General features: G+C 37.2%; 1 protein-coding gene across 1 annotated transcript; it reads left to right on the top strand.

Annotated features, from left to right (window-relative positions):
- The first annotated feature begins 48,134 nt into the window (after positions 1–48,134).
- SLC16A9 (solute carrier family 16 member 9) lies at positions 48,135–129,450 on the top strand. Its single transcript, XM_053692243.1, has 7 exons — positions 48,135–48,427; positions 73,270–73,315; positions 93,678–93,899; positions 120,346–120,489; positions 122,521–122,616; positions 126,871–128,001; positions 128,735–129,450. Exons 3-7 carry the CDS (start codon positions 93,704–93,706, stop codon positions 128,911–128,913), a joined length of 1,746 nt encoding a protein of 581 aa, XP_053548218.1. The 5' UTR covers positions 48,135–48,427; positions 73,270–73,315; positions 93,678–93,703; the 3' UTR covers positions 128,914–129,450.
- The last annotated feature ends 14,729 nt before the right edge of the window (positions 129,451–144,179 follow it).

Below are 144,179 nucleotides of genomic sequence, written 5' to 3'. Positions count from 1 at the left end.
CGCAAGCACAAAAGAGAGGGGGAGAGAGTGCAAAAGAGAGGGGGGCAGAGAGTGCAAAAGAGAGGGGGAGAGAGCACAAAAGAGAGGGGTGGAGAGAGAGCGCAAAAGAGATGGGGGAGAGAGAGCAAAAGAGAGGGGGGAGAGAGACAGCAAAAGAGAGGGGGGAGAGAGACAGCAAAAGAGAGGGGGAGAGAGACAGCAAAAGAGAGGGGGGAGAGAGCGCAAGCACAAAAGAGAGGGGGGAGAGAGAGTGCAAAAGAGAGGGGGAGAGAGCACAAAAGAGAGGGGTGAAGAGAGCGCAAAATAGAGGGGGGAGAGAGAGCAAAAGAGAGGGGGGAGAGAGACAGCAAAAGAGAGGGGGAGAGAGACAGCAAAGAGAGGGGGGGAGAGAGACAGCAAAAGAGAGGGGGGAGAGAGACAGCAAAAGAGAGAGGGGGAGAGAGACAGCAAAAGAGAGGGGGAGAGAGCGCAAAAGAGAGGGGGGGGAGAGAGAGCGCAAAAGAGAGGGGGGAAAAGAGAGTGCAAAAGAGGGGAGAGGGAGAGAGCGCAAAAGAGAAGGGGAAGAAAGAGCGCAAAAGAGGGGGGAGAGAGAGCGCAAAAGAGAGGGGGGAAGAGTGCAAAAGAGAGGGGGGAGAGCACAAAAGAGAGGGTGGAGAGAACGCAAAAGAGAGGGGTGGAGAGAGCGCAAAAGAGAGGGGGTGAGAGAGCGCAAAAGAGAGGGGGAGAGAGAGCGCAAAAGAAAGGGTGGGAGAGAGAGCGTAAAATAGAGGGGAGAGAGAGAGCACAAAAGAGAGGGGGAGAGAGCGCAAAAGAGAGGGGGGGAGAGAGAGAGCGCAAAAGAGATGGGGAGAGAGAGCGCAAAAGAGAGGGGGAGAGAAAGAGTGCAAAAGAGAGGGGGAGAGAGAGAGCGCAAAAGAGAGGGGGAGAGAGAGAGCGCAAAAGAGAGGGGGAGAGATAGAGAGCAAAAGAGAGGGGGAGAAAGAGTGCAAAAGAGAGGGGGAGAGAGAGAGCGCAAAAGAGAGGGGGGAGAGAGAGAGCTCAAAAGAGATGGGGAGAGAGCTCAAAAGAGAGCAGGGAGAGAGAGAGCGAAAGCGCAAAAGAGAGGGGGGAGAGAGAGAGATCTCAAAAGAGAGGGGAGAGAGAGAAAGCTCAAAAGAGAGGGGGAGAGAGAGAGCAAAAGAGAGGGGGAGGGAGAGAGCGCAAGAGATGGGGAGAGAGCTCAAAAGAGATGGGGAGAGAGCTCAAAAGAGAGCGGGGAGAGAGAGAGCGAAAGCGCAAAAGAGAGGGGGGAGAGAGAGAGCTCAAAAGAGAGGGGAGAGAGAGAAAGCTCAAAAGAGAGGGGGAGAGAGCAAAAGAGAGGGGGAGGGAGAGAGCGCAAGAGGTGGGACCGCTTTACTGCAAAAAATGGCCCGTGTGAACGGGCTTTAGGACTAGTATATATATATAGGTATTAAGGTGTGTAGGTTAATGTGATCTGTATTGGGAGTATTATGTCTCAGAGGAGAATTTGCAAGCAGTGGGGTGAGCGGAGATGGTATAGAAGAAAGACTGTTATTTTTATTCAATATAACGTCCCATGCATTGAATTTTTCCAGGACCAATATTGGAAGTTTAATATTCAGCTGCCTATGGAGAGAGAGACAGCAAAAGAGAGGGGAGGGAGAGACAGCAAAAGAGAGGGGGGAGAGAGACAGCAAAAGAGAGGGGGGATAGAGACAGAAAAAGAGAGAGGGGGAGAGAGACAGCAAAATAGGGGGGAGAGAGAGCGCAAAAGAGAGGGGGGAAGAGAGAGCGCAAAAGAGGGGGGAGAGAGAGAGCTCAAAAGAGATGGGGAGAGAGCTCAAAAGAGAGCAGGGAGAGAGAGAGCGAAAGCGCAAAAGAGAGGGGGGAGAGAGAGAGATCTCAAAAGAGAGGGGAGAGAGAGAAAGCTCAAAAGAGAGGGGGAGAGAGAGAGCAAAAGAGAGGGGGAGGGAGAGAGCGCAAGAGATGGGGAGAGAGCTCAAAAGAGATGGGGAGAGAGCTCAAAAGAGAGCGGGGAGAGGGAGAGAGAGAGCGAAAGCGCAAAAGAGAGGGGGGAGAGAGAGAGCTCAAAAGAGAGGGGAGAGAGAGAAAGCTCAAAAGAGAGGGGGAGAGAGCAAAAGAGAGGGGGAGGGAGAGAGCGCAAGAGGTGGGACCGCTTTACTGCAAAAAATGGCCCGTGTGAACGGGCTTTAGGACTAGTATATATATATAGGTATTAAGGTGTGTAGGTTAATGTGATCTGTATTGGGAGTATTATGTCTCAGAGGAGAATTTGCAAGCAGTGGGGTGAGCGGAGATGGTATAGAAGAAAGACTGTTATTTTTATTCAATATAACGTCCCATGCATTGAATTTTTCCAGGACCAATATTGGAAGTTTAATATTCAGCTGCCTATGGAGAGAGAGACAGCAAAAGAGAGGGGAGGGAGAGACAGCAAAAGAGAGGGGGGAGAGAGACAGCAAAAGAGAGGGGGGATAGAGACAGAAAAAGAGAGAGGGGGAGAGAGACAGCAAAAGAGGGGGGGAGAGAGAGCGCAAAAGAGAGGGGGGAAGAGAGAGCGCAAAAGAGGGGGGAGAGAGAGCGCAAAGAGGGGGGAGAGAGAGCGCAAAAGAGAGGGGGGAGAGCACAAAAGAGAGGGGGAGAGAAAGCGCAAAATAGAGGGTGGAGAGAGCGCAAAAGAGAGGGGTGGAGAGAGAGAGCGCAAAAGAGAGGGGGAGAGAGCGCAAAAGAGAGGGGGAGAGAGAGCGCAAAAGAGAGGGGGAGAGAGAGCACAAAAGAGTGGGGAGAGAGAGCACAAAAGAGAGGGGGGAGAGAGAGCACAAAAGAGAGGGGGGAGAGAGGGGGGAGAGAGAGCGCAAAAGAGATGGGGGGAGAGAGAGCGCAAAAGAGATGGGGGAGAGAGAGAGAGCAAAAGAGAGGGGTGGAGAGAGAGCGCAAAAGAGAGGGGGAGAGAGAGCGCAAAAGAAAGGGTGGGAGAGAGAGCGCAAAAGAGTGGGGAGAGAGAGCACAAAAGAGAGGGGGGAGAGAGAGCGCAAAAGAGAGGGGAGAGAGGGGGGGAGAGAGAGCGTAAAAGAGATGGGGGAGAGAGAGAGAGCAAAAGAGAGGGGGAGAGAGAGAGCGCAAAAGAGAGGGGGAGAGAGAGCGCAAAAGAGAGGGGGGGAGAGAGTGCAAAAGAGAGGGGGAGAGAGAGAGCGCAAAAGAGAGGGGGAGAGAGAGCTCAAAAGAGAGGGGGGAGAGAGAACGCAAAAGAGAGGGGGAGAGAGAGAGAGCTCAAAAGAGAGGGGAGAGAGAGAGCAAAAGAGAGGGGGAAGGAGAGAGCGCAAGAGATGGGACCGCTTTACTGCAAAAAATGGCCCGTGTGAACGGGCTTTAGGACTAGTATATATATATAGGTATTAAGGTGTGTAGGTTAATGTGATCTGTATTGGGAGTATTATGTCTCAGAGGAGAATTTGCAAGCAGTGGGGTGAGCGGAGATGGTATAGAAGAAAGACTGTTATTTTTATTCAATATAACGTCCCATGCATTGAATTTTTCCAGGACCAATATTGGAAGTTTAATATTCAGCTGCCTATGGAGAGAGAGACAGCAAAAGAGAGGGGAGGGAGAGACAGCAAAAGAGAGGGGGGAGAGAGACAGCAAAAGAGAGGGGGGATAGAGACAGAAAAAGAGAGAGGGGGAGAGAGACAGCAAAATAGGGGGGGAGAGAGAGCGCAAAAGAGAGGGGGGAAGAGAGAGCGCAAAAGAGGGGGGAGAGAGAGAGCTCAAAAGAGATGGGGAGAGAGCTCAAAAGAGAGCAGGGAGAGAGAGAGCGAAAGCGCAAAAGAGAGGGGGGAGAGAGAGAGATCTCAAAAGAGAGGGGAGAGAGAGAAAGCTCAAAAGAGAGGGGGAGAGAGAGAGCAAAAGAGAGGGGGAGGGAGAGAGCGCAAGAGATGGTGAGAGAGCTCAAAAGAGATGGGGAGAGAGCTCAAAAGAGAGCGGGGAGAGAGAGAGCGAAAGTGCAAAAGAGCGGGGGGAGAGAGAGAGCTCAAAAGAGAGGGGAGAGAGAGAAAGCTCAAAAGAGAGGGGGAGAGAGCAAAAGAGAGGGGGAGGGAGAGAGCGCAAGAGGTGGGACCGCTTTACTGCAAAAAATGGCCCGTGTGAACGGGCTTTAGGACTAGTATATATATATAGGTATTAAGGTGTGTAGGTTAATGTGATCTGTATTGGGAGTATTATGTCTCAGAGGAGAATTTGCAAGCAGTGGGGTGAGCGGAGATGGTATAGAAGAAAGACTGTTATTTTTATTCAATATAACATCCCATGCATTGAATTTTTCCAGGACCAATATTGGAAGTTTAATATTCAGCTGCCTATGGAGAGAGAGACAGCAAAAGAGAGGGGAGGGAGAGACAGCAAAAGAGAGGGGGGAGAGAGACAGCAAAAGAGAGGGGGGATAGAGACAGAAAAAGAGAGAGGGGGAGAGAGACAGCAAAAGAAAGGGGGGATAGAGACAGAAAAAGAGAGAGGGGGAGAGAGACAGCAAAATAGGGGGGGAGAGAGAGCGCAAAAGAGAGGGGGAAGAGAGAGCGCAAAAGAGGGGGGAGAGAGAGAGCTCAAAAGAGATGGGGAGAGAGCTCAAAAGAGAGCAGGGAGAGAGAGAGCGAAAGCGCAAAAGAGAGGGGGGAGAGAGAGAGATCTCAAAAGAGAGGGGAGAGAGAGAAAGCTCAAAAGAGAGGGGGAGAGAGAGAGCAAAAGAGAGGGGGAGGGAGAGAGCGCAAGAGATGGGGAGAGAGCTCAAAAGAGATGGGGAGAGAGCTCAAAAGAGAGCGGGGAGAGAGAGAGCGAAAGCGCAAAAGAGAGGGGGGAGAGAGAGAGCTCAAAAGAGAGGGGGGAGAGAGAAAGCTCAAAAGAGAGGGGGAGAGAGCAAAAGAGAGGGGGAGGGAGAGAGCGCAAGAGGTGGGACCGCTTTACTGCAAAAAATGGCCCGTGTGAACGGGCTTTAGGACTAGTATATATATATATATAGGTATTAAGGTGTGTAGGTTAATGTGATCTGTATTGGGAGTATTATGTCTCAGAGGAGAATTTGCAAGCAGTGGGGTGAGCGGAGATGGTATAGAAGAAAGACTGTTATTTTTATTCAATATAACATCCCATGCATTGAATTTTTCCAGGACCAATATTGGAAGTTTAATATTCAGCTGCCTATGGAGAGAGAGACAGCAAAAGAGAGGGGAGGGAGAGACAGCAAAAGAGAGGGGGGAGAGAGACAGCAAAAGAGAGGGGGGATAGAGACAGAAAAAGAGAGAGGGGGAGAGAGACAGCAAAATAGGGGGGGAGAGAGAGCGCAAAAGAGAGGGGGGAAGAGAGAGCGCAAAAGAGGGGGGAGAGAGAGCGCAAAAGAGGGGGGAGAGAGAGCGCAAAAGAGAGGGGGGGAGAGCACAAAAGAGAGGGGGAGAGAAAGCGCAAAATAGAGGGTGGAGAGAGCGCAAAAGAGAGGGGTGGAGAGAGAGCGCAAAAGAGAGGGGGAGAGAGCGCAAAAGAGAGGGGGAGAGAGAGCGCAAAAGAGAGGGGGGAGAGAGAGCACAAAAGAGTGGGGAGAGAGAGCACAAAAGAGAGGGGGGAGAGAGAGCACAAAAGAGAGGGGGGAGAGAGGGGGGAGAGAGAGCGCAAAAGAGATGGGGGGAGAGAGAGCGCAAAAGAGATGGGGGAGAGAGAGAGAGCAAAAGAGAGGGGTGGAGAGAGAGCGCAAAAGAGAGGGGGAGAGAGAGCGCAAAAGAGAGGGGGAGAGAGAGCGCAAAAGAAAGGGTGGGAGAGAGAGCGCAAAAGAGTGGGGAGAGAGAGCACAAAAGAGAGGGGGGAGAGAGAGCGCAAGAGAGAGGGGAGAGAGGGGGGGAGAGAGAGCGTAAAAGAGATGGGGGAGAGAGAGAGAGCAAAAGAGAGGGGGAGAGAGAGAGCGCAAAAGAGACGGGGAGAGAGAGCGCAAAAGAGAGGGGGGGAGAGAGTGCAAAAGAGAGGGGGAGAGAGAGAGCGCAAAAGAGAGGGGGGAGAGAGAGCTCAAAAGAGAGGGGGGAGAGAGAACGCAAAAGAGAGGGGGAGAGAGAGAGCGAGAGCACAAAAGAGAGGGGAGAGAGAGAGAGCTCAAAAGAGAGGGCAGAGAGAGAGCAAAAGAGAGGGGGAAGGAGAGAGCGCAAGAGATGGGACCGCTTTACTGCTAAAAATGGCCCGTGTGAACGGGCTTTAGGACTAGTATATATATATATATATATATATATATATATATATATATATATATATATATATATATATATATATATATATATATATAGGTATTAAGGTGTGTAGGTTAATGTGATCTGTATTGGGAGTATTATGTCTTAGAGGAGAATTTGCAAGCAGTGGGGTGACCGGAGATGGTATAGAAGAAAGACTGTTATTTTTATTCAATATAACGTCCCATGTATTGAATTTTTCCAGGACCAATATTGGAAGTTTAATATTCCGCTGCCTATTGGTTTTAGGGAGCCAACATTGACTTTCCAGGTAATTTGTACCCGACATATCATGTTCCAATCTCACCCACTCCGTATTATCCGCATGTTTGCACCAGTTAATTATTCTGGTTAATAATGATGCCTGCTTATAATACAAGAGGCTTGGAAGTCCCAGGCCTCCATTGCTTCTGTCTCTATACAATGTTTTTTTGGAGACTCTAGGCATTTTACTCTGCCATATGAAGTTATTTACTATGCTTTGAAGTTTATTTAAGAAAGAGTTTGGCAATGGCATAGGTACGGTTTGAAAAATATAAAGCACTCGCGGTAGCAAAGACATTTATTTTAAAAGCGTGTATTCGACCTAGCCATGATAGGTGTTTATGCTTCCAATTATTTATTTGTAGCTCTTTAGATAATTTTTGGTAATTTAATGTGAATATTTCTTCTTGGGTTCTTGCTATGTGAATTTCCAGATATTTCAAGGATTTTGTTTGAATATGGAATTGATATACTCTACTGATCTCTTCTAATATTTCCTCTGAAATTGCTACCTCCAAAATTTCAGATTTTGCTATATTCATTTTAAAATTTGAGACACAACTGTAAGCTTCCAGTTCAGACTTTAATGCTTTTAGGGATTCTAAGGGGGATGTTAATGATAATAAAATATCATCTGCATAAAGTGACATTTTCTATTGATATTTTCCGATTTCCAGACCCCTTATATTACTGTAATTTCTGATTTTGGAAGCTAGTATTTCCATACCAAGTATGAATAAGAGTGGGGATAATGAGCAGCCTTGTCGGGTACCATTTTGAATGTGTATAGTGTTTAAAAGGGAATCATTAAGTTTGATTTTGGCTGAAGGGGTACTACAATGTGCAAAGATCCTATTTATCATTGTATGTCTAAAGCCGCAGGAAAGACCAGTCAACCCTATCAAAGGCCTTCTCTGTGTCGAATGCTAAAAATATTGTTGGAATATGATGGGATTGGGCATGTTCTAGAAGATTTAAAACCTTTAGCTTATTGTCTCGTGCTTCTCTATCTGGTACGAAGCCTACTTGATTGACATGAATTAGATTGGGTAATATTCTATTAAGTCTAGATGCTAGAATTTTTGCATATAACTTAATGTCCACATTCAGTAAAGATATGGGGCAAAAATTTGAGGGCGTGTCCGGAGTTTTCCCAGGCTTGGGAATGACTGAAATATGTGCCTCTAACATGCTCGGGGGAAAGTATGTGTTTTCATCTATTTTAGTAAATATTGTGAGAAGATGGAGGATCAGAGCAGGGGCAAACTTTTTATAATATTGGACAGAGAAGCTATCTGGGCCTGGACTTTTTCCAGTATTAAGTTGGCTAATTGCTGACGCTAGTTCTGCACTTGTTATAGGATCTTCTAAGTCCTTTGCTTGTTAGGAGTTTCTAATTTTAAAAGGACTGACCACCATGTTAGATGCACCTTTTTCCCATACCAGTCTCGCCAGCGTTTTTAAAGGGATACGAAACCCACATTTTTTCTACTGTGATTCAGATATAGATTGTGCAACTTTCTAATTTACTCCTATTATCAATTATTCTTCGTTCTCTTGGCAGCCACCAATGTAGCCGTCAATCAGCAAGCGCTATCCAGATTCTGAACCAAAAATGTGCCAACCCCTAAGATTTAATTTCTTCTTTTTCTAATAAAGATACCAAGAGAACAAAAAAATAATAATAATAGGAGTAAATTAGAAAGTTGCTTAAAATTGCATGCTCTATCTGAATCATGAAAGAAAAAAATGTATATAGGTATACAGGTATAGGTGTGTGTGTATCTATCTATCTATCTATCTATCTATAAATGTGTACTTACAATAAAAATTACATTATACCGTATGTGAAGAACATTGGAATGTGAACTATTCATAACTACTATCAGGTTAGCTTGTGAGCAATAGGTGTTAGGTTTTTTTCTTTTGAGCTCTCTATTGAGCTCTATGGGGAGAATATTTTAACACGGTTTCAATATTTTTAATGTGCGTAAGGGTTTCATATCCCTTTAAGAGATTTTTAATGGTAAGAAATCTAATGAATGTACAGTGAAACATAAGTTTTACATGAAGTGTTACTACACAGAAACCTGTTTAGTGAATGTACGCTATATGTTGTGTAAATATGCTTTGACTACATGCCCTCTCCTTACTGCATGATCCTAGTTCACTGGTGATGTGGGCGGATTTTTGTTCAGACAGCAATTCCTATTGTTTCCCATGGAAGCTGCCAGCTGTGCTCTATAAAAATACTGGATGACCTATAGGTGAGGGAACGCGGGTGGTAGACGGGGTCACACAATGTCCCACAAAAGCTCAACCTTAGACCCCAACCTTGATCCCACCACAGCAGTCATTTCATCCCTTTGGTTCCCAGTTACACAGATATGCACAGTGTTACTTCTTTTTGGCCATTCCCAGTTGAGGACCTCCATTGTTTTCAATGCAGTTCATAATGGAGTGGGAGATGGTATCTCAGTTTTTGTTGCAGTCTCACAGCAGTAATGTATGGAAGGCATGCTTTTCAACAAAGGAGAAAAGAAGCAAATTAGATAATTGAAGTAAACTGGAATCTTGTTTAAAATTGTATGTTCTATCTGAATCGTGAATGTTTAATTTTAACTTTAGTGTCCCTTTTAATTTATGCTTTTAGAAGAATGAAGGCAATTACACTTCTTAATATTAGCATACCTTTCAATCTGTACTTTCTGTACACTTTCCATTGTAATTGTGGAACAATGAAGAATGCATTGAACTGCAATTCTTTCTATATCCATAATCATTAACTAATAACTCAAGTCAAAATTAAACTTTCATAATTCAGACAGAACATAAAATTTTAAACAACTTTCCAATTCACTTCTATTATCTAAATGTGCACAGTTTTTTTATATACACACTTTGAGGCACCAGCACCTACTAAGAGGTCGATTTATTAAAGGCTTCACAAGCCTTTCGACTCCATATGACTGCAGGTTCTCACAAGAGAACTTGCACGCCGTATTTAACAAGCAGCGGTCATCAGATCACTGCTTTCCTAACCTTTCGCCACCTATAAAGTGTCGAATTTCAATCTCCCCAATATAGTCCGAACGGGGAGATTGACAGCTCCTGCCTGCGCGTGATTGGCTTTGCGCGGATAGGGGGTGGGATTGCACGCGAGCGCAAAATAGCGCTTGTGTGCAATGCTGAATTCCGCCAGGTGAATTCAGCCCGCCAGATGCAAGCTGCGGCGGACAGGGGCGTGTTTGTCCACCCCTGTCCGTCTCAGCTTGATAAATCGCCCCCTAAGCATGTGCAAGATTCACAGAATTATACATATATGCATTTTGTGATTGGCTGATGTATTAGTTTGAGTTTCATGTGAGTAATAGATTCCTTTCTAAGTAATTTTGCATTGTCTTTTTATTAAGCATTTACTGATTATGCCATTCTACTGTCTTTATTGGTCCTTTAACCCTTTGAGTGCTAATGACGGCTCAGACTCTGGTGCTAATGATGGCTCAGAGCCGTCACTAGCACTCTCCCACCTTGAGGGAGATCTGGGGGCTCCCACCCACTCCTACCCCGGCGATCGTGCCTGTAGAGTGACAGGCATCGCCGGGGCTTCCCGTTTTGTGTGGTGACATCACGGGCAATAAAGTGATGACGTCACCGCGCAACTTTATTTATACTTAACAATGTTAAGTATAGGAGCAAGGGGCATGCTGCTTAGAAGCCTGTATCTCAGGCATCTAAGCAGCTACAGACTCCCAAGACCCACCATTGGAAAGGTAATCGCATAACCTTTCCAACTGTGTAAATCTTGGGGGGGTCTGAAATTTTTTTTTAAAAAAAAAAATTGTTAAAAAAAAAAAACATTAAAAAAATCTTAGCACCCAGGTGGGAAAGTGCTTAACACTCAAAGGGTTAAAGAATAATCAAAGGTCTATTTAAATGTGTTCTAAGTACGGATGTGTAATAATGCCAGACATAAACAGTATAAGTGAAGCAGTGGAACAACTGTGCCAGCCATATACAAATAAAGAATAGTTATTGCTGTGTACATACCACCATAAAATAGTTTAAAAACACTTTTAAAGTTATTACAAGTATAGCTACAGCTAACCCAGTGTTTTATATATGTTATAAAATGAACAATATAAACACAGATGAGCTAAACATACTATAGGAACAACAATATGTCTGGTTTTAGAAGGAAATTAAATGGCAGACAAATAATAAATAGTAATCTGGAAAGCAACAGCTAAAAATAATTTAACATTCTTAAAATATAATTAAAGGGACATTATACACTAGATTTTTCTTTGCATAAATGTTTTGTAGATGATCCATCTATATAGCCTATACAGCTTTTTTATTTTTAAAGTATAGTTTTGCTTATTTTTAAAAAACATAGTGCTGATTTTCAGACTCCTAACCAAGCCCAAAAGTTTTAGAAGTATACTGACGTCTACAGACTGCAACTTGCTCCTGTTTGTGTAAAGAGTCTTTTCATATGCAGAGGGAGGGGGGGGGGGGGTGTCTGCTTTTTTTGCTATAGAACCTTCAGTGGGAGTTCCAGCTAATCTCTTTAACAGAGCTAAACTGGGAGCTTCTAAATACATTTTTAAAAGGTTTTATACTGGATTTTTATATCCGTATCTGTGCATATTCTTCTTTATAGTAGTGTCTATTACATGCAGTTAAATGAAAATTGGTGTATACTGTCCCTTTATCATTACCTTGTTCTTCTTACAATCATGCAACCCAAAAACTGACACTTCCCTGCCCCACCCAGACTCGCCAGAAACAGCAGTTATGAAGCAGCGGTCACAAAGACCGCTGCTCCATAACCTGTCCGCCTGCTCTGAGCAAGCGGACACACATCGCCGGAAATCTACCTGATCGAGTACGATCGGGTTGATTGACACCCCCTACTGGCGGCCAATTGGCCGCGAGTCTGCAGGGGGCGACGTTGCACCAGCAGCTCTTGTGAGCTGCTGGTGCAATGCTGAATACGACGAGCGTATTGCTCGCCGTATTCAGCGAGGTCTGGCGGACCTGATCTGCAATGTCGGATCAGGTCCGCCAGCCCTTGATAACTAGAGGCCAATATGGATGTGTTTTCATTCTGTGATTAGCACATTCTAGAGAAATAATCAAAGTATCAGTCTGCATATGGGATTGTGTATTGGCTGCTAAGGTGTTGCTATTTATCCTATTCACGCTGGTTGTGTACTGTTATACTGTGAATGGCTAATCATTCTCTTGGAATAATGATGAAGTCACATGACATGTACCAGGGACTAATACTGCGAGTGCACCTGTGCACATACACCAATCCTGCTTGGCTACCTAGGGTCAGATGTATTGTTGGAGGTATAAAGCAGTTCTGCAAAAGAAAAGAAAAATAAGTTGTTTTTTTTAACTAAGAAATAAAGCATCACTTTAGCATGAAGGTGGATTTTATCAAAGGGACATGATAATTAAAGGGATAGAAAGGTCAAAAATGAAATGTGCATAGGTGAATTTTAATGTGAAATAGAAACATTTTTGCAATATACTTCCATTAGCAAAAATGCTTCTACTAAAAGTCATTAATGTTTTCCTGCGGCATACGCACATATGCTGTGAGGGCCTGTGCACCAATATTAAAACACCACACCTCCATAGAGGGTCAGCATTACATCTTCAGAAGCAATACACAGCACAGCCAGCTCTCTGAGCATGCAAGGTGTTTGAATACTGGTGCCTAGGCCCTCACAGGATATGTGCGTATGCCGCAGAAAAACAGTCACAACTTTTACTAGATGCACTTCATGCTAGATTCACTTTAACCTTAAACACCTTTTGTTTTATCATAAACAATTAACATTCAGCTAGATTACAAGTTTTCAGCGCTATAGGGAAATTAACGACCGCCATAAAAGCGGCGTTATTTCACCTCCCTATAGTGATGCTATTACAAGTTTGTAAAAAGCAGACTTGTGCGGGCGATATGGTGGCGATGAGCTCCATACCGCACCGAAATACAAGCGCTACTTTGATGTGCTGGTGCACAGTTTCCCCATAGACATCAATGGGGAGAGCCGGCAAAAAAGAAGGCTAACACCTGCGATCGCGGAAACAAAATCTCCCAAACGCAGCCCCATTGATGTCTAAGGGGAAAGAAAAAGTTATGTTTAAACCTAACACTCTAACATAAGAACCACGTCTAAACACCCCTAATCTGCCGCCCTTAACATCACTGCCACCTAAATAAAACTATTAACCCCTAATCTGCCGCCCCAATGTCGCTGCCACTATACTAAAGTTATTAACCCCTAAACCTCTGGCCTCCAACATCACTAACTAAATAAATATATTAACCCCTAAACCTAACCATAACCCTAACGTAACCCTAAGCCTAACACCCCTTAACTTAAATATAATTAAAATAAAGCTAAATAAACCTTACAATTATTACCTGAATAATTCCTATTTAAAACTAAATACAAACTTACCTGTAAAATAAAACCTAAGCTAGCTACAATATAACTAATAGCTATATTGTAGCTATCTTAGGTTTTATTTTTATTTCACAGCCAAGTTTGTATTTATTTTAACTAGGTAGATTAGTTATTAAATAGTTATTAACTATTTACTAACTACCTAGTTAAAATAAATACAAAGTTACCTGTAAAATAAAACCTAACCTGCCTTACACTAAAAACTAACATTACAATAAAATAAAATAAATTAAATTATTAAAACACAATTTTCTAAATTACAAAAAAAACAAAACACTAAATTAAAAAAAATTAAAAACGAAATTATCAAAAATAAAAACCAATTACTCCTAATCTAATAGCCCTATCAAAATAAAAAAGCCCCCCCAAAATAAAAAAACGCTAGCCTACACTAAACTGTCAATTACCCTTAAAAGGGCCTTTTGTGGGGCATTGCCCCAAAGAAATCAGCTCTTTTACCTGTAAAAAAAATACAAACACCCCCCAACAGTAAAACCCACCACCCACACAACTAACCCCCCAAATAAAATCCTATCTAAAAAAAACTAAGCTCACCATTGCAATGAAAAGGGCATTTGGATGGGTATTGCCCTTAAAAGGGCATTTAGCTCTTTAACATTGCCCAAACCCTAAGCTAAAAAATAAACCCACACAAAAAAACCTTAAAACCTAACACTAACCCCCGACGATCCACTTACAGTTATCGAAGACCGGACATCCATCCTCATCCATCCGGCGAAGATCTCATCCAGGCGGAAAGAAGTCCTCATCCAGATGGCATCTTCTATCTTCATCTATCCCGCACGGAGCATCCTCTTCCTTTTTTTTTTTTTCCCTGCAGAATACAGAAACAAAAAGAGAGATAACTGACACTTTATTTGTTTTGTTTTTCCCCACTACACACAGAGTATTTAAGCACAAAAAATGGAAAAAATCATGAGTACATTTATACAAATAAGATTGAACAATAGAACATCAAACAATTCCATCTTAAGCTTTGTATCAAATAGAGCATATATATTATACAACATACACTGCAGGGATCTTTTACCTTAAATAAAATAAACAGAACCTAAAAAAACATAAAAAAAGGGAACTGGGAAGAGCCCTCTCTCCTAACCCACCTCTGTATAATTCAAAACCCACATTGGGGGAAATAGTTCTAGCAAAACCAGATCAGCAAAACTCTTAGAGCTCAGAAATTGTGAAATATTTTTTTGAACCATAAGCAGGTAAGACTTAATTACTGGAAGCGATCGTCGCTGGAAAATGAAGTTTCCCCTTAAGTGACGTCATCCAAGATGGCGTCCCTTACATTCCTATTGGCTCAAAGATTTCTATCAGCCAATAGGAATTAAAGGGGAAAAAATTGGAACAGCCAATAGAATGAGAGCTCAATCCTATTGCAATGTGGGAGGGCAGCGGTTTTGGGGTTAATAGGTTTATTATAGTGGTGCCGATGTCCGGAGCGGCAGATTAGGGGTTAATAATTTTATTTTAGTGTTTGCGATGCTGGAGGGCCTCGGTTTAGGGGTTAATAGGTAGTTTATGGGTGTTTGGTGCACTTTTTAACACTTTAGTTATGAGTTTTATGCTACAGTTTTGTAACGTAAAACTCATAACTACTGACTTTAGATGGCGGTACGGATCTTGTGGTTATAGAGTGTACCGCTCACTTTTTGGCCTCCCAGGCAAACTTGTAATACCGGCGCTATGGAAGTCCCATTGAAAAAGGACTTTTTAAAAAGTGCGGTTCTGACGTTGCGTGACGGCCAAAAAGGTGTGCGGTACAGCTATACGGACAAGACTTGTAATAGGGGCATTAGGGAAAAAGCAGCATTATGAAGCATAACAATGCTTTTTCACTCATAACGCCAAAAATTCGTAATCTAGCTGATTTTTAGCTGCTGTTGGTTCACGTTCATCATAGAACATTTTTAGTACCATTTCCCTTTAAATTTGAAGGAATGGGACTTTTACAACTGTGTTTTCCGTCCCTTTAATGTACAGTGAACATTTTTGCTTATAAGATCATTAAATACAGTAGCATAATCAACAAATGCTTGATAAAAAGACAATGCAATATCACTTACTCTGACTTTCAAATGAGCAGTAGATATTTTTTCTGACTAATTTCAAAATCCTACACTTCTCTGCCCCTTGCATCATGTGACATCTATCAGCAAATCACAGACAAATATATGTAATACAGTTATATGCTCAGTACAAGATGGTACTTAAGAAGGTGTGCATACAGGGGCCAAACTACCATTGGTGCAGCAGGTGCCGTGTGTACCAGAGCCCAAGTGCTGAGATGCCTATAGCAGCTCGTCTATACATAAGTGTGTGCATTGGCAGCTGGTGAATTTTGATAATGATGGGGTGCTAGACCCCACCCCTTTAACAAAGCCCCACCCCTCAAATGACTCTGCCCATTTGAACCAGTAGATTTGCTTTTCTTTTTTAAAATTAAACAAAATAAATAAATTGTGCAGAGCACAAATAAACTAATATAATATATATATATATATATATATATATATATATATATATATATATATATATATATATATATATATATATATATATTAAATTTGATCCATATTTATAATCATTATTTACCCCTCCCTAATAACCCTAACCCCCTGTATAGAGCAGTATACGGTTAAACAGAGGAATAAGATAAGGTACTTACTATATTGAGTTTAAGCTGCCAGGTATCGCTAGAACTAACATTTTAAAGGGGAAAAATAAACAGTGTCTCCTCACAACAAGGGTCTGAGTTCTGAAGAATACCGGCAGATCTGCTGCTGTGCCCCTATACAGCACGGCCTGAGATACGAGATTAATAGGACAGGGACATAAGAATTATCGGGGGTTCAGCAGTTTAACTGGCGAATTACAGAGTTAAATAATATTTTATATTGACTTAAAAGGGGATTTTATGTCCCATACAGGCTGATCTGATACCTCCTGCATCCAACAAGGTGTAGGAAAATACTGAGGGGCCACCTGGTTTCCCGGGCAGTTTACTAGCTTCTCACACAGCAATGAAGTTGTTAGTGAACAAAGTCACCCCCTGAGTTGTGTGCGTGAGTAACCTCACTGTACAGCCAGTTATGGTGCATTACCACTGTACACTGCTTACTGGTAAACATAGGGATAAGCGTTATATAGAGAGGAGCCAGAGCAGCTGTATGACTATAGCTAGGGACTAGTGTTCCCTCTAATGCCAGTTTTGTGAGCGGCCCAGCCGTGAAACAGTTAATAAGGGAGCAACACCTTGTAGTCAACATTGAGTAGTGTGGCTAATTGCTCTAATTAACTGTTTCCTTGCAGGACCACTCACAAAACTGGCATTAGAGGGAACACTGCTGGGGACTAAATACTTAAACAACAAAAAATAAAAAGGCACAGCTCAGGAAACATTGTGCATTCCCGTTTAGAGAGACAGCACAGCATTGAGTGACTCCACTGCTCCACACATTACTGAGCAGTGAGCACAGATAGGCAGGCAGGTTTAGGCTAGCAGCGCAACTTCGCAAACCCCACGACACGTCCACAACATTCATCGTGAAATTGGGCAGGGGAGCAGCAAAGTACAAACAAGCAAAAGCAGCCGGGAAAATTATTTGTGGAAATTGCAGTGCGGGCTCAAGGGGCAAAAAAAAAATAAAGTGTCTACAACTTCCCCAGTCCCACTAATGTTCACAACTGCTGGCCCCTCTATTAAAAAATATATGCATCTCTACATTGTATTTCTTTAAATTTCAATAAAATTAAAAAAAAAAAAAAAATCTGGCTGGTGGTGTCACCCCCCTGGAGGGTGTCACCCGGGCGCTGTCCGCTCCCCCCGCACCCCCTAGTAACGCCACTGCCTGATCACCATTAGCCTCTACTCTAATAACCCCTAAACTGCCATCCCCCGAATGCATAGTAAAACACTATACTATTAGCCCCTAAACTGCCGGTCCACCAACGCATAGTAAAACATTACACTATTACCCGCTAAACCACAAGCCCCCAACACAAAAATAACCCACTAACATCTAACCTAACACCCCCTAAGTTAACTCAAAATAGACTAACCTTTACAAAACAAAACCTAATTACCTTTAAAAAATAAAAACTTACCTGTGAAAGTAAAACAAAAATCTAATCTTACCTTTTAAAATAAAAAACCCAACATTACTATTAAAAGAAAAACAATCTAAAAAGTGCCTGGAAAAGGGCATTTGGCTGGGTATTGCCCTTAACAGGGCATTTAGCTCTTTTGCTGGCCAGATAAAAAAAAACTAATCTTAAAAAAAAACTAACACTAAAGCTTAAGATGGTACTCACCAAAGATGATAATAGTGGCGCTCCATCTTTATCCCGGCATTGGTCCTTCTTCATACCGCGGTGGTCCATTTTCTTATCTTCATCTCGGAAGTGGTGGTCTTCTTCTTCAAAGCTTGAACACAAAGGCCCTCTTCACTTGGTCACCAGCCGCACACACTAAATTTGGAATGTGAGGTTCCCCTTTTATATAGTGCACCCTTGCATTCCTATTGGCTGATTTGCATGTTCAAATTCAAATCAGCCAATAGAATTGAATGAAAGAGCGTAAATTACAGTGAGTTTGGCAAACTAATTTGCAGTAATTTAACAGTGCACCACTTGTAATATGGATTTTTTTAAGGACGTCTATGCTTAAACGGTCAGATTAGAACTAAATGGGTGATGTCCGAAATCTATTAAAGGGCCAGACAAGGCATGTGTAAACTGCTCTGAAATGGACCAAATTTCAAAAAACACACCCTCTTAGATGTAAAAATGCTTAACTTACCATTTTTTTTATCAAATAAGTTTTTTTGTAATCAATATCAAGATTCTCCCCAACCTTACAAATGGCATGCTTAACTTTTTTTACCATTTTTTATTTTCAAATATGGGGGGTGTCAATCAACCCGATCGTACTCGATCGGGTTGATTTCCGGCGATGTCTGTCCGCCTGCTCAGAGCAGGCGGACAGGTTATGGAGCAGCGGTCTTTGTGATCGCTGCTTCATAACTGCTGTTTCTGGCGAGCCTGTAGGCTCGCCAGAAACACGGGGCATCAAGCTCCATTCGGAGCTTGATACATATGCCCATTAGTGTATAGATATTCTGTCATTATAGAGCACTGCACTCATCAGGGTATAGTGTATAGAAACTCACATCATTATACAGCACTGTGTCCACACTGCTAGTTTATAAATACTCAGGCCCATATTTATGTTCTTCAGACTCGCCAGAAACACAAGTTATGAAGCAGCGGTCACAAAGACTCTGCTCTGAGCAGGCGGACAGACATCGCCGGAAATCAACCCGATCGAGTACGATCGGGTTGACTGACACCCCCTGCTGGCGGCCGATTGGCCGCGAGTCTGCAGGGGGCGGCGTTGCACCAGCAGTTCTTGTGAGCTGCTGGTGCAATGCTGAATACGGCGAGCGTATTGCTCGCCGTATTCAGCAAGGTCTGGCGGACCTGATCCGCAGTGTCGGATCAGGTCCGCCAGACCTTAATAAATATGGGCCTCAGTATCATTATATAGCTGCTTGTTTGAGTCACCTACTTGGTTCTCCTATAGCATTTGAGTGCTTGGGAGATGTCAAAGCGTCAGATATCTAGATATTCCTATTAAACAATAAATTCCTGTTAATCCCTGATGCACTTTGAAGTGGTTGCTACTTAGTAATAGGGATATTCTGATGAAGCCTATTTTTTTTTTTACGTGATCTGCTCTGCCTGCTGCATATGCATGGAGGCTGATTGATGGTTATGCTCTATGCAATGTCCATGAAACATACTTAAAGGGACAGTCTACACCAGAATTTTTATTGTTTAAAAGATAGATAATCCCTTTATTACCCATTCCCCAGTTTTGCATAACCAACACAGTTATATTAATATATTTTTAACCTCTGTGATTATCTTGTATCTAAGCCTCTGCAAACTGACCCTTTATTTCAGTTCTTTTGACAGACTTGCAGTTTAGCCAATCAATGCCTGCTCCCAGATAACTTCACATGCACGAGCACAGTGTTATCTATATGAAAAACATGAACTAACACCCTCTAGTGGTGAAAAACTGTTAAAATGCATTCTGAAAAGAGGTGGCCTTCAAAGTCTAAGAAATTAGCATATGAACCTCCTAGGTTAAGCTTTCAACTAAGAATACCAAGAGAACAAAGCAACATTGGTGATAAAAGTAAAATGGAAAAGTATTTAAAATTACATGCGCTATCTGAATCATTAAAGTTTATTTTGGCCTAGACTGTCCCTTTAAAGGGGCATTTCTGCCAAAATTGGAATCCACGTGGATGCATTTCTGTTTTGAATAGAAGCATTTTTGTAATATACATGTATTAGCAAAAATGCTTCTAATAAAAACTATAGCTGTTTCTAAAGTGTATTTAAGTATGCACCATGCACCAGCATTTTAAACACAGCACTTGCTCAGAGAGCCTAATGTGCTTGTACCATCTGGTAATGACTCAATTTGTTAGTTGCTGATATAATAAAGCCCCACTGGCACTCTGAGCAGCTGCAGTACTTAAAATGCTGGCGCACTGAGAATATCTAATTATGTTTCACATGCACGTGCAGAGACAAATTAAATTAAAACAGTGATAACTTTTACTAGAAGCATTTTTGCCAATACATGTATATTGCAAATTTGTTTTATTCAAAATCAAGATGTTATTCATTTATGTGCATTTAAGTTTTGACCGGAATGTCCCTTTACCAAAGACAACCTTTTTTGCAAAGATTTGTAGCAGCTTATTCACAGGGTCCATTGTCCCAATTTGCCCCATGCCAAGTCATTAAAAAATCTAGAAGACTTTGGGGTTGATCACAATCAATTGTTTGATAATGATCAGTTTCAATGTTGACGTGATCACAGTCAGAATAACATTTTTCATCATCATTAAGGTGAAAACTAGTTTGTACTTCAATGATCAATTTTGCTTCATTCTCTTGGTATCCTTTCTTGGAGAAGCAGCAATGCACTATTGGGAACTAGCTAAACATCCCAGTAAGCCAATCATAAGGATGCAGCCACCAATCAGCAGCATGCTTCCATCTTCTGAGAACAAAGCAACTTAGATAAAATAAGTAAATTGGAAAGTTGTTTAAAATTGTATGCGCTATTTGAATCATGAACAAACAAAATTGGGTTTCATGTCCCTTTAACATGTACAAATCCAGTTTTTCTAATCAAAATCCAAATTCTTGATACTTGACAACATATTTATGGGGACATTTTTCACGTATTCAATTCCACAGCTAAAATGAGTTCATAAACCTCAGACGACATTTTCAAATTATTACCGGGTAACCCCAAAAAATGTAATAGAAATTGACCTTTCTATATTCGATAACATTAGGAAGCTACATCACCAACCAGATACAAATGTTACCTGCCCAATCAATTAAGACATCAGATTTCTCGAGGATAGCTATGGTAACCTAACGTTACATTATAAAAAATTACATTTAGCGCCGGCGCTCCTTACCTGTGATTGGCTTGAGTCTGAGGGAAAGACATGGTAGTTAGTTGCAGTTTTAAGAGTTTGGTATTTTTTGAGTCAGGTAAAGTGATTTGGTCACCTAATAAAAAACCAAATAATTTAAAGAATTTAAAACATTTTTATGTTTCATTTTATTGTTAAATTTATTTGTATATGTAATATTTAGTGCTGCCCCAGGCATAGGTCTAGTTGGAGTTATTTGCCTTTTTCCTCTTTTACACCTACTTCAGTATGCCTTAAAGGGACACTGAACCCATTTTTTTTCTCTTTCATGCTTCAGATAGAGCACGTAATTTTAAGCAACTTCCTAATTTACTCCTATTATCAATTTGTATTTGTTCTCCTGCTATCTTTATTTGAAAATCATGAATGTAAATCTTAGCAGCAAGCCCATTTTAGGTTCAGCACCATGGATAGTGCTTGCTTATTGGAGGCTGATATTTACCCACCAATAAGCAAGCATAACCCAGGTTCTCAATCAAAAATGGGTCAGCTCCTATGCATCACATTCCTGCTTTTTAAATAAAGATAGCAAGAGAACAAAGAAAAATTGATAATAGGAGTAAATTAGAAAGTTGCTTAAAATTGCATGTTCTATCTGAACTCCAAAAGAATAAAATGTGCATTTAGTGTCCCTTTAAAGTTTGAGACCTCACCAACATTGTGACAGTATTTTACCTGTTTGTGCGTTCAATGGAAACCGGGTATAACTTTGCACTTTTCAGCTTCTATTATTTTCTATGGAGCGCATCATTTTTTTCGGCAGCTGGACCCTGGTTTCTGGTAATGTTTTAAAATGTAAAGAGTAAATAGCAAGGTGACAGCAGAAATATTTATTATTATTTCATAAAGGCAACAATAACAGGCGACGTTTCGGGATCTTATCCCTTCCTCATGCCCTTGTGGTGTTGGGACTTAACATTATAATGTTTTAAAATGTGCCATTGGAAACTGTCGATAAGTGTTATAGATTCCAACAGCATTTTTTTTTCGTTTTGCAATCTCGCACAAAAAACATTTATGGCTCTATGGAAACAAGCCCTCGGTTAACAATTTTATGTTGCTTTGGTAAAGTAACAATTACGAGCTTCAGAGGTATTAATGAAAGAAGCATTTCAGGATTGTGATAACTGGAAAAACACTCTGAAAATACCGGCCAAAGGTCAGAAATTAGTAACTACCAAAAACAGGCGCAAAAGTGTGATCAACCCCTCGCATATGAATACCCCTGCTTTAAAGGGACAAAAACATATTTTTTTCTTGATTCAGATAGAGCATACAATTTTAAACAACTTTCCAATTTACTATATTATCTACTTTTTTTAGTTCATACTACTGGGAGCTAGCTGCTGATTGGTGAATGCACTTATATGCTTCTTACCATTGGCTCACCCAATGTGTTCAGCTAGCTCCCAGTAGTGCATTGCTGCTTCTTCAACAAAGGATACCAAGAGTATGAAGCCGTTTTGATCATAGAAGTCAATAGTACAGTTGTTTAGAATGTTATGCTCTATATGAAACACAAAAGAAAATCTTTTTCAGTATTTAGGTCCCCTCAAAACTATCTCTAAATAAGTGTCAAAGAGACAGTCTACTCCAGAATTGTTATTGTTTAAATAGATAGATAAAACCTTTATTACTCATTCCCCAGTTTTGCATAACCAACACTGTTATATTAATATACTTACCTCTGTGATAACCTTGTATCTAAGCCTCTACAGACTGTCCCCTTACTTCTATTATTTTAACAGACTTGCATTTTAGCCAATCAGTGCATGCTGACTCATAAGTAATTCCTCGGGAGTGAGCTCAGTGTTATCTATATGAAACACATGAAATAGCGCTGTCTAGCTGTGAAAAACTGTCAAAATGCACTGAGATAAGAGGCGGCCTGCAACGGCTTAGAAATTAGCATATGAGCCTGCCTAGGTTTAGCTTTCAACAAAGAATACCAAGAGAACAAAGCAAATTTGATGATAAAAGTAAATTTAGTTGTTTAAAATTGCATTGCCTATCTGAATCATGAAAGTTTAATTTTGACTAGACTGTCCCTTCAAGCTTTGGATTGCTTATTCAGTGTGTCTCCTTTTATAATGTATAAATATCTAACAAATCTAACAAAATGTGTGTAAACATTTTAAATGTTAATTTCATATTAGAGTTGCGGCGGGGTCCGGGAGTGACGGTTTAGGGGTTAATAACTCTATTTAGTTGCAGGGGGCTCCGGGAGCGGCGGTATAGGGGGTAAAACAGTAAAATATGGGTGCTTAGTGACAGGGTAGCAAGAAAGCTGTGAAAAAGCTGAAGAGCAGCGAGATCGATGACTGTTAGTTAACAACAGTCCGCTGCTCAACGCTCCGTACTTGGTGCGCGGCTTTTTTACAGCTTTTTTGATAATTTTGGAGAACGTATTCAGGTCCGTGGCGGCGATCTTAGGCGAGCGTATTGGTTCCGTCGAATGCAAGAAAGTCGACGGCTTAATAAATAGAGGCCAAAATCTTCAGTTCTCTTCAGACAAATATTCATTCTTTCCAAAATTCCTAGAAATGCAATAATAACAACCATATCATATGACTTTTTCCTGAGCCTTTTTTTTTTCTTTTTTGCTCCAGTAACTTTGAACAAAAGTATATTTTATTTTCCTGAGGGAAGTAGTAAAAAATGTATATTACTGCAACATTCCAAAATATTCAGATAAAACATTCTTTAAGCTGTTGAATGATACATGACAGTTGGGGAGAGATTAAAAAAAATAATCATAAAATGTGTTAGATTTGATTCCCACTGTCATGATCATATTTTTCACAAAACTCTTATGTCTACTCTTATTTATTAAGTAAATATTATAACTTCAGTCTTTCATAAGTCTTTGAGTGTTTTTCTTTGAGTAATAATCTTATATACCCACATATATATATTTTTTTTTGTAGTATTGGAGAATATACATACAAGTGTATGATTAAAAAAAGGTAGCTTAAAAAATATTTTTTTATGTATACCCTAAGCAGGCATGGGTGAAATTTTTCAGGTTTTCTCCTTTTTGGGGGGGGGGGGGGGGCACACTAACAAAATGTTATTTCTGCTAATGGCCATTGATTTCTAGTTTGAAAAGTACTTAAAGGGCCATTATACACTCATTTTTTCTTTGCATAAATGTTTTGTAGATGATCTATTTATAAAGCCCATAAAGTTTTTTGTTTTTTTTAAAAAATGTATAATTTTGATTATTTTTAAATAACATTGCTCTGATTTTCAGACTCCTAACCAAGCCCCAAAGTTTTATTTGAATACCGTCAGCTACCTTCTCCAGCTTGCTCCTGTTTGTGTAAAGGGTCTTTTCATATGCAAAGGAAGGGGGAGGGGGGAGTGTCTTATTTCCCACTTGCAGTGGGCTTTCCAACTGCCTTTTCAACAGAGCTAAACTGAGAGCTTCTAAGTAAGTTTTTAAACCATTTTATACTGGATTTTTATATCAGTATCTCTGCATCTTATTCTTTATAGAAGTGTCTATTACATGCAGTTATATGAAAATGAGTGTATATTGTCCCTTTAAAGAGAAACCATATGGACGCCTGCAAACAACCTGCATACACTCAAATTGAATCCTGGTACATCTTCCATATCAGGGGAACCTACATTAAAGGGACACTGAACCCAAATTTTTTATTTCGTGATTCAGATAGAGCATGGCATTTTAAGCAACATTCTAATTTACTCCTATTATCAAATTTTCTTCATTTTCTTGGTATCTTTATTTGAAATGCAAGAATGTAAGTTTAGATGCCGGCCTATTTTTGGTGAACAACCTGGGTTGTTCTTGCTGATTGGTGGATAAATTAATCCACCAATAAAAAAGTGCTGTCCAGAGTACACAACCAAAAAAACCTGCTTAGATGCCTTCTTTTTCAAATAAAGATAGCAAGAGAACGAAGAAAAATTGATAATAGGAGTAAATTAGAATGTTGTTTAAAATTGCATGCTCTTTCTGAATAAAAAATTTGGGTTCAGTGTCCCTTTAAGAGATTAACCACAGAGAAGTGGGTCTATCAGGACTAGAATATTTTGTTACCACTGCTGTTAATGGGGTGTATTTCATTGCATTTAGGGTTGCCACCTCAGCCATGTTTTTCTGATAAGCAGGGAGGAACATGTATTGCGCCTTTGGACATCACATGAATAGTGCTGATGAAATGCACAATACATGTTCTTCCCTGCAAGCCCTACAGCATGTGTAACTCAACAAGTGTCCAGGAAAATATGGCTGTGCTGGCCCCCTACTTGCATTAGAAGAGCCTTTAAAGTATTTCACAAGGCTTTTTGAAGGGTTTTCTAATTCAAGGTCAATCTGACCCATTTGAAAACCATTAGAAAATCTAGTTATCACATAGTTTCTCAGCGACTTTGCACTGTTAAAGGATTATGAACCTAAATTTTTTTCTTTCATGAATCAGATGGAGCATGTCAATTTAAACAACTTTCCAATTTACTTCTATTATCAAATTACCTTTTTTTTCTCTTGGTATCCTTTGTTGAACAGCAAGGAGGTAAGCTCAGGGCCTTTCACATGTCTGCAGCTATATATGGCAGCAGCTTTGCAAGAATTTTATACATTTGCAACAACACTAGACGGCAGCACTTTTTCCTGCCATGTAGTGTTCTAGACATGTGCACGCTGCCATTCTAGGAATCTTTTTAACAAAGGATACCATGAGAGGGGATCAAATTTGATAACCGAAGTAAATTGGAACATTTTTAAAAAAATGTAAAGAGTATATTAATATAACTGTGTTGGTTATGGAAAACTGGGGAATGGATAATAAAGGGATTATCTATTTTTTTTTTAAACAATACAAATTCTGGAGTAGACTGTCCCTTTAAGGAACAAGTGAACATGCTGGTCCCATGTATTGGAGTTATTCAAGAATTTGGGCTTTATTACAACTCTTATATTATGCTATTTAAATGTCTATTAAAATAATATTTTTTTATATTACGTCTTAATTTGCTCTTTAAGCAAAATTGATATGCGCAGTAGTGAACTATTATTAAAGGGACACTAAACCCAGTTTTTTATATCATGATTCACATAGAGTGCAATTTTAAGCAACTTTCTAATTTACTCCTATTCTCAATTTTTCGTCATTCTCTTGCTATCTTTATTTGAAAAAGCAGTTATGTAAGCTTAGGAGCCAGCCCATTTTTGGTTCAGAACCCTGGGTAGTGTTTGCTAATTAGTGGCTACATTTAGCCCAGGTCCAGGGCTCTCATTTGAAAGGTGGTGTGTGTATGTTGTGCAGATCCAGTGGTCTAATCTGATGTTGTCTGCTTTGTATATGACATTGCAAGGTCAGTAATCTGAATCTAATCTGTCTATTTTTTATATGTGGCTGCAGGTCCAGAGGTCTGGTCTAAGATATGATCTGGATATGAGGCTGCAAATCCTGGGGTTTGATTTGAGATCTGATTTGATTATGGGGTTGCAGACTCAGAGGTCCAATCAGGTTTGATGTGAATATTGGGCTGCAGATCCATGTGTATTATATCTGTAAATGTAGTTTAATTATTCAGCATTGGATCCAATATTTCAAGATGATATATATTATGTAGGTTTTATTGATAGTTTGTTCTTTTTTTGTTTTACGTTTGAAAATGCAAGGGTAAATATGTTTCAAAGTTACACTAGCTTTTATACATTTTCCCTTGCATTGATTAAATACTGTTTATATTGTCATCAACTTCAAGGGACACTAAAGCCATTTTTTCTATAAGGTTATTGCTAGACATGTGCTTTCGATTCGGAACTAATCGAAATTCGGACGAATTTCTTAAATTCAGAGATTCGGATCGATTTGAATTTCCGAATTACGGTAGTACCGAATCTATCGAATAAATCCGAATTAGTTTGGATTTATTCGTTACATTCGGATGGCCATGGATTACACTAGTATTGTACAGTATATTAGGTTATATCACTCTGCTATGGGTTACACCTAATATACAGTACATAATACTAGTCTAATACACAGCACATCCCACCTAACACATACCAAAAAATACCGAAATTCTGAATTTCCAAATCCAGCCGAATTTATTCGAATCTGAATGAATCCGAAACAAATTCATTTGAATTTTTCCGAATTCGAATCGATCCGAACCGAAATTCAAAAACATCCGAATCGATCCGAACCGAACCAAAATGAATTTTTCGGCCATGCACAAATCTAGTTATTGCTGTTTATGGATGCTAAGCTCTTCAATTAACACTTAGAAGACCCAGGCTAATTTGTAAACTTTTGACAACACAAGAGGTACATTCAATCAGAAACCATACTTGACACCTCATTGAAGATAGCAATGGTAGGCTCTCTTCCTGTTTCTCATAAACCATAGAGTGAAAGATGGGTAAAAATGCAAGAGCACATCCTGACATTTGCATTGTTAAAAGTTGAAAAAAAAAGTAGCTTGCGGCCACTGGACGATGGTTAGAGTTTAAAAAAACAAATAAATAGTGTTCACTTACGTTATATAAAAAAATAATTGAACAATTACTTAGGATCCATTGCTATGGGTTTGGGTAACATTTATTGTACCAGGGTTTTGATTGGGCAGAACTGGTGATAGGGGTGTAAGGTATCGGTCCTGTCACAAAAACCTGGGGGTTGATCCGATATAAAGCGTCGCCCGCAAAAGCCGGCGACGCCAATATTTGCGCGGATTTGGTATCACATATACGGCGTAACCTAGAAGTTACGCGCGTATATTTCTGCCGTCGCCCGCAGTTTTTTGGGCCATAGGCAGGTATACCAAACCCGCGCAGTTTGGTATCCAATATGCAGCGTAAGGACTTACGTGGCGAAAATGGAGAAAACTTACTCCATTTTCACCTCGCCACAAAAAGCAGCCGTAAGAAGCCTTACGCTGACTATTGGAGCCCCGTAACTCCCTAAACTAACTAGAAAATAAACCTAACACCTAACGCATGCGCAATGTCTATCTCCCTGTCAACCGCGATCTGCTAAAATAAACCTAACACCTAACGCATGCGCAATGTCTATCTACCTGTCAACCGCGATCCCCCCCCCCCGAAATCCCTAATAAAGTTATTACCCCCTAAACCGCCGCTCCCGGACCCCGCCGCCATCTACATAAACTAACCCCCTACTGTGAGCCTCTAAAACCGCCGCCATCTACCTTATCTATCCCCTAATCTGACCCCTTACACCGCCGCCACCTATATAAAAATGATTAACCCCTAATGTAAGCCCCTTACACCGCTGCCATCTCTATTAAAATGATTAACCCCTAATTTAATCTACCTACCCCGCCGCCAGCTATATTATCTATATTAACCCTAAGTATATTATAGTTAATATAGGTATTACATTATATATATTAACTATATTAACCCTAATTATATTAGGGTTAATATAGTTAATATAGTTACTATAGTATTTATATTAACTATATTAACTCTATCTAACCCTAACTAAATTTATATTAAATTAATCTAATTCATTTATAAACTAAAATATTCATATTTAAATCTAAATACTTACCTATAAAATAAACCATAAGATAGCTACAATATAATTAATAATTACATTGTAGCTATGTTAGGGTTAATATTTATTTTACAGGTAAATTGTTAATTATTTTAACTAGGTATAATAGATATTAAATCGTTATTAACTATTTAATATCTACCTAGTTAAAATAATTACCCAATTACCTGTAAAATAAATCCTAACCTAAGTTACAAATACACCTACACTATCAATAAATTTAATAAACTACTAACATCTATCTAAAAATACAATTAAATTAACTAAACTAAATTACAAAAAAAAACAAACACTAAATTACAAAAAATAAAAAAAAGATTACAAGATATTTAAGCTAATTACACCTATTCTAAGCCCCCTAATAAAATAATAAACCCCCAAAATAAAAAAAAATTCCCTGCCCTATTCTAAATTCAACAAATTTCAAAGCTCTTTACCTTACCAGCCCTTAAAAGGGCCTTTTGTGGGGCATGCCCCAAAGAATTCAGCTCTTTTGCATACAAGAAATACAATACCCCCCCCCCCCATTACAACCCACCACCCACATACCCCTATTCTAAACCCACCCAAACCCCCCTTAAAAAAGCCTAACACTACCCCCCTGAAGATCTCCCTACCTTGTCTTCACCACACCGGGCCGAACTCCTGATCCGATCCGGGCGATGTCTTCCTCCAAGCGGCAAAGAAGAATTCTTCCTCCGGCGATGTCTTCCTCCAAGCGGCAAAGAAGAATTCTTCCTCCGGCGACGTCTTCCTCCAAGCGGCAGCAAAGTCTTCATTCTTCCGGCGGCATCTTCAATCTTCTTTCTTCGCTCCGCCGCCGCGGAGCATCCATCCCGGCCGACTGCTGAACTTGGAATGATGTACCTTTAAATGACGTCATCCAAGATGGCGTCCGCCGAATTCCGATTGGCTGATAGGATTCTATCAGCCAATCGGAATTAAGTTAAAAAAATCTGATTGGCTGATTGAATCAGCCAATCAGATTCAAGTTCAATCCGATTGGCTGATCCAATCAGCCAATCAGATTGAGCTCGCATTCTATTGGCTGTTCCGATCGCATTCTATTGGCTGTTCCAATAGGGGTATGTGGGTGGTGGGTTGTAATGGGGGGGGGGGGTATTGTATTTCTTGTATGCAAAAGAGCTGAATTCTTTGGGGCATGCCCCACAAAAGGCCCTTTTAAGGGCTGGTAAGGTAAAGAGCTTTGAAATTTGTTAAATTTAGAATAGGGCAGGGAATTTTTTTTATTTTGGGGGTTTATTATTTTATTAGGGGGCTTAGAATAGGTGTAATTAGCTTAAATATCTTGTAATCTTTTTTTATTTTTTGTAATTTAGTGTTTTTTTTTTTGTAATTTAGTTTAGTTAATTTAATTGTATTTTTAGATAGATGTTAGTAGTTTATTAAATTTATTGATAGTGTAGGTGTATTTGTAACTTAGGTTAGGATTTATTTTACAGGTAATTGGGTAATTATTTTAACTAGGTAGATATTAAATAGTTAATAACTATTTAATATCTATTATACCTAGTTAAAATAATTAACAATTTACCTGTAAAATAAATATTAACCCTAACATAGCTACAAGCTATCTTATGGTTTATTTTATAGGTAAGTATTTAGATTTAAATAGGAATATTTTAGTTTATAAATGAATTAGATTAATTTAATATAAATTTAGTTAGGGTTAGATAGAGTTAATATAGTTAATATAAATACTATAGTAACTATATTAACTATATTAACCCTAATATAATTAGGGTTAATATAGTTAATATATATAATGTAATACCTATATTAACTATAATATACTTAGGGTTAATATAGATAATATAGCTGGCGGCAGGGTAGGTAGATTAAATTAGGGGTTAATCATTTTAATAGAGATGGCGGCGGTGTAAGGGGCTTAGATTAGGGGTTAATAATTTTAATATAGATGGCGGCGGTGTTAAGGGCTCACTTTAGGGGGTTATAGATATAATATAGCTGGCGGCGGGGTACGGGAGCGGCGGTTTAGGGGTTAATAACTTTATTAGGTTGCGGCGGGGTAAAGGAGCGGCGGTTTAGGGGTTAATAGCTTTTTTATTGTTAGGCTAGTGAGGGGGGATAGCGGATAGAGGGTTAGACAGTGCGGGCTATGTTAGGGAGGCGTGTTAGACAGTGCGGGCTATGTTAGGGAGGCGTGTTAGACAGTGCGGGCTATGTTAGGGAGGCGTGTTAGACAGTGCGGGTGTTTTAGACTTTAGTCAGGTTTTATAGGCGCCGGCAGATTCTAACGTGGCGCAAGTCACTGGCGACGCCAGAAATTTGTACTTACGCAGATTTCTGGACATCGCTGGTTTGTGAGACTTACGGCACGTTAGCATCTGACGGCGACCTATATGGGATGGCTCGAGTTGCGAGCTGAAACTGCGGGCGACGCCGGTTCCCTCGCTTGCGCCGCAAACTGCGATCGATATCGGATCGCGCCCTTGAAATCTAGCCAAAAGTTGTCTAGGTTTCGTGTTGAACAACATATTCCTTAAGTCTATTTTCTGATTTTAAAATGAATTAAAGGCTTACAAGTTAATACTTGATATATATTGACAGATCTTTGAAAATGTCTAAGAAAATTCGTTTTCTTTGCGTTTAGAGGCTTGTTAAAAAAATTCAGAATATATTTTTGCCAAACACACTTAAATTATCCAGCTTGTACAGGTGATATTAGAACTCGTCAAATGCGTTTCAGAAACATTACGTTCTATGCTGGACATCTGTGCTTCAGCTAAAGAATGCTTTGAAAGTACAATGTTACAACTTATAATATAATGTGAATAATTAATTAGTGACTGTAAAATATTTGTATTGTGTGCTTTTTTATTAGGTATCATGTAGTATTTGATATTATCTAAATTGAATTTATTTCTATTACTTATTTTCCAACAAAACATTCAATTCTTTCACTTGAAAAAAAAAAACTACTTTTGTTGGTTGTTTTGCACATAAAACTAGGGAAATAAATGAAACAGGAAGTGATCTTTAAAAAGACATTTGTTGATGTTTCTCTTCCTTTATTTTGGAAAACAAACCTTCTCATTTAGCAGATGTTGCTATAAAGAAAAGATCCAAGAGTAGGACATAGTGGTAGGTAAGATTCAACATTCCTTTCTTTGTCATTATCTATGTTATTGACTACATTACTGAAGATACCTTGGAGCATCTGCTTTTCCCCCCCCCCCACACTACTTGTTGCTGTGGAGGCATAATGAGAAGCGAGGGAGGACCCTACCTCATTATATTGTTGTTAGGATTCAAGTGGACACCAACTGCTCTACTGAACACCAGGGAGTTTTTCTGGAGGGGGAGGGGCTATTATGGAACTGCTATCTCACTCTGTGCTACAGTGAAAATGAAATGATACCGCTTTTTGGAATTAGTGATCACATGCTCCTATAACGTGCTGGTGGTCACTATAGAGTTGTTAAATAAGATGAAGTGAGTCTCGTCCTAAGCACCAATAAATAAAAGAGATTAGTATTTTGAAAAGATGAGCTTCTCTTTCTACTGAGAGACCTCATGCCCCTGTCACTGGTTGGTGTCATAAAAAAAATCAGGTGATTGTCATAACAATGACAAATGTGTCACATAATTGGTCCTATTTTTGGGGTCTGGTAAACTATAAAACCTTGAGTATGATCGGGTTGATTGACACCCCCCTGCTGAATCTGCAGGGGGCAGCGTTGCACCAGGAGCTCACAAGAGCTGCTGGTGCAATGCTGAATACGGAGAGCATATTGCTCTCCGCATTCAGCGAGGTCTGTCGGACCTGATCCGCACTGTCGGATCAGGTCCGACAGACCTTTGTTAAATAGGCCCCTAAATGTGAAGCTATAAAGTGTGTGCCTGAAACATATACAGCCAGATTATAAGTGGAGCACAAAATATCGCTTTTCGAGAAATTTGCGCTCCACTTTGTAATACCAGAGCACGCAAATGCGCTGGTATTACAGATGAGGTGCAATGCGAATGTGACCTCGCGTTCGTATTGCACAAGGCATTGCGCTCGCAAAAGCGCCCTTCAATGGAAGCCTCATTCTCATGCCATAAGACACAGTATAAGAACTAGCACAACTAAGGGGGTAAGTCGTGTAGCAAATGTAAATATATATGAATATATACATATATATTTATGCAAAAATATGCGTATATACAAAAAAAAAGAAGTCCAAGTTTGGGGACATTTATAAAATTAGCTAGAGATCTGATCTCTGGTTAATTTTATAAGTGCTAATTGCTACCGCGAGCTCACGGTAGCAAAAACTAGCCACTTGTAATGGTTGGTTATTTATCTCGCATCATTTCACATGTAATCTTGCCCTTAGGAAAATATGGCTTCCATGCTGTCGTTTACCACGTGTGCTTAAAAAATTGGACTTTTCCTTTTGCATGTTGTAAATTTTCAAAATGTTTATGTACTTCTGCAAGCTGATGTCTAAGTAGTTAAATGGTTAATATACAAAACCTAAAAGTGCAGCTGTTAAGATATATGATGCTTGAATTTTATTTAGGTTAAAACGGGTGCTTTTACTCAAAAAGCTTTGAAATCACATGTCTGTGAGGTTTCAGATGATATGTCAGCAGGGTTCAAAATGCTTCCTTTGGACCCACAATCTAAATATGTCCTAGAAACTTCGTCTGAGGGAGGTGGCATAAATATCTACTGCTGACAATGTGCAGTACGAGGCAGTGCCCTTGGTCTCTATATTGCTTAACCTATACCTTCCTATCACTTGGAGATATTTCTCTAGGAAATCTGGGGTTGATAATTATCCAGAATTTTTACGGAATGTAGTGCTGACTGCTAAACAATTACATATGGTGTTTGATTCTCTCTCAATGTACAATGCGTTACTATCTTGGACAGCTTGTCAACACACACACATACTAAGATCAAAGGAACCTTGTATTCGTATGCCACAAGGCTTCAGATTTAATGATGTAACCCAGTAATATCCAATGACTGCCATAGATAATCCAACATCCTCTTCAGAACTCAAATTTACTCTCTGTTTATCTACTTGCAATAAACTCTAATTGCACCTGCCTTGGCAACACAAATTAGATTACATCAGTCCTCAAATTCACTTTATAACTCCTGAATCTGAATGTTGCTTGATCTACCAATGTGATATCATTTTGAAATCCCTTCATGCATAATCATACATGTGATCTGTTAAAGGGACCTAACCCTGAACTGAAATGTTTATGAGTGCATTTCAGTTGTGACTAGAAGTATTTTTATAATGTATTTCTATATTGCTGTTTGTAAAAGATATTACTGGTTCAGCGGCATGAGCAAATATTCCGTACATGCCCTGTGCACCTGCTCAGATTGTAAGCACTGGCTTATAAATAGGTATGTGCAAAATTTGCTGGATTAGGACTGGAGCGCTAACTGTTGCACGCAAATGATAAGGGGTATATTGCGGCTCTTTGCACGCGTCCGAAGTAGAAAAGTAAACGCATTCGCTTGAGAGCAATTGAATTTAACATGCATCGGGTTAGTGGGACTTCAGAGATCTGGTTAACTGTTATGCAAGACAAAAAGTGGTGCACAACACATAAAAAAATACATTTAAAAGTACAGTTACACTCATAATAACAATGTCTGATAAAAATTACTTTAAAAAATGCATTAAAATGTTATAAGGGCTCAAAGATATGAGGTCTCAAGTTTTTGTTTGTTTTTTAAAAAAGCTTGCAAAGGGCTTTAACAAAGAGATACATACACGTCTAAATATGTATATGTATGTATATATGTGTATAAAGATGTATTTATGTGTTTTGCTGTATATTTACTGTACATATTTCACATTCCAATTTTCTTCACTTGCAAGATAATGTCCTTTTTATTGTAAATTTCTATATATACCTATACCTATATATCTATTATCTATTCCTATAGCTATAGAAATGTATTTTACATGAACAGTATCAGAAAATATATAGTTAATAATATAAAGTACATTATTTTCTATGCTAACAGAAATGTAATAAAAATGTGTTTTGCGCATTGTGATTTAGATTTTAACACGGTCTAGTAAAGCGCACATGAATACATAGTGATCTTAAAGCGCATTATTAAAAAACATATAACATTTATAATAAACATTTTTTTGTGCGCATCGGGTTTATGCACATACACAAACTTTTTACTTTTAACTTGTAATCCGAGTGCAACCCTACGCACACAATACAAGGAAAACTTTTGGGTTTCAGGTCCCTTTAATAACAAGTGGAGCACAAAAATATTAGAGCTATTGGGACAGATTACAAGTGGAGCTCACTCAATAGTGCAGTTTTTCTTTTTGCCTGACCTTACGTAGATAATAGCGCTCAATCTGGTGTTACTGCTGGTTAAATATTTTAAACAAAGCATCTCAACACAGCCGAAACTTTTTTAGCACACTGTATACTTTTATTGGATTACGCTTGTATTACAAATGGTGAGTTAAAGGGCCATGATACCCAAATGTTGAAACACTTGAAAGTGATGGAGCATGGCTGCAAAAAGCTGACTAGAAAATATCAGCTGAACATCTCTATGTAAAAAAGAATGATATTTTACCTCAAAATGTCCTGAATATTCACATCCTATTGTAAAGGACTTAAAGCAGCAAATCAGTATGTCTGTCCCGGGACAGGCAAGGAAGCGAGCTTCATGCAACTCATCTTATTTCCCTATTCAGTTTAAGGAAGTTTACTATGAAATCTCATGAGAGTTAAGTGAAATCTAATGAGATCACAGTAAAAGAGCCCATGACCTCAGCACTGTTGATGCTGATTGGCTGCAGTTCATTTCATTGTTATTATTTTTTTTACCTGAAGCTGGACAGCAGCTAAAGTATAACTTTTTACACAGGACTTACTCTGGTGAGCTGAGGAAATTGTGAGGTAAAATATCTTGCTTTTTTACGTAGAGATGTTAAGGTGATATTTTCCTGTCAGCTTTTTACAGTTAATACTGCATCAGTTTTTATTGATTTAGCATATGAGTAATGTGTCTCTTTAAAGGGACATTAGACGCTAAGATTACAAGTGGAGTGCTAAATATCTCTTTTGCAAAAGCAATATTAGCGCTCCATTGAATAATACCAGTTCACGCTAATGTGCGCTGGTATTACAAGTTAACAAGAATGTGAATGCGAGCTCGCGTTCACATTGCTTGGAAGTATTGTGCTCACGAGAGCATGCTTCCATAGGCTCCAATGGGAGCCTCGTTCTCATGCTGTGAGACACGGCATCAGAACTAGCGCAGCAAAGGGGGTAAGTCGCACAGCGAAGGCAACAAGTTGTAAATATATATGTATATGACCATATGCATATATATTTATGTGTTATGTGTATATACACATATTAACACATAAATATATGCAGTATTTATATAAGCATATACACATATATTTACTGGGAACACACAGTTCCCATAGACCGCAATGTAAAGGCACTTTAAATTAAAGGGACAGTATACTGTAAAACTGTATAAAATATATAAGAAATTGATATTTTCTATTAAAGGGACACTGTACCCAAAAATTTGGATGCCGGCCCATTTTTGGTGAACAACCTGGGTTGTCCTTGCTGATTGGTGGATAAATTCATCCACCAATAAAAAGTGCTGTCCAGAGTACTGAAACCAAAAAAAAGCTTAGATGCCTTCTTTTTCAAATAATGATAGCAAGAGAACGAAGAAAAATTGATAATATGAGTAAATTTGAAAATTGCTTAAAATTGCATGCCCTTTCTGAATTACAAAAGAAAAAATGTGGGTTCAGTGTCCCTTTAATGTTTTATATATGAAATACCTGTTTTTGTTCCTTGACACCACAACCCTTCTAAATGGGTTGAGCTTGCAGGGAAATCAGATCTCATTATTTTATCACTGTCTGTACACACAAATACTTCCTTATCTTATCTATGTTTGTATACTAAATCCCAAAAAATCAGGTGATTGTCATAACAATGACAAATGTGTCACATAATTGGTCCTATTTTTGGGGTCTGGTAAACTATAAAACCTTGAGTATGATCGGGTTGATTGACACCCCCCTACTGAATCTGCAGGGGGCGGCGTTGCACCAGGAGCACACAAGAGCTGCTGGTGCAATGCTGAATACGGAGAGCATATTGCTCTCCGCATTCAGCGAGGTCTGTCGGACCTGATCCGCACTGTCGGATCAGGTCCGACAGACCTTTGTTAAATAGGCCCCTAAATGTGAAGCTATAAAGTGTGTGCCTGAAACATATACAGCCAGATTATAAGTGGAGCACAAAATATCGCTTTCGCTAAAGAGAAATTTGCGCTCCACTTTGTAATACCAGCGCACGCAAATGCGCTGGTATTACTGGTGAGGTGCAATGCGAATGTGACCTCGCGTTCATATTGCGCTCACAAAAGCGCCCTTCAATGGAAGCCTCATTCTCATGCCATGAGACACGGCATGAGAACTAGCAGTCTGCAGCAAATGTAAATATATATGAATATATACATATATATTTATGCGTAAATATGCGTATATACAAAAAAAAAAGAAAACCAAGTTTGGGGACATTTATAAAATTAGCTAGAGATCTGATCTCTGGTTAATTTTGTAAGTGCTAATTGCTACCGCGAGCTCACGGTAGCAAAAACTAGCCACTTGGTTGGTTATTTATCTTGCACCGTTTCACTTGTAATCTTGCCCTTAGGACAATATGGCTTCCATGCTGTCGTTTACCACGTGTGCTTAAAAAATTGGACTTTTCCTTTTGTATGTTGTAAATTTTCAAAATGTTTATGTACTTCTGCAAGCTGAAGTTGTTTTCTAAAAATATTGGAAATTCTAAAATAAATAAATAAATGTGTGGTTAATTCAAAGAAATACAACTGAAATGTATGTTTAAACTTATGTTTAAATGCAACAAGTGCAAAAGATTAAAAATGTCTAAGTAGTTAAAAGGTTATACAAAACCTAAAAGTGCAGCTGTTAAGATATATGATGCTTGAATTTTATTTAGGTTAAAACGGGTGCTTTTACTCAAAAAGCTTTGAAATCACATGTCTGTGAGGTTTCAGATGATATGTCAGCAGGGTTCAAAATGCTTACTTTGGACCCACAATCTAAATATGTCCTAGAAACTTCGTCTGAGGGAGGTGGCATAAATATCTACTGCTTTTTACACAGGACTTACTGAGGAAATTGTGAGGTAAAATATCTTGCTTTTTTACGTAGAGATGTTAAGGTGATATTTTCCTGTCAGCTTTTTACAGTTAATACTGCATCAGTTTTTATTGATTTAGCATATGAGTAATATGTCTCTTTAAAGGGACATTAGACGCTAAGATTACAAGTGGAGTGCTAAATATTGCTTTTGCAAAAGCGATATTAGCGCTCCATTGAATAATACCAGTTCACGCTAATGTGCGCTGGTATTACAAGATAACAAGAGTAAATTAGAAAGTTGCTTAAAATTGCATGCTCTTTCTGAATTACAAAAGAAAAAATTTGGGTTCAGTGTCCCTTTAATGTTTTATATATGAAATACCTGTTTTTGTTCCTTGACACCACAACCCTTCTAAATGGGTTGAGCTTGCAGGGAAATCAGATCTCATTATTTTATCACTGTCTGTACACACAAATACTTCCTTATCTTATCTATGTTTGTATACTAAATCCCAATACTTACCTAACATGACCTCTCTGGACTTCTGACTTTTTCTCCCACCTCCCTATGATGGACAAGCCTGTATGACTAAATTTATTTCCTGCCCCTTCCAGTGTCTTTTTTTGTCGAAAAACGATACAAATGAATGAACAAAACTATTTGGTCAGGCAATTGTTTGCTCTCCGTCCATATCATACTATAATGTATTTGGTTCCTCGTATATTAGAAGAATCGCCAAATTGGCATACATTTTGTCAGATTTCTAATCATCTGAAGCTGAGTTCACATCTCTAGCAGCCAATGCAAAAATGTTCAGCTCCCACTCAATATTGTGCTTGCTAAACTGAAGCACATAATATGGCCCGATAAAATGATAACATCACTGATCTGTGGATGCACACCACTTCTGTCACAGGGTACTAGAATATTTCAATTCCAAGATGGCGGCACCCAGTGTGAAGATGCAGAGCTTCACTAACCCCCATTTGTTAACGGCATCACCATTTCCCCATCGCCCCAAGTCCGCTGCCTCGGAGTCACACTTGACTCAAATCTATCCTTTGTCCCCCATATCCAATCGCTTTCTACATCCTGCCACAACCATCTACGCAATATTTCCAAAATTCACCCTTTTCTGAGCGCTGACACCACAAAGCAAATAATCCACTCCCTTGTTATCTCCCGACTTGACTACTGCAATAACCTACTCGCTGGCCTTCCTCTTTCCCGCCTCTCCCCCCTTCAATCCATCCTAAATGCCTCTGCCAGGCTGATCCACCTTTCCCGTTGATATGTATCTGCTGCACCTCTCTGCGAGTCGCTTCATTGGCTCCCCATTCACAGCAGAATTAAATTCAAAATTTGCATCCTTACATACAAAGCTCTCTCCCAACGCCACTCCGCCCTCTACCTATCCTATCTAATAAACAAGTATACTCCCGCCCGTGCACTAAGATCCAACAATGACCTGCTCCTTGCATCCGCAACTATCACCTCCTCTCATGCTAGACTGCAGGACTTCTGTCGTGCAGCACCTACCCTCTGGAACACTCTCACCCATGCTGTCAGGCTTTGCCCTAATCTTTCTTCCTTTAAATGTTCCCTGAAGACTTTTCTGTTCAGAGAAGCCTACCACCCAACTCAATAATAAATTAATTTCACTTACCTAATATTTCCCTCATCTAACTCTGTATTAACATCTTTCCCAATCTTGCAGTCCTCACCTCCTGTTTCTCAACCTCCTAGCCTTCTAGATTGTAAGTTCCCACGGGAATAGGGCCCCCAATCCCTCCTGTATGTGTTTGTAAATTTTGTCCTGTCTCTTACAAGTCTTGTATTGTTTTATTTAAATGAATTGTATTTATGGACAGCGTTGCAGAATATGTTGGTGCTTCATAAATAAAGTATAATAATAATAATAATTTGTAAAGGGTTAAAATAAGCAAATAGCTTTAAAGAGAGCTGCAGGCATAAAAGGAAACAACCGATAGCATAATGAATAGTAACCCTGCTACTGTACCCAACATTTAAGTGTCCCTTTAAGGCTAAACAGCTCCTAAATAGCCAAAAAAAAACTTATAAATTGGTCTAACAAAATTACAGGGTTAAATAATGTCAACATATGCATGAGTTTAACATCCCTTTAATTAAAAAAAAAAAAAAAGTATTTTACCTCTATAAACTGATATGATTTCCCAAGAGAGAACTATAATTAATTCACAGATATGACATCATAGCTGTGAACTCAGAACTTAGAACCAATCAGATCTCTAAGGTAGAGCTCTAATAATATTTACTGGCAGATACTCAGAGGTTCACCCAACCTGATTCCACAGGAACCTCTGTGCCTCTTCTCATAACCCTCTCAATTTTATTTTCTAGAACAGCCCCTAATAAGATTATTAATAGGTGATGTTGCAATTGGCAATATTAGCCATTTTCATTTCAATACAAATTAGACAAACATTTCTACTGTGTACAATGCTAATGAAAAATAAATAAACTGATCATTTTGCTTTAGCAATTTGTCTTTAAAGGGATGTTAAACAGCCAGTTTCATTGTTATATTAAAAAACACCAAGCAGTTGCTTATACTTTATAGAAAGCATAGCGATGTGTATTATTCTTCTATTTAAATGGATTTTTACCTTTTATTTTTTTAAAACTACATTTCTGCAATGTCTTTTACTTCCTGCCAGCGCCTTTGCAGGAAGGTTTATCTTAGCATGATGTCATAAAACTTCTAGTCTTGTGAATAGACTAGATAACAGGGAGTCAGATTTGCTCATGCCCAGAAGTGCTAATTCTTCAAGAAATCAAGAAAGTTTTTTTTAACAATCTGTTTCTTTTTATTACTTTCCTTTAACATATTTGTTTTTACCAAAGGAGCACTGCTTAATATCCCTTTAAGTGAATTCCCCTATTAGTGCAACATTGCTACGATTACGTTCATTTAAATAATTAAATCCCTTCTTGATGCCTTAGTACTAACATTCTGAAGACTGATGTTTGCTAAAAATGTTGTCTACTATGACTTAGTTATATATAGCTTAGAAACAAGCTTGAAACTGGTACAGAAATAAAGTAGCAGATATTGGAGAACCCTTGCAAACTTCTCCATGTGTGAGGGGAAAAAAACGGACACGTGAGAAAGCTGCCTGTTTTACAGAGCAATGTGTGATGAGTAAATCTGCATTCAATATTTTAATATTTTTAGAGACTAGAGATTTGCATTCCGGATTCGTATGAATGCAAAATCGTCCAAATGTTGCTGATTCGATGACTCGTTTGATTAAAGAACAGACGAATAAATTATTGGAAGAAATCGGTAAAAAACAAATGAATGTTTGACGAAATTGATTAGCTTATTCGTTCATGCTGTTTGGCGTCAAAAAAGGTGCAGGAATGAGGGGGAAGGAGTTATATTGTTTGGTTAATAATCTCCTTTGTTTGTAATGATGTACAGAGGGTTTTACCATTCATATGTCTATCGTCCCCTGTCTAATCCTGCCATAGTATTACTAGTGATTGATGTTAGGGACAGCCGGTCAGGCACTAAATGCTGGAGTATAGTCATACAGGAGCTGTAGGTTCTTTTAATTGTTTGAATCCTATAATATAAGATTTTTGTTAATATTAATTGTTCATATTAGCTGTTCCCATTGGAAATAACAGTACCAAATTTGAATCCAATATTCATCTGAACTAAATCCCTGCATTGAGGAAATTTGGCTGAACGGAACGTTTGAAAAATCAGAAAAGGATATTTTAGACTAAGCTGAAGCAAGAAAATAAAAGAAGCGCAAACGACTTAGATAATTTATTAAGTATAATGAACAATAATACATAAGAACTTACACTCAGGTAAGCGCAGTCACGTATCCCCAACAGGAGAAAATCAGAGGCAGCAGGAATCGGAGTCCTACTCTACACACAACATCCAGGTTCTCATTAGCCGCCTCACTGAAGAGCAACTTCTGACGTCAGCGTAGATTGGAAATCCGGAGCATACCCCGGCAAGCGGAAACCTCTCAGGCTAACCAGCTGTCAATGACATCAGCTGTGAGGTCTTAGTTGCGATATATACCTAATTAAATAAGTGTACCTAAGCTTAAACACTGACAGACCATTCTGACATAGTACATAATGTTTTCTTTATATCACATTTGTAACATTTAAAGGTTAAACATCATGGAATTGCTATTTGTATGTACTTTTAAGAGCAATGTAATTATGTTGTTGTTAATTAATGAATTACCCACAGTTTGTGAAAGATTTTTATTTTCCTTTAAATAGAGAGGAGACATAGAGCTATGAGTATGGCATCACTGCCGAAACGCGTAAGCTTTGTCTACAGCTGAAGGGCACATGTAATGTTGTTACTATGTGTGAACGTGTTTTATCAGGACTTTGAGTAAACTTTTTGTGTTTTAAGTTGCTGCCACTCCGAACTCTTTTTTATAAATTCCTTGAGGTCAATCGGGAGTGTGGACAGCACTGTTTCCTGGAAGTGAGCCATAATTTCTTGAAAATTCCTCTACGGGGTACTGGCCTATCACGGAGCGCTTCTCAACCTTACCCCCTGAAAGCCGGCCTACGTGTGTGTGTGTGTGTCTCTCTATGTCAATAGCGGAGGAGGATGTTTCCCTAAACGGCGTCACAGCCGCAACTGAGAAAGGCGGAAGGCTTGTTAGAGTGGAGTGCCTCCAAGTCAGGAACTGCCGACAAGACCGCATTCAGCCCAGGAGAGAGGTCTCCCTAAAGCAGAGCTTTCCAAACTTTTGATGTTGGTGACACAATTTTTAGCCCTACATAATTTCGCGACACAGTAAATCAGTTGTACTAGCAAACAGGAGGTTAAACTAACTTGTTTTAAGAGATACGGACACATATATAAAGTATATAATAACAAAATGTATTTACAAGTAACAGTATGTATGTGCAAGAATTAAAAAAAAAAGTTTAATAACACCAATAGCTACTTACTATTTTAATGGGATGTATGAGGTTGATGGGATGAACACAGTTTCTGAATATTTGGTGGAATATTAGATAAAGACACTCGCATTTCATCATCAAGCAGCTGTCCCACTCACTGACTACACATGCAGTCACGAGACGATTGAGGAGACTACACGTGCAGTCAGGAGCTAATGTTCCATTAAAGTCGCCAATGGGAATAGTTTCAGTTCCCACTGAGCTGTGCCAATAAGTTAATATGATCTGTGACCCACTAGGTATGCGTAGCAGGCAGGTGAAAAGTCAGAAAGCCAAATTAAAAAAAAAAAAAGTAAATTAAAAAAAATGTATGCTGAAGCAGGGACACACCTACACACTGCCGCCGACACACTAATGTGTCACGATACACAGTTCGGAAAGCACTGCCCTAAAGGCTTCCACACACTGACGGGTATGAGAGAGGCCGTGAAGAGAGGGGGTAAGTAGAAGAAAAGCTCATAAGGTGTACTACGCATTGAAAGGGATAATAGCTATGGACTAAATCGTAATAGATCATTGGCCATACAGTGGAAACAGGTGCATTTAAAGGTCTCCTCTTTGTGGGGAATTCGTTTGTTTCTTAGTTGCGATATCCCTACGCGTTTCGTCCAGATCCCGGCCGGACTTTATCAAGGGCACACTTGGAATAAAAAAGTTCAAAGTCGGATGCTGGAGCCAAAATACACAACTCTTTTATAATAGGGAGAGCGCCCTCTAGTGACTTAGAATAATGTTACATACATAAATTTTATACGAACCTAGAAAACAGTATACATCTAAGAACATTTAAAAACATTTGATGAAGCATGAATTATTTAATTAATATATATAAATATTTTAAAAAGAAGACTGTATATGGCAGATACCTCTAAAATACTGATCCATATTAAATTCTATGAATCCTAAAATAAATAATAAATTCATCATCATTCGATTACCCATATCTAATATTGTAATAATCTCATCAAAAATACCTAATGAATACATGATATATAGATAATGAGTACCAAAAAGTTAAACATATCAAACCTTAACTTAAAGGGACACTGAACCCAAATTTTTTTCTTTTGTGATTCAGATAGGGCATGCAATTTTAAGAAACTTTCTAATTAACGCCTATTATCAAATTTTCTTCATTCTCTTGGTATGTTTATTTGATAAGCAAGAGTGTAAGTTTCAGATCCCGGCCCATTTTTGGTGAACAACGAGGGTTGTCCTTGCTGATTGGACAGCACCAATAAACAAGTGCTGTCCATGGTTCTGAACCAAACATTTGCTGGCTCCTTAGCTTAGATGCCTTCTTTTTCAAATAAAGATAGTAAGAGAACGAAGAAAAATTGATAATAGAAGTAAATTAGAAAGTTGCTTAAAATTGCATGCTCTGTCTGAATCACGAAAGAAAAAAATTTGGGTTCAGTGTCCCTTTAATAGGAGATAACAGACTAATAATGGTAGTGACCAGATTTAATGTTAAAGTGTATATCTGTGATCACATATAGGCTGCTAGATCCAGATCAACATTCAGACCCCTGGGATGTAGGCTTCCAATTTTATAAATCCAGTAGGTCTCCTGCTGTCTTAGAGCAAGCAGACTATTGTGAACATTTGGATAAAACCAATCTATAACCTTAACCCTAAGGGATGATGAGTTGCAATTATGAATTTCAGAGAAATGAATTGGAATACTGTGTTTAATAACTTTCTCTTTAGCCATTTTAATATTATATAAGTGTTCGTTAATTCTTCTTTTTATCTTTCTTTTGGTGCGCCCTACATATAATAGGCCACACCCACAGCTGAGTAGATATACTACATATTTTAGACTAAATGAATTTGTCGTTCATGCACATGCCTGTTAGAGACATTATAATGTGTGCAGTATTCTTTTAGAGTTTTATGTACAGTTGCATGTCATTTTAAAGGGATATTAAACATTATAAGATTGTAATATAATATGTTTAATTATGTTAGCACACCTTTAGCACTCGAGTTAAAGTCAGACCAGGGTTTTGTAGCGCGCCTGATCGAAGTCTATAGGGAGAGGGACGTAGTGCGGCTGCACTATCCAACCTCCAGATGTTAGTGCGCCTGAGGCTTTCGCATGAGCTTTCGCATGCGTGCAAGTACACAAGCGCTATTGGTTTAACTTGAGTGGTGGCTCAATAGCACTAATATTTTTGTTTTCAATTGTATAATCTAGCCCTTACTTTTAAATATAGCTTTTAATTAATAAACAGTACTTCTAGTATATTATATTTATATCTATCTGTTTGGCTATCCATCTATTTACAGGGCTTGAAATTTCCACTAGTCCTAGATGAGTATGAAATTCCAGCAGATTTTTTCCTATCTATTGGAATAGTGATTTTTTCCCTCTGGGCTAGTAACTTTTATCTATTTATTATCATCTATCTATCTTTATCTACCTATATCTATATATATGATCTATCATATATATATATATATATATATATATAAATCTGTTTATCTGTCTACCTATATCTTATCTATCATCTATCTATCCATCTACCTATATCTATTTATTATCATCTATCTCTCTGATTTTTTTCCCTCTGGGCTAGTAACTTTTAACTGCTGACTAGTAAACTACAGTGATTATTTTCTATCATCCATATATATATATATATATATATATATATATATATATATATATATATATATATATATATATATATATATATCCATCTATTTCTATGTATTTATTTATCAATCTATCCATCCATCTATCTATATATATCATATATCCACCTATACCTATTTATTATCTATATCTATATATCCATCTTTCCATCTACCTATATCTATTTATTATCATCTATCTATCTATCTATCTATCTATCTATCTATCTATCTATCTATCTATCTATCTACCTATATTTATATATCTATGATCTATCATCTATATATATATATATATATATATATATTTTATTATTATTATTAAACTTTATTTAAGAAGCACCAACATATTCCGCAGCGCTGTCCATGGATACAATTCATTTAAATAAAACAATACAAGACTTGTAAGAGACAGGACAAAATTGACAAACACATACAGGAGGGATTGAGGGCCCTATTCCCGTGGGAATTTACAATCTAGAAGGGTAGGAGGTTGAGAAACAGGAGGTGAGGACTGCAAGATTTGGAAACATGTTAATACAGAGTTAGATGAAGGAAATGTTAGGTAAGTGAAGTTAATTTATTATTGAGTTGGGTGGTAGGCTTCCCTGAACAGAAAAGTCTTCAGGGAACATTTAAAAGAAGACAGATTAGGGCAAAGCATGACAGCACGAGGGAGAGTGTTCCAGAGGGTAGGTGCTGCACGACAGAAGTCCTGCAGTCTAGCATGAGAGGAGGTGATAGTTGCGGATGCAAGGAGCAGGTTATTGCTGGATCTTAGTGGACGGGCTGGAGTATACTTGTGTATTAGAGAGGATAGGTAGAGGGGAGCGGCGTTGGTGAGGGCTTTGTATGTAAGGGTGAGAATTTTGAATTTAATTCTGCTGTGAATGGGGAGCCAATGAAGGGACTCGCAGAGAGGTGCAGCAGATGCAGATCGACAGGAAAGGTGGATCAGCCTGGCAGAGGCATTTAGGATGGATTGAAGGGGAGAGAGGCGGGATAGAGGAAGGCCAGCGAGTAGGTTATTGCAGTAGTCAAGTTGGGAGATAACAAGGGAGTGGATTATTTGCTTTGTGGTGTCAGCGCTCAGAAAAGGGCGAATTTTGGAAATATTGCGTAGATGGTTGCGGCAGGATGTAGAAAGCGATTGGATATGGGGTACGAAGGATAGATTTAAGTCAAGTGTGACTCAGAGGCAGCGGACTTGGGGCGATGGGGAAATGGTGATGCCGTCAACAGGGATAGAGAAGTCAGAAGTCGGTGTAGAGCTTGAGGGGGGGATAAGAAGGAGCTCAGTCTTGGACATGTTAATCTTTAGGTGGTGAGAGGCCATCCAGTAAGAAATACCAGATAAGCAGTCGCTGACATAAGAAAGGACAGAGGGAGAGAGAGCAGGGGTGGAGAGGTAGATCTGGGTGTCATCAGCATAGAGGTGATATTTAAAGCCATAACTGTTGATAAGTTTACCCAGCAAAGAAGTATAGATGGAGAAGAGTAGAGGACCCAGAACAGATCCTTGAGGTACTCCAACAGACAGAGGCATAGGAGAGGAGGAGTCGCCGGCAAATGACACAGAAAAAGACCTTTGGGAAAGATAGGAGTGAATCCAGGAAAGAGCAGTGTCACAGATGCCAAAATAGCTAAGGGTCTGTAGGAGGAAGGGGTGGTCAACTGTGTCGAAGGCAGCTGAGAGGTCGAGTAAGATGAGTATAGAGTAGTGGCCAATATTTTTTTGCAGAGAGAAGATCGTTTGTAACCTTGGTAAGGGCAGTCTCAGTTGAATGTTTTGGGCGGAATCCAGATTGCAGTGGGTCAAGCAAGGAGTTGCTGGACAGGAAGTGGGTTAGGTGATTGTAAACTAGTTTTTCAAGGAGTTTTGATGTTAGTGGAAGCAGTGATATGGGGCGGTAGCTTTCTGGAGAATTAGGGTCAAGGGATGGTTTTTTGAGTATGGGAGTGACTTTTGTATGTATATGTATCTATATCTATTTATCTATCTATCTATATCGTATTATCTAGCATCCATCGATCTATCTACTAGTAAACTACAGTGAATATTTTCTATCATCCATATATCTATATATATATATATATCCATCTAGTTCTATATTTTTTTTATCTATCGATCTATCCATCCATCTATAATCTATCTCTATCAACTATCTATCTATAATCTATCTATCTATCCACCTATATCTATTTATTTATTTATCATCTATCTATCTATCATCTATCTATCTACCTATATCTATTTATCATCTATCTATCTACCGGTAATCTATCTACCAATATCTATCTACCTATATCTATCTATCTATCTATCTATCTATCTATCTATCTATCTATCTATCTATCTATATATATATTACCTATCATCTAAATATCTATTTATCTATCTATATCTATTTACCATCTATCTATCTCTCATTTAGCTATCATCTATCAAGCTATCTAATCTATCATCAATCTATCTATCATCTATCTATCTATCTATCTATCTATCTATCTATCTATCTATCTATCTATCTATCTATCTATCTATCTATCTATCTATCAATTATCAGCCACATCGGGTTTTAGTCTACTATAAGGATAGTGTAAGTACTTTCAAGGCAACCAACCATACGGAACAAAGAGAATAGCTACCAGCAGCCTACAAGTGTCATATGATCTTGTCCCTGCTGTGCTATAGCGGCTGCCGCTATTCCTTGTGAGCTTTCACACACCGTTATCTTTACCCTTGTATGTTGCTACATTTGATAGTGACAAGAGTGACCAGGTTGTCACACTGTTTTATCGTATTATGGATGAGAGAAAAATGACACTCTATTCATTAAATGGGGCCAAAGAAATCACAGGTAAAAAAGGTACATGTTTTTTACATTTTAATCTATGCACGTTATTGAATTAGTAATTTGGAATGAAAATAATTTACTAGAAATCTTAACATATAAATAAACCCCAGGTAGGTCCATATATACACAATCTCTCCTTTACATTCAAGAATAACAGTAAAACTACTCCTTGTAGGTTAAATGCTATTTGAATATCTGTACCAAGACAAAGGACTGGTGGTTACACTGAGGTACCATATTATACACTCAGCTCAATGACAGCAACAGAAAGCGCGCTCTGCTTCCTTTTGCATTTTGGCAGCACCCCCTCCTGATTTCATTATCTTCCACACTCCACAGTTATGGGAAGGAACCGGTTTGTACTGGACTGATGTCAGGCAGGGAAAGGAGGTGAAGCGAGTGAGGAAGGGAGGAGGAAGGCACAATAAAAAGGAGATAGAAAACAAACACACTCACACAGCTCACAGTGTGCTGTGCACAGGGAGAAAGTGAGCCCTGGAGTCAGCAGCCGGAACAGCTGGGTTTGTTTTGCTGGCGGACTGATCTCTAAGGACTTCCTTCACTCTGCTATTCTCCTACCTCTCACTATGCACATAGGTAAGAACAGTGTCTTGTGTGTCTTATTAATGTACAGTGTCTTATTAATGAACAGTGTCTTATTAATGTTAAAGCAACTAGTGCAATGTTTATTATTATTACCAGTGTGATCCTGTAGACCAGACAACAGAGAAGAGATCACAGCTGTTCTGTCATTAGCTTCCAGGAGAACGTTTCAAAATATGTTTACTTGAGTTGTGATCATTTCCTGAGACTTCATAATATATCAAATATTATAAATATTCAGGTTTCAGAACGATATAAACAAAAGAAAACTCATACAAATAAAGAGATGATTAGTCACGTGTTATTATTATTATTTTTTCAATTTAACTGATTAAAAATAATTTCCATATTAAAGTAAGTTATTGTTATAGCACCTGCTGTGGGGAGAAGTATTTGGTTTAGATCCCCTTGTTATATGTGTGTTTGTGCTTCAGCCTTTGTCTGAAAATAACTTGGAAACTCTATTTGACCCGGGAGGTTTAAATTCACTATTAGAAAGAAGTGGTGTCTAATCTTTTTTTAGTACATAGACTTTTTTTTTTTCCTCTCACTTAGAGAGCTGGTGGAAATATTTTAAAACTGAAACTAAAATATAATGTAAATTATATTATTATTATTATTATATCAAGTTTAGTTTCAAAATTAAAATTTACACTATTTTTGGGAACTAGGCAAGGATTTTATGTATGTATGATTATGTATATATATATATATATATATATATATAAATATAAAAATATATGAGTTAAAGGGACACTGAACCCAATTTTTTTTTCTTTTGTGATTCAGATAGAGCATGACATTTTAAGCAACTTTCTAATTTACTCCTATTATCACATTTTCTTCATTCTCTTGGTATCTTTATTTGAAATGCAAGAATGTAAGTTTAGATGCCGACCCATTTTTGGTGAACAACCTGGGTTGTTCTTGCTGATTGGTGGATAAATTCATCCACTAATGAAAAAGTGCTGTCCATAGTCCTGGAACAAAAAAAAGCCTAGATGTCTTCTGTTTCAAATAAAGATAGCAAGAGAACGAAGAAAAATTGATAATCGGAGTAAATTAGAAAGTTGCTTAAAATGTCATGCTCTATCTGAATCACGAAAGAAATAATTTGAGTTCAGTGTCCCTTTAAATCATTAAACATTTCTATTAGTATTTTCTTGCTGGTACAATATCCTTCTTTCAAAGAACTACATTTTTAATTAATCTATTATTTAGCAAGTATCACAACCATGTACACAGTACACACACTCACGACAGAAATGAGCCAAACAAAGAGAAGCCTTTTGTGTGTTGCACATAGGGAATGGTAGATGTGTAGTGTGGGATGTTAAAGAGAGGGACATTGGGAAATCATAGTGTGGCCCTAGCTAGAACTAAGGTTAGACAATGACTATTTTGAAAATGTTACCAAGCTACCACTAAGAATTTATCACACCAGTAATACTACAGTATAGATGTGGACATATATATATTATAGCACTGCACAACTAATTATTTAGCAGACTGAAACATATGGGGGTGTATTCCAGTCTATTAGCAGAGCTGTGTAAAGCTTGTCAGATTCATATTTATATTTAATGCCAGTTCAATCAATTAGAAAACCCAGGTATCGTGCAATCTTCAGGTGGCTTTGCACCACACATAATCCCAATGCATGAAAACAGATAGAATTAAACAGCGTTATTCCAATTAATTACAAAATACTTTTCACATAGTTTTATTTATCATTATTTTTGGAACTTTATTATTCATCAGCCTTACCTTCTTAACCCCTTAAGGACCAGCGACGTACCCTGTATGTCACTGGCCTTTTTTTGGGACTTGATTGTTTTATAGCGTGGTCTTGCCACCAGCGTTGAGACTGCTCTATTCCACAAAGCCAGCTGGAGGGAGGGCATTAATAGCGTGTTCTTGCTAGACTTGTGCTATTATGTCCTGAAAAAACCCTTAACGACCAGTGACATACAGGGTACATTGTGGTCATTAAGGGGTTAAAAAATCATTCTGGCCTGTTTTATATGACAAACCTTATTTTATTATTTTTTTAAATAAATTATTGTACCTCCTTAGCTTACATGTAATATAAATGATTATTCCTAGCTTAATAAAAAGTAAATAATATAGCTCAAATGACACTAACACTATGGATCTTCTACAGAACTAAGGTATGATTGTCAGAATGGTATGAACTAAGGTATGATTGTCAGAGTGATATGAACTAAGTTATGATTGTCAGAATGGTAGGAACTAAGGTATGATTGTCAGAATAGTATGAACTAAAGTATGATTGTCAGAATGGTATAAACTAAGTTATGATTGTCAGAATGGTAGGAACTAAGGTATGATTGTCAGAATAGTATGAACTAAAGTATGATTGTCAGAATGGTATAAACTAAGTTATGATTGTCAGAATGGTAGGAACTAAGGTATGATTGTCAGAATCTTATGAACTAAAGTATGATTGTCAGAATGGTATAAACTAAGTTATGATTGTCAGAATAGTATGAACTAAGGTATGATTGTCAGAATGGTAGGAACTTAGGTATGATTGTCAGAATAGTATGAACTAAGGTATGATTGTCAGAATGGTAGGAACTTAGGTATGATTGTCAGAATGGTATGAACTAAAGTATGATTGTCAGAGTGATATGAACTAAGGTATGATTGTCAGAATGGTATGAACTAAGGTATGATTGTCAGAATGGTATGAACTAAGGTATGATTGTCAGAATGGTATGAACTAAGGTATGATTGTCAGAATGGTATGAACTAAGGTATGATTGTCAGAATGGTATGAACTATAGTATGATTATCAGAATGGTAGGAACTAAGGTATGATTGTCAGAATGGTATGAACTAAGGTATGATTGTCAGAATGGTATGAACTAAGGTATGATTGTCAGAATGGTATGAACTATAGTATGATTATCAGAATGGTAGGAACTAAGGTATGATTGTCAGAATGGTATGAACTAAAGTATGATTGTCAGTATGGTATATAGACTATATAAAGTCCCAGCAAAGCGCACTCTCACCTGGTCAGCTACCACGGTGCAGGCAAGCAAAATTGTATGTCCATAATCAGCATGCACTTACTGGATTTAATGAAAAAGTGCTTTTATTGACACACTATATATATATATATATATATATATATATATATATATATATATATATATATATATATATATATATATATATATATATATATATATATACATATATATATACACACATGCATACATAGTTACACACACACACATTGATATATATACACATATACACACTATATATAAAGAAAAACTATCAGCCTGTTTTTATATTGTATGTATTGTAGCTTGTAGAGAGTTTAGATATCAATATCTGCTATATATTTAGTTGCAAACATAGACTAAGGACACATTTAGTATATCAGTTAAATTGACATAAAAGTGAAAGAAGAAAATGCTCTACGGTGTTAGAGCATTTTATTATTGAATTATTACTTGCATATAACTATGTGTTTAACCCCCTACAATGTGCTCAGCTACAGAGCAGGAATAAAACTACTGGGAGCTAGCTGAACACATCTGGTGAGACAATAACAAGAGACAAATGTTATTCAACAAAGGATACCAAAAGAACAAAGAAAGTTTTGGTAACAGAAGAAAATTGAAAAGCCTCTTAAAATTGAATGCACTATCTGAATCATCAAGTTTAATTTTGACATTTGTGTCTGTTTAATGACAATACCTTCCTACATATACTGATAAATGTAAGTTGAAATTCAAGGGACACTAAAGTCCATTTGAAATTAAATTTGAATGATTTAGGCTGAGTGTTCTATTTAAAAAAAAACTTTACTTCTGTTATCAAATTTGCATTGCATCTTGGTATCCTTGTTGAAACTCAATGACAACAGTGTTTGCAACAATGTATAACAATGCTACAGACATTGTTTCAAACATTTCTGCAATATAGTGCTGGAGACATGTGAACACTCCTGAGCTCCTCTGAGCCTACCTAGTTTTACTTTTATAGAAGTAAAGGGATTATGATTTTTTTTTTTGCGTTTAGTGTCCCTTTAATATGAATTAAATGACAGGGTGACAGGGGTATAATATATATTGTTAATCATTAAAATGAGATTTTGTTCATACAAACATATCTTTTGCTACTGATTTCAGACTAACTATTAACAGGCAATTTTGGAAAATATTGCATCAGACTGAGAAACCTTCACTCAGCAATGCTAAGTAACAGCTGGTTAAAACTTCATGGTGCTTAGACAAGTAGAATGAGTGTAATTTGTTTGAATAACATTTTACAGTGGGACTATTGAATTTATTTTAGTGATATTTGGACAAATATATCTATTGGCTAGATTTTATATTTTAAAGGGGACAGGCACCACTAAAAGTGTTATTGTTTAAAAAGATAGACAATGCCTTTACAGCCCATTCCCCAGCTTTGGGCCACATTCTGTAGATAACATTGTGCTCACCCCCGTGGAGTTGTTTAAATCAGCACAACACAGCACTAATTGGCTAAAATACAAGTCAATAGATAATAACTTAAAAGTCATGTGGCTGTCAGAAAATGCTTAGATACAAGGTAATCACAGAAGTTAAAAGTATATTAATGTGTCGGTTATGCAAAACTGGGGAACGGGTAATTAAGGGATTATCTATCTTTTTAAACAATACAAATTCTATTGTAGACTGTCCCTTTAAAATTTCCAATCTCTACTCATTACTAACACAGAATTACACATCTTAAATCAGTTTTAGGAAAAAGTTAAAGGGTTACTGTAATATTTCGAAATGTATTTGTTACAATTTGTATTAATTATAAGTCAGTCTATTATGGGGATATAGTTGTGTGCCCTTATGAATAATGTCTATCCAAACTATTTACGTTTACTAAACATTAGTAAAGATTTTACATGTTAATCTCCTTTATAAAAATATTGGCAGGTAGATAATTGCATTTGGATGTTTTCGGATACCTACGAATGCAAAAGAAGGCGGCTGCTTGTGCCGTTCGGCTATTTTTGGAGCCAAATTTATTCTTTTGAAACCACAACACACTACGATCTGTGCAAATCCATATCCGAAACCTCCAAATACACATATCCATTGGCAGTAGTTGCCAATCAGCAAATTAGGCAATAGACTTAGTCTATAGATGGTTTTTACTGACACAAAAGACATGGTTTTGCTAGAGAATGCAATTGTAACAGATTTTTCAATACTTTTTTTTATCTTGGTATCCTTTTTTGAAGAGGATACCTAGGTAAGATCTGGAACAGAAATGCAATACTAGGAGCAAGCTGGTGATTGGTGGGTACACACATATGCCTCTTATCAATGGCTTACCAAATGTTTACTGCTCTGGAGCTGTCTTAAAGGGATATTCCAGCCAAAATTGGAATCCACACAAATGCATTTCAGTTTTGAATATAAGCATTTTGTAATATACATGTATTAGCAAAAATGCTTCTAATAAAAGCTATAGCTGTTTCAAAAGTGTATTCAAAGGGACAGTCTACACCAGAATTGTTATTGTTTTAAAAGATAGATAATCCCTTGTTTACCCATTCCCTAGTTTTGCATAACCAACACAGTTATATTTATATATTTTTTACCTCTGTGATTATCTTGTATCTAAGCCTCTGCAGACTTCCCCTTTATTTCAGTTCTTTTGACAGACTTGCAGTTTAGCCAATCAGTGATGGCTCCCAGGTAACTTCACGTGCACAAGCACAGTGTTATCTATATGAAAAACATGAACTAACACCCTCTAGTGGTGAAAAACTGTTAAAATGCATTCTTAAGAGGCGGCCTTCAAGGTCTAAGAAATTAGCATATGAACCTCCTAGGTTAAGCTTTCAACTAAGAATACCAAGAGAACAAAGAAAAATTGGTGATAAATGCAAATTGGAAAGAATTTTTATTGTTTTAAAAGATAGATAATCCCTTAATTACCCATTTCCCAGTTTTGCATAACCAACACAGTTATAATAATATACTTTTAACCTCTGTGATTATCTTGTATCTAAGCCTCTGCAAACTGCCCCTTTTTCAGTTCTTTTGACAGACTTGCAGTCTAGCCAATCAGTGCCTGCTCCCAGATAACTTCTCGTGCACAAGCACAGTGTTATCTATATGAAATATGTGAACTAACACCCTCTAGTGGTGAAAAACTGTTAAAATGCAATCTGAAAGAGGTGGGCTTCAAGGTCTAAGAAATTAGCATATGAACCTCCTAGGTTAAGCTTTCAACTAAGAATACCAAGAGAACAAAGCAAAATTGGTGATAAAAGTAAATTGGATTTTTTTTTAAATTACATGCTCTATCTGAATCATGAAAGTTTATTTTGGCCTAGACTGTCCCTTTAAGTATGCGCTGTGCACCAGTATTTTAAACAAAGCACTTACTCAGAGAGCCTAAGGTGCTTGTGCCACCTGGTAATGACTTAGTTTGTTGATTGCCGACATGATACAATCCCCACTGGCACTCTAAGCAGCTGCAGTATTTAAAATGCTGGTGCACTGAGAATATCTAGCTATGCTTCACATGCACGTGCACAGAAAAATGTTAACACTAAAACAGTATTAACTTTTTAGCAATACATGTATATTTCTATTCAAAAATATAATGAATCTATTTGCATTTACATTTTGACCGGAAAGTCCCTTTAAACTGTATGTTTAATTCCGTTGCAGGGGTTAAACACAAGCAATCGTAAAAAAAAAAAAAAAATGTGCTAATGCATTCCTCTGAGCATCCGCAGGATGATTTCCGGAAGATGATGGCGCACTGGCATTTAGTGGGCTGGCTATGCGCTGGAGGGTTGGGTGACGTGAAGAAGGCAGGGCTATTGTCTGTCAGTATCCGGGAGGTCTGTGGTTGTGTCTGGGAGGTTCATGGGCGTGTCTTTGTGGGGTACGGTTAGTCCCTTAAAACCGGGCCACAGTGGGAATGCAGGCGGAATTCGGAAAGCATAATACTAATTCATGAGAGAATTTTGTTTTTGCGGTTCTATGTCCTGTCAATCTTGTGAGATGTAATACTATCTAATTCCTGACAATCATTCTATATGCTTGAAATGTGGCTTCCCAGTACACTAAAATCAAATGTTTAATTGGGGAGATTTGCATCCTTTTTTTCAGCAAACATAGATCTGAAGTCTATTAGCTGCGGACTTGCTTGCTACATTTGAATAGTGCAAACTTTATAAACACTTTGCATTGAGAGACCCTGGCAGTGGTTTTCCAGTCAATTAAAAACAATTTGCGAGCATCTTTTTTTTGTCTGATTTTTTTTTTCCTATTTCACCTGCTATTTGGTCAGATTTGCAATGCATATGGTGTGTGTTCTACACAGCTTTATTTAATTACTGCTTATCTTCTGTTTGCATTGCAAACCTTTGTGTTATATAGGAAGAATGATAACCTAATGTCAGTTTGCAGGTTTTTCACTTTGAATAATATCAATTAATGACAGGTGTGCGATGAACAATTTAAAATAATTTTGTATAATCTTATATACTTTTGGGAACATCTAAATACAAAGGTTTCTAAGTGAACAAAGCAAATTAAATAATATAATTAAATTGGAATCTAAGGGACAACAAAGTCAAAATGAAACGTTCATGATTCAGATAGAACATATAATTTTAAACAACTTTCCAATTTACTTCTATTATATAATTTGCTTAATTGTTTTGGTATTCTTTGTTGAAAAGCATACCTAGGTATGCTCAGGAGAAGCAATGCACTACTGGGATCTAGCTGCTGATTGGTGGCTGCACTTATATTCCTCTTGTCATTGGCTAACCTGATGTGTTCAACTAGCTCTCAGAACTGTGTTGCTGCCCCTTCAACAAAGGATACCAAGAGAATAAAACAAATGTAATAATAAGATGTAAATTGTATCCTTTTCCTGAATCACAAATGAAAAGAATTGGGTTTTATGTCCATTTAAATTCCACAAACTATGTCTGTTAGGTCTGACACACCACTCCCTGTGACATTAAGGGCTAGATTTATTAACGCTGAGGCGTACAGGGGCTCGCATACGCGCCCCTGTATGCCTCAGCTTGCCTGTGGCGGGGAGAAATTACCTGCAGGTATTAGCTATTGCACACAAGCGCAATTTTGCGCTCGCGTGCAATCCTGCCCCCTGCCCGCGCACAGCCAATCACGCGCGGGCAGGAGCTGTCAATCTCCTCGGTCGGACTCGACCGAGGAGATTGAATTTCGCCACAATAGAGGTGGCGAAGATCTTAGGGAAGCAGTGGTCTGGTGACCGTTGCTTGATAAATCACGGCGAGCAAGTTCTTGTGAGAACTTGCAGCCGTAGAGGCTTGATAAATCGAGCCCTAAGTCATCTCTAAAGTATGTTTCTCTACCATAGCAGCTTTTTGAATTTAACATAAATTAAAATCTAATATAGTACTATCTCAAAGCACCAATAGATGTTATTATAATTTAACCCTTTAACGACAAATGGGGCTTGATTTTGTAATAGCGTGGTCTTGCTGCGACACCTGCAGGAGGGAGGCCATAATAGTGCGGTCCTGATGCTGGTGGCGAGACCTGTACTATTATGGCCTGAAAAACCCTTAAAGAGACACTGAACCCAATTTTTTTCTTTTGTAATTCAGAAAGAGCATGCAATTTTAAGCAACTTTCTAATTTGCTCCTATTACCAATTTTTCTTCATTCTCTTGCTATCTTTATTTGAAAAAGAAGGCATCTAAGCTTTTTTTGGTTTCAGTACTCTGGACAGCACTTTTTTATTGGTGGGTGAATTTATCCACCAATCAGCAAAGACAACACAGGTTGTTCACCAAAAATGGGCCGGCATCTAAACTTACATTCGTGCATTTAAAATAAAGATACCAAGAGAATGAAGAAAATTTGATAATAGGAGTAAATTAGAAAGTTGCTTAAAATTTCATGCTCAATCTGAATCATGAAAGAAAAAATTTGGGTACAGTGTCCCTTTAACCACCAGCGACGTACAGGGTATGTCGTGGTCATTAAGGCATTAATAACAAGTAATTATTTAATATTTATGTCCATCGTGTTCCTGGATAATAAACCTTTTTAATCCTTGTTGAAGCACATGAAGGTTCAGAAGATAATCAGGAAAATCGTTTCCCTGGAGTAAAAGGATCTGTGAAAAAAACACGCACAATAGATGTTCTTTGTGCAATAGGTAACATTAGAATAAACAAAATAGGCAAGAATCAGAATCATGTGATAGGACTTCCTTATTATTAATATACAATTTCATAGTAACATTCCAACTTCCTGTTATGTTAGCGGTGTACTGAAGTGAGGCATATTTAATTGGAGTATCAGGCCCCCATTTATTAAAATGTGGGTAGACAGGGGCCAGAAATGCAGCACTGGGTGCTGAGATTTAAAGGGACAGTAAATACACTGTAATTAAAAGACATTTCTGTTGTGTTGCTATAGAATAACATATCAGCCAAGTCTCAACATTTTTAAAACAAATCAACATCCTTTTTACTGTAGGCACCTACCATTTGTCATATTTGGATGAGCCAATCTTCAGAGTGCATTCCACGTTCTGACATTTAGAAATTGCTGAATTTTCAGAGTTAAATTACATGAAGGAGACAAAATAAATAATGGAAATGAATTGCAAAGCTGTTTTATTATGCATTACAATTGTTTTTTTATAAAAAATCTCATAGTGTTTACTGTCTCTTTAAAGGGATCGAAAGGTCAACATTGAAATGTGCATGGAGGCATTTTAATTTAAATATTACTGTTTTCAATATACTTTCATTAGCAAAAATGTTTCTAGTAAAAGTTATTACTCTTTATCAGCGGCATATGATGTGAGGGCCGTGCATAGGGTAGCCCCATCGGCCATGGTTTCCCGGACACTTATGTGTAACACTTGCTACAGGGTGTGCAGGGAGGAACATGAATAATGCTCTCCAGGGGTGCAATTCATGTTCCCGTTTTCACATCCTAGAGCGTGTATAACTCATAAGTGTCCAGGAAAAGGTAACCCTAGCCGTGCACCAGTAGTCAAACACCACACCTTATCAGAGGATCAGCAGTGTCTTGTATGGCACAAATGAAGTCTTCAGAAGCAATACACATCACTGGTGTTTGAATACTGATGCACGGACCCTCACAGGATATGTGCGTATTGCACAGAAAATCAGTAATACCTAGAAGCATTTTTGCTGATGAAAGTATATTGCAAAAATGCTTCTTTTTCAAATTGAAATGCACCCATACACATTTCATTGCTGGCCTGTCTACCCCTTTAAGATTGTACAAGCAATTGCTTGTGCTGTCCCATGACCTGCTCTCGCACAACCAACTGCATAAGAGCAGGGCTTGTAAATCATCCTGGACAAATGAGTCTGGAATGTTGTTAAAGGGACAGTAAACACTTTGAAATTTTAATATAAAAGGTTTACATATGGATATTAAAAAGAAATTTGCATTATACTTTCATTGTTTATTTTGCCCCTTTCATGCAATTTATCTCTGAAAAGTGTGGCTTTTCTAATTCTAAGAACTTCAAAACAATGCATTTTATACTCTTACAATGGCCCTGGCTACACTTGTTAGCTGCTAGACTCAAGCCCACATTGGTTCCTCCAAATGAGGCAAGTGATGGGTGTAGTTTGGCTATTTAAAAACAATTGCAGCAAACAATGTGTTTATTTAAAAAAAAAAATAAACTTGGCTGATATGTTATTCTACAGCAAGAAAACAGAAATGTCATACAATTACATGATGTTTACCATCCCTTTAAAGAGGCTGATTCTGAGGTGAAGTTAGGAGGCAGCAGTTTACATGAGCAAGTCTTTACTAGGGTTGCCACCTTTAGTTCAGGCCAATCCCGAACACTCTTGCTCCATACACAGCAAAACATTTTTTTTTGCATGCATAGTACATAAACACAAACTCGCACATAGATATTCACACTCACACACTCTCTATCTAACACACACTCTAACACACTTACAGTAACACACTAACTCTATCTCACACACACACTTTCACATGCTTAAACTCACACAATAACACACACACACTAACACATACTCACACTTTCACATGCTTAAACTCACACAATAACACACACACACTAACACATACTCACACTCACTCTATTTCACACACACACTTTCACATGCTTAAACTCACACAATAACACACACTAACACATACTCACACTCACTCTATTTCACACACACACTTTCACATGCTTAAACTCACACAATAACACACACACACTAACACATACTCACACACACTTTCACATGCTTAAACTCACACAATAACACACACACTAACACATACTCACACTTTCACATGCTTAAACTCACACAATAACACACACTAACACCTACTCACACTCACTCTATTTCACACACACACTTTCACAAGCTTACACTCACACAATAGCACACACTCACTCTCTCAGACACACACTAACACACACACACTAGCACATACTCACTCTCACTCTATCTCACACATAAACTTTCACATGCTTACACTCACACAATAACACACACACTCTAACACCTACTCACACTCACTCACTCTCTCACACACACACTTTCGCATGCTTACACTCACACAATAACACACACTCTCTCAGACACACTCTAACACACTAACACACACACTCACTCTATCTCACACATAAACTTTTGCATGCTTACACTCACACAATAACACACACACACTAACACCTACTCACACTGACTCACTCTATCTAACACACAAACTTTCACATGCTTTCACTCACACAATAACACACACTCACTCTCTCAGACACACTCTAACACACTAACACAAAGACACTAATGGAATCCCGAACTGTCTGGTTCATTCCCGGACTTCTGCGCCCATTGTGATGCTAATACATGGATTTAAGTTACATAACATCAATCTGTTTCTTGCTATTTTTTGTTGCTAGATCACGTATTGACTTTTTCTTTTTTCATAGCACATAATAAGATACTGAATAGTTATGGGCATCTAGCAAACCAGATATTTATTTTCCACTATTGGGCATTCTTTGGGTTTTCTATTCCTGTCTCTTGAGTGATACATTTCTTTATCCTTAGTTTAGGCACAAAGTTGATTCAGATATATTTCAGCTTATGTTTTTTTTTTGCTGCGGAAATCTAAAAGATTCTTATAACAACCATAAAGTTTAACCTATGGCCGGATACTCCATAGGTTACACGCACAGTAAACGTTTTATCTAAAACATTGATCATTTTTCTGAAGAGCATTTTTGCTAAAGCAAGGTAGTGTCAGATATAATTTAAAATGCACTGTTGTGCATTTCATATTTTATTTAAAGATACAGTCAACTCAAAAAATGCTATTGTTTTAAAAGATAGATAATTCCTTCATTACCCATTCCCCAGTTTTGCACAGAAAACATGGTTATATTATTACACTTTTTACCTCTGTGATTTCCTTGTTTCTAAGCATCTTCTGACTGCCCCCTGATCACATGACTTTATCTATTGACTTGCATTTAAGCCAATTAGTGCATGAACTAGCTTCCCCTGATGTAAAAAGCATGTGATCATGGGGCTGTCTTTAGGGACTTAGAAACAGACAGAAATTTAGAAGTTTTAAAGGTTATAAAGTATATTAATAAAACAATGTTGATTGTGCAAAGCTGGGGAATGGGTAGTAAAGGCATTATCTATCTTTTTAAACAATAACAATTTTTATGTTGACTGTCCCTTTAAAGGGATATGAAACCCACATTTTTTTCTTTCATGATTCAGATAGAGCATGCAATTTTAAGCAACTTTCTTATTTACTCCTATTATCAATTTCTCTTGGTATCTTTATTTGAAAAGCAGGAATGTAAATCTTAGGACCCGGGCCATTTTTGGTTCAGAACCTGGGTAGCGCTTGCTGATTGGTGAAAGCAGGAATGTAAGCTGTGGAGCCAGCCCATTTTTGGTTCAGCACCCTGCACCCTGGTAGTGCTTGCTGATTGGTGGCTACATTTAGCCACCAATCAGCAAGTGCTACCCAGGTGCTGAATAAAAAAAAAAGGTCAGGCTCCTAAGCTTACATTCCTGCTTTTCTTTCATGTAAGTGGCAAGAGTCCATGAGCTAGTGACGTATGGGATATACATTACTAGCAGGAGGGGGCAAAGTTTCTCAAACCTCAAAATGCCTATAAATACACCTCCCACCACACTCATACCTTAGTTTTACAAACTTTGCCTCCTATGGAGGTGGTGAAGTAAGTTGTGCTTGATTTCTTCTGTGATAGGCGCGTCTAAGCATTCTGAAGCTCAATTCCTCTCAGAGCACAGTGTTTGTCAGAGGGATGTGAAGGGAGTATTGCCTATTGATTTTATGGTTTCACCCATGGGAAATTTATTTAAAGACTCTGTAATCGGTCGCAGGCAATCATCCCCTGCCTCCCTTTTCAGATCGACTTTATACTCCTATACCATTACCTCTGCTGATATTTTTCAGTACTGGTTTGCCTGTCTGCTATATGTAGATGGGTGTAAGTATGTATCATTTTTTAAGACACTCTCAGCTATGTTTGGCGCTTTATATTATATTGTAAAGTTTTAAATATATGTGTTTGCTTATATTTGCCATGAGTCAGGTCTGTGTATATTTCCCTTTTTTTGCAGACTATCAGTTTAAGTATGGAAATTATGTTTGGGAAAATTATTTTTCTCTTACCTGGGGTTCCAGTTCTTTCAATTTGACTTTGTTTTCCAAAAATTTTCGCAGGCAAATTAGGCTCGCGAGGATGCAAAATGCCGTTTTTTTATGGCGTCAATCTTGGTGCGAAATTTTTTTGGAGCAAAGTTGCGTCTATAGTGATGCAAGTCTCGTTATTTGCTGCATCTTTGTTGATGTTAGTTCTTTTGGCGCAAAGTACATTTTTTACTTCCTTTTGCGTCATGCTTCATGCATCATACTTGGCGACAATTTTTTTTGTATATAACCCCTCTTCCTTTAAAGGGACAGTCTAGTATTAATTAAACTTTCATTATTCAGATAGGACTTTTAATTTTAATCAACTTTCCAATTTACTTTTATCATCAAATTAGCTTTTTTCTCTTGGTATTCTTAGTTTAAACTAAACATAGGTAGGCTCATATGCTAATTTCTAAGCCTTTGAGGGCTGCCTCTTATCACAGGTTTTTTAAATCTCTTTTCAACACAAAGAAACAGAAAGTACACGTGGGCTATATAGATAACACTGTGTTCAGGCACAGGGAGTTATTTAAGATCTAGCACAAAACAATGCTAAATGCAAGACAATAGATAATAAACAGTCACAGTCATGTGATCAGGGGGCTGGAAGAAGGTTCCTAGATACAAGGTAATCACAGAGGTAAAAATTATATTAATATAACTGTGTTGGTTATGCAAAACTGGGGAATGGGTAATAAAGGGATTATCTATCTTTTAAAACAATAACAATTCGATGGTAGACTGTCCCTTTAATGCTTCTGGTTCTCTTTATATTTTTAAGAGCTATGGGGCTTATTTTCATGCATCTTACTTTAGCATAAGCATTTTTTCCAATTCCTGAAACTGCTATATGAGGAAATTGGATATTTTGTTTGAATGTTGTTTTTTTCTTTTTTGCATTTTGCAAAATGTTTCAGTCTGATCCTGCCTCTGATGTTGCTGTAGAAACCATGCTGCCTCAACACAGTTCTACCAAAGCTAAGTGTGTCTGTTGTAAATTAGCTGATATTATTTCTTCAGCTCAATTATGTGGCATCTGTCATGACTAGCTGCTGAATGCTGATAATGTTTCTATTAGTACAAATACATCCTCTGTTGTTCCTTCAACATCTAATGTACCTGATATTCCAGCGCTACGGAATTTGGCGGCGCTATACAAATAAATAATAATATTCCTGCAGATGTAAATAATTATATTGCTGCAGCTATAGAAAAGGCTATGCCTGCTATTCCGCATTCAAATAAACGTAAAAGGTCTTTTAAAACTTCTCATAATTCTGATGAAATTTGTATTGACCGACAACATACTGAAGTATCTTTTGCCGATGAGGATCTCTCTGGTTCAGAGGATCCTGAATCAGACTCTGAAATTGACAAATCTTCCTATTTGTTTAAGACTGATTATATTCGTTCTTTGTTGAAGGAAGTATTGGTTACTTTGGATATTGAAGAGTCTAGTCCTCTTGATAACAAAGCCAGTACACATTTACATTCTGTTTTTAAACCTTCAAAGGTTGCTCCTGAGGTTTTTTCTATTCCAGATGCTGTTTCTGATCACTAAGGAATGGTCTAAGCCTGGTTCTTCTTTTAATCCTTCTTCTAGGTTTAAGAAGTTGTATCCTTTACCTGTGGCTAATTTAGAGTTTTGGGAAAAAGTCCCTAAAGTTGATGGGGCTATTTCCACTCTTGCCAAAACGTACTACTATCCACATGGAAGATAGTACTTCTTTTAAGGATCCTTTAGACAGGAAGATTGAATCTTATCTCAGAAAAGCTTATTTACATTCTGGTTATATTCCTAGACCTGCCATTTCTATGGCTGATGTGGCTGCTGCTTCAACTTTTTGGTTTTTGGTTGGACAGTTTAGCTCGTCAGGTAGAAGATTCTGATTTGTCTAGCATCATTCTTCTGCTTTAACATGCTAATTATTTCATTTGTGATGCTATTTTGACATTATTAAGATCGATGTCTTTAGCTATTTTAGCTAGAATAGCTTTATGGCTTAAATCTTGGAATGCTGACATGGTGTCTAAATCTAGAATACTATCTTTATCTTTCCAGGGTAAGAATTTATTTGGTTCTCAATTGGATTCTATTATTTCCACTATCACTGGGGGGAAGGGAGTTTTTTTTTACCCCAAGATAAAAAGTCTAAGGGTAATTTAAGGCTCCTAATCGTTTTCGTTCCTTTCGTCCGAATAAAGAACAAAAAGCCACTCCTTCCCCTAAGGCCTCTAGTTCCAATTGGAGACCATCTTCAAATTGGAATAAGAACAACCCTTATAAAAAAAAATCCAGCCCCTAAGACTGCATTAAGGTACGACCCTGAATCCAGTTCAGCTGGTGGGAGGCAGATTGAAATTATTTCAGGAAATTTGGACAGGTTCTGTTCAGAATCAATTGATTCAGAATATTGTGTCTCAAGGGTATCGAATAGGTTTCAGAATAAGACCTTCCCGTGGGAAGATTCTTTCTTTCTCATGTTGCAACAAATCCCGTGAAGGCTCGGGCTTCTCTCAGATCTAGAGCTTTCAGGGGTGACTGTACCAGTTCCTCTCTAGGAACAGGGTTTGGGGTTCTATTCAAATCTATTCATTGTCCCAAAGAAAGAGAATTATTTCACACCAGTTCTGGAACTGACGTTTTTAAATCATTTTGTAAGAGTCCCAACTTTCAAAATGGTGGCTATATTCTGCCTTTTGTTCAGCAAGGGCATTTTATGTCCACAATAAAAAAGAATAAAAAACAGAGGCGCCACCATGGCCTAATATCGCCAGTACAGGTAAAATGAGCAGCAATATGAGAATGTGAATACTCACAAACATAAAGCACCCCACTGGTGCTAGTAGAGCAGACTGACACTTCTCAGTGGTTCAGCACACTGTATCCAAAGCGCAGAGACAGTAAGGAATCCTCTGACACTCCAATGTATATGTGCCTATGGATAAAGGAAAAAGCAACACGACATGTCCCAATATCATCAAGACAAGGGGAAAATAATACCAATTGCTTGCATTTACAAGATGGTGGGCTCCTTTTGAGGATTGCTGTTTTAAGTCTACTGGGCGACGTTTTGGCTCCAGTTTGCTGAGATTGCACCTGCAGGTGCCCACCATCTTGTAAGTGCAAGCAATTGGTATTATTTTAACAGACAAGAGACAAATGAAATTGGTTTTAGCTTGTCTAAACCTTTAGTCTCGATCATTCCCTTCAGTGGCTATGTGCATGGAAGTTTTAGGTCTTATGACTGCAGCATCGGGCGCGATCCCCTTTGCTCGTTTTCATATGAGACATCTGCAGCTTTGCATGCTGAATCAATGGTGCAGGGATTATACTCAGATATCACAATTGATATACTTAAATCCCAACATTCAACTCTCTCTGTCTTGGTGGTTGGACCATCACGTATTGTTCAAGGGGCCTCTTTTGTTCATCCTTCCTGGACTGTGATCGCAAAGGATGCAAGTCTTGCAGGTTGGGGAGCTGTCTGGTGGTCTCTGACAGCACAATGGGTTTGGAAACCTCAGGAGGCGAGGTTACCTATCAGTATTTTAGAACTCTGTGCTATTTTCAGAGCTCTACAGGCTTGGTCTCTATTAAAGAGAGAACTTTTCATTTGTTTTCAGACAGACAATATCACAACAGTGGCATATGTCAAACATCAGGGAGGGACTCGCAGCTCTTTAGCAATGAAAGAAGTATCTCGGATACTTTCTTGGGTGGAGTCCAACTCTTGTCTAATTTCTGCGATTCATATTCCAGGTGTAGACAATTGGGAAGTGGATTATCTCAGTTGTCAGACTTTGCATCCGGGGGAGTGGTCTCTCCATCCAGATGTGTTTCATCAGATTGTGCAGATGTGGGGTCTTCCAGAAATAGATCTGATGGCCTCCCATTTGAACAAGAAGCTTCCCAGATATCTTTCCAGATCCATGGATCATCAAGCGGAGATAATAGATGCTTTAGCAGTTCCTTGGTTTTACCAACCTGCTTAAATTTTTCCGCCTCTTGTTCTTCTTCCAAGGGTGATCTCCAAGATCATAATGGAACAATCTCATGTGTTTCTGATAGCACCAGCATGGCCTCACAGGTTTTGGTATACAGATCTTTTCTGGATGTCCTGTTGCCAACCTTGGCCACTTCCTTTAAGGCCAGACCTTCTGTCTCAAGGACCGTTTTTCCATCAGGATCTCAAATCTCTAAATTTGAAGGTATGTAAATTGAACACTTAGTTCTTAGTCATAGAGGTTTCTCTGTCTCAGTGATTAACACTGTTACAGGCTTGTAAGTCTGTTTTGAGGAAGATTTATTATCGTTTTTGAAAACCTATATTTCATGGTGCTCCTCTCATAAATTCTCTTGGCATTCTTTTAGAATTCCCAGGATTTTACAGTTTCTTCAGGATGGTTTGAATAAGGATTTGTCTGCAAATACTTTGAAGGGACAAATCTCTGCTCTTTCTGTCTTATTTCATAGAAAGATTGCTAAACTTCCTGATATTCACTGTTTTGTTCAGGCTTTGGTTCGTATCAAACCTGTTATTAAGTCTATTTCTCCTCCTTGGAGTCTCAATTTGGTTTTAAAGATTTTGCAGGCTCCTCCTTTTGAGCCTATGCTTTCTTTGGATATTAAACTGCTTTCTTGGAAAGTGTTATTTCTTTTGGCTATCTCTTCGGCTAGAAGAGTGTCTGAGTTGTTTGCTCTCTCTTGTGAGTCTCCTTATCTGATTTTCCATCAGGATAAGGCTGTTTAACGGACTTCGTTTAAATCTTTGCCTAAAGTTGTGAATTCCAACAACATTAGTAGGGAAATTGTTGTTCCTTCTTTGTGTCCTAATACTAAGAATTCTCTTGAGAGATCTCTACATTCTTTGGATGTGGTAAGAGCTTTAAAATACTATGTTGAGGCTACTAAGGATTTCAGAAAGACTTCTAGTTTATTTGTTATTTTTTCTGGTTCCAGGAAAGGTCAGAAAGCCTCTGCCATTTCTTTGGCATCTTGGTTGAAACTTTTGATTCACAAAGCTGATTTTGAGGCGAGGCAGTCTACGCCTCAGAGAATTACAGCTCATTCTACTAGATCAGTTGCCACTTCTTAAGGCTTTTAAGAATGAAGCTTCAGTTGATCAGATTTGCAAAGCTGCCACTTAGTCTTCTTTGCATACTTTTACTAAATTTTACCATTTTGATGTATTTGCTTCTTCAGAAGCAGTCTTCGGTAGAAAAGTTCTTTAGGCAGCTGTATCAGTTTGATTCTATGATTTGAGTTTTTTTTTTTTTTTAAGAAAACTTAATTATTTGGATTTAATTTTTCAGCGGAAATAGCTCTTTTTATTTTATCCCTCCCTCTCTAGTGACTCAGTGGATTTCCAATCTTGGGTATTATATCCCTTATGTCACTAGCTCATGGACTCTTGCCACGTACATGAAAGAAAACATAAGTTATGTAAGAACTTACCTGATAAATTCATTTCTTTCATAGTGGCAAGAGTCCATGAGACCCATCCTATTTTTTGGTGGTTATGATTTTTTTTGTATAAAAGCACATTATTTTTTCCAGTTCCTCTTTTTGCATGCTTTTTTACTCCTTTTTACACCTCACTACTTGGCTATACGTTAAACTAAGGTATGAGTGTGGCAAGGTGTATTTATAGGCATTTTGAGGGTTGGTAAACTTTGCCCCCTCCTGGTAGGAATGTATATCCCATACGTCACTAGCTCATGGACTCTTGCCACTGTGAAATAAATGAATTTATCAGATAAGTTCTTACATAAATTATGTTTTTCAAATAAAGATACCAAGAGAACAAAGAAAATCTGATAATAGGAGTACATTAGAAAGTTGCATAAAATTGCTTACTCTACCTGAATCGTGAAAGAAAAAAAATAGGTTTCATATCCCTTTAAATCTACCTTTAACTGGAATTGAATATAACTCTATCACTAAAACTTATAAACCAGGAATGATATTTTTTCCCTTTATTTTTGATTGCTGGTTTGGTCTGTGTCATGATTTGGCACAAGTAACTGTGTGACTTCAAATGAAACAGGAACCTGGAAAACAACATTGTCATGAACCTATAAATGCTTTAAATGATTGCTGCCAACTAGAGCAAATAATAAAAGTTCAGCACTTACTGAAAGTTTCATTGTAACCTCTGTAGATTAATAACTGACACCGTTTATTTTATTAAGTCATGTTTATAAGTTATCTTCTTATTCGTTAAATTATAATTCGTGATAATATTTAAAAGGACTTAAAAATCGTACAGCCAAAGGGTTTTTTTCAAAATCAGGGCTAGATTACGAGTGGTGCTCTAGCTGTTGCACGCAAGTAATATAAGGGGTATATTGTGGCTCTTTGCGGTCGTGGGAAAAAACGTGCGTATTACAGGGTGATTGTAAAAGCATTTGCTTGAGCACAATTGAATTGTGCAAAAGACATTAAAAGTACATTACAAAGTACACTTACACTCATAATAACACCATCTAATAAAAAATATTATATTAAAAAAATATGGCACACATAAGTTATAAGGGTTTAAAGATATGAGGTCTCAGGTGTTAAAAAAAAGGGCTTTAACATAGAGATATATACATGTCTAAATATATATATATGTGTGTGTGTATATATATATATATATATATATATATATATATATATATAATGTTTATTTGTGTACATATGTATTTATATATGAATATATGAATTTACAAGACATACGCATATAAATACAAATGTATAAATATATAGACATATATATAAGTGCATTGGACCCCTTTGCAGTCAAGTAGCTGAAAACATGAAAAAACATATTTATGCAATATTCATATTTAATAACTGTGTATTTATTGTAAATATTCCACATTACAATGTTCTTCATATAGGGAAGTATTTTTAAACAGATATTCCTATATATACCTATATATAATCATATAGATATATAGGCATAGATATATATTTTACCCAAAAAATAATCAAATACAGGTGGCCCTCGTTTTACAACGGTTCAATTTACACCGTTTCAGAATAACAACCTTTTTTTCCAGTCATGTGACTGCTATTGAAAAGCATTGAGAAGCAGTGCATTTATTAAAATAGCCAGTAGGTGGAGCTGTCCGCTTGTGTTGCAGCAAAGCCAAGCAAGCTGAAATTAATCAGTTTAACCAGACCTGAGCTATCGAGCAGATTTCAAAGGAACAAGATTTTCCTGTCTATAAATCAGTCCAGATTGGAATGCATAGAAAGAACTGTTTGCAGAAAAATGCAAGTGAAGTCTGTGTTGTGTGATTATTTTATTAAGTTTATAATGCTGTTTAGCAAATGTTTTTGTTCATTTAACTTAGTTTAATTATATATTCTGTGTTGTGTGATTATTTTATTAGGTTTATAATGCTGTTTAGCATTTAAAGTCTTCATTTCAAAGCTTTAAAAATAATGTATTAGGTGCTACTTATGACAATTTTGAGAGGGGCCTGGAACCTATCTCCCTCACTTCCCATTGACTTACATTATAAACTGGGTTTCAATTTACAACGGTTTCGATTTACAACCATTCCTTCTGGAACCTAAACCCGGCGTAAACTGAGGGCTACCTGTATAAAAACGTTTTACTTTCAATTTGTAATACGTGCTACCCATCACATGCAAAAATCTTACTTCTAGCGGAGTTAATGTGCGAGCGGGAGCGATAAATAGCGATCCACTCATAATCTAGCCCTAAAAGCGTATTGCAAAACTCCTTTAAAGGTACATGAAACTGTACATTTTTCTTCATTACGTGGGTAGCTCGTGCAATTTTAAATAACGTTCTAATTTACTTCTATCATCAAAATTATTTGTTCTTTTAGTATCCTTTGTTGAAAAGCAGGCAGGGAAGCTCTAGAGCGTGCACGTGTTTGCAGCACAATATAGCAGCGGTTTTTCAAGAATGTTATGCAATTTCAAGAGCACTAGATGGCAGCACTTTTTCCTGTGCACACTACCTACCTAGGTATCTCTTCAACAAAGAATACCATGAGAATGATGCCCATATGAAAATAGAAGTTATTTGGATAAAAAATTAAAATTGTATACTCTATATCAGTGGTTTTCAAACCTGTCCTCAGACCTCCCCAACAGGCCATATTTTCAGGATTACCTTGGGTGAGAGCAGGTAAAATAACCTTGTTTACTAATCAGCTGATTATTTCACCTGTGCTCGAGTTCAGATATCCTCAAAATGTGGCCTGTTAGGGAGGCCCAAGGAGAGGTTTGAAAACCACTGCTCTATATGAATCATGGAAGAAAAGGTTTGGGTTTCAGTTCCCTTTAAATCCATAGCTTGGCAAACTTTTTTCAGAAACTTTTAGCCCAAACATTTTGGGGCTACCAGAACATTTTCAGAAGCTATATGGTTTATTTATAGAAAAACATACACCCATGTATAGAACAGTAACTTAACATATGGGGCTATCAGGGGTTAAAGGGATAGTCTAGTCAAAATTAAACTTTCATGATTCAGATAGAGAACGCTATTTTAAGCAACTTTCTAATTTACTCCTATTATCATTTTTTTCCCGTTCTCTTGGTATCTTTATTTGAAAAAGCAAGAATGTAAGCATAGGAGTCGGCCCATTTTTGGTTCAGCACCTTGGTAGCACTTACTGATTTTTGTCTAAATGTAGCTACCAATCAGCAAGCGCTACCCAGGTTCTGAACAAAAAAATAGGCCGGCTCCTAAGCTTACATTCAAATTAAGATGACGAGAACAAAAGGAAAATTAATAATAGGAGTAAATTAGAAAGTTGCTAATTCTATCTGAATCATGAAAGTTTAATTTTGACTAAACTATTCCTTTAAAACACCTCTGCAAACTACATTCACAGTGGTAATTTAACCCCCCAGAAGCAACATCAGTGATTTAACCCTTGATTTTCTTTGTGGACTGCTGGGCGATGAGTGGGGCAGTGTTGTCCCGTTAATTAGTGTATTAACCAGTTAACGACCACGACGTATCATGTACACTATTGGGAAAACAATCCTCATAGAATGACCAGCGACGGGTACAGTGCTGGTCAATAAGGGAGGGGTTTTTATATTTATATTAACATGCTAAAATATATGGTACTCACTAAATATCACACATGCTTAAAAAAATATTAACCTGTTAAAGTAAAAAAAATGATGCTTTAATTCAGTAGAGCATGTAATTTTAAGACTAACGACCCTGCATCTCTATGTGTTTAACCTCAGCAACTGGGTTAAACTCATATTAGAAGTATAACTCAGGACCTGCAGAGCACTGCCGGTCCTAGGCGGAAACTGCTACTGATCCAATCAGCAGTACTAGTCAAGCAGCTGATTTGTGTCACTAGCGCTGCGGATTCTATCAGCATCAGTTCTGTTTTGGACCCTGAAGTGCTCTATGGGTCACAAGTGGTATTTCTTTGTGTTTAACCCTTTTGTGTGAATCCTTAGTCTTAAAATGACAAATTTTTAAGCATGTGTCACATTTAGGGAGTACAATATATTTTAGCATGTTAATATAAATTTAAATATAGATATAAATATAGATAAATAGATGGATGGATAGATGGAGAGAAATATTAATACATAATACAATTAAATGACTGGTTTACATTTGTATTTTAGCATGTCATAAATATCAGACTATTTTTAATTAAAGGGATACAGAACCCAGATTTTTTTTTTTTCGTGATTCAGATAGAGCATGCAATTTTAAACAACTTTCCAATTTACTCCTATTATCAATTTTTCTTCGTTCTCTTGGTATCTTTATTTGAAAAAGCAGGAATGTAAAGCTTACAAGCCAGTCCATCTTTGGTTCAGCACCTGGGTAGCCCTTGCTGATTGGTGGCTAAATGTAGCCACCAATCAGCAAGCGCTATCCAGAGTTCTGAACCAAAAATGGTTCGGCTTCTATACTTACGTTCCTGCTTTTTCAAATAAAGATACCAAGAGAACAAAGAATAATTGATAATAGGAGTAAATTAGAAGGTTGCTTAAAATTGCCTGCTCTATCTGAATCATGAAAGAAATAAAAATGTGTTTAGTATCCCTTTAAATGTAGTTGTAATAAAAATTATAATATTGTATTTTTTTAAATGTACACCCATTAACCTTACAATGATGTATTACTAAATCATTTCTGGTGCCAATCTCAGAGCTCACATGAACACTGATGGATAAAGGTACAGACTAGCTTCCTTGTCAACCAAGCTACTGCACCTGAGCAGTAATTGGCTAAATCTACTCATAGATTGGCGCTTGAGAACATGTTATAGGTGTAGATTTCAGTGGAAAAAAAAATAGCCTTTTTTAACACAAGTTGGATTTTAAAGTGTATTGCAATTATTATATTATTTTGAATTTTGTCTCAGTTTAAAGGGAATTTGTAGAGAAAAAAAGCATTACTAAACGTGTGCATTTGAAGGTTTCGGATGCCTCAGAATGTGGAACAAGCGGCCGATCGCGGAAATCAGAACTTTTTAGAGCTGGATTTAATCTTTTGAAAATGCAACACACTAAGACCTGTATAAATCACAAAAATAAATCAAACTCTGGAAAGAGCCGTATGCTGCGAGTGGCCACCTTCTTCCACATTTGGAGGCACCTGAAACTTACAAATGCACATGTCTACAACTCACCATGGAACTGTACAAACACATAGGTAAAATCCCACTCAGGAGTCGCAAGCCCTGCAGCTCCCAAACTAAAACCAACCTGTTCAGGACTAGAGTAAAAATGGCATGCTTTAACAAATTGGATCATGTAATTCTTCCACTACTGTGTCCTATTAAAGGGACAGTAAACAGCTTGCAATTACAAGACATTTCTGTTCTCTTGCTATAGAATAACATATCAGCCAAGTCTAAACATTTTTAAATTAAATTAACATCTTGTTTGCTGCTGTTGTTTTTAAAAAGTGAAACTCCACCTACCACTTGCCTTAATTGGAAGAGCCAATCCAGGCTTGAGTCTGCAGCTCACAAAGCTAATCTTATTTTTATTTTATTTTTTAAACACCTTAAAAAACAAAATCTGTTTTCTCATCATCCTTTGTCTTTTCACAGGTACAAATCATGACATTGAAGATTGAAGTTATTAAGTTTTGTAAATGTAAGTAACGTTTATAGTTTTGTTATAATTCTTACACACTAAAATTGCATAACTGGTAGAATTATAGTTTTTGTGTATTTTATTTCTGAATTTCATACATCTATTGCTTTCACTGCTTGTTTTCTTAAAGAGACAGTCTAGTCAAAATTAAACTTTCATGATTCAGATAGGGCAAGCAATTTTAAACAACTTTCCAATTCACTTTTATCATTAAATTTGCTTTGTTCTCGTGGTATTCTTAGTTCAAAGCTAAACCTAGGTAGGAGGCTCATATGCTAATTTCTAAGCCCTTGAAGGCCGCCTCTTATCTGAATGCATTTGACAGTTTTTAACAGCTTGAGGGCATTAGTTCATATGTGCCATATTAGATAACATTGTGCTCACGCCCATGGAGTTACTTATGAGAGGGCACTGAGTGGCTAAAATGCAAGTCGGTCAAAATAACTGAAATAAAGGGGCAGTCTGCAGAGGCTTAGATACAAGGTAATCACAGAGGTAAAAAGTGTATTAATATAACAGTGTTGGTGATGCAAAACTGGTGAATGGGTAATAAAGGGATTATCTATCTTTTTAAACATTACAAATTCTAGAATGTCCCTTTAAAAGACCATTATATATAGTAGAATTGCATAGTCAACAAATAGATAATAAAAAAACAATGCAATAGCACTTACACTGACTTTCAGATTATTCCTGACAAATTTCAAAGATACTTTCATCTTCCCTGCCTCCTGTATCATGTGACTCTTGCAAATGCTTAAAGGGACACTGAACCCAATTTTTTTTCTTTCATGATTCAGATAGAGCTTGCAATTTTAAAGTGTAAGTACATTTTTCACCTGTGTCACATATCTATGTAATATTTATAAGTAATATTACAGTTTTGCTATGTTTTTCTTTAAAAAAATTTAATAACCGACAATTTTTATATTTTAGTTCCCTACCGTTATTGCCGTCGCTCCTCCCACCCTCCTCTTCCTGTATTTTCTATCCATTACGTATAGAGCGGTCACACAAGCTCTATACGTAGTGTAAATGCACAATTCACAATACAGGCAACGATTGCGCATGCGCGAATCGCTGATTCGGATCAAAATGCGCATGCGATATTTATCAGACAGAAAAGGAGCAGCCGTCTCAAATGCTATCTTGGCACAAAACGACTAGTAGCTGTGCGCATGCGCGAATTGTGAACGCGCGACGGAGAGAATCATGTTTAGATTAGATTCGTAGCATGCGCAATGGGTTACAGCCTTGTATGACGTAGCTTCACGGCCGCCGATCGGCCAGAAAGTCAATTGGAGGATCACAAAAACGTCACCAGGAAGTCAATTGCGGTATCAACAACGGGTTGAATTTCTAACAAAAAAATTATGAGTGTAGATGCGGCGAAAACGGTATTTATATATTTGTTAGCGCGTAACGATGAATGAAAGTCCTATTGTTTTTAGATTGACTGTGTAAATGTGCAGAGCAGAACAACTAAGTTTACTTTTACTTTAAGCAACTTTCTAATTTACTCCTATTATCAAATTTTCTTCATTCTCTTGGTATCTTTATTTAAAAAGCAAGAATTTAAGTTTAGATGCCGGCCCATTTTTGCTGAACAACCTGGGTTGTTCTTGTTGATTGGTGGATAAATTCATCCACCAATAAAAAATTGCTGTCCAGAGACCTGAACCAAACAAAAAGCTTAGATGCCTTCCTTTTCAAATAAAGATAGCAAGAGAATGAAGAAACATTGATAATAGGAGTAAATTAGAAAGTTGCTTAAAATTACATGCTCTATCTGTATCACGAAAGATAAAATTTGGGTTCAGTGTCCCCCTAATGAAGTGCGTATGTAAACAGATTGCACATTTTGATAAATTGGTAAAAAAAAAAAATACATCTTAAAATCTTTCTTTTTGAGATGAAACTAGAAATAAATACCTGACAATTTAACCATGACATAGTATTTTGTTTGGAGTTCCATTTACATCACTTTTCAGACACTGACCATTTACAAGTTTAGAAACACAATTGTGTGCCAGTGACAAATTATCTGTCCTTAGTTTGTGTACACATCAGTCCAGTCAAGTTGTATAAACAGTAGTTGTCTTGTTTATTGCTATTCATTTACAACTGACAAGTGATATCCTGCTTACATTGCAGTGTTAGGATACTTGTATACCACCATCCTGTTCTGACACCTCTGTTTGTATTAACAATTTAAGAGAGTGTTTCCAATACTGTTAATAATAATAATAATAATAATACTGTATTTAAATTAATTACATTTTTAAATATAATTTATGTACTCATCTTTTTTCACTCTTCTAACTTTTATTTTATCCCTTATAGCCCTCTGTTTCATATTCTACTCCCAAAACAAAATCCTTCTCCAATTATTTTTAATTTAGTTTTTATTTTATTTTTATTCTACACACTTATCTCCACCCTTTCTCCCCTCTGTTGTTCAGTTGAATTTGCATCTTGAGTTCATTTTTTTTATCTTCCTCTTATTTCTTTTTTTTTTTTTTTTCCTCCCAACCCAATTCCATGACACCCATTCCTCCATTCTCTTCATTATATTGTATGATTTTATCTTGAGCCTTGGCTTCATCCTGTAAATGCAAATAATAAACCAGTAACTCTAGCACAGTGCATAACAAGTGAACGTTTAAAATGTTTTGTTTTTTTTAATAATAATAAATACAAATAAATTATTTTTAAACAAATACAGACATTGGCTGTTTTAAAGGCATTAGTTCTCATGGGTTCTGACACCTCTGTTTGTACTAACAAGAGATTGTTTCCCAACAGTTTTTAATATTAAAAATAGCTTTTATAATAAAAAAAACTACTACAAAGTAAAAAACAGAAATCATAAAATGTTTATAATTCAAAGTTTATTTTTAATTAAAAGAAATAAACTATTTTTTGTGTTACAATATCAATAAATGTTTACCAGACGCATTTAAGGCTTATCATATGAATATCACAAGCACTCTGCTTTGTTTACACAGTTATTATTTATTTTGAAGATTTAAGTCATGTTTACTAAATTACATTCTTAGTTTTTTCTTTCCCTTGAGAAAACATCATCTCATTTGAACTTTTTTTGTTTTGTTTTCTTCTAGGGAAACTATCACATTGCCTGATCTTAAAGCTAAGAAAATAAATAAATTCAAAACAAAAAGAATTCCCATAATGTGCCTTTAAACGTATAACTAACCATATCCTAACTATATAAAAAAACTAACAAATTATAGGATCAATTTCTTTTTTTTTTAAATACTTGTTTTCAGATTTTTTAAAAAATTTCATTGCAGATTTGTTGCTATATTTCTACATTTCTTGTTGGAAATACCACAATACATTGATACTATATAACTGCGATTTGCACATGTTTTTCAAGGCTCAAGTATTTCACAAGTCAGCAGTTATTTTTAAGCCTATATGAACTTTGATCCATTTAATATTCCGCTCTTTAACCTCTTTGCTTCCAGAGAGGGGTACAATTCTTTGCATGTCAATATTCTGCAACCCTCTTAGGCAGTCAAGCTGTTACATTTTTAAAAAACATAAAATGTAAAAACATAAAGTGTTAAGAAAATTACCTATGAACAAAGATCATAGATAACAGATTGTTTTCACAATGTAATATGTCTGATTTTCTGATGTTGAGGTTGCTGGAAATGTTCTTACATAGTAATTATTTTTTGCATGTAAAGGTCAGACCAGAACAGAACAACATATACCAAGATGAGTCACTGGTCACTGACAGCATCAGTATTACAGTGCTAGTAAACTAAGATTGAGCACATTTTCTTAATAGATCGTTGTCATTTTTAAATGCACAATATTTTGTTTTCTCCAGTATCTAAAATGCCTATAATTATTATAATTTATATTTACGTTATACGCGGCTTTTATTTGCGCCCCCCTCTCCCTTACTTAAAAGTTGTTTTTCTTCACTGTCATCCAATGAAATCTGTTGCCACACGGCTCCTTGTTTGTAATTGGCTATACGCAGGTGCATTAGGCCGTGTTGATATCAGAACGTGCATGATTGTATGGCACATGCTCAGTATTCCAAAAAGTCTCTGTAAAAGTAAACATTGAATCAGAGTTTCTGCTCCTATTATTTTCTCTGTGTTGTGATATATATATATACAGTATATATCTATATATATATATATATATATATATATATATATATATGTACTCAGTAAATAAGCACTCACTGGTCTTCAGCCATCAGAATATAGGGAATATTATTTATTTAAGTCAGTGACTTAAATAAATAATATTCACTATATTCTGATGTCTGAAGACCAGTGAGTGCTTATTTACTGAGTACATATTTGATTACCACACAGCATCCTGGCGGGTTGTGACTTGGATGGTTAGAGTGCACACACCAATACTATTACTATATATATATATATATATATATATATATATATATATATATATATATATATATATATATATACATATATATATAAATCTCTGGTTAATTTATAAAAGTGCCCCAATTGCCCCCAAACTTTAGTGTTTTCTTCTATAATTAATAAAATAAAAATACTAGCATCTTTAAGAAAACAAAAAAAAAAAAAAAACTGCATGAAGCAGTTTTATGGGGTTAAATGTGGTGGGAGTTGGATGTTGCGAAAAAAAAAAAAAAAAGGCACTGAAAAGTGCCTTTACATTGTGGTCTGTGGGAACTTTGTGTTCCCAGTAAATATATGTATATGCTTTTATACAGTACATATATATTTCTGTGTTAATATGTGTATATACACATATTAACACATAAATATATACGTATATAAGCATATACATATATATTTACTTTGCTGCCGATCACCGCAAGACTTATCTCCTTCCTAGGCTTCGCTGGAGCGTATGGAAGCTCTATTGAACGCATAGTTTCCTAGGAATGCGAACTCGAGGTGCACTTCAAATACCAGCGCACAATTGCTCACGTCAGCAATTAGTACTTATAATCTCTGGTTAATCTCTGGTTAATTTTAGAAGTTGTCCCCAAATGGCCCCAATATACAGTCTAGCATATTTTTTTTTTTTTTTTTAAAAGCTTTATTGGTATATAAATATAACCATACAATTATCTCGTGACAAGAACAATAATGAAACATAAATGAACATCATTCTATGATAAGATTCCCAAGATGTTAGGAATCGTCTTGTTCGTTGAGAAAGTCTGTCTTATAAAGCTTGAAACAATTTTCTTTTTTCTTCCCAAGTTCAACAAACAAAAAAATCAAACATACATAAGCAAAAAAAAAAAAAGAAGGAAACAATTAGCAAAACTAACCATATCATAACAACACAATTTATCTGGAATAGCCATGTCATAGATTTTAGGGAGCTGTGTGAGAATAAAGATTTTAGAGCCTTACAGAGTCTTATAGAGCCTTACAGAGCTGGTCTTCCTATGTCAAGTGTTTCTATGTGAGGTGGATTCACTACTGTATCTTTTAACAACTCGTGAGGAGTGCTTGCTGAATAGATATATGTTTCCCAGTAAAGGAGTAGGGCACAGTAAAAGTCTATCCTGTTAGTTTGTTGATAGTGATATTTCTCCAAAGATAGGAGGGTAGTCACATTTTGTTTCCAGCCTATCATTGAAGGTACCACTTGTTGCTTCCATAGTCGTGGGATCATTTGTTTGGCGCTACTTAGCATAATATATAGTAATGTAGATTTATATTTACATTTAATTCCTGGTGGCTTGTTAACTAAAAAGATTAGAGGGTCAAATGGGATTTCGTGGGAGAGAACCCTTTGGATCTCCTTGTGTACATTCTGCCAGAAGCGTTGCAGTATGGGGCACTTCCACCAGATGTGATACAGTGTGCCTACCTGTTTACAGTCTCTCCAACAGAGGGGGTTCGCTTGTTTATAAATTTTTGCCAACCTACTAGGGTGTAGATACCATCTACCCAAGAGCTTCATATTGGTTTCAGTGATGCTCATCGAGGAAGGTGCTTTACCCATCTGCTGAAAGATCTTGTCCCAAGTCCCTGCCTCTATATTAATACCCATTTCTGACTCCCATGTTTTAGTATATGAGAGAAGGTTTTTGGAATGAATGTCTGTTAGGATCTTATATATTGCTGATAACGAGCCTTTCATAGAGGTGGTTGACCAGCATAGAAGCTTGAAGGGAGTAAGATCTCTGAGCAGGTTAGGCTTATCTGTATTGTGTGATATAAAATGTGAAAGTTGGAGGTATTCATACCATCTGTGAAAAAAAGGAATACCCTTATCTTCTAATGATGCTTTTGATAAAATGGTTTTCTGCGCTAACACCAGGTAGCATGGCAGACCTGCTAATATGATGTGTGAACCATTCGCTCAAATTTGCTGGTAAGCAGGAAATTCCATGTTATGTAGTATAGAAGTGAGTGGTGAAGGAATTGTAGAAATACAGTAACGTGGTTTGGTAAAGATTTCCCATGTAGTCAAGGTGTCTCTAATTAGTGTAGGGGTGGGTGTTAATATATTTCTATATTGTTTACGTGTCCAGCATAATGCCCCTAAACTACCTGTACTGGCTATGTCATGTTCTAATTTTACCCATTCTTTATTTTGTGCATTTTTGCTCCAGTCTACTATTCTAACCAATTGTGCCGCCTGTTTATAAAGGTCTAGGTTGGGGACTCCCAATCCTCCTCTATCTCTGCTCCGGTATATTATAGATTTGGCTACTCTAGGTTTTTTTGTGCCCAAATGAATGCGTTTGCCACTGCTTGTGCTGTACTTATGTAATGTGTGGGTGATTGGATTGGTACTGTCTGATATAAATAAAGGAAACGGGGGAGAATACTCATTTTGAAGGCATGTATCCTTCCCAACCAGGATAAGTGTTTGTTTTGCCATGTCTTCAAGTCCTTTCGTACCGAGTCAATGAGGTTTTGATAGTTCAGTGAGAATAGTGAATCAAATGATTTTGCTATCTGAATCCCCAAATATTTTATTGAATTATGTTTCTGTGTAAATTGATACTGCGTTTTAATTTGGCTACTTATGTGCTCAGTTAATCCCACTCCCATGAATTCTGATTTGGATGCATTTAATTTGTAGTTTGACAAGATGCTGTAAGCTCTAATTTCTGACATAAGTGGCGGGAGGGACTGTTGTGGGGAGGACAAAGTGAAAAGGACATCATTAGCATATAACATTGTCTTATATTGTGTGTCTCCTATTTGAATCCCTTGTATCTCCTTATTATTTCTTACCCTAGCCGCTAACACCTCCATAGCCATTACGAACAGTAAGGGTGAAAGAGGACAGCCCTGCCTTGTGCCGTTATAGATGTGGAAAGAATCTGACAAAGAGTCATTTAATTTGATCCGGGCTTTTGGGGTATGATATAGGGCGAAAATTTTCCCTATGAGCTTCTCGCCTATGCCAAATCTAGCTAATGTGGATTTTAGGAATAGCCAGTCCAGCCTATCAAAGGCCTTCTCGGCATCGATAGCTAAAAAAATTGTGGGGATATCCTGAGTTTGGGTGTATTCTAATAAATGTATTACCTTGACAGTGTTATCCCTAGCCTCCCTGTGGGGGACAAAGCCCACCTGATTAAGGTGTATGAGTTGTGGAAGGAATCTATTGAGTCTAGTGGCTATGATTTTTGCATATAATTTGATGTCCACATTCAGTAATGAGATGGGACGGAAATTGGCCGGATCGTCTGCTTGTTTTCCAGGTTTTGGGATTACGGAAATGTGGGCTTCTAACATTGCAGGAGGGAAAGGGTGCTGCCAATCTGTTTTGTTGAAAAGTGAGCATAAATGTGGGACTAGGACAGGGGCAAATTTCTTATAGTATTGGACTGTAAATCCGTCAGGACCCGGGCTTTTTCCGGTGGGCATTTGTTTAAGGGCTATTAAGATTTCTCCTACTGATATAGGGACTTCTAGTTCGTCTGATTGAGCCTCAGACAATTGGGGTAGAGGGGTACTTGATAGATAAGATTTAATACTGTCCTCTGTGTCCGCCGGAGGGCTTTCTTTGTTTATCCTATATAGTCTAGCGTAATATGTCAGAAATTGAGATAAAATTTCTGGTGTGGTATTAACCTTTTCTTTCGTGGGTGTTTTAATTTCATGAATAAAGGTTTTTAGTTTTCTTAGATTGAGAGCCCGAGCCAAGTATTTCCCAGATCTATTGATTTCAAAATAAAATTGGTTTTTAACGCAAGTGTATTGGCTTCCCTGAGTAGGTGATCATAAACCGCCTTCCTAGCTTTAACCAAGTCTTCTAAGACCTGAGCATCCAAGGGATTTTTTTTATGGGCATATTCCAGTTTAGATAATAATTCTGTCGACTGTTGGTAGTGTATGTGCGCTCTCTTTCTAATGTATGCCTGTTGTTTAATAAACTCGCCTCTAATAAAGCACTTGTGGGCTTCCCAAACCGTAAAGGAGTCCGTCTCAGGGAGAGTGTTGAACTGGAAATACTCTGGGAGTAATTTCTCAATCCTAGATTTAAAGTCAGGAGAAGCCAATAGGCTCTTGTCTAGCTTCCAGTTAAAGGCACTTTTAGGTGCAGTGGACCATTTAAGCTGTGTGAGTACCGCCGAGTGGTCTGACCACACGGTGTGTGAGAGTCTAGATGAAAGCACATTAGATAACCCCTTTTGGTTAGTTATATGGTAGTCAATTCTACTATAAGATCGATGTGGGGAGGAGAAAAAGGTGTAGTATTTTTGCGTGGGATGTTTAAACCTCCATATATCAAACAATGTTTGGTCCCTCATTAGTTTCCATAACTGTTTGACCGTATTCCTGGATATAGAGGGTTTAGGGTTTGTGGTATCTAGATCTGGCTGGATCGGAACATTTAGATCCCCTCCTATGTAGAGGGCGCCTTTAGTATAGTCAAGGATTTGAGTAAAATATTTTTTGAAGAAGGGTAGCTGTTTAGAGTTTGGGGCATATAAATTTACTAATGTCACTGGGGTGCCATACAGTAAACCAAATACACATAAAAATCTACCCTCTGCATCTGTGTGGGTTTGGATGTGAGTAAATGATATATGTTTACTTATAAGGATGCTTACACCATTTTGTTTGTGATCAAATGAGCTGTGGAAGTGTTGTGTGTAGTGTGATCCTAAGTATTTGGGTTCCCTATTTTTTAGAAAGTGTGTCTCCTGCAGGAAGATTATATCTCCCTTCTTCCGTCGCAGGTCTTGAAGTGCTATGGACCGTTTCTGCTGTGAATTTAGGCCTTTAGTGTTCTGACTTAACAGGACTATAACCTTATCTTTAGTAGCCATGTTTTCTGTGAATATTTTTACTATGGTATTGAGACCAGCATCTGTTGCTCTTTGGGATGGATTGTGTAACCGTGTAATTTTCCTCACATTTCTGTTGGCATGCTTTCCAGATATTAAACAATAATACATAAAACATAGAAATTAAAAATGAACAAAATTGAATTAAATTATATAACTGATATCCTAACGGTATGTCTTTTTGTATTCTTAGAGTCATATGACGGTAAGAAATAGCGAGGAGGTACTAACCAACTCTATTACATGCATTTGTGTCTAGGTCTAACTATTGCCTATCTATCTCATTTGTTACGGAGAGCCTGTTTTACAGTTTATGTTTGATACACCTTTTTATACTCTTGGTCAATACAACTATATCGCTAATCTACAAACTTATTTGAACTACATGTAACAAATCTTAACTCATAGTATTCAACATGGTGTAGTGATCTGTATTAATACATTACCACTTCTCGTTCTCCACATCTCAAGGCCCTGCAACTCTACCTGCACATTGTTTTAAATTATTAAGAGTCCACTCATCAGTTCATTAGTTTAATCAGTGTCTCTTAATGGAGAGCGGAACATTCTGGCGGGTGTCTGACCTCTCGACTTAGCAGCAACTTTTTGCCATCTATTAGGATCTCCTCATGTTGACTTCTTTTTTGGTGGTTCTTGTGGATCGTCCGTATCCAGGATTCTAGGAGGTTCTAAGTCCAATGCTGAACAAAAGTCACCAGAGTCCGCAATGCTTCTGCAGAAAACTTTCCTATTACCATGTAATACGTATAGATGAAAAGGAAATCCCCATCTGTAGAGGATTTTTTTCTGGCATAGTAGGGAAGTGAGAGGGGCCAGCTCTCTTCTCCTCTGCAATGTCCGCTGTGATAGATCTTGAAAGAATTGAAGCACTACCCCTCTGAATTTAACTGGTTGACTTTTACGTGAGAGGTTAAGAATTTCTTCCTTTACCAGGAATTCCTTAAACTTCATGATGATGTCCCTTGGGGGTGCTGTGTCAGGTGGTTTCGGCCTAAGTGCTCTGTGTGCTCTAACCCATGGGATGTCAGTAGTTGGTGTATTATTCCTTAGGTGAGCAAAAAGAGCAGGTAGATAAATAGGAAAGTCTTTGGGGAGTACAGACTCAGGTACGCCTCTTATTCTGAGATTCTTCCTGCGACTCCGGTTCTCAAGGTCCTCTATTTTATCGTATAATTCAGCCATCATGGTCGTATGGTGTGTAGCTGTGTCTTGAATAGTGTTAACTTCATCCTGTAGTTGATCTGTAAATTCTTCCAACGCCTCTACTCTAGTGCCTACAGTGTGGAGATCCTGTTTGATCTCTGCTATTTCTTCCCGTATACAGGATCGGATGATATCTGCTATGTCTTGCTTAGATGCTAGCGTGGATAGGAGTGCGTTTGGTACAGATGTACTCTCTTCTGAATGACTCATGTTTTTTTGCGATGTAGGTTCCCTATGCTGTGATAGAGCACTTGCTTCTTCGCTCAGTCTGGGTTTTAATCCTGTAGGAGAGAAAAACTGGTCCACTGAGTTATCTTTTTGGCTTAATGATTTATGTGTTTTAGTGGACTTTGGGAGTCGTTTGGTATTCATGTTGTACTTTGGCTTTTAGGTTGATGTACTTCCACTCTGTTTTCACAACTCTAATTTCCAAGGGAATCAGGGTCTTTTATTTGTTAGCTTATCTAGGCCGTCTTTATGCAGGCAGATTCTGTACTTTGTTTCCTGCTTCCAGGCCTGAATGCTAACCTAGATCCCTAGATATCCAAATAAAGCTCTAGCACCCTTTTTGGCCATGAATAGTTGCAGGTGGTTTATCCTTGCTGATCACTGAAGTCAGTGACGCTGGTCGTGACTTCAGCCTTTGTTGTATATTTTAGGCCCTCAATTTATGTACAGGCCTCTCTGCGTATTGCCTTCTGTTTTCCCTTCACCTGACCTTTAAAAAGCTGGCTTGCGGTAAAATTCAGGGTCGCGATCTAGCCCGTATCACACTGTTTGTTTAATGGTGAGTTCCTCCCTTTGCTTATTCGGGCTTTTACACTGGCGCTATGGGAATTCACTAGCACTGCGTTATGATATGAGGCCCACTATCAGCAGTTCTATTGTGTCTTTATTTTATACCCTGTTGTGCCCGGGTATTATGTTAGGGCTTGTGCTGCAATATAGGAGTATTTATTTGGCTTGCCGTATTGTAGTATCTTGCCAGGCTTACCCGGGGATGCGGCGTTCCACTCTGTCTGGGGTCTCTGGACTACCGGCACTTGATGTTAGATGTTCTATGTGCGTAAGCACTATGAAGCGATTCAGAGTTTGGTGCCGTTCCTCTCAATACCTCGAGTGCCAGTCGTTTCAGCGATAAAACTTAGACGCCTCAGTTGCAGGGCATGTTAGCGCTCTATTCCGCTTGTTGCTGTAGGACTTTTGAAAGTTTATGTAGGCAACTTATGTGGAGCTGATCTCCGGAGCATTGGTGTTATGCAGCCATCTTAGCTGCGGCCAGCTCCGCCCCCCTCTAGCGTATTTTATTAAACAACAAAGATAGCAGCATCTTTATTTTTTTAATAAAATTACTGCACTAGGCAGTATTTTGGGGCAAAAGTTGGTGGGAGTGGGGTGTTGGGAAAAAAGCGGCACTGAAAAGTGCCTTTACATTGCTGTCTATGGGAACTGTGTGTTCCCTGTAAATATATATGTATATGCTTATATATATACATATATATTTATGTGTTTGTATGTGTATGTACACTTATTAACACATTGGGGCATATTTATCAAGCTCCGAATGGAGCAGGCTCACCAGAAACAGCAGTTATGAAGCAGCGGTCACATAGACCACTGCTCCATAACCTGTCCGGCTGCTCTGAGCAGGCGGACAGACATCGCCGGAAATCAACCCGAACGAGTACGATCGGGTTGATTGACACCCCCCTGCTGGTGGCCTATTGGCCGCGAGTCTGCAGGGGGCGGCATTGCACCAGCAGCTCTTGTGAGCTGCTGGTGCAATGCTGAATACGGCGAGCGTATTGCTCGCCGTATTCAGCGAGGTCTGTCGGACCTGATCCGGTCCGACAGACCTTGATAAATAGAGGCCATAGTGTAAATGTATATGTATATAATCATATACATATATATTTAAAATTGCTGCCATTGCTGTGCTACATACCCCGTTTGTTGCTCTGAAGTGCTGATGCCGTCTCTGACATTAGCGTGCGCTGGTATTACACAGTGGAGCGCAAATATCGCTTTCATTAAACTGAGATAAGGGGGCAGTCTGCAGAACATTAGATACAAGGTAATGACAGAGGTAAAAAAGTATATTAATATAACCGTGTTACGCTTATTGGTTGATAAGTAATAAACATTAACAGGAAGAACCTATCAGTGAGAAAGCATTAGCAGGAAGTCCCTGTCAGACAGTGCAAATTAGTTGCAAGTTTACAGCTGATACTATTGTATTATTTAAATTGAACAAAAACAGCAGTATCTTTTGAGAACTTCCTACTAATGTTCAATGGTTGACAGGTACTTCCCACTAATTCGTATTGGTTGAAAGATACAATTAGCATGAACAGGAAGTACCTATTATCAAATCAAGCATTAGCAGGAAGTGCCTGCCATACAGTGTGCATTACTGGGGACATTCACAGCTGATACTGATGCATTTTTAAAAGCCAACAATATAACATGTTTAAAAGATGCATCTTAATATAGGTGGTACATTTCTGTGCAACATCACTTTAAAGGGATAGAAAGGTCAAAATTTAAATGTGCATGGGTGCATTTCAATTTGAATTAGAGAATTGAATTAAATCCTGTGAGGGCTCATGCACCATTATTTAAGCTCAGAGAGCTTCTGTGAAGACGTAATTTGTGTCATAGACGCCACCACTGACTCTCTGAGAAGCCTTAATGTTTGAATGCATAGACCCTTAAAGGATATGTGTGTATGCCGCAGAAAAACAGTAATCACTTTTACTAGAAGCATTTTTGCTAATGCAAGTATATTGCTTCTATTTTACATTAAAATGCACCATGCTATTTAATGTTTTACCTTTCTATCCCTTATTAAAGGGACACTGAACCCAAATTTTTTCTTTCATGATTCAGATAGAGCATTTAATTTTAAGCAACTTTCTAATTTACTCCTATTATCAAATTTTCTTCGTTCTCTTGCTATCTTTATTTTGACATCATGAATGTAAATCCCATTTTAGGTTCAGCACCATGGATAGTGCTTGCTTATTGGAGGCTTACATTTACCCACCAATAAGCAAGCATAACCCAGGTTCTCAACCAAAAATGTGCCGGCTTCTATGCATCATATTCCTGCTTTTTAAATAAAGATAACAAGAGAATGAAGAAAAATTGATAATAGGAGTAATTAGAAAGTTGCTTAAAACTGCATGCTCTATCTGAATCATGAAAGAAAAAATTGGGTTTAGTGTATCTTTAAATTGACTTTCTTCAAATATATATATATATATATATATATATATATATATATATATATATATATATATATATATATAAAATAATCTATAAAGAGGCTGCATGTTAATTTCATTTTGAAGATGTAGTTTTCAGCAGTGAGCATTTTAACGTAAAAGGATACTAAACCCAATTTTTTTCTTTAATGGTTCAGATAGAGCATGCAATTTTAATCCTATTATCAATTTTGCTATCTTTATTTAAAAAGTAGGAATGTAAAGTATTTTTGGTTCAGAACCTGGGTTATGCTTGCTTATTGGTGGCTAAATGTCAGCCACCAATAAGCAAGCACTACCCGTGGTGTTGAACCTAATTTGGGCCGGCTACTAAGCTTTAAATTACTGCTTTTTAAATAAAGATAGCAAGAGAAATAAAGAACAATTGATAATAGGAGTAAACATTGCTTAAAATTGCTTTTAATTTACTTTTAAACATATTTCACTTAATCTTTTTCTTGCAAAAACAATTCTACTATTCTAGTTGATATATTTTTTATATTCATAATGGTATTGTTTTAAATTATATGTGGTGTATTTATTGCCACTGTTCTGTAGCTCAAGCCTAGATTTTAGCAAAATATTGCTTATAATGGTTTACATATAACGTTTTCCTTGTGTGATTAATTTAAAGTGAACTTGCTTTAATGTGATAGAACATTTTATTGTTGTACTAGTGCTTGCATATTACTAAAGATGTGGCCTAAAGTATAGGTACCCTCCCACTTTTATAGGAAAACGCACAATTTCTTCTTGAAGTGAAGGTCAATTTAGATGAATTGGTGCAGGTTTTTAATAATTCTATTAAAAAAAAGGGCACTTTAATTAATCAAAATTGACATTTCACTCGTTTTCTTCAAATACTTACCTTTTAATCTTCACAGCCACTCCAGCGATTCCCCTGGCAGTCGGAAGCCTCTTCATACGTCAGAAATGACGAATCCAGCTTCCTCCAATCACGGCTCCCCTGGGGGGGGGGGAATCATGGCCTGAGGCAATGCCGTGATTGGAGGAAGCCGAATTCGTCTTTTTGGACCCATGAAGAGGGCTTGCGATGGGTTGTTAGGATTAATAGGTAAGTATATGAAGAAAACGAGTGAAATGTCCTTTTTGATGAATGAAAGTACCTTGTTTTTAATAGGTTTATTAAAAAACGGGCACCGAATTATCTAAATTGACCTTCATTTTAATTAAATAAAAATTGACTAAAGTATTTTGTATCCATCATTCTTTATTTTAAATTTAGTAGAACAAAAACTTCACTTTTGATTTATGACTTCACATATTACTTTAAACAGTAAAACAAATAAGAATGGCATAGATAAAAATAATGGTACTCTTAACCTAGTATTTTGTAGCACAGCCTTTGGACACAATAACTGCAATCAAAATCTTTCTGTATCCCTTAAAAAAATTTCTACACTTTTTGACTGGGATTTTGTCCCACTTTTCTTAAGCAAACTGCTCCAGTTCTTTCAGGTTTAATGGGTGCCTTTTCCCAACTGCAAGTTTTGGGACTCATAGAAGGCCACTTTGGAATGCACCAATGATTTCTTCTCATCCATTCTTGGGCTCTTTTTGAGGTATATTTTGGGTCATTATCCTGCTGGAGGACCCATGACCTGTGACTGAGACACAGCTTTCTGACACTGGGCTGTATGTTTTGCTTCAGAATGCCTTGATAGTCGTCTAATGTCATTGTGCCCTGCATAGATACTAGGCACCCAGTTCCAGAGGCAGCAAAGCAACTCCTAAACATCACTAAGCCGCCTCTATGTTTCACAGTAGAGATTGTGTTCTTTTCTTTGTAAGCTTATATTTTACTTTTGTAAACATGGAGTTGTGATTTACCAAAAATCACTTATTTTTGTTTCACCTGTCTAAAGGACATTCTCCCAGAAAGTCTGTGGCTTGTCAATGTGCATAATGGCAAACTCTAGTCAGGCTTTTTTGTGTTTCTCCCATAGAATTGGGGTCTTCCTAGATCTTCTACCATAGAGCCAATTTTCATTCAGACAGTAACAGATGGTGTGATTTGAAACTGTTGCACCTTGAGCTGTTTTGAAGTTGTCCTTGGTTCTTACACCACCATTCGAACAATCTTTCTCATCATTCTTGGCTGAATGTTCCTCTTCCAGAGATGTTGGCTACAGTCCCATGTGCCTTAAACTTCTTAATAATATTGGCAACACTGCTCACAGGAACATCAAGCTCTTTAGAGATGGTCTTTAGTCTTTATGTTGACCATGCTTGGCTATTACCTTTTTACACACAAAGAGACCCACACTTACAGGAACAAACAGCCAGCTTAATAACATTGTTAGCCTGTTCTATGGCGATTTACCACCTGGGTGCAGCTTCTTTTTAGCCCAGTAATGTTTTTCACAGAGTAGAACTTTCCTGTCTATTCCCGCCTATTACGGTCAGTCTAGCACCGAAATACCAGGCAATTCCTCTCTGAACAAAAGGAACACAGCAACTTCAGACTATTGTTTTGGTCTTCATTGGTCATTGTCAGTGAGGTGTAGCCATATTCCTCTAAGCACACTGAGCAAGGAGTCCACTTCTGGTTGCTCCTTTTTCCCATAGGGAGACTAAATACACACAAGAGAAGTGCACTCACAGGAACGAACAAACAACCAGCTCAATAACATTGTTAGCCTGTTCTATGGTGATTTACCACCTGGTTGCAGCTTCTTTTTAGCCCAGTAATGCTTTGCATTGGGCCTTGTCAGTGAGGTGTAGCCATATTCCACTGAGCAAGGAGTCCTCTGACAACTCTTTGGTTTTCCCTCTCTTTTCTATGTTCATGTGATACACACAGTGACACACAACAGCAGAGCAGGTACTTTTGTCCAGTTAAACTGGCTGAATGTTTGATTATAAGATTGAAGACACTAGGAGAGATTTCCCTAAAACCCCTAGGGAAAAGGGGGGGTGGGGCTATAGAACTGTCTCCACAAATCCCCCTCAAACAAACCTAAGTATTCAGAGGTGGGAAGTGCCTTATGCTAATGTGTTACACATTATAATGAGAAGAAAAAGTGTCAAAAATAGACACACCAGCTCCTCTCAAAGACGATACAGTGATCAATCTGTATTGAGGTAACTAACACTAGTGTATAGTACTATTAACGGTCACACTATATAGTATCTCATAGACTTAAAAATGGTAAACATTAGCCGTGACTCAGTAAACTAGACTAAGCGGAAACACAATGATAAGGGGTAGCCACACAGGAGTTTGCAGTCAACCACAACACAGTGACTCCAGTAAACAAATAATTACCGCTAGACAAGCTACTAAAATGACCAATTTGACATATATAAAGTATATGCGAGAACAGTGCCTTAAAGGCCAACAATTTAAACTAGTGGTAGAACAAATAAGAGATTGAAGACACCTCTGATAGTTATTAGAAGAGAATAGTCTGCTTGAAGTACCACTACAAAACAATTCTTTATTGAAAATACTAAAGGGTATAAATAGTATTCTCTAGGTCATTTTAAAATATCTTTATAGAATAAGCAAGAATTTGCTCTATACATGTATGGGATGACAAACAATATTTTGATTATAACACTTTTCAGGGTTAATCGTACATTATTTGACTAAACAAGAGTACCAATACTTTTAAATACAAGGGTTCTTCATGTGTAGATCAATATGCGATTGAAAACCAAATGTTATAGTGATACTAGGTACTCACACAATGTAACAGTACCCTAGTGTGCTGATAGAGGTGTTCTGGAGACTCTCAGCGCTCCAGCTCACTGTACCACGGTAGTCAGCTCTCTTCAGATGGAAAACACAGCGTGGGTATATTCGGTAGCAGTAGACAATTTGCACTCAAGTTTAAAAATATGAAGTTTAATAAAAACCATTAAAAAAATTAAAGGTGCACAAATGGGGGGTCTTTTGAAAACAATGTGACATACCCCATGTATATACAACACGTTTCTGGGCTATACCAGCTGTTTCAGCAGGCATAACAACATGATTGTCATAGGCTACCTTTTATATGAGCTGCTACCAATCAAAACCTTTAAGAGCTAACAGCTGCGTTAGTAAAACTCTCAAATAGATTTCCCATAACATTCCAGAAATGTAAGAAATGTATATATTCTATCCTTATTAATAGAAACATTCATAACCAACAGTACAATTCAGTTTATGCATTTTAAATATATATGCACGCACACAGATCAGATTTGATTAAAACTTGTTCCTACTATCTAAAAGTCAAAAGTGATATTTCATACCTTAGATCCATTTGGAAAAAATATCCAGATATTATTTGATACTAATTTAAATTTACTGATGTGTATAGATAAAATAGCACCGAAAAATAAACCATGTATCAATAGCAGTCGGAAGAACTATCCCAGGACTGATGCCATAGGTCAATTGGAATCACGTGATCACAAGTCATATGACATGTCATCGAGCTGTTGCTACCCTCTCTAAGTTCAAGTAGTTATTATCGGGTCCTTTCTTGTATATTATATTCTTTGACTTACTAACTGAGTTCTATGTGATATGTCCCTAAAATACCCTAATATATGTGGATATATATGTATAACTCTAAACAGGTGAAATTGGAATCGCCTGTTTCTTTAAAGGAAACCCAAATTTTTTCTTTTATGATTTAGGTAGAACATACAATTTTAAACAACTTTCCAGTTTATTTCTATTATCACATTTGTTTAATTCTCTTGGTATCATTTGTTGAAAGAGCATCAATGCACTACTGATTTCTAACTGAACACATGGGTGAGGCAATGACATTCAGTAAATATATGCAGCCACCAATCAGCAGCTAGAACCTAGGTTCTTTGCTGAACCTGAGCTTACCTAGATAAACCTTTCAGCAAAGGATAACAAATGAAGAAAGTTGTTTAAAATGTTATGCTCTGTCTAAATCATGAATGTCTAATTATGACTTTACTGTCCCTTTAATTGTGAAGAGTATACCTCCCCCCCCCCCCCCAATAGGGCAATACCCTATTAAAAAAATCCAGATAAAAGGTTGTTTTTTACAAGTTATCCTTTCAATAGTAACATTTTTTAAAAAGATAGAATTAAAACTTTCATTATTCTTTAAAAGGTTTACTAATAAAAACAAATATCCATAAATAATATATGTAGATATTCAATTTGCAGACTATGAAATACTTTTCCGTTTATGTTTTGTCACAGAAACATAACAGCTTTTGATATTTGACTATTAAATGCAACCACAGTATCTAAAACAGCTGCTATTAATACCTGTCTGACACAGCAAGTCTCAGGTCTGTTCTCAGAGGACACCGACAGACCACAGATGGCTAATCTGTGACTCAGTAGTTTTGATTGAGCCACCTGTGCTCATGTGGGGACATCCTGAAATTCAAGCCGTATTGTTTGTCCTAAAGGCAGACACCAACAGCAGCTTGCTTATTGTAACTGTGGCTGTTGTAGACGTAGAAGCTTGTAAACACATGCTGTGTATATATAGCATTGACATGGTAACAAAGAATTGTTTTTATTACAACAAATTTCTTTAAATGGACACTGAAGTCAAAATTAAAGGGACGCTGAACCCAAATTTTTTTTCTTTTGTGATTCAGATAGAGCATCCAATTTTAAACTTTTTCTAAATTTTAAACAACTTTCTAATTTACTCCTATTATCAATTTTTCTTCGTTCTCTTGATATCTTTATTTGAAAAAGAAGGCATCTAAGCTTTTTTTTTTTTTATTCAAAACTCTGGACAGCACTTTTTCATTGGTGGATGAATTTATCCACCAATCAAAAAAAAAATGGGCCGGCATCTAAACTTACATTCTTGCATTTCAAATAAAGATACCAAGAGAATGAAGAAAATGTGATAATAGGAGTAAATTAGAAAGTTGCTTAAAATGTCATGCTCTATCTGAATCCGGAAAGAAAAAATTTGGGTTCAGTGTCCCTTTAAATTTTCATGATTCAGAAAGATCATGCAGCTTGGCACCCATGGGAGCCGGATTTACTGCACGGCTATTGGCTAAAAGGGGAAAATATCACCTCTTAGCCATGCGCTGCTGTAGGAGCTAAGAGCGGCGATCGGTTGAATTAAATAAAGGAGCTTTCTACATGAAGTATCTTATACTTCATAAATGAAAGTGCCCTTTATTTGTTTCAATCATTTACTTTCACTTTAACTTTGAATACATTTACGTTTTTAAAACCTACCCTTGGAGTGCCAGGAACGCTTCTTTTTTATGCGCACAATGTTGTCTATATGGCAAACATGAACAAGTGCTGTCTAGCTGTGAAAAACTGTCAAAATGCACTAAGAGACGCCTTCAAGGTTTTAGAAATTAGCATATAACCATACCTAGGTTTAGTTTTCAACAAAGAATACCAAGAGAACAAAGCTAATTTGATGATAAAAGTAAATTGAAAAGTTGTTTAAAATTGCATGTCCTATTTGACTCATAAAAGTTTCATTTTGACTAGACTGTCCCTTTAACATACAGAGAAAGTGATATTGTGCACGGTTTAACTTATATGTTTATATTTATTTTGTTGCAGAACAATAAATAAACCCACGCCTTAAAATGACATTCCAGAAACCACCAGACGGCGGATGGGGCTGGGTGATAGTCGTAATATCCTTCTTTATCCAGCTTCTCTGCTACGGCTCGCCATTGGCCGTTGGCGTTCTGTACGTGGAATGGTTGGATATTTTTAATGAAGGAAAAGGGAAGACTGCATGGGTTGGATCTCTGGCTGCTGGAGTTGGGCTACTTGCATGTAAGTAAAAAGTGTTTTCACTATTCTACAAAAACATAGGGATGGCACAATTTTTTTCTAAATACCAGCCTTGGTATTAGGTATAATTAAAGAGACAGTCAACACCAAAAATGTTATTGTTTAAAAAGATAGATAATCCCTTTATTTACTACTCCCCAGTTTTGCTAACTAACACGGTTATATTAATATAATTATTACCTCTGTGATTACCTTGTATCTAAGCCTCTGCAGACTGCCACCTTATCTCAGTTTTTTTGACAGACTTACATTTTAGCCAATCAGTGCTGACTCATAAATACCCCCTCTAGCTGTGTAAAACTGTCAGAATGCACAGAGATAAGAGGCGGCCTTCAAGGGCTTAGAAATTAGCATATGAGCCTACCTAGGTTTAGCTTTCAACAAAGATTACCAAGAGAACAAAGCAAATTTGTTGATAAAAGTAAATTGGAAAGTTGTTTAAAATTGCATGTCCTATCTGAATCATGAAAGTTTAATTTGGACTTTAATATAACAAACGGTTGTGCTTTGGAAAAAAATACTTTTTGTTTTTATATTTGTTAAGGCATGCCCATGTCACACAACAGAACTGTGGGAACTCTTTTTATCAGCCAATGAGCAATTGATACCTGAATATATTAAGTTATACTATATAATTTCTCTGAAATCTTTCACACAACACTATTTATAACATATTTTAAAATAATGTTTTTGAGTTTAAAGGGGCAGTCTACACCTTAGTTATCTTAAAGTCTTACCTTAGATTAAGCTGCAAATAGCCTCCTGCACCTTTTCTATATGATGCAGCAGGAATGGTAAAAAAAAGTTATTTAAATGGCTGCCAATTCTGGCCAGTTTGAAATGGCTGCAAAGCTCCACTCACTGATGACTTTACAATCTGGGATGCATATGGTATCCAATAACAAAAGGCTCACTAGTTGGATTAAACAGACTGTCAATACTATTCAGCAGAGTGCTTAGAATTATCCCAGATATTGATGTCATCAGTGGGTGGAGCTTGGCAGCCATTTCAAATTGTCCAGAAAAAATATTCATTATATAATAATCTATAATATATTCAAATATAAAGGATATGTCCAGTAAGTGATGTGATCAAATCCAATGGTCTTTTTCAAGGAAGATCTTTCTTAAAAAAGCTGTTGGTTAACGGTGAAACGTACGTCGGAGTTTATCTCCCTCAAGGGACTCATCCATTTATACCCAACTACATTGGAAAAGGAGTGTAGACACTGCAGGTACTGGAAGCGGAGATTGAGAGAGGTGTGAACGCTGCCCTGTATCCGCATCCATCCGCATTAGGGGTAAATCACTCACAGTTAATATTGACTGTTCCTCGTAAGGACTCTGATCACACATATGTATGTTGGTGTATTGGATGTTTTATTGTATTTTATATGTATATTTTAATAAATTGTTCTTCTTGAATCCCTTGGGAGACTGTTTGCCTGCCAGTATAAAAGCAGGTGTGCGCAGCGAATGAGCTTACTATAGCTTCATCTCATGTGAGTAGGATACATTCTCTTTTCCATTTGATACATCACAGAGTTACACTATATATTGCTTTCTCCTTTTTCACTTTGAGGATTTTTTCAAGACCATCGGATTTGATCACATCACTTACTGGACATATCCTTTATATTTAAATATATTATAGATCTTTGGATCTCTTATTTAAAACTTCATTATACTTGTCTTTTTTGAAATCCACTCTCACATTTATCTTCACATTTTTGTTTTTTGTGATTGGTTTACACTTTTATATATAATTATATAATAATGTTTTTACCAACCCTGCTGCATTATATAGAAATGGGTGCAGAAGGCTAGTTACAGCTTAATCTATGATAAAACTTTAGGATGACTAAGATGTAGTCTGTCCCTTTAAAGTCCCTTTACTTTTGTATTGTAGTTGGCTATTATTGCTGTTAAAAGGACATCAAAACACTTTTATATGTATACATAGGGCTTTATTAAAAAAACAAAAAACACAAAAAAAACGCCATGCGTATTTTCAAGTGGTTCACTTTAACCTGCTTCATATTTTCAAGCATATTCAAAAAGTAATGCAGGTAATATGTGCGGCAGTATATATGCGCCAACTGCATAACATTTTCTAGTGGCACTTAAAAAATACTTGAAAAATACAAGCAGATGCTTTTTAAATATGGCTGCCTGAAGCATGAAATATTGCAGCTGCATATATTTTCCTGCAACATTTAAAGTATCGGCCGATGAGCTGTGTGTATCAGCCTGGACTGCTTGAATTTGTTAGGCAGATTTTTCTCTGGTTGCAAATTTGATTGACTTTGAAAATGGGCGAAAGTTTTTATCAGCAATCAAAGGACTATTATAATAATTACAAAAAACATGCGCTCATTTTTTAGAGCATGTAATTGTATCACTGTCATCCCTTTGCGGGGGTTAAACACATACATAAAGTACTGCTCAGAAGCCACAGAGAACTGATGGTTCTGAGTACAAACTGAAACTCACTAATGCAGCAGCTGATTGCTGATTGGCACAACGGTAGTTTCTATTCAAGACCAACAGTTCTCCTCAGCACTGCTTTAACTATGTGTTTAACCCATTTGCAAGTTTTATTAAATACACACCGTTGCAGGGTTGGTACTATAAAATTACATGCTATAATGAAGAAGAGCATGACAATTTTTTCACTATAATAGCAATCCCAAAATAAAATAATATTTGTAGGAAAAATATAACATTAAAACATTCAGCTAAAAATTGCAGGAAAATTAGCAAAATGAATAGAGGACATATAATGTTCTAATGTTTATAATTAAATAAACATTTTGAGTTCAGTGTTCTTTTAAAAAGTGATATTTCTTGGACTGCCTAAATGCATACTTAGCACAGACTATAATGGGGCTACAAAAATAAATAATATAAATAACTCAGACAGAGCTGACTTTATTTTTAAAATGATTTTTATAGAAATCATAGATTTTGCACTACAAAATGGCCTGCAATTCTTAAAGGACAACTCAATGCAGTAGAATTATATAATTAACACGTGCATAATAAAAAGACAATGCAATAACACCTACTCTGGATTTCAAATAAGCAGTACATTTTATCCTGACAAATGTATTTCATTTATTTCTCCCATTTTCATGTGACAGCCAATCACAGACTAGTATACCTATACCTTGTGAGCTTGTGCACATGCTCAGTAGGATCTTGTTCCCCAGAAAGTGTGATTATAAAAAGACTGTGCAATATTTGATAATGGAGGTAAATTGGAAAGTGTCTTTAAACTGCTTCTCTGTCTGAATCATAAAAGTTTATTTTGACTTGAGTGTCTCTTTAATGCATTGTCTGTTACATGCCAGATGGGGAGTAATACACATAATAGTAATTTGTCCTTTGAACTTTTGTTGCTGGAAACCCAATCTCACAGAAGCAAAGAGGGAAGTCACTGACTTGTACACTGATAAGTAATGAGTAACTGTCAAGGATTTCCTGCTGTGGCACAAGCAAAACAATAAGCAAAGCTGTGTTTGTACTGACACCGATCTGTAGCGTTTGCCTGTGTGGCTATATCTCTTAGCGTTTTCACCTGTTGGATTAAAGGGACAGTAAAGTCAAAATTAAAGTTTCATGATTCAGATAAAGCAAAACTTCCATTATCAGAACATGCACGCTCTATTTATATGCACAGTTTCTGAGGCTCAGGCTCCTACTGAGCATGTGCAAAATTGTACTGTATATACATATATACATTTTGTGATTGGCTGATGGATGTCACATGATACAGGGGAAGGGAAAATTGGATTAACTTTGAAATTTGCATTTTTAGTGTGTATTTGTCAATTTTTCAATTCTACTGGTCCTTTAAACTTTCATGATTCAGATTCATGCATCTTAAACCACTTTTCCATTTACTTCTATCAATTTCCTTTATTCTTTTGGTTTTCTTTGTTGAAAGGTAAACTCTAGGTAGGCTCAGGAGCAACAGTACAATATTGGGAGCTAGCTGAACACATCTGGTGAGCCAAGGAGAAAAGGCATATACAGTATGTGCAGCCAACAATCGCCAGCAATACATTGCTACTTCTGAGCCTACCTAGGTATGCTCCTCAACAAAGGATACCAAAATAATGACGCAAATTAGATGGTAGAAGTAAATTGGAATATTGTTAAAATGGCATGCTTTATCTGAATCATTAAAGGGACAGTCTAGTCCAAAATAAACTTTCATGATTCAGATAGAGAATGTAATTTTAAACAATTTTCAAATTTACTTTTATCACCAAATTTTGCTTTGTTCTCTTGGTATTTTTTAGTTGAAAGCTAAACCTAGGAGGTTCCTAGGCTAATTTCTAAGCCCTTGAAGGCCGCCTCTTCTCTCAGGGAATTTTGATAGTTTTTTACCACTAGAGGGTGTGAGTTCATGTGTGTCATATAGATAACACTGTGCTGAAGCACGTGGAGTTCAGGTGAGCCACCTCTGATTGGCTAAAATGGATGTCTGTCAAAAGAACTGAAATAAGGGGGCAGTTTGCAGAAGATTAGATACAAGGTAATAACAGAGGAAAAAAGTGTATTTATATAACTGTGTTGGTTATGCAAAACTAGGGAATGGGTAATAAAGGGATTATCTATCTTTTTAAACAATAAAAATTCTGGTGTAGACTGTCCCTTTAACGTTTAGTTTGGACTTTACTGTCATTTTAAAGTGACAGTTTACACTAAAGTTTTTTTCTTCTTCAATTTGTTCCCAATAATCTATTTTACCTGCTGGAGTGTATTAAATTGTTAAGAAATAGCTCCTTTACCTTTATATCAGCATTTGAAATAGCTGGTTTGTCTGTGATATTCTAAATAATCCATAGAATATATCTATATATTTTACAGTATGTTTAACATTTGAAAATATTTTTTTTTAATTTTTTTTTATATGTAATATTTCAACAACGCGCCTTAAGATCACTACGTTTTCATGTGTGCTAGCCCGACCATGTTAAAATCTAAATCGCGAAACACAATGCGCAAAACGCATATTTTATATTTCTTCACATAATAACAAAATAATGTACTTTTTATTCTTTAATATATATTTCTATATATATCTAATACTGTTCATGTAAAATACATATCTATACCTATATATCTATTGGAATAGATATACAGGTATAGGTATCTACAGATATATATATAGAAATATATATTTAAGAATATTTTCTCCTATGTGAAAAACATTGGAATGTAAAATATTAAAGGGACACTGAACCCAAAATTTTTCAGAGCATGAAATTTTAAGCAACTTTCTAATTTACTCCTATTATCAATTTTTCTTCGTTCTCTTGCTATATTTATTTGAAAAAGAAAGGCATCTAAGTTTTTTTTTTTGGTTCAGCCTCTGGACAGCACTTTTTTATTGGTGGATGAATTTATCCACAAATCAGCAAGAACAACCCAGGTTGTTCACCAAAAATAGGCCAGCATCTAAACTTACATTCTTGCATTTCAAATAAACGGCTAGATTACGAGTTTTGTGTTATGGGGGAAAAAGCAGCGTTATGGCTCTTTTTCACTACCGCTGGTATTACGAGTCTTGCAGGTATTCTGTACCGCACACTTTTTTGTCCGTAACGCAACGTAACGTAACTACCGCAACTTTCAAAAAGTCCTTTTTTAATGGGACTTCCATAGTGCCGGTATTAGGAGTTTGCCTTTCCGGTCAAAAAGTGAGCGGTACAGCCCATAACTACAAGATCTGTACCGCCACCTGAAAGCTGTAGCATAAAACTCATAACTAAAGTGCTAAAAAGTACACTAACACCCATAAACTACCTATTAACCCCTAAACCGAGGCCCTCCCGCATTGCAAATAATGAAATAAATTATTAACCCCAAATCTGCCGCTCCGGACATCACCGCCACTATAATAAACATATTAACCCCTAAACCGCCGCACTCCCGCATCGCAAACACTAGTTAAATATTATTAACCTGCTGTCCCTAACATCGCCGCAACCTACATTACTGTTATTAACCCCTAATCTGCTGCCCCAAAATCACTGACACTATACTAAAGTTATTAACCCCTAAACCTAACCCTAAGTCTAACCCTAACACCCACTAACTTTAATATAATTAAAATAAATCTAAATAAAAATGACTATCATTAACTAAATAATTCATATTTAAAACTAAATACCTATAAAATAAACCCTAAGCTAGCTACAATATAACTAATAGTTACATTGTAGCTATCTTAGGTTTTATTTTTATGTCACAGCTAAGTTTGTATTTGTTTTAACTAGGTAGAATAGTTAGTAAATAGTTATTAACTATTTACTAGCTACCTAGTTAAAATAAATACAAATTTACCTGTAAAATAAAAGCTAACCTGAGTTACACTAACACCTAACATTAAACTACAATTAAATAAATTACATTAATTAAATTAACTAAATTAACTAAATTACAAAAACAAACACTAAGTTGCACAAAATAAAAAAGAAATGATCAAATATTTAAACTAATTACACCTAATCTAATAGCCCTATCAAAATAAAAAAGCCCCCCAAAATAAAAAAAACCCTAGCCTAAACTAAACTGCCAATAGCCCTTAAAAGGGCCTTTTGCGGGGCATTGCCCCAAATAAATCGGCTCTTTTACCTGTAAAAAAAAATACAAACAACCCCCCAACAGTAAAAACCACCACCCACACAACCAACCCCCCCAAATAAAAACCCATCTAAAAAACCTAAGCTCCCCATTGCCCTGAAAAGGGCATTTGGATGGGCATTGCCCTTAAAAGGGCATTTATCTCTTTTTCCGCCCTAACCCTAATCTAAAAATAAAACCCACCCAATAAACCCTTAATAAAACCTAACACTAACCCCCGAAGATCCACTTACAGTTTTTGAAGACCCGACATCCATCCTCAACTGTGAAATAAAAATAAAACCTAAGATAGCTACAACTATTAGTTATATTGTAGCTATCTTAGGATTTATTTTACAGGTAAGTATTTTGTTTTAAAACAAGATAGAACACAGAGCGCAACCCACTCTAAGTGTAAAATAATTTAATATCAAACAATAAAACAACGTGTAAATCGCACGTACAGTGTTACAAAATAAACAGGCACAATAAAACCAATCCCAGATTGTATCACCAAATGTCAGGGGTGTGATGTCCGTCACCTCGTAGCTCACAATCCCCAAAACGGCTTCCGGATCGCCGTGTGAGAATTCAGCTTGTGCCGAGGGATACTCCAAATGGCATTGATAACAGAGAAGCTGGGAGAAGTTCCTTTTGTGCCGCCTCGACGCGTTTCCTCAGAACAATATCAAAAATGGACATTCACATTTTTGATGAACAGTCAGAAATGGATTTACTTCTTCATCTGTTGATGTTTTGATTTATCCAAATTGGAGGTAGAAGGCAGATTCAGGAAGCTGCTGCAAGTCATGAATAGAAAATTGCACTTAATTTTTTTTTTTTTCTCTGTATAGATTTGACAGGTTCTGAAAGCTGAAAACTTTAGTTTATGTGACACTGATTCGCAAATCAGCAAATCAGTGTCACATAAACTAAAGTTTTCAGCTTTCAGAACCTGTCAAATCTATACAGAGAAAAAAAAATGAAGTGCAATTTTCTATTCATGACTTGCAGCAGCTTCCTGAATCTGCCTTCTACCTCCAATTTGGATAAATCAAAACATCAACAGATGAAGAAGTAAATCCATTTCTGACTGTTCATCAAAAATGTGAATGTCCATTTTTGATATTGTTCTGAGGAAACGCGTCGAGGCGGCACAAAAGGAACTTCTCCCAGCTTCTCTGTTATCAATGCCATTTGGAGTATCCCTCGGCACAAGCTGAATTCTCACACGGCGATCCGGAAGCCGTTTTGGGGATTGTGAGCTACGAGGTGACGGACATCACACCCCTGACATTTGGTGATACAATCTGGGATTGGTTTTATTGTGCCTGTTTATTTTGTAACACTGTACGTGCGATTTACACGTTGTTTTATTGTTTGATATTAAATGATTTTACACTTAGAGTGGGTTGCGCTCTGTATTCTATCTTGTTTTCCAGCCACTTCCTAAGACCAGGACCGCAGCCCTGTGTCATCACTTGGAGCGACACCCACCATCCACAACACTATTGGGAAGTATTGTTATCTTCTCGTTACCTATCCTACGAATAGTGATTTGAGTTTTGTAATAACAGCAAATTGTTAATTTTTTTGTATAGGACCATTACTCTGTCCCAATATTTATTGTATCTTATTATAAACTATATCTCGACTGATATACCTCAATATATATTGCTTCACTTATCAGGCAATTTCCATCTAGACTATATACATAGTTTCTCCTTTTTGGTACATAATTAGCCTGTTATAGAGAAGCGCTGCTAATTTGGGTTTCACCTATTTCTGTTTGTATTAAGTATTTTGTTTTAAATAGGAATTATTTAGTTAATGATAGTAAGTTTTATTTAGATTTATTTTAATTATGTTGAAGTTAGTGGGTGTTAGGGTTAGGGTTCGACTAACTATTAGTTATATTGTAGCTAGCTTAGGGTTTATTTTATAGGTATTTAGTTTTAAATATGAATTATTTAGTTAATGATAGTAATTTTTATTTAGATTTATTTTAATTATATTAAAGTTAGTGGGTGTTAGGGTTAGACATAGGGTTAGGTTTAGGGGTTAATAACTTTAGTATAGTGGCAGCGACGCTGGGGGTGGCAGATTAGGGGTTAATAAGTGTAGGTAGGTGGCGGCGACGTTGGGGGCGGCAGATTAGGGGTTAATAAGTGTAGGTAGGTGGCGGCGATGTCGGGGGCGGCAGATTAGGGGTTAATAAGTGTAGGTAGGTGTCAGCTATGTCGGGGACGGCAGATTAGGGGTTAATAAGTGTAATGTAGGTGTTGACAATGTCGGGGGCGGCAGATTAGGGGTGTTTAGACTGGGTTTATGTTAGGGTGTTAGGTGTAAACATAACTTTTTATTTCCCCATAGGAATCAATGGGGCTGCGTTACGGAGCTTTACGCTCCTTTATTGCAGGTGTTAGGCTTTTTTTTCAGATGGCTCTCCCCATTGATGTCTATGGGGAAATCGTGCACGAGCACGTAAAACCAGCTCAAAGCACGCTGGTATTGGAGAGCGGTATGGAGCTCAATTTTGCTTTACGCTGCAATATTGCCTGCTGACGCCGAGGTTTTGCAAACCTGTAATAGCAGCACTATAGGGAGGTGAGCGGTGACAATAACTTGCAAGTTATCACCGCATCGCTCATAACGCAAAACTCGTAATCTAGCCGAAAGATACCAAGCGAATGAAGAAAAGTTGATAATAGGAGTAAATTAGAAAGTTGCTTAAAATGTTATGCTCTATCTGAATCACGAAAGAAAACATTTGGGTTCAGTGTCCCTTTAATATTTCATGTCGGGCTTAGCGCTCTAGAATATACACGGTCAGGTTAGTGCGCTAGTGTGTGTGTTTTTTTTTAATGTTTTCAAGCTCCAGTGACTTCTATGGGAGAAGATACTGTGGTCACGATACTTTTTACTTTCAACTTGTAATACGAGCGCAACCAGACGTGCAAAAAGTCTTTGTCTAGCAAAGTTAACGTGCGAGCTGGAGCACTAAATAGCGCTACACTTGTTATCTAGCCCCTTATGTCCAATGGCTGCTCTAATCCTCTAATCTATCAAAACTTCACTTGATCACATTTGTGTGTGTGTATATATGTATATATATATATATATATATATATATATATATATATATATATATATATATATATATATATATATATATATATATATATATATATAAAAAAAGGGACTGAACTCTCTGGATTTCTCAAAAAAATAATAAAATTTATTATAACATGGTGATGTTTCGGGGGTCCGAAAACCCCATCCTCAGCACAGCCATATATATATTCAGCACAACTGGGGAATTGCAGATTTATCTCTTAATGACCAACCTTATCAAGCTCATTGTTCCTTACAAAATGTGACTGTTTAATGGGAAAGGTGCCAATGTATTGCTGTTGCTAAATAAATCTAGGTCACTCTTTCCCAAACTGAATTTATGATTTGCCAAAATAAACTAACATGATATAGCCTGTGCTTTTCAATTAACAAAAAGATTAATTGTTACATTTTCCCAGGATGGCTAATTGCAACGGGTCTTTAAGGCAATGTGAGTTGTTATTGTAAATGTGTCCTCCTTTAACCCTAGAACAGCAAAAGTATTGGTTATTAATAGCTACCGGTTAAGAGCAGTGCTACTTGTTTACTTCTAAGTAAAAGGACAACCTGTTTTATACTCTTCATAACATAAAGCTTTATTTATATATGATAAATGGTTAAAAGAAACAAAAACTGTAAAAACTTATAATAGATAAAACCTTTTTATTTTAGATGACAGATATTTTAGTTATACACAACAGATCATTGTATAGCATAGCCGTACATTTTTTTTTTTTACAGAAAATGTTTTACATTGGAGCATGGGATTCTGGGTAAGGATATGCAAATGAACTCCACAATGCCCGTGTTGTATACATTTTAAATTTCTTTCCTAAGACATGGATAGTCCACAATATCATTCCAATTCCTAGTGAGAATATCACTCCTGACCAGCAGGAGGAGGCAAAGAGCAGCACAGCAAAGCTGTTAAAGTGATGGTAAACTCTCCCCTTTTTAAAATCAGATCTGGAATGTAAGCGCTATTTTAGATGGAGTTTAATTCATTAGCTGTAATGAAGATGCAGTATAACCTGCTTTTTAATATAGATATGAAATTCAAATACTGCATGCTCCTCCGCCCACTTCAAAAGTAAAATTTTCTGTGAGCTAACAGATTGAATTGTTGTCCAATCAGCGCTCTCCCCATATGGCACTTTTGTTGTAGCTAGAGCATTGATTGGAGAGTAATTCAATCATTTAGCTGACAGGAAAATTGACTTTTGAAGTGGGTGGTGTATTGTGGGGTATTTGAATTTCATATCTATATTAATAACTAAGTTATAGCGCATCTTCATTGCACATAATGAATAAAACGCCATCTAAAATAGCGCTTACATTCCAGATCTGATTTTAAAAAGGGGAGAGTTTACCATCACTTTAAGTGTCACTCCCCTACCCATAATCCCCAGTCATTCTCTTTGCCCCTATCAATGGAAGAGGTGAAGTTTAGTGTCTGAAGGAATGAATTCCTTTTTTGGTTACTGTTATTGTTTTTTTTTGGGTTTTTTTTTATGCTGTACATAATTATGTTTTTAAATTAAAGATTACCTTTAGAATAATATGCAGATTTTCTTTTTTATTATATTAGTTTAAATATTGAAAAAATAAAGAGTAATGTTTTAGTGCCATAAAATAACCAGCTTTATCATGTTGTAAGCTAGGTTAAAAAGCCTGTTATCCTTACCTTAGCTTCGGTGATAAGGCTAGTTATGGCAGTTGTAAATAAGTTACTAGAATAAACATGTCATAGTCACTTTAATACTCTGTACATAACTACTCTGGTGGCGGTTTTCAAACAAAATTAGATTGTTTTTCAGGGAAGTACACATCTTAAAACTATGCTGGTCCAGATTACAAGTGGTGTGCTATTTAACACTGCCAGAAGTAAAGATTTTGCGTGCTGGTTAGCGCATGTATTACAAGTTGGAAGTAGGACTTTGGATTTTACTACTGCTCTAACTTCTCCCTATAGACTTTAACCCTTTGAGTGCTAAACTGTTTTAAGTTATTATTTTTATTTATTTTTTAATAATTTTTTTTCAACTTTTTTTTCCAGATCCCAAGACTTACACTGTTAGAAAGGTTAGGTGATCACTTGGGGGTCTGTAGCTGCTTAGATGCCTGAGATACAGGCTTCTAAGCAGCATGCCCCCTGCTCCTTTCTTTAACATTGTGAGTTGCACAGTGACGTCATCACATCATAACGTGATGCCCCGGCGATGCCAGTCACTATGCAGGCCCGTTTGCCGGGGTAGGAGTGGGTGGGAGCCCATAGATCTTCCACAAGGCGGAGAGTACTACCGACAGCTCTGACCCTTCGTTAGCACCAGAGTGGGAAACTCTGCGACGGCTCAGAGGCATTGTTAGAACTCAAGGGGTTAATGGAGAGTGCAGAAGAAAAAAAGCTAACGCATCACTAGCGCGTTAACCTGACAGGAGTTATTAATATTTAATTAAGCACAAAGGGCTAGATTATAAATTGAGCTCAAAATATTGCTTCAGCAAAAGCGATATGAGCACACCCTAGTATTACAAGTGAGGTGCAATGTGAACGCGATCTCTTAAATAACTCCACGTACGTGAGCACAGTGTTATCTATATGAAACATATGAACTAACGCCCTCTAGCTGTGAAAAACTGTCAAATGGATTCAGATAAGATGCGGCCATCAAGGGCTTAGAAATTAGCATATGAGCCTACCTAGGTTTAACTTTCAACTAAGAATACCAAGGAACAACATAATTTATGTAAGAACTTACCTGATAAATTCATTTCTTTCATATTAACAAGAGTCCATGAGCTAGTGACGTATGGGATATACATTCCTACCAGGAGGGGCAAAGTTTCCCAAACCTTAAAATGCCTATAAATACACCCCTCACCACACCCACAAATCAGTTTAACGAATAGCCAAGAAGTGGGGTGATAAGAAAAAAAGTGCGAAGCATATAAAATAAGGAATTGGAATAATTGTGCTTTATACAAAAAAATCATAACCACCACAAAAAAGGGTGGGCCTCATGGACTCTTGTTAATATGAAAGAAATGAATTTATCAGGTAAGTTCTTACATAAATTATGTTTTCTTTCATGTAATTAACAAGAGTCCATGAGCTAGTGACGTATGGGATAATGACTACCCAAGATGTGGATCTTTCCACACAAGAGTCACTAGAGAGGGAGGGATAAATAAAGACAGCCAATTCCTGCTGAAAATAATCCACACCCAAAATAAAGTTTAACAAAAAACATAAGCAGAAGATTCAAACTGAAACCGCTGCCTGAAGAACTTTTCTACCAAAAACTGCTTCAGAAGAAGAAAATACATCAAAATGGTAGAATTTAGTAAAAGTATGCAAAGAGGACCAAGTTGCTGCTTTGCAGATCTGGTCAACCGAAGCTTCATTCCTAAACGCCCAGGAAGTAGAAACTGACCTAGTAGAATGAGCTGTAATTCTTTGAGGCGGAATTTTACCCGACTCAACATAGGCAAGATGAATTAAAGATTTCAACCAAGATGCCAAAGAAATGGCAGAAGCTTTCTGGCCTTTCCTAGAACCGGAAAAGATAACAAATAAACTAGAAGTCTTACGGAAAGATTTCGTAGCTTCAACATAATATTTCAAAGCTCTAACAACATCCAAAGAATGCAATGATTTCTCCTTAGAATTCTTAGGATTAGGACATAATGAAGGAACCACAATTTCTCTACTAATGTTGTTGGAATTCACAACTTTAGGTAAAAATTCAAAAGAAGTTCGCAACACCGCCTTATCCTGATGAAAAATCAGAAAAGGAGACTCACACGAAAGAGCAGATAATTCAGAAACTCTTCTAGCAGAAGAGATGGCCAAAAGGAACAAAACTTTCCAAGAAAGTAATTTAATGTCCAATGAATGCATAGGTTCAAACGGAGGAGCTTGAAGAGCTCCCAAAACCAAATTCAAACTCCATGGAGGAGAAATTGACTTAATGACAGGTTTTATACGAACCAAAGCTTGTACAAAACAATGAATATCAGGAAGAATAGCAATCTTTCTGTGAAAAAGAACAGAAAGAGCGGAGATTTGTCCTTTCAAAGAACTCGCGGACAAACCCTTATCTAAACCATCCTGAAGAAACTGTAAAATTCTCGGTATTCTAAAAGAATGCCAAGAAAAATGATGAGAAAGACACCAAGAAATATAAGTCTTCCAGACTCTATAATATATCTCTCGAGATACAGATTTACGAGCCTGTAACATAGTATTAATCACGGAGTCAGAGAAACCTCTATGACCAAGAATCAAGCGTTCAATCTCCATACCTTTAAATTTAAGGATTTCAGATCCGGATGGAAAAAAGGACCTTGAGACAGAAGGTCTGGTCTTAACGGAAGAGTCCATGGTTGGCAAGATGTCATCCGGACAAGATCCGCATACCAAAACCTGTGAGGCCATGCCGGAGCTATTAGCAGAACAAACGAGCATTCCCTCAGAATCTTGGAGATTACTCTTGGAAGAAGAACTAGAGGCGGAAAGATATAGGCAGGATGATACTTCCAAGGAAGTGATAATGCATCCACTGCCTCCGCCTGAGGATCCCGGGATCTGGACAGATACCTGGGAAGTTTCTTGTTTAGATGAGAGGCCATCAGATCTATCTCTGGGAGCCCCCACATTTGAACAATCTGAAGAAATACCTCTGGGTGAAGAGACCATTCGCCCGGATGCAACGTTTGGCGACTGAGATAATCCGCTTCCCAATTGTCTACACCTGGGATATGAACCGCAGAGATTAGACAGGAGCTGGATTCCGCCCAAACCAAAATTCGAGATACTTCTTTCATAGCCAGAGGACTGTGAGTCCCTCCTTGATGATTGATGTATGCCACAGTTGTGACATTGTCTGTCTGAAAACAAATGAACGATTCTCTCTTCAGAAGAGGCCAAAACTGAAGAGCTCTGAAAACTGCACGGAGTTCCAAGATATTGATCGGTAATCTCACCTCCTGAGATTCCCAAACTCCTTGTGCCGTCAGAGATCCCCACACAGCTCCCCAACCTGTGAGACTTGCATCTGTTGAAATTACAGTCCAGGTCGGAAGAACAAAAGAAGCCCCCTGAATTAAACGATGGTGATCTGTCCACCACGTTAGAGAGTGCCGAACAATCGGTTTTAAAGATATTAATTGATATATCTTCGTGTAATCCCTGCACCATTGGTTCAGCATACAGAGCTGAAGAGGTCGCATGTGAAAACGAGCAAAGGGGATCGCGTCCGATGCAGCAGTCATAAGACCTAGAATTTCCATGCATAAGGCTACCGAAGGGAATGATTGAGACTGAAGGTTTCGACAGGCTGTAATCAATTTTAGACGTCTCTTGTCTGTTAAAGACAAAGTCATGGACACTGAATCTATCTGGAAACCCAGAAAGGTTACCCTTGTTTGAGGAATCAAAGAACTTTTTGGTAAATTGATCCTCCAACCATGATCTTGAAGAAACAACACAAGTCGATTCGTATGAGACTCTGCTAAATGTAAAGACGGAGCAAGTACCAAGATATCGTCCAAATAAGGAAATACCACAATACCCTGTTCTCTGATTACAGACAGAAGGGCACCGAGAATCTTTGTGAAAATTCTTGGAGCTGTAGCAAGGCCAAACGGTAGAGCCACAAATTGGTAATGCTTGTCTAGAAAAGAGAATCTCAGGAACTGATAATGATCTGGATGAATCGGAATATGCAGATATGCATCCTGTAAATCTATTGTGGACATATAATTCCCTTGCTGAACAAAAGGCAATATAGTCCTTACAGTTACCATCTTGAACGTTGGTATCCTTACATAACGATTCAATAATTTTAGATCCAGAACTGGTCTGAAGGAATTCTCCTTCTTTGGTACAATGAAGAGATTTGAATAAAACCCCATCCCCTGTTCCGGAACTGGAACTGGCATAATTACTCCAGCCAACTCTAGATCTGAAACACAATTCAGAAATGCTTGAGCTTTCACTGGATTTACTGGGACATGGGAAAGAAAAAATCTCTTTGCAGGAGGTCTCATCTTGAAACCAATTCTGTACCCTTCTGAAACAATGTTCTGAATCCAAAGATTGTGAACAGAACTGATCCAAATTTCTTTGAAAAAACGTAACCTGCCCCCTACCAGCTGAACTGGAATGAGGGCCGTACCTTCATGTGAACTTAGAAGCAGGCTTTGCCTTTCTAGCAGGCTTGGATTTATTCCAGACTGGAGATGGTTTCCAAACTGAAACTGCTCCTGAGGACGAAGGATCAGGCTTTTGTTCTTTGTTGAAACGAAAGGAACGAAAACGATTGTTAGCCCTGTTTTTACCTTTAGACTTTTTATCCTGTGGTAAAAAAGTTCCTTTCCCACCAGTAACAGTTGAAATAATAGAATCCAACTGAGAACCAAATAATTTATTTCCCTGGAAAGAAATGGAAAGTAGAGTTGATTTAGAAGCCATATCAGCATTCCAAGTCTTAAGCCATAAAGCTCTTCTGGCTAAGATAGCCAGAGACATAAATCTAACATCAACTCTAATAATATCAAAAATGGCATCACAGATGAAATTATTAGCATGCTGGAGAAGAATAATAATATCATGAGAATCACGATTTGTTACTTGTTGCGCTAGAGTTTCCAACCAAAAAGTTGAAGCTGCAGCAACATCAGCCAATGATATAGCAGGTCTAAGAAGATTACCTGAACATAGATAAGCTTTTCTTAGAAAAGATTCAATTTTTCTATCTAAAGGATCCTTAAACGAGGTACCATCTGATGTAGGAATGGTAGTACGTTTAGCAAGGGTAGAAATAGCCCCATCAACTTTAGGGATTTTGTCCCAAAATTCTAATCTGTCAGGCGGAACAGGATATAATTGCTTAAAACGTTTAGAAGGAGTAAATGAATTACCCAATCTATCCCATTCCTTAGCAATTACTGCAGAAATAGCATTAGGAACAGGAAAGACTTCTGGAATAACCGCAGGAGCTTTAAAAACCTTATCCAAACGTATAGAATTAGTATCAAGAGGACTAGAATCCTCTATTTCTAAAGCAATTAGTACTTCTTTAAGTAAAGAGCGAATAAATTCCATCTTAAATAAATATGAAGATTTATCAGCATCAATCTCTGACACAGAATCCTCTGAACCAGAAGAGTCCAAAGAATCAGAATGATGGTGTTCATTTAAAAATTCATCTGTAGAGAGAGAAGATTTAAAAGACTTTTTACGTTTACTAGAAGGAGAAATAACAGACAAAGCCTTCTTTATGGATTCAGAAACAAAATCTCTTATGTTATCAGGAACATTCTGCACCTTAGATGTTGAGGGAACTGCAACAGGCAATGGTACATCACTAAAGGAAATATTATCTGCATTAACAAGTTTGTCATGACATTTAATACAAACAACAGCTGGAGGAATAGCTACCAAAAGTTTACAGCAGATACACTTAGCTTTGGTAGATCCAGCAGGCAGAGGTTTTCCTGTAGTATCTTCTGGCTCAGATGCAACGTGAGACATCTTGCAATATGTAAGAGAAAAAACAACATATAAAGCAAAATAGATCAAATTCCTTATAAGACAGTTTCAGGAATGGGAAAAAAATGCCAAACATCAAGCTTCTAGCAACCAGAAGCAAATGAAAAATGAGACTGAAATAATGTGGAGACAAAAGCGACGCCCATATTTTTTGGCGCCAAATAAGACGCCCACATTATTTGGCGCCTAAATGCTTTTGGCGCCAAAAATGACGCCACATCCGGAACGCCGACATTTTTGGCGCAAAATAACGTCAAAAAATGACGCAACTTCCGGCGACACGTATGACGCCGGAAACGGAATGAATTTTTGCGCCAAAAAAGTCCGCGCCAAGAATGACGCAATAAAATAAAGCATTTTCAGCCCCCGCGAGCCTAACAGCCCACAGGGAAAAAAGTCAAATTTTTGAGGTAAGAAAAATATGATAATTAAAGCATAATCCCAAATATGAAACTGACTGTCTGGAAATAAGGAAAGTTGAACATTCTGAGTCAAGGCAAATAAATGTTTGAATACATATATTTAGAACTTTATAAATAAAGTGCCCAACCATAGCTTAGAGTGTCACAGAAAATAAGACTTACTTACCCCAGGACACTCATCTACATGTTTGTAGAAAGCCAAACCAGTACTGAAACGAGAATCAGTAGAGGAAATGGTAAATATAAGAGTATATCGTCGATCTGAAAAGGGAGGTAAGAGATGAATCTCTACGACCGATAACAGAGAACCTTATGAAATAGACCCCGTAGAAGGAGATCACTGCATTCAATAGGCAATACTCTCTTCACATCCCTCTGACATTCACTGCACGCTGAGAGGAAAACCGGGCTCCAACTTGCTGCGGAGCGCATATCAACGTAGAATCTAGCACAAACTTACTTCACCACCTCCCTTGGAGGCAAAGTTTGTAAAACTGATTTGTGGGTGTGGTGAGGGGTGTATTTATAGGCATTTTAAGGTTTGGGAAACTTTGCCCCTCCTGGTAGGAATGTATATCCCATACGTCACTAGCTCATGGACTCTTGTTAATTACATGAAAGAAAAAGCAAATTTGATGATAAAAGTCAATTTAAAAGTTGTTTAAAAGTACATGGCCTATCTGAATCATGAAAGTTTAATTTGGACTTTACTATCCCTTTAAATTGCATGCTCTATCTGAATCAAGAAAGTTTAATTTGGACTTTACTATCCCTTTAAATTGCATGCACTATCTGAATCAAGAAAGTTTAATTTGGGCTTTCATCCCCTTCAAAGCTGCCTATGTGTAAAGTGTATTTAAATGCATTTACAGATGAAGGCTTTTTTTTATAAGGTAAAGCTTGAGTAAGAATTATACACATACCATAACAGCTTTAATAACAAGGAATTAAAATAGCAAAACATTCTTGACTTTAGCTTCTTAAGATTTATATAAATCCCAAAAGAAATATCATTGTAATATTAAAAGACTGTACTGCAGCACGTACTTGGTGGGTTCAGGAAAGGATGCACATAATGCAGTTTAGCCGGAATGAAGAAAACAACAGAGAAAAGGAATGATCCTACTCTATTGCTGTAATTATGTCCCTTCTTGCGAGCTCATCCTGTTTTAAAGGGATATGAAACCCAAACCTTTTCTTTTGTGATTCATTTTTTAAAAGTTTTAAATTTACTTAAAGGGACACTGAACCCAATTTGTTTTGTGTGATTCAGAAAGAGCATGCAATTTTAAGCAACTTTCTAATTTACTCCTATTATCAATTTTTCTTTGTTCTCTTGATATCTTTATTTGAAAAAGGCCTCTAAGCTTTTTTTTTTTTATTCAGGACTCTGGACAGCACTTTTTCATTTGTGGATGAATTTATCCACCAATCAGCAAGGACAACCCAGGTTGTTCACAAAAAATGGGCCGGCATCTAAACTTACATTTCAAATAAAGATACCAAGAGAATGAAGAAAATTTGATAATAGGAGTAAATTAGAAAGTTGCTTAAAATTCTATCTGAATCCCGAAAGAAACATTTTGGGTTCAGTGTCCCTTTAAAGGGACACTGAACCCAATTTTTTTTCGTGATTCAGATAGTGCATGCAATTTTAAGCAACTTTCTAATTTACACCTGTTATCAATTTTTCTTCGTTCTCTTGCTTTCTTTATTTGAAAAGGCAGGCATCTAAGCGATTTTTTTTTGGTTCAGTACCATGGAAAGCACCTTTTTGTTAGTGGATGAATTTATCCACCAATCAGCAAGAACAACCCAGTTTGTTCACCATAAATGGGTCGGCATCTAAACTTACATTCTTGCATTTCAAATAAAGATACCAAGAGAATGAAGACAATTTGATAATAGGAGTCAGTTAGAAAGTTGCTTAAAATTGCATGCTCTGAATCACAAAGGAAAACAATTTGGGTTCAGTGTCTCTTCAATTTATCAAATTTGCTTTGTTCCCATGGTATTCTGTGTTGAAGAGATACCTAGGTAGGCATCTGGAGCACTACATAGCAGGAAATAGTGCTGCCATATAGTGCTGAAGATATGTGCATGCTACCGAGCTTATGTCCCTGCTGTTGAACTAAAGATAGCAAGAGAATGAAGAAAAATTGATAATAGAAATAAATTAGAAAGTTGTTTAAAATTGCCTGCTCTATCTGAATCTTGAAGGACAAATTTTGGGTTTCATATCCCTTTAAAATACACCCCGTTCGCCCAAATGATTGTTAAAGGGGCATTAAACAGGCTGGCAACGTGAGTCATATGCACATCGAAATGAGATTACCAAAATCGTCTCAAATGCAAATCTTTTATATTTTATTTTTATATTCAATGACTCATTAGTGATCTTCTTTAACTATGAAGTACACCTATGCATACTGCTGATTTTGTACTTAACCCCATATTTTTCTTTCATGTTTCAGACAGAGCATACAGTTTTGAACAACTTTCTAATTTAATTCTATCACCTATTTTGCTTTCTTCTTTTTGTATCATTTGTTGAAAAGAATTCTTAGGTAGGCTCGGGAACAGCAATGCACTACTAGGAGCTAGCTGCTGATTGGTGGCTGCACTTACATGCCTTCTGTTATTGGCTTACCTGATCAGTTCAGCTAGCTTCCAGTAGTACTGCTCCTTTAAAGGGACATAAAACCCAAACATTTTCTTTCATGATTCAGATAGAGAATATCATTTTAAACAACATTCCAATTTACTTCTATTATCCAATTTGCTTCATTCTTTAGGTATCCTTTGTTGAAGAAATAGCAATGCACATGGGTGAGCCAATCACACGAGGCATAGATGTGCAGCAACCAATTAGCTGCTACTGAGCCTATTTATATATGCATTTCAACAAAGGATACCAAGAGAACGAAGCAAATTAGATAATAGAACTGAATTGGAAAGTTGTTTAAAATTGTATGCTCTTTCTAAATCATGAAAGAAAAAAAATGGTTTTCATGTCCTTTTAAGAAAGGATACCAAGAGAATGAAACTAATTTTATAATAGTGTTCAGTTTGTTTTTTATTCATTTTACTGTCCAGCTCAATACTGAACATATGCATACTACACAGGGTCACAGTATGCGCTGTATGTTTTATGCTCAGTAAAAGTTATCATTGATAAAGCGATCCATTTTTATTGTACACATGATTCCCATCAAAATTTTGGCTAGAATTCCCTTTAATATGGGCTCTATGGTTGAACAGATACAAGGATTATAGGTAATGATTAGACAGACCATGAGTTATTATGGTTTTTGTGTTACGATGGGTTTAGTTAATACATAATGAATTTACTCAGGACTAGTTTCTCATTGCAAAACTTCCAAGAACATCAGCATTATTATTGTTGACCAAAAAGTCAAATTCATGGAGATAAGCACATTATCATGCACTTTACAGAAATAAATGTGTTAGACTAACAGGAGATAATGATAATGACCCCAGTTTATGGAGTCTCTAGAAACTGGACATATGGTTGCATTTATATCCAGCTCATTGACTCATAAAAAATAATCTCCTACTTAAGTGGACTTTCAACTAATAATTCTCTTTCATGCATATGAAAGGGCAGCAATTAGGCATGATAAATATTTTTTTTCCATAAAAAAGTCAAGTTAAAACATTATTAATCTAGGAACTAGCAGGAAATGCACACTTGTGTACAAATAATACTTAAAGGGACACTGAACCTATTTTTTTTTTTCTTTCGTGATTCAGATAGAGCATGACATTTTAAGCAACTTTCTAATTTACTCCTATTATCAATTTTTCTTCGTTCTCTTGCTATCTTTATTTTAAAAGCAGGAATGTAAATCTTAGCAGCCAGCCCATTTTAGGTTCAGCACGACGAATAGCGCTTGCTTATTGGAGGCTTACATCTACCCACCAATAAGCAAGCATAACCCAGGTTCTCAACCAAAAATGGGCCAGCTCCTATGCATCACATTTCTGCTTTTTAAATAAAGATAGCAAGAGAACGAAGAAAACTTGATAATAGGAGTTAATTAGAAAGTTGCTTAAAATTTTATACTCTATCTGAATCACGAAAGAGAAAATTTGGGTTCAAATCTGCAATATACTTTTATTATTTATTTTGTCCCATTTTCCTGTAATTCCATTTTGAAATTGTGAGCTTTTCAGTTCCTGTTATAAATGGAAGTGCAAAACACTGTTATATTCTACACAGTCATTGGCTGCACACTCTAGTGACCTATTTATAACTGTCCCTAATTGGCCACAGCAGAGAAGGTAAACTAAGTTACAACATGGCAGCTCCCATTGTTTGTAGACACTAAAAATGTACACTTATTTTGCCAATATTTACACAGCTAATTAAACATTAAAAAATACATCTACTTGTTATTCTCAGACTAATCTTTTCTTTGAGTGCATCATTCTATCTACCATTTATTTAATGTTTAATGTCCCTTTAATGATCAGGTGTTAATTGGCTGATAAAGAGAGCCCCACAATTCTTGGTGCACAGGGACGACAGTCAAGGAAAAACAGATGCATAGAAAATATATCCATTTATCCAGGGTAGGCATTAAAGGGGACAGTCCAATCAAAATTATACTTTCATGATTCAGATAGGGCATGTCATTTTGAACAATTTTCCAATTTACTTTTATCATTACATTTGCTTTGTTCTCTTGGTATTTTTTGCTGAAGACTAAACCTAGGTAGGCTACATATGCTTATTTCTAAGCCCTCAAAGGCCGCCTCATCGCTTTTTGGTAAATGTTCACCAAGCCTTAAAAAACTCTCAGGTGGGTTGAATTATCACAGTATACACGTGAGCAGTAATAATATTGATATCTACAATATGTATATAGCAACTTTCTAATTTACTCCTTTTATCAAATTTTCTTTGTTCTCTTGGTATCTTTATTTGAAAATCAGGAATGTAAGCTTAGGAGCCGGTCCATTTTTGGTTCAGGACCTGGATAGCGCTTGCTGATTGGTGGCTAATCATGAAAGAAAAAATTTGGGTTTCATATCCCTTTAAGTGTCCTGTTTGTTGGATACATTTAATCAAAACGATTGAAATAGAACCTTGACATACCCTGTCTAACATCAAAACCATGAACTCTCGTCTATTTTAGGAACTGCTTCAGATAAGATTCCAACTCTTTATCAAATTTAAAATCAAAGTTTTCAAGTAGAGATGAGCTAATTTGTCAGCAGGACAGTAACAATGTCACAAGGACACAGCTCACCAATAGACTTATACACCAGTGCTACATTTACGTTTTTCACATGCACGTTTACTCATAAAAAGGACGTAAAACACTTTGCAATTGCAAGACTTTTCTTTTAAAGGGATAATATTAATAATACAATATTTTTTTATTTTCTGGTTCAGATAGAGCATGTCATTTGAAACAGCTTTTCAATTTACTTTTAACATCTAAATTGTTTTGATTTCTTGGTATCCTGTGTTGAAAAACATACATAGGTAGGCTCAGGAGATGCTGATAGAAGGCATATATGTGCAGCCACCTGTCATTGGCTCACCTAATGTGTTCATCTAGCTCCCAGTAGTAGGTAGGCTCAGGGAGCAACAATGCATTACTGGGAGCTAGCTGAACACATCTGGTGAGCCAAGCACAAGAGGCATGTATGTGCAACCAATAGATTGCTGCTCCTGAGCCATGGCCTTGCGCAAGTATATGTTCCTTCAACAAAGTATGCCAAGAAAATTCCAATAAAAATGCTATCCCTTCCAGACCAATCAACCAATGAGCATTAGCAGGAAGTACTTATCCTTATCAGCCACTAACCATTAGCTGGAAGTACTTATCCTTATCAGCCACTAATCATTAGCAGGAAGTACTTATCCTTATCAGCAAATGAGCATTATCAGGAAGTATTTATCCTTATCAGCCATTGAGCATTAGCATGAAGTACTTATCCTTATCAGCCATTGAGCATTAGCATGAAGTACTTATCCTTATCAGTCACTGAACATTAGCAGGAAGTACTTATCCTTATCAGTCACTGAACATTAGCATGAAGTACTTATCCTTATCAGCCACTAATCATTAGTAGGAAGTACTTATCCTTATCAGCCATTGAGCATTAGCATGAAGTACTTATCCTTATCAGTCACTGAACATTAGCAGGAAGTACTTATCCTTATCAGCCACTAAACATTAGCATGAAGTACTTATCCTTATCAGTCACTGAACATTAGCATGAAGTACTTATCCTTATCAGCCACTAATCATTAGCAGGAAGTACTTATCCTTATCAGCCACTAATCATTAGTAGGAAGTACTTATCCTTATCAGTCACTGAACATTAGCATGAAGTACTTATCCTTATCAGCCACTAATCATTAGCAGGAATTACTTATCCTTATCAGCCACTAAACATTAGCAGGAAGTACTTATCCTTATCAGCCATTGAGCATTAATAGGAAGTACTTATCCTTATCAGCCATTGAGCATTAGCATGAAGTACTTATCCTTATCAGCCATTGAGCATTAGCATGAAGTACTTATCCTTATCAGTCACTGAACATTAGCAGGAAGTACTTATCCTTATCAGTCACTGAACATTAGCAGGAAGTACTTATCCTTATCAGTCACTAAACATTAGCAGGAAGTGATTATCAGCCACTAAACATTAGCAGGAAGTAATTATCAGCCACTAAACATTAGCATGAAGTACTTATCCTTATCAGCCATTGAGCATTAGCATGAAGTACTTATCCTTATCAGCCACTAAACATTAGCAGGAAGTACTTATCCTTATCAGCCATTGAGCATTAGCATGAAGTACTTATCCTTATCAGCCATTGAGCATTAGCATGAAGTACTTATCCTTATCAGTCACTAAACATTAGCAGGAAGTGATTATCAGCCACTAAACATTAGCAGTAAGTAATTATCAGCCACTAAACATTAGCATGAAGTACTTATCCTTATCAGCCATTGAGCATTAGCATGAAGTACTTATCCTTATCAGCCATTGAGCATTAGCATGAAGTACTTATCCTTATCAGCCACTAAACATTAGCATGAAGTACTTATCCTTATCAGCCATTGAGCATTAGCATGAAGTACTTATCCTTATCAGCCACTAAACATTAGCAGGAAGTGATTATCAGCCACTAAACATTTGCATGAAGTACTTAGCCACTAAACATTAGCAGGAAGTGTTTATCAGCCACTAAACATTAGCAGGAAGTACTTATCCTTATCAGCCATTGAGCATTAGCATGAAGTACTTATCCTTATCAGCCATTGAGCATTAGCATGAAGTACTTATCCTTATCAGTCACTAAACATTAGCAGGAAGTGATTATCAGCCACTAAACATTAGCAGTAAGTAATTATCAGCCACTAAACATTAGCATGAAGTACTTATCCTTATCAGCCATTGAGCATTAGCATGAAGTACTTATCCTTATCAGCCATTGAGCATTAGCACGAAGTACTTATCCTTATCAACAATTGAGCATTAGCATGAAGTACTTATCCTTATCAGCCATTGAGCATTAGCATGAAAGTACTTATCCTTATCAGCCACTAAACATTAGCATGAAGTACTTATCCTTATCAGCCATTGAGCATTAGCATGAAGTACTTATCCTTATCAGCCACTAAACATTAGCAGGAAGTGATTATCAGCCACTAAACATTTGCATGACGTACTTAGCCACTAAACATTAGCAGGAAGTGTTTATCAGCCACTAAACATTAGCAGGAAGTGTTTATCAGCCACTAAACATTAGCAGGAAGTTCTTATCAGCCATTGAGCATTAGCAGGCAATACTTATCAGCCAAAGAGTATTAGCAGGAAATAATTATCCTTATCAGCCAAAGAGTGTTAGCAGGAAGTGCTTATCAGCCAATGATCATTAGTGCACAACTGATACAGCTTTACTAATTTAAATTAAAATGAAAATCATACTAGGTATGGGACAATATTATAATTATGGCTGCCCAGTAGTGTTCAAATAGTTTAAAGGGACATTGTACTTAAAAGTGTTCTATAAGGCTTTTAAAAGAGCACCCATACAATGTGCTCCTATTGCTCCATGGGTGGTGTGTGACATTCCTCAGCAGACCTGATAACAAAATAAACCGGGGAGGGGGGGCACAGAAGTGATAAAATTTGCATTCCACTTGTGAGTATGTTCACCATTATATCTTTTGGGTTCTGCAAAGTTTACAACTAATCTGCACTAGGAGGTGCCTTATGTTATCCCCCCTCCCCCCCCCCCCTATTTATTTGTAGAGATTGATTATGGAAGATTTTCTGAAAGCTGCCGGTGTGGGGACAAAATCTGACCACATCTATGGACTGTAATCCTTTCTCTGTTGTAGGCAATGATATTAAACAGTTGTCATTATGAAGCACCTCCCCTTGACAAACAAAATTTGTATTTGATTGTGATAACAAAATATTGGATTACTAAATACAGGAACTTGCATTTTTAGATGATATGAAGGAAAAACAGACTTGTTTCATTGTAAGCTTGGTTTGGCACATACTACACACAAGGACAACTATAATAGGGTTATATATACAGTGATTATATATATATATATATATATATATATATATATATATAATGCCTTAATATGTGAGATTTATTTTATTTATAAACAAATGCTTTACTTTTCCATTACAGGCCCGCTATGCAGCGCCAGTGTTTCGTCCTTTGGTGTGCGCCCCATTACAATCTTCAGTGGTTTTTTAGTAGCCGGTGGCCTTATGATGAGCAGTTTTGCGCCTAGCCTGTACTTTCTTTACTTTTCCTATGGAATTATGGTTGGTAAGGATTTTTTTTTAACTTAATGTGAATATAAAATCTATATGACTCTTAAACATAAAGATATTTAAACAGATATGCTGTAATTCATTAGAATATTACATTTTTTAATAACTGACCCTAGATATCCATGCATATAAACCTATAAAATGGAGTTAAACACATGGATAAAGTCCTTCTCAGCAGCTGCAGGCATTGCACCTCTGAGCAGAACACAGACAGTGATTGACAGGGTCATGTGACTGGCTTTCCGAAAGGCTCTTTGCAGGAGTTAAATGCTTTCATCTAGGATCAGTAATGAATAAATGAAATGATCAAATCAATTAGAAATTGTAATTTTTTTTCGTGAGAAAAGGTGGTGTTTCTAGCTTTTGTGCTACCGTAGTTAAAGGGAAATCTGGTCCCCCCCCCCCCTCCCAAAGCTATTTTTTACCTGGTTTCCCCAACCAGAATCCAATGATATATTGAGGGTTATAACCATTATAAAACATTAGGATCATTGATTAGTCATAAAATTATTAAATTAAGTATTTGGACTAGAAACTCATCAAACCATAGAACTACTCCTAAAAATCTGCCCCCCCCCCCCAAATTCTGCTGCCTATAATGGCATTTAGAGTGTAAGTAAAAATTGCAACGTCATCTTCACAACAAATCATTATAAACGTTACAATTTTAGAAGTAAATTAACCATAGATAAATAACACTCTGATTTTGTAGTAGAACATAACTTTATATTACCTACATCAAGCCTGAAACATATTTGTTTAAAATCTAGGAGTCAGCTTCTAAATTTAGGAACCAGAAACTTTTGGCCATCCCTATGAGATTTTATATATAGATAGACAGATAGCAATATATATAGATGAATAGTGAATTTCGGTATATAAACAAATATGTATATACAGTGATATACAAAATGCGTGTGTATAGCCAATATATAGAAATAGTATAAACTGTATAAAGCACTTCCCTTTATAGAGATCGCTGCCAGCCCAGGTCCTCCTCAACCGTATACAGGATAATAGCTGCAAATATGGCGGCGCTGTGTCTCTGGGAATGGAACTGGATATCCCTCCTTGCTTCTCTGACCAAGTTAAACTTCTTTAACCTCCAAAAGAAAGTAGCCCAAAATAGTGCAGTAACGTCACACAAAGGGGTACGCCAAATGGAAGATACAAGATTTCAAGTGAAGGTCAGCTTTTATTGTCGGTATCACCAGCAAGATATCGATGGGATACAGCTTCATAAAAGTTTATTAAAACAGAATTTTAAAAAGCTCTACCGGTTTCAGCTAATTTTGCACACTATTGATTTGCTCTTGAAAAAGGCAAGTTTATTAGCTGAAAAGGGTAAAGCTTTTTAAAATGATGTTTTAATAAATTTTTATGAAGCTGTATCCCATCAATGACTTGCTGGTGATTCAGACAATAAAGCTGACCTTCACTTGAAATCTTGTGAGTATCTTCCATTTGGCGTACCCTTTTGTGTGACGTTACTGCACTATTTTGGGCTACTTTCTTTTGGAGGTTAAACAAGTTTAACTTGGTCAGAGAGGCAAGGAGGGATATCCAGTTCCATTCCCAGAGACACAGCGCCGCCATATTTGCATCTATAGGCGTGTGTATGCATTTATGTAAGGGTGGTTCCAGCCACATGCAAGGGGGGACCTAGGGGGCACCTATGGATGTCTAAGGAACTCTAAACCAGGGCACTACGGCCTAATTTTAAATCACCCGTGTCTTCCTGGTGTCTTGGGGAGCCCTTACCTACATACCTCCCAACATTTTACAGAGGATTCTCCTGGACATTGTAGGGAAGGGGTCTGGTGTTTTGGAGGTAGGGTGGAACCGTGGGCTTGTCATGGGAGAAGATGGTATATATATATATATATATATATATATATATATATATATATATATATATATATAATATTGTTTCTCTCTAACTTAATACAAAAATAAAACAAATATATATATTATCATAATACTATACGTTCCTTTTGCTAATAATAATAATATATTTTAATTTTAGGGATAGGCTGTGGGTTATTATATACAGCAACTATAACTGTTACATGCCAGTATTTTGAAAAACGAAGAGGACTTGCCTTGGGTATCATTTCAACAGGTAAAATATCTGTAATTGTGACTATTTTTTTTAACAACTTTATTTAAAAAGGCAAAGAAAGGTCAAAATTAAAATATGCAGTATGGGTATAATTCCATTAGCAAAAATGCTTCAAGTAAAAGTTATTACTGTTTTCCAGCTGGATACTGACATATGCTTTGAGTGTCCCGTGCACCAGTATTCAAGCTTAGGGAGCTGGCAGTGGTGTGTATTGTGCATATGAAGACTTAAAGGGACAGTCTAGTCAAAATTAAACTTTCATGATTCAGATAGGGCATGCAATTTTAAACAACTTTCCTATTTACTTCTATTATCTAATGTGCTCAATTCTTTAGATATCCTTTGTTGAAGAAATAGCAATGCACATGTGTGTGCCAATCAAACAAAGACTTTATGTACAGCAACCAATCAGCAGCTACTGAGCATATCTAGATATGCTTTTCAGCAAGTGATATCAAGAGAATGAAGCAAATTAGATAATAGAAGTGAATTAGAAAGTTGTTTAAAATGACATGCTCTTTCTAAATCACGAAAGAAAAAAAATGGGTTTCATGTCCCTTTAATTTGTGTCATATAAGCCATTGCTGACTCTCTGAGATGGTGTGAATATTTGTGCATGGGCCCTTACAGCATATGTGCGTATGCCACTGAAAAAACGTAATAACTTTTACTAAAAGTATATTGCAAAAATACTTTTATTTAAAATTGAAATGCATCCATGCATATTTCATTTTTTACCTTTCTATGCCTTTAATACAATTTATTTGTTATTGTACAATATAGACTTGTATACTTACAGTATACCCTAATATTATATAGTAGACTTGTTAAAAGATTAAAGAGACATAAAAGTCAAAATTAAACTTTTATGATTCTGATGGAGGATGCGGTTTAAAGAGACTTTTTAAATGTTCTTTGTTCTCTATGAGTGCATTGCTGCTATGGCGCTTTCTTTAACTATGTGTTTAACACACAGTTATATGCCAGCAACAATGCAGTAATGACTTGCTCCAACACATTAGTGTGATCTTTCAACCTATTTGAACCATTTAAATAGTGTTTGGTTTAAAAATAAGTATTTAAAAAAAAAAAAAAAAATCTAGTCATTACTAACATGTAAGAAATCATATCTATTGAAACACATTTAAGGGACACTAAACCCAAATCTTTTCTTTCATGATTCAGATAGAGCATGTCATTTTAAGCAACTTTCTAATTTACTCCTATTATTACATTTTCTTCATTCTCTTGCTATCTTTATTTAAAAGGTAGGAATGTAAAGCTTAGAAACCGACCCATTTTAGGTTCAGCACCCTGGATAGTGTTTGCTTATTAGTGACTACATTCAGCCAACCAATAAGCAAGCGTAACCCAGCTTGTGAGCCAAAAATGGGCCTGCTCCTTAGCGTTTACATTCCTGCTTTTTAAATAAAGATAGCAAAGGAATGAATTTAAATCATGAAAGGAAGATTTTGGATTTAGTATCGCTTTAAGGATGCTACCATCTCTCTTCCAAAGGCACTTGTGAATTAGTCCCACATCTCCCTTACTTTAAAACCAGCATATTTGTAATTTTTCTTTAGTTTTATGTTCCTTTAAACCATTTAATGTTATCGGGTTCTGTCTGGGAAACTTTACATGATATCCTATTACAGAAAACCAACTCTTATACTGTATCCTAATGTGAATTACAAAGTAAAATGACACCACCTAGTGACTAAGACATAAAATGACATTAATCTGTTTATATTATGTTTATTTACCAAAGCATTGTCCAACTTATGCCCTGGGTCTGGGATGACAAAGTAAATTACGCCTATAGTGCTTTTATATCAGTTTCCCGTCTCCAAATTGTTTGTAGAGCTTCCAACTGCCCCAATTTTTCCATAGATTGTAGTAGTTTATGAGCTCTGTACTTTTTGTCACCTCTACCTCTTTCCCTAACCTATTGGGGGCTGGGAAAGTTTGCACTACTTTTTCAATACAGAGAACAGCTCTCATTTATCACCCTAGTATGCATCAGCTGGTAAACTCGCGCCCCTAGTGAATAATTAGTGTGTGTCACATGACATATACACAGCTCAGGTAATAGTAAGTCATTCATCTGTTTATATTGTTTTTATTAACCTGCTCCAATCCTGTGGATGCTGAATTGGCCTCCACTCCTTTTTTTAAATATCCGTTTTCCTAATTTCATAATGAAATGTTATAAGGATTACCATACTTTGGGGCCTATTTATCAACCTCCGTATGGAGCTTGATGCCCCGATGGACCTATTTATCAAGCTCCGTATGGCCCGTGTTTCTGGCGACCTTCAGGCTCGCCAGAAACACAAGTTATGAAGTAGCGGTCTAAAGAACGCTGCTCCATAACCCGTCTGCCTGCTCTGAGGCGGCGGACAGACATCGCCGGAAATCAACCCGATCCAATACGATCGGGTTGATTGACACCCCCTGCTAGCGGCCGATTGGCCGTGAATCTGCAGGGGGCGGTATTGCATCAGCAGTTCACAAGAACTGCTGGTGCAATGATAAATGCTGAGAGCGTACACTGTCGTCATTTATCGATGTGCAGCGGACGTGATCCGAAATATTGGATCATATCTGCTCGCACGTTCTTAACTAGGCCCCTTTATCTTTTTTTTTCCTGCTGTCCTTAATAGGGATGCCCCCTCGGCCAAGTTTTCCTGGATAGTTATGAGTTATACATGCTGCAGGGTGTGCAGGGAGGAACATGTATTTTACTGTCCAGCAGCTCTATTCATGTTCCTCCCTGCACACCCTGCGGCATGTATAACTCATAACTGTCCAGGAAAACATGGCTGAGGTAGCAACCCTAGACCTCAACACCCCTTTCCCTAGCTTATTTGTGTCCCAGTTTAAAAAAAATAGAAAAATAGAAATCCTAAAAATAAAATGCCCAACTCTGTGTTTATCCATTGAGAAATGTGCTACAACCATTCAACTATACTCCCAAACTTTCTTTGCTCCACTCACCCCTAGATATATTTGTCTATCTATATCTGTCTGTCTGTTTATCCTCCTGTCTGTTTGTCCATCTGTCTGTCTATCTATCATCCAGTTTTGTTGATGATAAAATCTTACAGCTTTCTCCTACATTGGTGTGTCCGGTCCACGGCTTCATCCTTACTTGTGGGATATTCTCATTCCCTACAGGAAGTGGCAAAGAGAACACACAGCAGAGCTGTCCATATAGCTCCCCCTCTGGCTCCGCCCCCCAGTCATTCTCTTTGCCGCTCTGAACAAGTAGCATCTCCACGGGGGTGGTAAAGAGTATGTGGTGTTAGTTGTAGTTTTTTATTTCTTCTATCAAAAGGTTTTCCAAGCAGTGGTGCCTTCCGTTTAGGTTACCTGACTTGTTCCCTCCCTTCATCCGTGTCCTAAAGCTTTGGTATTGGTTCCCACAAGTAAGGATGAAGCCGTGGACCGGACACACCAATGTAGGAGAAAACAGAATTTATGTTTACCTGATAAATTTCTTTCTCCTACGGTGTGTCCGGTCCACGGCCCGCCCTGGCATTTAGTCAGGTTTAAAATTTTTATTTTTTTGTACACTACAGTCACCACTGCACCCTATGGTTCTCCTTTTTCTCCTAACCGTCGGTCTAATGACTGGGGGGCGGAGCCAGAGGGGGAGCTATATGGACAGCTCTGCTGTGTGCTCTCTTTGCCACTTCCTGTAGGGAATGAGAATATCCCATAAGTAAGGATGAAGCCGTGGACCGGACACACCGTAGGAGAAAGAAATTTATCAGGTAAACATAAATTCAGTTTTTTTTTATTAATCTGAAAGGGACATAAAACCTACATTTTTTTCTTTCATGATTTAAATAGAACATACAATTTTAAAATAATTTTCCAATTAACTTCTATTATCACATTCTCTTTTGTTTTTTTGTTATCTTTTGTTGAAAAGCTTGAAGGTAAGTTCAGGAGTGTGCAAGTGTCTACAGCACTATATGGCAGCAGTTTTGCAACAAATGTTATAAATTAGCAAGAACACTAGATGGCAGCACTATTTCCTGTCATGTATAGCTCCAGCAATATGCACACTTAGCTCTTCAACAAATAATAACATAAGAACAAAGCAAATTTGATAATAGAAGTAAATTGGAAACTTTTTTAAAAATGTATTCTCTATCTGAATCATGAAAGAAAATATTTGGGTTTCATGCCCCTTAAAGGTTCATAATTACACTTGATATATGTAAATAATGTATCTGCTTGTTCCAGGTTCGAGTGTTGGGACTTTTATTTATGCAGGACTACAGAAAGAGCTTATATGTCTTTACGGATTAGATGGCTGTTTACTTATTATTGGTGCATTATCCTTGAACATATTTGCTTGTGGCATTTTAATGAGGCCTTTACAAAAATCATCTAGTGCTGCACCGGGGAAACCTTGTCTGGAAAATGTTCCAGATACCTACCTCATTTACCATGAAAAAGAACTTAACATGGAAGAAAATTTAGGTGTACTTGAAAAAAAAACAAATAAAGAATTAATTGTTCTATCCAACACTGACTGCAAGCAGGAATCTTTTCTCAATAAACATGGATTTACAATTCTACAAGAAAAGAGTTTGGTATCCAAAGGCGACTGCAAGCAGGAAAATATTCTTAATAAGAATGGATTTACAATTCTACAACAAAAAAGCTTGGTATCCAACGGTGACTGCAAACAGGAAAATATGCTCAATAAGAATAGATTTACAGTTCTACAAGAAAATAGTTTGGTATCCAACGGTGACTTTAAAAAGGAAAATATTCTTAATAAGAATGGATTTATAATTCTTCCTTCTACGGAAAAAGATAATTTAACAAATAATAGTACAGATGCACATATCTGTACGCAGTTTGCTAAAAATAATTGTCTCCGCTATGTGGAGTATTGGGGCCGTACCACGGACCTGTTTAAAAACAAAATATTTTCAGCACTTTTTGTTGCAATTTTACTTTTAGGCATTGGGGGATTTGCTCCTTCACTTTTATTAGAAGATGTAGCAAAAAGTTCAAATATTGATCCAGAATCAATGATAGTGCCTTTAGTTTCAATTACTGGTTTTATGATGGCCATTGGAAAGCTTGTTTTAGGATTCCTTGCTGACTTTAAATGGATAAATACACTATATTTATATGTACTTACTTTACTAGGAACTGGGGTGGTCCTGATTGCAGTGCCCTTTGCAAAGTCTTACCCTGCTCTTGCAATTCTTGCTGCTTTACTAGGTTTTTTATCTGGTAACTGGTCAATTTTTCCATATGTAACAACAAATACAGTGGGACTCGATAAGCTAACGCATGCCTATGGGATACTGATGTTTTTTGCTGGACTTGGAAATTGTCTTGGACCGCCTCTATTTGGTAAGATTTTTTAAATCATTCAAATGTTATTAACTATATATATTTAGTAGTTTACATCAACTTCTCAACTTGAGTCCTCTAGTAGCCCTAACAGTCTAGGTTTTCATGATATCTGACTGGTGAAATAATGAGTTGATTGGTGAGAATAGTTTAGTAACCATGGTTACTGATCAGCTGATTATTTCATCTGTGTTTTAGTTAAAGGGACATTCCAGCCAAAATCCACATTGGAATCCACATGGATGCATTTCAGTTTTCAATAGAAGCATTTTTGTAATATATGTATATTAGCAAAAATGCTTCTAATAAAAGCTTTAGCTGCTTCAAAGGTGTATTTAAGTATGCATTGTGCACCAGCATTTTAAACACAGTGATTAAGGTGCTTGTACAATCTGGTACATGACCCAATTTGTTAATTGCTGACATGATATAGCCCCACTGGCACTTTGAGCAACTGCAGTATTTAAAATTCTGGTTTACTGAGAATATCTAGCTATGTTTCACATGCACATGCAGCGAAAGTCTCTAACACTATAACAATGATAACTTTTAGTAGAACAATGTAATTATCTACGCGCATTTCAACTTTGACCAGAATGCCCCTTTAAGATATAATGAAAATCTGACCTGTTAGGGGTATTTGAGGACTGGATTTAAGAAACACTGGTTTACACTGCTTCAATTATTTTTTTTATATCCCTTTAATAAAACTATATTATTTTATTCTTTTCAGGTTGGATTTTCGACTGGGTACAAACGTATGACATTGCGTTCTACTTCAGTGGGCTGTGCGTTTTATTCGGTGGTATTTTTCTTTTAGTAGTGGCATTACCACATTGGGATACGCACCTTACTAAAAAGTCAGGATCACTTCAAAAAACCTACTCCTGTAAAGGATCCTTAAGCATTTAATTTGCGTGATATTTAATTTCGTTTTATATGCCTTGTATACACGAAGAACATTTGTATTGAGTATGAATTAATAACTCTTCTTTTAGTAATTGTCATAGTTTCAGGTATTTACCATCTTTTCCACCATACATATTTTAATAGTATTATACCATTTATTATGCTATACCAAGAAAGTCTTTGACACAAATGTATTGTCTCAGGAACACATTGTCTGCACTGGAAATAAACTGAATTTTAGCCTAGAATTTTGAAATTTCAAGAGCTTTGTAACTATGATTAAATCCATGTTTATTAATGTCATGACAAACCTGTGTTTTATGACTCTCATGCCTATGTTAACTAAACGTAGTACAATATGGCAAAGTGTGAATTTTTTTCTTTTGTTGTTAAATACCTCTCTGCAATAACTAAAGGTCATCTTCTTAAAAAAAAAAAAAAACACAATTACAAAATGCCCTTGTTTTTTCCTTATTAAATATTCATTAGAGGCTTATTTTATATTTAAAATCAGTAATAAAACCATTTTTGTATTGAAAATGTGTTTTTAAATGTCCTTGCTTCTTATATGCCTAAAGGATTTAAAGCGATCCCCTGCTGGTCACTGGGGGGGGTAGTTATCAAGCCGTCAACCTCAAATACGCTGCGTATTCCGCAGCGTATTTGTGGCGAGGCTGATACGCCTTAGTTATCAAAGGCTCGAGACCGGCAAAAGTAGAATTTTGTGACGTCAGCTTCGATCCGCCGGACTCAGTCCGACACAGATCGATTCTTACGTCACTCCAGATGTTCCGCACACAAGTGCGGCACATTCTCACTACTTTTGCTAGCTATCAAAAAACTAGCAGGTACGCTCGGCACTTTTACGGCCCAGCGTACCTGGTTTTCAAAGCGCCAGCCTGGAGGCGGCGGATCCCATAGGAATCAATGGGAGTCTGACCATAGCGAAAGTACAAGTTCGCTGCTGACAGACATCCCATTGATTTCTATGGGAGCTGTCTACACCTAACACCCTAACATGTACCCCGAGTCTAAACACCACTAATCTGACCCCCCCTACACCGCCGCAACTAAATAAAGTTATTACCCCCTAAACCGCCGCTCCCGGAGCCCACCGCAAGCTACTCTATACATATTAACCCCTAAACCGCCGCTCCCGGAGCCCACCGCAACTATAATAAATGTATTAACCCCTAACCCGCCGCTCCCTGAACCCGCCGCAACCTATATTAAATGTATTAACCCCTATCCTGCCCCCCCTACACCGTCGCCACCTATAATACATTTATTAACCCCTAATCTGCCCCCCCTACACCGTCGCCACCTATAATAAATTTATTAACCCCTATCCTGCCCCCCACTACGCCGCCGCCACTGTAATAAAATGATTAACCCCTAAACCTAACCCTAACCCTAACGCCCCCTAACTTAAATATTAATTAAATAAATCTAAATAAATTAACTCTTATTAACTAAATGAATCCTATTTAAAACTAAATACTTACCTTTAAAATAAACCCTAATATAGCTACAATATAAATAATAATTATATTCTAGCTATCTTAGGATTTATTTTTATTTTACAGGTACCTTTCAATTTATTTTAACCATGTACAATAGCTATTAAATAGTTATTAACTATTTAATAGCTTACCTAGCTAAAATAAAGAGAAATGTACCTGTGAAATAAATCCTAACCTAAGTTACAATTACACCTAACACTACACTATACTTTAATAAATTATTCCTATTTAAAAATAAATACTTACCTGTAAAATAAACCCTAAGATAGCTACAATGTAATTAATAATTATATTCTAGCTATCTTAGGATTTATATTTATTTTACAGGTAACTTTGTATTTATTTTAGCTAGTTAGAATAGTTATTAAATAGTTATTAACTATTTAATAACTACCTAGCTAAAAGAAATACAAAATTACCTGTAAAATAAATCCTAACTTAAGTTACAATTAAACCTAATACTACACTATCATTAAATTAACTAAATAAACTACCTACAAAGAACTACAATGAAATACAATTACATAAACTAACTAAAGTACAAAAAATAAAAAAAGCTAAGTTACAAAAAAAAAAAAATTAAGTTACAAACATGTTAAAAATATTACAACAATTTTAAGCTACTTACACCTAATCTAAGCCCCCTAATAAAATAACAAACCCCCCCAAAATAAAAAAAATCCCTACCCTATTCTAAATTACATAAATTTCAAAGCTCTTTTACCTTACCAGCCCTTAAAAGGGCCATTTGTGGGGGCATGCCCCAAAAAGTTCAGCTCTTTTGCCTGTAAAAGAAAAATACAACCCCCCCCCCAACATTAAAACCCACCACCCACATACCCCTAATCTAACCCAAACCCCCCTTACAAAAACCTAACACTAATCCCTTGAAGATCATCCTACCTTGAGTCGTCTTCACTCAGCCGAGCCACCGATGGAACTGAAGAGGACATCCGGAGCGGAAGAAGTTAATCCTCCAAGCGGCGCTGAAGAAATCTTCCATCCGATGAAGTCATCATCCAGGCGGCGCTGAAGAAGTCTTCGATCCGGCCGATGTCATCTTCAAAGAGGCGCTGAAGAGGTCTTCTATCCGGGCGAAGTCATCTTCCAAGCCGGGTCTTCAATCTTCCTTCCGCCGACGCGGAACCACCTTCTTCACCGATGGACTACGATGAATGACGGCTCCTTTAAGGGACGTCATCCAAGATGGCGTCCCCTCAATTCCGATTGGCTGATAGGATTCTATCAGCCAATCGGAATTAAGGTAGGAAAATCTGATTGGCTGATGGAATCAGCCAATCAGATTCAAGTTCAATCCGATTGGCTGATCCAATCAGCCAATCAGATTGAGCTCGCATTCTATTGGCTGATCGGAACAGCCAATAGAATGCGAGCTCAATCTGATTGGCTGATTCCATCAGCCAATCAGATTTTCCTACCTTAATTCCGATTGGCTGATAGAATCCTATCAGCCAATCGGAATTGAGGGGACGCCATCTTGGATGACGTCCCTTAAAGGAGCCGTCATTCGTCGTAGTCCGTCGGTGAAGAAGGTGGTTCCGCGTCGGCGGAAGGAAGATTGAAGACCCGGCTTGGAAGATGACTTCGCCCGGATAGAAGACCTCTTCAGCGCCTCTTTGAAGATGACATCGGCCGGATCGAAGACTTCTTCAGCGCCGCCTGGATGATGACTTCATCGGATGGAAGATTTCTTCAGCGCCGCTTGGAGGATTAACTTCTTCCGCTCCGGATGTCCTCTTCAGTTCCATCGGTGGCTCGGCTGAGTGAAGACGACTCAAGGTAGGATGATCTTCAGGGGATTAGTGTTAGGTTTTTGTAAGGGGGGTTTGGGTTAGATTAGGGGTATGTGGGTGGTGGGTTTTAATGTTGGGGGGGGGGTTGTATTTTTCTTTTACAGGCAAAAGAGCTGAACTTTTTGGGGCATGCCCCCACAAATGGCCCTTTTAAGGGCTGGTAAGGTAAAAGAGCTTTGAAATTTATGTAATTTAGAATAGGGTAGGGATTTTTTTTATTTTGGGGGGGTTTGTTATTTTATTAGGGGGCTTAGATTAGGTGTAAGTAGCTTAAAATTGTTGTAATATTTTTAACATGTTTGTAACTTAATTTTTTTTTTTTTTGTAACTTAGCTTTTTTTATTTTTTGTACTTTAGTTAGTTTATGTAATTGTATTTCATTGTAGTTCTTTGTAGGTAGTTTATTTAGTTAATTTAATGATAGTGTAGTATTAGGTTTAATTGTAACTTAAGTTAGGATTTATTTTACAGGTAATTTTGTATTTCTTTTAGCTAGGTAGTTATTAAATAGTTAATAACTATTTAATAACTATTCTAACTAGCTAAAATAAATACAAAGTTACCTGTAAAATAAATATAAATCCTAAGATAGCTAGAATATAATTATTAATTACATTGTAGCTATATTAGGGTTTATTTTACAGGTAAGTATTTATTTTTAAATAGGAATAATTTATTAAAGTATAGTGTAGTGTTAGGTGTAATTGTAACTTAGGTTAGGATTTATTTCACAGGTACATTTCTCTTTATTTTAGCTAGGTAAGCTATTAAATAGTTAATAACTATTTAATAGTTATTGTACATGGTTAAAATAAATTGAAAGGTACCTGTAAAATAAAAATAAATCCTAAGATAGCTAGAATATAATTATTATTTATATTGTAGCTATATTAGGGTTTATTTTAAAGGTAAGTATTTAGTTTTAAATAGGATTCATTTAGTTAATAAGAGTTAATTTATTTAGATTTATTTAATTAATATTTAAGTTAGGGGGGCGTTATGGTTAGGGTTAGACTTAGGTTTAGGGGTTAATCATTTTATTACAGTGGCGGCGGCGTAGTGGGGGGCAGGATAGGGGTTAATAAATTTATTATAGGTTGCGGCGGGTTCATGGAGCGGCGGTTTAGGGGTTAAACTATTTATTTAGTTGCGGAGAGGTGCGGGATCAGCAGGATAGGGGTTAATAATTTTATAATAGAGGGCGACGGTATAGGGGGGCAGGATAGGGGTTACTAGGTATAATGTAGGTGGCAGCGGTGTCCGGGAGCGGCGGTTTAGGGGTTAATACATTTATAAGACTTGCGGCGGGGTCTAGGAGCGGCGGTTTAGGGGTTAGTAACTTTATTTAGTTGCGGGGGCCTCCGGGGGCGCCGGTATAGGGGGTAGAACAGTGTAGTTTAGTGTGAGTGCTTAGTGACAGGCTAGCAATAAAGCTGGGAAAAAGCCGAAGGGCAGCGAGATCGGATGAGTGATAACTGTCACAGTCCGCTGCTCATCGCCCCGCGGCTTTTTGACAGCTTTATTTGATAACTTAGGCGAACGTATTCAAGGTCCGCGGCGGCGAAGGTAGGCGAGCTTAGGCGGACGTATTGGGCCGGCGAAGCCAGAAAAGTAGACGGCTTGATAAGTAGCCCCCTGGATGTAAAAGCATGGGCTAGTGCACAAAGGTGATATTTCTAGCCAGGGCTGGTGTTCTATCAGATTTTCATTCGCCGTCAGATTTTCATACACCCTAACTGAGCATGCTCAGTATGAGATAATTGCATTCCACAGCTGACTGAAAAGAAAACAGGCTTAAAGGGACATTAAACCCCAAAATTTTCTTTGATGGTTTAGAAAGAGTATGACATTTTAAACAACTTTCTAATTTACTTCTATTATCTAATTTGCTTCATTCTCTTGATTTCCTTTGCTTAAAAGCATATCTAGATAGGCTCAGAAGCTGCTGATTGGTGGCTGCACATAGATTCCTTGTGTGATTGGCTCAGTCGTGTGCACTGCTGTTTCTTTAACAAAGGATATCTAAAAAAAGGAAGCAAATTAGATGATAGAAGTGAATTGGAATATTGTTTAAAATTGTATTCTCTATCTGAATCATGAAAGAAAAAATGTAGGTTTAATGTCCCTTTAAGATATTGTACTAACAAAGTACTACTTGGTTCTGAGAATGAAATGACACCCTTCCAACTGTCTTTCCACTGTAATCTAAACCCATCATAGGGCAAAATTTCTTAAATTGAGAATAAGGAAATTCTCAAGTTTATCATAAAAAGAACCTCACGAATGATATCACCATATTTATAAAGGGTTATGCGCCAATAAAGTAGCAACTTTTCATATGTGCGAACAAATTGACTCATGTTCATCTTTAATATATGCAAATAAGTTGCCTGGAAATGCCTATTTCGTGTATTTATCTCTATTGGCATTTTAAAGTGCCCGTATTCATTCGCAGTTCTCACATATTTATGAAAAATGGCACATGTAACATTCACTGTTTTAATCACGCCAATTTGTAGGTTGTGCGGTAGTGAAGGAGAAAGAGCTATATTGTTGTTTTTCCGGAGTTACAATGGAAAATTTTATTTTTTTGTTGTTGCTATAATGGCAGTGTCTGGAGTTAGATATCGCCCACAACAAGTTGCTAAAAAATATAAGGAACAATAAAAGATTCCAAAGAAAGAAAAAACGACTAGAAAAGGGCAGAAAATAATGTTACAGCACAAAAAACAACTGTCTTCTCAAATAATGGTCAAATAAACCGGTTGAATGAAAGAAACTTTATTCATTTAATTCCCGCACATCGTGTGATCACATTTATCTCTTTTAATAGGATGAATAATTATTACAATTTCCTGTTATACAACTAGGGGCATATGTATCAAGCTCCGAATGGAGCTTGATGCCCGTGTTTCTGGCGAGCCTGCAGGCTCACCAGAAACAGCAGTTATGAAGCAGCGGTCACAAAGACCGCTGCTCCAACCAGTCCGCCTGCTCCGAGCAGGCGGACAGACATCACCGGAAATCAACCCGATCGAGTACGATCAGGTTGATTGACAGCTCCCTGCTGGCTGCCGATTGACAGCTGTCGGACCTGATCCGCACTGTCGGATCAGGTCCGACAGACCTTGATAACTAGAGGCCCTAGTGTATAATGCATGATTAATAAATAAAGTAACTAGTGTTCTGCGACAGGTTCGCTTATCGCAATTTCAATTTGTACGTAACAAGACTCCAATTTTTTGATAAATATCTACTACTTTTATGTCCTGTCACGAATGTGCTCACAACTTTTTTAAGTGCATTATTTCACACTTTGATACATTTTGCCCTTATATTGCATTAACCCCTTAAGGACCGGGCACTTCAGACAAAATGTTCCCCAAAAGACCAGAGCATTTTTAGCATTTTTGCCATCACTACATTTAAACAGAAATATAGACTTTTTTTTTTTACCTATCAAAACTATATCTTTTTTTTTTTAAGTAGACAACCCAAAGTATTGATCTAGGCCCATTTTGGTATATTTCATGCCACCATTTCACCTCCAAATGCGATCAAATAAAAAAAATCGTTAACTTTTTCACAATTTTAGGTTTCTCACTGAAATTATTTACAAACAACTTGTGCAATTATGGCACAAATCGTTTTAAATGCTTCTCTGGGATCCCCTTTGTTCAGAAATAGCAGACTTATATGGCTTTGGCATTGCTTTTAGTTAATTAGAAGGCCGCTAAATGCTGCTGCGACCACACGTATTATGCCTAGCAGTGAAGGGGTTAATTAGGTACCTTGTAGGGTTTATTTTAGCTTTAGTGTAGAGATCAGCCTCCCAACTGACACACCCCACCCCCTGATCCCTCTCTGACCCCTCTCAAACAGCTCTCTTCCCCCCCCCCCCCCAAAGGTTACCCCCATCTTAAGTACTGGCAGAAAGTCTGCCAGTAGAAAAATAAATGTTTCTGTTTTTTAACATTTTTTTTTACATTATATATTTTCTGTAGGGTAGTATCCTCCCGATCTCCCCCAAACAACTCTCTAACCCTCCCCCTCTACCTATTTGCGACCATCTTAGATACTGGCAGCTGTATGCCAGTACCCAGTTTGCTGCAAAATAGGCAATTTAAAAAAAAAATATATATGTATAATACTAATTTTTCTGTAGTGTAGCTGCCTCCCCCTTCCAGATCCCTTTTCCTCAAATTATCCCACATATGATCCCCCTCATTCTCCCTCCTTACCCCCTCAATCACGCAGCTGGAGGGTTTTTTTTTTCTCCTGTAGCCTGGCTGAGCAGTCCCGGCCACTCCCACCCTCCTCCTTCAGCGATGGGCCGCCCACCCACCTCCCTCCTTATGCTCCCACCCACCAACGATCGGTCCCACCTCTGTCCAATGCAGAGAGGGCCACAGAGTGGCCCTCTCTGCTTTGGTTACTCTGCAACTCTATTTCTGCAGTGTCCCACTCGTGGGGCATGCAGAAATAGCGCAATCTCGCAATTTTGAGCAAAATCGCGGCAGAGAGAAGCCCAGGACTGCAGCATAACGGGTCCTTAAGGGCATAACGACCAGAGTCATACAGAATACGGCGCTGGTCATTAAGGGGTTAAAGGCCCATTCATTAGAGCATGCTACTTTAAGACTAGTGACTCCCTCAAACGGGGTTAAAGGAATATTATACAGTTTGTTTCATTATTGTAATAAAAAGCACTAAGCAGTGGCTTACACTAAAAAATAATAATTGCAATATGTACTATTCCTTTATTTAAATGGATTTTACCTTTTATTTATTTTGTAAGCTTCATTTTTGCAGTGTCCATTACTTCCTATCACAGCCCTCCATCGAGGCTGTGGTCTCTACAGGAAGGCTCATCTAGCATGATGTCATAAAACATCCAGAGTGGGTTTAGTATTGAGTAAATAGACCAGATAAACAGGGAGTCAGATTTGCTCATGCTCAGAACTGGCAAAATGAAACAAGTTAAAAAATGTCTCCACTCTTATCACACTGAGGGGCTACAGTGAGAAATTCTAAGTGTTAATTTTGCAAGAAAACACCTGTTTGCTAATTTTTTTTACACAATATGTTTCTTTTTATGTAAAATTTGATTTAAAGTGAAGGTAAACTTTGATGAATGAAAGCCTGTGTTTAAAAAAATACTATTAAAAACAGGGGCATTTTCATTCATCAAAGTTTAAAAAGCAGCCGTTTTGATTAAAAACTTACCTTTTTTTTCTTTTCACAGCCAGAGCAGCTTCCCCCTCCTGGAAATCCTCTCTTCACACGTCAGCAATGACTAATCCGGCTTCCTCCAATCACAGCATGGCCTCAGACAGCCACTACCCTGGGGGGAAAGCCGTGATTGGAGGAAGCCAGATTAGTCATTGCTGACGTGTGAAGAGAGGATTTCCAGGAGGGGTAAGCTGCTGTAGCTGTGAAAAGAAAAAAAGGTACGTTTTTAATCAAAACGGCTGCTTTGTAAACTTTGATGAATTAAAGTGCCTCTGTTTTTAATAGTATTTTTAAAAAACGGGCTTTTATTCACCAAAGTTTACCTTCACTTTAACATAGAGGTACAAATCCCCAAATCCGGAATTCCAAAATCAAAACATTCTGAAATCCAAACATTTTAATTTATATTTTAAAAAAAATAATGAAATAATCAAAAAATATTTTTTTCTCTGCCTGTAAGTCACAATCTTCTCTGTCTGTGTCTTTGTTTTTTGTGTTCTAAAATTCAAATAATAGTTTATTTAAAACAACAAATATGACCTTACTGATTACAGTATTGTACAATCTTTATGATGGTACTATGTATATAAAAGTATTAAAAATTATATTTAACTACCTTTAGCTTACATGCATTAGCTGTATTATGAAATGTAAATATTGCCTAAATGACATAAGCTATTGTTGTTTACACTTGATCCTGTCCCCTTCTCCAAGCTGTTTCATTTTACAGATGCAAATATTCCAAAATCCAAACTATTCTGAAATCCAAACCTTTTCCAGCCCCAAGCAGTTTGGATAAATAGTTTTCTATCTGTATTTGTTTGTTTTTTTTTACCAAAGGAGCACTGTGTAATATCCCTTTAAACTCATAGTAGAAGTACCTCTCAAATTAGAGCATGCACTTTTGTATAAAGGCAAAAGAGATACCTAAATAAGTACAAGTGACATGGGCCCATTTATATTATTCAAAGGAACACTCAACTCAAAATTCATATTTTTATTAAAGGGACATAATACTCATATGCTAAATCACTTGAAACTGATGCAGTATAACTGTAAAAAGCTGACAGGAAAATATCACCTGAGCATCTCTATGTAAAAAAGGAAGATATTTTACCTCACAATCTCCTCAGCTCAGCAGAGTAAGTTCTGTGTGAAAAGTTATACTTCACCTGCTCCCAGCTGCAGGTAAAAAAATAATAATGAAGAAATGAACAGCAGCCAATCAGCATCAACAGTGCTGAGGTCATGAACTCTTACTGTGATCTCATGAGATTTCACTTAACTCTCATGAGATTTCATAGTAAGCTTCCTTTACCTGATTGGTGAAATAATATAAGAGTTCACGAGGCTCATCCTTTCAGCTGTCCCAGGACAGACACACTAATATGCTGCTTAGAAATCCTTTACAATGGGAGGTGGCTACTGAGGAACTTTTGAGGTAAAATGTCTTACTTTTTTACATAGAGATGTTCAGGAGATATTTTCTAGTCAGCTTTTTACAGCTATGCTGCATCACTTTCAAGTGTTTAAACATTTGGGTATTATGGCCCTTTAAGATAGAGAATGCAGTTTTAAACAACTTTCCAATTTACTTCTATTAACAAAATGTTCACAATCTTTTTATATTTACACTTTTTGAGTCACCAGCTCCTACTGAGCATGTGCAAGAATTTATAAAATATACGTATATGCATTTGTGATTGGCTGATGGCTGTCACATGATACAGGAGTGGAAATAGACATAATTTTGAAATTTTGTCAGAAAAAAATCAACTACTCATCTCAAGTTCAGACTCTGGGACCTATTTATCAAGCTCCGTATGAAGCTTGATGACCCGTGTTTCTGGCGACCTTCAGGCTCGCCAGAAACACAAGTTATGAAGCAGCGGTCTAAAGACAGCTGCTCCATAACCTGTCCGCCTGCTATGAAGCGGTGGACAGACATCGCCGGAAATCAACCCGATCCAGTACGATCAGGTTTATTGACACCCCCTGCTAGCGGGCGATTGGCCGCGAATCTGCAGGGGGCGGTATTGCTGGTGCAATTATAAATGCCGAGAGCGTATGCTGTCGGCATTTATGGATGTGCAGCGGACATGATCCGCAATATCGGATCATGTCCGCTTGCACGTTCTTAAATAGGCCCCTCTGTGCTATCACATTGTCTTTTTTCTCATGCATTTGCAAATCAACTGTATTGTTCCTTTAAGGAAACCCTAATCTCCAATGTCCTACCCGTGTCAATTTATGCATGGGCATCATGGTCTTACCTTGACCCATTTTAGATGTTTGTAGTTGATGATTGAGGGAAGACGAAGAGAGACATGATGAGAGGTGCGGAGAAAGAGCGAGAGGGGAGGAGAAAGAAGTAGCAATCAAAATTAGTGAAAGGAAAAAGATGAAATCTTGCTGAGGAGAGGAGGAGAGATATTAATGAGTGTTGTTTGAAAACAGGTGAAAGGGATGTCAGAGAAATGTCGGAGAGAAAATTGCATTTATTGCTGTCTGCATTTATCATTGCACCAGCAGTTCTTGTGAACTGCTTGTGCAATCCCGCCCCCTGCAGATTCGCGGCCAATCGGCCGCTAGCAGGGGGTGTCAATCAGCCCGATCGTATAGGATTGATGGCCGCAGCCTCTAAGCAGGCGGACAAGTTATGGAACAGAGCTCTTTAAACCGCTGCTTCATAACTGCTGTTTCCGGCGAGCATGAAGGCTCGCACGGAAACAGGGGCATTAAACTCCATTTGGAGCTTGATAATTCGGCCCCAAAGTGTCTATTCTCAAAATTTCATCTTTAGATAATGACTTCTTTAAAGTTGGTTGGAATTGTTGTCATGGAGAAAAACTCCGTCAGCAATTTGCTAAAAGCACATTTGTGGCAAAGTCAAACATTAAGGACCACTAAAGTCAACATTAAATCTTAATGAATCACATAAAGCTTACAATTAAAAAAATCAATCAATATACTTCTATTATTAAAATGTGCACAATTTTTAAAGCTTAAGCTTCTACTGAGCATGTGCAAAAGTACACAACTAACAGAGTAATTGTAATAGAGTATACAATTGTATATAGTTTGCTCTCATCTATGTATGCAATCAAAGACTCTGTCCTTAAAGGGACATTAAACACTAAATACACGCTAGATAGAATGATGCATTCAAAGAAAAGATTAGTCCATGACTAACATGTAGATGTATTTTTTAAAGTTTCAATAGTTGTTTTAAAAGTGACAAAATAAGTGTAAAGTTTTAGTGTCTATAAAACACCTTCTCTGCTGTGGCCAATTAGGGGCAGTTATAAATAGGTCACTAGAGTGTGCAGCCAATGGCTGTGTTAAATAGAACAGTGTTCTGCACTTCCATTTCTAACAGGAACTGAAAAGCTCACAATTTCAGAATGGAATTACAGGCAAAGAGGGCAAAATAAATAATGAAAGTATATTGCAGAGTTGTTTTATATATACAATTTATCATTTTATATTACCATCTCAAAGTGTTTAATGTCCCTTTAAAGGTCAAAATAGGATACTAAAGTTATAGATATCAAACATTCATACTATAATCTTTATTAAGAAAACAGAAAAGAAAAAAATTCCCACACATACAATAGCTTAAGCTAACATTAAAAACACTAAATCCTGTGGTTGATTTAAATTGTCATTAGAAAGTTGAAACTCAGGTTACATATATTCAAATATCAAAAGTCTGAAGCAGCAAAGTTAATATAAATTATGCCCTTACAATCCGAGGGCTGGTATTATTTTATCATTACTTTAAAGGACCAGTACATTTTTCTAAATGTAGTGGGGGTTTTTTATTGCTATCTTTAAAAATATGCATGAATATTGAGCTAAACTGTTTTTTTTCAATATTTTATTTAAAAAAAACCTCATATTTCACAGTTTTTGTTTCACGGTCTTTCAATGTAAACTCCGCCCCTTGAAAAATGCCTTTCACTCTCATTTAAAATTCAACCTATGAAACATGTTTTTTTTTTACTATCTAATTAGTCTGTGCTCGTTCCCAAGCGCATGCGCAATTGAATCGTCCGTGTGCGCATGCGTAAAAGGTTTCTGCATTTACTTGAATTACTTCCTGTTTTGCCGTTCTTCTTACTATCCAACATAATACAGTGACCTTTTTGTGTATTGGAAGCACCTCTTTTTCTGTAACAAAATTGCTAAATTAACTGAGGTGACTGCAGAGCGGCAAAACTGATTCGATCTAATCGCCAATTACGGTACTACAAGTGCGCAACTGCGCATGCGCAAAATCACTTCGAGTAAGTGACGTGTGATCACAGATCCTCACTTACAGTACAAGAGCGCAACTGCCAGTCGCGCGTAGCCGCAGTCCTATGCGGATAGTGTGAACCGATAGGACTGCTGGCAAAACAAAAAAAGGGGTTTGGAAAAAAAAAAAATGAAAGGCAAATTAAAACAAAAGTATACAAATAAAATAATAACTTACATTTAAAAACGTTTTTAACACAATTAAATAAAAAAGATAAGCAAATTTAAAAGTTTACTGGTCCTTTAACTGATATATGCTTCAGAGCTAGTTATAAAGGGAGTTCAACAGTTAAAGGGACACTGAACCCAAATTTTTTCTATCATGATTCAGATAAAGCATGCGATTTTAAGCAACTTTCTAATTTACTCCTATTATCAAATTATTTTCATTCTCTTGGTATCTTTATTTGAAATGCAAGAATGTAAGTTTAGATGCCGGCCCATTTTTGGTGAACACACTGTGTTGTTCTTGCTGATTGGTGGGTTAATTCACATACCAATAAACAAGTGCTTTCCATGGTTCTGAACCAGAAAAATAGCTTAGATGCCTTATTTTTCAAATAAAGAAAGCAAGAGAACGAAGAAAAATTGATAATAGGAGTCAATTAGAAAGTTGTTTAAAATTGCATGCTCTATCTGAATCACAAAAGAAAATGTTATGGTTCAGTGTCCCTTTAATTAATATTCAACATGGATTAGCAAATTAAAAAATGGAGAGACAGAGCTTCTCCAAGAGGACCCCTGACGCGCGTTTCACGTGAATGATAATGATAAAATAATACCAGCCCTCTGATTGTAATTTATATTAACTTTGCTGCTTCAGACTTTTGATATTTGAATATATGTAACCTGAGTTTCAACTTACTAATGACAATTTAAATCAACCACAGGATTTAGTGTTTTTAATGTTAGCTTAAGCTATTGTATGAGTGGGATTTTTTTCTTTTCTGTTTTCTTAATAAAGATTATAGTATGAATGTTTGATATCTATAACTTTAGTATCCTATTTTGACCTTTAAGGACAGAGTCTTTGATTGCATATATAGATGAGAGCAAACTATATACAATTGTATACTCTATTACAATTACTCTGTTAGTTGTGTTCTGTCCTCTGCTCTGCATCTGTGGCAGGTAATACCGAGTTAGATATAGTAAGATTTATGTGCATTAATTTCTAATAATATATCGGTTTCCTGTTGACCTATACTCTGTCCTCCCCTATACCTTATTATATTTCATGTGCAAAAGTACACTATATATGTATATATACATTCTGCGATTGGCTGATGGCTGTCACATGATAAAGGGGGGAGGAAAAATTGGATTAACTTTGAAGTTTATCCAGAAAAGAGGCGCTATTGCATTGTCTTTTTATTGCATATATGTCAATTATTCAATTCTGCTGTATTTAGTGATCCTTCTAAACTGACGCACACCCTTTCTTGGTTGGTTCAGTTTGGATTTTTCTAGAAAGAGATCTGATTCACTTGTACAATTAGAGCAGGTTGGCTATCCACAAAGCTTGAGACCAAATTGTGAAATCGACCCAACTTTATGCCTTAGGTCGGTGATTTCAAGTCACATAGCTTTAATATACTAGCTTAGGCATCAAGTCCCTATACAACATGCTCTATTTGTATTGAAAAGAAGTCATTGCATGTATCAATTAGTATTAGTCTATTTGGACAGGAAGGGCCAATTAAATAAAATTATTACATTTAGATTTAAATGGTTAGTAAGTCAGTTTAAAAGTCAGTTTTATTCAGCTTTGAATAGATTGAAACTGATGAAGCAGTTATCAGGTTATCAAAAGTCTGCAGACAGTTTGGTTTAGTTCAGCTCAGTTCCAAATCTGTCTATATTATTATTTTTCTTTTAGTAGTTGTCAGCTGTTAGTCAATAGTGGGACTTTTGGCTACTTTGAACCTCCTCATCTGACTTTTAGTTGGTTTGAAAAGCAGGACCTTTGGAAATAGATTTTTTTTTTTTTAAATAAATGATAAATTCATTTATCCTGTTTTTTGTAACTATTTTGGAATCATAAGCAAATTAATAGTATTTCAGGTTTGAAAAATTAATGTGCCTATTGATTTTTAAAAAAATGTTTTTACTAATGCTTCAAAATTTTAAGGGTAAGATTGTAGCTTTCAGCTCAAATTTTTCTTTAACATGTTTTTGTCTTGTCTGTCTTATATATTCAATATTCAGTTTTGTTTATGATTAGGTGAATACTTATTTTGGTTCAAACATGCTTCCCAATATTTATATTTAATGTATTCAAGACCATAAGGCTGGGTGTGGAGCTTTCGTTGTCAGGGAGGAAGTCAGCCTGTAGGTCTGACTAAGCATTTGGGTGGAGTTGAGTTGGTAAGGCGAGACAGCAAAGTTCCCAAATTGGGTC

Source organism: Bombina bombina, chromosome 9 (genome assembly GCF_027579735.1).
Source record: "Bombina bombina isolate aBomBom1 chromosome 9, aBomBom1.pri, whole genome shotgun sequence".
NCBI lineage: Eukaryota > Metazoa > Chordata > Amphibia > Anura > Bombinatoridae > Bombina > Bombina bombina.
The sequence above is the reverse complement of the archived record's forward strand: the minus strand, read 5'-3'. Positions and strand labels throughout refer to the sequence as shown.

Excerpts from the sequence above, each read along its gene's own strand:
- SLC16A9 (XM_053692243.1), top strand. The coding sequence starts at position 93,704 with ATGACATTCCAGAAACCACCAGACGGCGGATGGGGCTGGGTGATAGTC. Across the intron at positions 93,900-120,345 it reads TGGAGTTGGGCTACTTGCAT|GCCCGCTATGCAGCGCCAGT; the intron begins GTAAGTAAAAAG and ends TTTCCATTACAG. Across the intron at positions 120,490-122,520 it reads TTCCTATGGAATTATGGTTG|GGATAGGCTGTGGGTTATTA; the intron begins GTAAGGATTTTT and ends TTTTAATTTTAG.